The sequence below is a fragment of the Vulpes vulpes genome, chromosome 12, assembly GCF_048418805.1.
Source record: "Vulpes vulpes isolate BD-2025 chromosome 12, VulVul3, whole genome shotgun sequence".
NCBI classification, from domain to species: domain Eukaryota; kingdom Metazoa; phylum Chordata; class Mammalia; order Carnivora; family Canidae; genus Vulpes; species Vulpes vulpes.
The window spans coordinates 140,413,324-140,528,901 of NC_132791.1; the positions used below are offsets into that span (position 1 = coordinate 140,413,324).

At 44.3% G+C, this 115,578-nt stretch overlaps 3 protein-coding genes across 5 annotated transcripts; 1 reads left to right on the forward strand and 2 right to left on the reverse strand.

Annotated features, from left to right (window-relative positions):
- Window positions 1–52,304: 52,304 nt before the first annotated feature.
- On the reverse strand, window positions 52,305–71,646 carry TVP23C (trans-golgi network vesicle protein 23 homolog C). 3 transcript variants are annotated; one of them, XM_026005535.2, is made up of 7 exons: window positions 71,492–71,646; window positions 66,377–66,459; window positions 64,957–65,101; window positions 60,513–60,602; window positions 59,180–59,311; window positions 55,299–55,427; window positions 52,305–53,491 (listed from the first exon to the last, which is right to left on the reverse strand). In XM_026005535.2, the coding sequence occupies exons 1-7, from the start codon at window positions 71,501–71,503 to the stop codon at window positions 53,465–53,467; spliced, it is 618 nt and encodes a 205-aa protein (XP_025861320.1). In that variant the 5' UTR covers window positions 71,504–71,646; the 3' UTR covers window positions 52,305–53,464. The 3 variants fall into 3 exon arrangements, with proteins under 3 accessions (XP_025861320.1, XP_072586505.1, XP_072586504.1); XM_072730404.1 differs by having other exon boundaries at window positions 66,377–66,454; window positions 71,492–71,640; XM_072730403.1 differs by lacking the exon at window positions 71,492–71,646 and adding an exon at window positions 70,972–71,229.
- A 3,528-nt stretch (window positions 71,647–75,174) lies between these two features.
- On the reverse strand, window positions 75,175–113,797 carry FBXW10B (F-box and WD repeat domain containing 10B). The gene is made up of 14 exons (XM_026005533.2): window positions 113,070–113,797; window positions 110,899–111,075; window positions 109,716–109,916; window positions 109,481–109,608; window positions 108,644–108,766; window positions 105,725–105,834; window positions 104,249–104,449; window positions 95,358–95,479; window positions 92,139–92,287; window positions 90,984–91,126; window positions 84,654–84,812; window positions 82,204–82,472; window positions 81,218–81,373; window positions 75,175–76,044 (listed from the first exon to the last, which is right to left on the reverse strand). The coding sequence occupies exons 1-14, from the start codon at window positions 113,572–113,574 to the stop codon at window positions 75,224–75,226; spliced, it is 3,264 nt and encodes a 1,087-aa protein (XP_025861318.2). The 5' UTR covers window positions 113,575–113,797; the 3' UTR covers window positions 75,175–75,223.
- LOC112924914 (pescadillo homolog) lies at window positions 97,653–99,633 on the forward strand. Its single transcript, XM_072730401.1, has 2 exons — window positions 97,653–97,847; window positions 98,081–99,633. The coding sequence occupies exons 1-2, from the start codon at window positions 97,653–97,655 to the stop codon at window positions 99,629–99,631; spliced, it is 1,746 nt and encodes a 581-aa protein (XP_072586502.1). The 3' UTR covers window positions 99,632–99,633.
- Window positions 113,798–115,578: the final 1,781 nt, after the last annotated feature.

A 115,578-nucleotide genomic window follows, 5' to 3' on the forward strand; every position in this document is an offset into this window, starting at 1 on the left:
TTATATGTGTGTGTATAAATTTATTTATATTTATTAAGAAATACAATGTTGGCTTCTTTCTCTCAAACCTAGTTTGTTGTTTTGTTAAGATAGAATTTTTTAAGATAGAATTTTTATTTCTTTATTTTTTTATTTTTTATTTTTTGTATATTTTTTATTGGAGTTCGATTTGCCAACATATAGTATAACACCCAGTGCTCATCCTGTCAAGTGCCCTCCTCAGTGCCCATCACCCAGTCACCCCATCCCCCGCCGATCAGTTTGTTGTTTTGTTGTTTTGTTTCCAGCCTCCTTCCTCCAAATTGCATAGAAAAATTGTATGAAAAGAAATGGAAATCTCTGTTCTTTATTTGGATGGCTTCCCACAAAACACAGGATCTGCTCTCTGGAACTGAAACATGTCAAGCTCTCAGCTGCAAGAGATGTGGTGTGGGCTGAACTGTGTTCCAAATAAAGAAGAAACATGGGAAGTTGTAACCCCCAGTACCTGTGTATGCAATCTTATTTGCAAGCAGAGTCTTTAGAGAGATAATCAAGTTAAAATTAGGTCATTAGGTTGGGCCCTAATCCAAAATGACTGGATTTTTAAGCCACTCAGTTTGTGGTACAACAGCTCTAGGAAACTAATACAGATAGACACTAGCTGAAGCAGAAAAAGCAATATGTCATCAGAACTCACTTTTTCTCGATTTCTCTAAGCTCTGCTTTCCTCGGTCTGGGCTCTACTCCCAGGCAAGCTATCACTATATGGTGGCCCTCAGATGCAACAGACATACAACTTTCCTGTTTCAAGTCCTCTGAGGGAAGTTCTCTTCTCAGGACTTCCAACAAAAGACCTGGAAGCCAGTCTCAGTGACTTGAATCTTGGGCATCAAGTTGGCCTCGACCTCCACTCCAGGGTCTGAGAGTGAGTTAAGGACTCTTCCTCTTGGAAAACCAGGGTTCTAATCCCCTAAAAAAGAAAGAAATGGATGCTGAATGCTAGACAGCAAAATATAGGAAGGAATCTGTAATACATTTGGACATAAAAGAGTCATGCTTCCATTCAATCAACAAGTATTCACTGCACCAGGCCTTATTTGAGGTACTTGAGATACACAGGTGAGCAAAACAAAGATACCTGCCTTCCTGGAGCTAACACCCAAGTAAGAGGAAGGGTAAAACATTGAAAGCCACAGAAATCACTGTGCCAAATGCAGTGCCTATGCCATCTTGCAGGCACTGAATGTTCGTTGAATGAGTAAATGAATGGAAATAGGAAAAAATGGATCTGCCAACTGAGCTCCAGCTACCTCTGAAAGTGCATGGAGGGGATCTTGAGGTTCCCAAATGCTATGCAGGACAGGACTTCAGTAGAGAAAGAGGTGGGTGGATCTCTGAACCCCAGGAAGGGGACAATAAATAACTTCATCCATACTGGAAAACCTAATGCCTAATGATGTGACTTTCTGTAACAGACACATGGAAATTTCATTACAAATGGACATGTAAAACCCCTATTACAACAGTCCTTTTATGAAGCTAAAACTGAATGTCTCTTAAATGCTGTTTTTCTGTTCCATCAGGGAACTTCTCACCAGGCTGGCCCAGTATAAAGAAAACTGCTTCTTCTAAGGTGGTGGTGGGGGGGGGGGAATGAAGAGCATGAAGTCACTGTATTTTGCAATCAGGTTTCTTCAAAAGCCAAATGTGTTTAAGTCCAAAATGCTCCCTCCCTGAATGAGATCACGGATGGAGTGAGTACTTGCAGCTGAGTCGGTGAGATTTCCGAAAAAGCAGAATTCTAAAAAAACAGATTCAACACATGTAGCTCCCTCTGAAATTCTGAATCATCCAAACAGGTCCCCATTCCCCAAGAGAAGGATGCAGTCTCTTTGTTTGCTTTAAAGCAAAGGCAAAGATAGTGGCCAATGGTGAAAGCTTGAGTAGATATTCACCATCTTCAAAATCATCAATGGTGTTTTGATTTTTTGTTCACTAATTTATTCACTCATCAACTAATATTATTTGAGCACTGTGGTCAAGCATAAGAAGCAATGATCAGCAAAGCAGGCTCTGTTCTACTCTCAGGGAGTGTAGGTATGGTTTGTACAGCCTACAGGCATCAATCAACTGCAAATAAACATACAATCTTACGTTGCTTGGAGCATCAATGTGGAGAGTTAATTCAAGGTTAGAGAAGACTTCTCTGAAGAAGTGATAATCTAACTGAAATTGAGAGGATTGAGAAGAAGCCATCCGGTGAAGAGAAAGAAAAAGGAGTCATTCCAAGGGAAGGGACAGAATGGTTAGTCATGAAAAAGAGTGACCCTCCACATGCCTGAAATACACAAGGGAGTGCAGTGGGAAATGAGCCTGGAAGAGTTGCCAGGGACAGACATTGAAAAGAAGCCACATAAAGCTTAATCTTCATCCTAAAAGGAATAGGAAGGTATTAAGTTTTAAGCAGTGGCTGACACCCTCAGATTTGTGCTTTGAAGTTATGGTAGATACAATGTAAAAAAGGATGAGAGGGTCAGGATGGAAGCAAGTAGACTATTGAGGTGGCTGTGACAGTAGTTCATGTGATAGCTGATAACCTGGGATGCTGGTGGAAATGAAGACAGTAAATTCAGAACTGCTTAGAAGGTCAAAGCAGCACATCTTGCTGATTGAAGACACACAGAATTGAGTGTGAGAAGATATCAAGGTCAACTCCCAGATCCCTGGCATAACCGGATGCCCAACGAAACCAACTGAGACAGGGCACACTGGAAAAACAGGAGGTTTTAAGGAGCAAGTAGCTAGTGAGTGTTGGTGCTGTTGTTTTAATTAATAGACTTTTTTTTTGGCAGCAGGTTTTTTACAGAAAAGCCAAGAAGAAAGTACAACAAGCTCCAACACACTCCCTCTCCCACAGTTTCCCATTACTAACAGCTTGCACTAGTGTGGTACATTTGTCACAATTAATGAACCAATACTGAAACGTTATTATTATCTGAGATCCATAGTTTGCATTAGGGCTCACTCTGTGTGGCACATTTCTACCAGTTTTGACAACTGTGTAGCATCACATATCCCCCACTGCAGTACCATACAGAATAGTTCTACTGCCCTAAAAGTACCCCGTGTTTCAACTATTCATCCTCATTCTCTTGCTCCAAACCCCTGCCAACCCCTGATCTGTTTAATGTCTCCATGATTTTGCCTTTTCTAGAATATTATATAATTGGAATCATGCCAATCAAGCTAGTCTTCTCAGACTAGCTTCTTTCACTTAGCAATGTGCATGTAAACTTCCTACATGTCTTTCTGTGACTTGAGAGCTCATTTCTTTTTATCACTGAATAATATTCCTTTGTCTGGAGCAAGTCACATCTCAGGGTTTAATCCAGTTCCTGAGGTTAAATATGTGTTTAATCAATATTTGTTGAATAAAGGAACTAAATGTCTAACATACTGTGTGGTGGCATTTATATAAATAGCCACATGAGGGGATCCCTGGGTGGCGCAGCGGTTTGGCGCCTGCCTTTGGCCCAGGGCGCGATCCTGGAGACCCGGGATCGAGTCCCACATCGGGCTCCCGGTGCATGGAGCCTGCTTCTCCCTCTGCCTGTGTCTCTGACTCTCTCTCTCTCTCTTTGACTATCATAAATAAATAAAAATTTTAAAAAATAAATAAAATAAATAAATAAATAGCCACATGATAAATTCATTGCTTGATTCGCAATATATTTCACGATTGACTATTATGTACCAGGCACTGTAATTATTGCAAAACAGACTAAGATTACTGCCCATAGATGTTATATCCTGGAAGGAGGAAATAGTGAATAAAATACAAACCAAACAAGTAAGTTATATTGAATGCTAAAAGGATTGTCAAGGTCTGGGAGAAAAGAAAATGTAAAGTAAGGTCCTGTTGGCCAATGTGTGAACTTGGACTTTTCTTGAATGGGATATGCAACTGTTGCAGGTTTTGAGTGAAAGAGTGACATGATCTGCCTTGCATTTTGAAAGGATCCCTCTGGTCTGTTGAGAAGGCTGGAAGGAAAGAGGTTAGCCAATGACTAGTAAGTCAAGCAAGCCACGATAGTGGTGTCATTCTAGATACATGATGGAGATGGAATCAACAGGTTTTCCTGTTGAAGGACTGGCCATGGGGAGCAAACGAGAGGAATAATCAAAGATGAATTCAAGGTTTTTGACCTGAGCACTTGGAAGGAAGGACTTGTAATCAACTAAAACATAGAAGAATGTGAGGTACCTGAGTGATTCAGTCAGTAGAGCATTCGACTCTTGATCTCAGCTCAGGTCTTGATATCACCGTATTGAGTTCAAGCCCCATGTTGCATAAAAGGATGTGAGAGAGGAGGTCTGGGGTTGAGTGGATCCAGAGTTCAGTGTGGGGGGTGTCAAGCTGGAGATACCTACTAGAAAGCTAATGAATAAAGATGTCAAGTAGGCAGCTGGAGCAGTCTGGGCTGGAGATATAGTTGAGAGTCTTAGTACAAAAGATACCCAAAGCCATGAGGCTGAGCAAGATCACCTAGTGAGTGTAGATGGAGAAGAGAACCTGGATGTAGCCCTAGCATTCTCCAACTGTCACCTTTTACCACATCCACTACTACACCCTGCTCCAGAACCCATCATCACCTGCATTTCAACAGCCCCCAACCAGCTTCCCAGGTCCCACACTTGCCCACCTTTTGTGGCTCTCCTCACAGTGGTGAGGGTGGTCGCAGTAAAAGTCAGGTCCTCTTGCTCTCTGCTCAAACACGTTGCCGTGAAGAATGACAAAGATGACCACGATTGGATGAATGGATAAACAAAAAGTGACGTATCCATACAACAGAATATTTTTCAGAAATAAAAAGGACCAAAGTGTGGGTTCGTGCTATAACATGGTTGAACCTTGAAAGCATGATACTAAGTGAAAGAAAGCCCATCATCAAAGATCTCAGGTTATCATATTATATGTTCCTTGTGTATACTGTGGCCAGAATCGACAAATCCACAGAGACAGAAAATGGACTGGTGGTTGCCAAGGGTCGGAAGGAGGGAGGAGTGGGCAGGGATTGCTAACAGGGAAGGGGTTTCAGAAATTACACAGTGGTGATGGTGGCATAACTCTGAATACACCAAAAACCATTGAATGGTAAATTTTAAATGGCTGAATTGTGTGGTACATAAATTACAGCTTCACGTGGCCATTTAGAAACCCTGCCGTGGCTGCCTCCCTCATGCAGACAGAAGCCTAGTCATTCAAGGTCCCGGATCCAGCTCACATGGTCTACTATTCGATCTTTACACCTCTCACCCTGCTCTCGACCCTCCTGCCCCAGCCTTCCCTCATATACACGCACGTCCATTCTTTGTACCTGCTATTCCTTCATCCTCCATCATCTGCATATTTTACCCCTCATTCCACTCAAGTCCATGTCCAGACATTACCCTCTCAGCCTGCCATTGCGGCCTTCCTTGGCATCCCACATCTGCCTATGGGGGCAGGGCACTCCTCTCCCTTTACCAATTGTCTTGTTTCCTTCTTCTTCTTTATCCTTCTCATCATATAGTTCCCTATGTCCTTACCCATCTTTTTAATGCCCGTGTCCCACACAGGAGGTGAGCTCACACAAGGATGGGGATTAGTGTTGGGTCTGTTCACTGCTGAATGCACAGGACTTGGGATGGAGCTTGGCATCCAGAAGACAGTCAATAAACAAATATATCTCCAGTGAAGAAATTATTATTTCTGTGGGCTGCTTTATGTGTTCCTTCAGATTGCTTTTCTGGGATGTTCCCCCCACACCCACATCCACACCCACACCCACACCCATCCCAGCAAGCTTTCTACAATGGATTTGCATTACTTACAGCTGGGGGGGGGGGGAAGAATGTTAAAAAGGAAAAAAAAATCCTACCACTGCTCTCTGCTGACACGGGATGAAATCCTAAAGTCCTTAGCAGATCCTGGTTTTTCTAACTGCCAAAGTCCCGATTCCCTCTCTGCCCTACACCAGAATGAGTCTTGTGTGGCTCTGGTTCCCTAAAATGAAAGTAAATATTTTCAGAAAAAAAAAAAAGAGGAGGTTTCCTTTGCTTAAAAATTGTTAGGGGCACCTGGGTGGCTCAGTCAGTTAAGCAACTGCTTTCAGCCCAAGTCATGATCCCAAGGTCCTGGGGTCCTCTGGCATCTAGGCTCCTTGCTCAGTGGGGAGCCTGCTTTTCCCTCCATCCCTCCCCCTGCTCATGCGCTTGTCCTCTCTCTCTCTCTCCTCTCTCTCTCTCTCTCTCTGTCAAATAAATAAACAAAATCTTTTTTAAAAAATGGTTAAACAGGTTGTATCTTGTTTCATTCTATTGTGTTTGTTTTGCTATGGGCCTTCCATATCCTTCTGGAGAAAATAGAACCCTAACAAGGCCATGGAGCCAGCAACACTCCCTGACACAGATGACCGAGGAGCTGTTTTCTGGTGGCTCGTCTCTAAGGATTAGAGTTCCCTGGAACAAGTCTGAGGAACACCGCCCTAGTCAAACAGGACTCATGGCAATCCAGAAGCATTTCATGCTCTCTCCAGATGATGCTGCCCAAATGTGCAACCCTTCTCTGGCTGCAGAGACCCTATTGTTGCTTCAGAACTCAGTGGAACTCAGTGGCACTACCTGTGAAGTCTTCCTCCATCTCCAGCTCTAAATTAAAGTCTCACTCCCTTGTGTTTCTACAGAACTTTATTTATATGATGAAAGCTCATGTCACAGTCCTTGCTTGAGGTCTAAGCAACTGTTCAAGTTACTCCAACACCAGACCATGAGCTCCTGGAGGGCAGCAGTGGTGCTCCCCAATCCCACCCAGGATTCCCAAGGGCCCAGCATGACCCTGGGCTCTAGGAGTGTCTGTGCTCTTGGAACTGAGTCTCTGGAGGCAGGTGGGCCTCCCATGGGGCGAGCAGAGCAGCAGGAAGCAGACTGGAGAAGAACACCACGTGTCCATCCTTTCAACTCTCCCTTCTCAAGGTCTCTGGCACCTCAGGGGTGAGTGTCCCAGAAATCTTTTTCTTACCTTTTCTCTTTCCCTGTCTTTGGCATTCTGTAAAACAGGCTGGACAGTGGGCCCAATTTTATTGAGATATAACTGACGTATAACACTGTATTCGTTTTAGGCATACAACACAACGATTTGATATTTGTACGTGTTGTGGAATAATCACGATAAGCCTAGGTACCATCCATCACCTCACATAGTTACAAATGAGAACTTTTAAGACTTTCTTAGCAACTTTCAAATGTACAGTACAGTATTAGGAACTATAGTCACCATGCCGTACATGACATCCCCAAGACTTAATTATCATAACTGGAACTTTATACCTTTGACCCCCTTCTCTGACTTCTCACACTCCCCACCCCAACCTCTGACAACTACCAATCTGTTCTCTGTATTTATGAGTTCTTTTTTTACAGATTCCACATATGAAATCCTATAGTATTTATCCTTCCCTGTCTGACTTATTTCATTTAGTGTAATACTGTAAATGTCCATTCATGCTGTCACAAATGGCAAGGTTCCCTCCTTTTTCCTGGCTGAATAATATTCCGATAGATAGATAGATAGATGATAGATAGATAGATCACAACTTCTTTATCCATTCATCCATTAATGGACGCTTAGGGTGTTTCTGTATCTTGGTTGTTGTAAATAATGCTGCATTGAACATGGGTACACAGGTCTCCTTTTGAGTTAGTGTTTTTCTTTCCTCCAGATATATACCCAGAAGTGGGATTGCTGGATCATATGGCAGTTCCATTTTTAACTTTTTGAGGAACCTCCACACTGGTTTTCATAGCAGGTGAACCAATTTACATTCCCACCTGCAGTGCACAAGGGATCCCTTTTCTCTGCATCCTGGCCAACACTTGTCTCTTGTTCTTTTTTATAACAGCCATCCTTACAGGTGTGAGGTGATCTCTCATTGTGGTTTTGATTTGCATTTCCCTCATGATGAGTGATGTACTTTGCCCTGTACCTATTGTCCATTCATATGAAAGAGCTGTTTTTAAATCAGAGGATCTGGATTCTAGAATTAGAATCTGGCTCGGATCGTGTCTTATTGAGCCTGACATCTTCTACCGATGTATGAGTGAGCAAAGAGCTGTCTCGAAAATTAAAAACTCCCTACTCTATCTATGGGAGGAGGCTTGATCTGCTAGGAAAAGTACTGAACTGGGGAATCAGGAAGCTTCTGTTTGTGTCCAAACATCTCCAATAGTGTAAGGGTGTGTGTCAATCACTTAACTCTTCTGAGACTCTATTTCTTCAATTCCAAAATGAAAGGGTCTCTGAGTAGCCTCCTCAACAGCTCTAAGACTAAAGATCAACTTAAAAAGGAATAGCCTTCAGGGTATGTATTTGCTGAGAACTCTATTTTAACACAATCTAACGACCAGATAGTAGAGTCTCCTGTAGTAAAGCTCCATGGTCCCCACCACCATCAATAAGAGGAGTCAGACAAGATTGTCATCCTCCTTGCTAGCCCCATCAAGACGGTCTTTGAGGGCATGTGTGGTAATCTTCCAGCTGGGTAGAACATGGGTGATCGGGTCAGAGACAGCTTGAGTGTGACTCATACCTACCCTGCATGGCCTTCCTGTGTTTAAACCCTACCCAGAGAACCCATTCATAGGGCCAATTGAAAACACGTGGTCTTCATGTCCCACCAGGACCCTCTCTCCATCCGGGCATCCTGTCCCGATTTAGTTTGGAAAAAATCGTCGCTAGAATAAGGGCTCTGTTTCTCTTGCAGGCAAGAAGTTCGTGAGGAGAATGAGTCAATTCTTCCTGGACTTTGACAGAGCCTCTGAGCAGAGGGAGGAGGACAGGGAATGTTGCTCAGGCAATAAACAGAAATCCTAGAGAGACAATCACTGAGCATTTGTCTTAGGGCCATTCGTGGGACCCTCCCTATAGAGCGGTAAAGTGTCATCGATCTGGTTGGGGGAGGGAGTGGCCCTGACTGGGTGACATCTCCAGCAAGGGAAGGCACAGATGTCTGTGCTGGCTGAGATAAGAGGCTTCTCAGGAAGTCTGAGTCACCTTGGGCTGACTCTCAAAGCATGAAGACCTCACAGCAGCACAGCCTGGAGGCAAACCCAGCGCTTCCTCCCAGCCTGGGGGCCCCGGGAGTCAGCATTTCCTGTTGGTGTCCTTTGACCTGGGCGGCCACCACCCCTGGGAAGTTTCCGGCCATCCTCACCCCTACACTCTGCAAGCCTGGTGTTAACAGGTCTTTGTGTCTCTGCTCATCTTGCATTTGTTTCCTCCGGAATGTTCAAGCCCCTTGTATCACCCTGTGCCAGGAATCTGAACATTCCAGGGTGGGAGAGGCTTCAAGTTACTCATTCCTCCATGTGATTTCCCAATGGAGGATCCAGGGTCCTGAGTTCTGGTCCAGGACTACAAACTAGTGACTGTCGTGGTCAAGGCCACTCTCTAAACTTTCCCTTCCTCCTATACCTAATTAGGGGTGAGGAGTAAGATGGAACAATTTGGGAAAAACAGACTTTCAGAACTGGGATGACATTAGGACCTTTAGGCTTCCTGCAAAGCATTTGCTGGCTGACGCCTTCCATCATCAGATGGAAAAAAATTGTTTAAGCTGTTATCATACACGTACTCCTTAGTGTAAGTGAGGGAGATCCAAGCAGATTTCTGATGGAAGCAGACTCAACAATAAAGTACACATCTCTCTGGGGGATGTAGGCAGCCCTGGGAAGACCAGGGAAGGGAAGAAGTATGGAGAGATCCAGTCACACATTTTTTTTAGGATGCAGCCTCACCAAAGGGACTTTCAGAGATTGTGTCACACAGAAACACGTGTTAGAGCAGAACAGTCATTGGAAGGCAACTAATACACCTTTGATTTTTCCACCCTTGGTCTTGCAAGACCATGACTTCAGAATCATACCAAAGTTTCCAAAGCCAGGAGCACTGTCTGGTATCTCCACTTAACAGCTCATTGTGTTGGGCAAGACTTTCAACCCATCAGTCCTAGTATCCTCAGCCATCAAATGGGGATGACAGAAGGATGACGAGGAATAAAGGAACCTGTATATGCCACGTCTGCCAATTGTTTGAGTTTTTGAAAGATCTTATTTATTTATTTATTTAATTTAGAGAGAGACAGTATAAGCAGGGGAAGGGGCAGATGCAGAGAGAGAATCCCAAGCAGAATCTGCGCTGAGTGTGGAGTCTGAAGTGGGGCTCAATCTCACAACCCTGACATCATGACCTGAGCTGAAATCACAAGTCAGATGCTTAACCAACCACCCAGGCTCAGTCTGCCACCATGTTTGGCAATTGTAAGTCTATGATAAATGGTAGCATTAAAATAGTAATAATAACAGTAATAATAATCCCCCCGGATGTCCCAACGACTCTGTCTCCCAGAACCACAACTAAATCACCCTCCTAACCAACACTCTATACCCTTCTGTAAGAGGTTTCAAGACTGGAGGACTACAAACCCATTCTGAACTGAACTTAACCTCAATTTTTCACGTGCCTGTTTCTTCAGGCCCACCTGGGGTAAAGATAGAAAACCATCCATCATGATCCTGCCCCCTCTGTGGGTGGGGGTCATTCAAGGAAATGGCAATGTTGGGGATCCCCACAAACAGACCCTTAAACTCCGAAGGAGAATTGGGCACGGCAGTGTGATCAGATAGTAAAGGGGCTGAGGGAGATGAAGATGAAGATTCTTGAAGACTTTTCCAAGAGGGAGCAGACCACCCTCACAGCCTGGTTCTTGCTCTTAGAAGCTAATGAGCCGCAAGAGGGACAGCAGCTGACTGGGGCGGATAGCCTGTGCCCTCCCAGGCACCAGAAAGCAGGACATGGGGTCCAGAGCCTGCCTCTGGGTGGCTGCCACAGACAATGCTGGGGGCCAGCTTCCACTGGACTAGTGCTGAGCTGTCCTGCGCCCGCGAGCACTAGTCTTTGTCAAAAGAATGGATTTGTGCAGCTCAGACCCCACAGAGCTTGGGCATTGTGGATCTGTCTGTCTGCATTTCAACTCTGGGCTTCACCCTCTGCTGAAAGTGATCCTCCGGACACACAGGCACCCAGAGCGGAAGCAGCAGCAATACGCAACCTCACTCTTTTATGCCAAGAGTTTTGTGTGGGTCAGGCCAAAGCCCTGTCCTGGAGGCAGTAGAGAGATACAGAGGAATCAGAAGACCAGCCCCTGGCTGCAGAGAGCTTGCTCTCTAGCCCGGAGAAGGAACCCATAGCACCTAAGGTAACAAAGAATAAAGTGCCGTCTTTCCTGAGCTCTATCATTCTCAGAGCTGTTAACAGTATAGACTCTAGCTCAGCATGTCTTTTTTTTTTTTTTAAGATTTTATTTCTTTATTCATGAGAGACACAGAGAGAGGCAGAGACACAGGCAGAAGGAGAAGCAGGCTCTCTGTGGAGAATTTGATGTGGGACTTGATCCCAGGACCCCAGGATCATGCCCTGAGCCAAAGGCAGACGCTCAACTGCTGAGCCACCCAGGCACCCCAAGTTCAGCATTTCTTAAAATGGGCATTGAAAACTAGAGATCATCCTGGAGGCCAGCGGCTAGGAACCAGAAGATGGTCAAGAAGATTCCAAGCTGGTGCTTGGGAAAATGCAGTGAAATCTATCATTCACTACCTTTCACACATTTAAAAGGTAAAATTAAGAGTATCTATCTAGTAGTTGGTACAACTGAAATGGTCAAACCCAAAGTCCAGGTACAAGTTACGTAGACTGCGTTATTCATCTTGGCTAACTTTCATTTGACAAGGTGTGGTTTAGCTCAGCTAACATTTTCTCATTATTTGTAGGTCATTCCTTAGAATTTCTTTGTTGCTGTTGTTGCTACTGTCTCACAGCATAGCCCCAAGGCACAAAATGCATCAAGTGTTCACCAACAATTCACTGTGGAATAAATTAGTGGTGGAAGCAGTGGCATAGAGTACACTCACATGATAGAAACACACACTGCATCATAGAATAATGTAATAATCACTAACTATAAGCATGGCCTCAATGGGAGTATAGACTGAGAATTTATCATTTATCATTTATCATTTATTATAGGACTGTGGACTAGGAAATCTGCAAATTCACTCATCTCCTACATACTGCCAGAAAAAGAAACCCATGAACGGGAATTATGACAATTTGTGTCTTCAAATTGAATTTCACTGGAACAGTGAACGATCCACTCAAATCTCTACTGGATTGTCAGTTAAGAAACTATTAAATCACTAGTGAATGGGATGGGATAGGGCAGGGGGTTAGTCAGAGAAACATAAAGAGCTTAAAGACTTTTTGTTCTGTCTTTTCTTGAAAATCCATGCTTTGGGAGGAGATATGTGGTTAACGATTATCTTCTGAGTCATGGTGTTCACAAAGCATCTCAGCGTCCATATGATGAAGAATCGGATGCCTGCGCAGCCATCCTATGGAATAGAAGAGCCTAGACCAACAGGTCTCCTCCCATGGTGACTCAGTGTCGAGATAAATCATGAAACCTTTGACTATGGTCAACTTATGGTCATGAAAGTTCATCTTTTAAGCTTGTCTCTTGAGGAGAGGAGGCCAAGCTGAAGCATCTCCCCTTCCACCCTGCGATTGCAGGCACTGGGTGGGGAAAGTACTTTCTGGAGCTTTGAAAGGAGGGCTTAAGGTACAACCTGATGAAGATTGCATCGAGAAAGGCCAGTTTCGGGACGTCAGGTAGCTTGTAGGGGTGGCCTACCCCACCGATTTGTTGAGGGTGGATTTTCAAGGCAAGAGCTTCATCCTTGTGCAAGGAGCAGGTGTGGTTCAAAAGTGGGCCTGCTGCCTTCCAGGAACCCAGAAGTCCCTCCTGCTGGATGCCCTAACCCACCCGGGGGCTCTCTTACCCCCCACCACCCCGCACTATGGGGTTAATCTCATGGAAGAGAGGGGGCCACCTCGGCCCTCATCTCTCCCCTCCATACCAAAGAGAGGGTCTAGCCTCCCCTTCCATGAGACGATTTCCATTCCCCAGCAGGAAAGTGGCCTCCAGGAGAGTGGAGTCGTCACTCCTGCATGGGATGCCCCACAGAGTCCTGCACATCCCGGGGTCAGGGGAGCAGCCACATGCCTCCAGGGGAGTAGGACCAGCAGAGGGGACAGAGGACCAGCAGACCCCAAGGTCCGAGGGCCAGGACACCAAAGCACAAGTCAAAGGACCTCGTGACTTGGCAACTGGACAGGAATGAAGATAGTCCACCAGTGGTTCTGGTGCAGATTGCACCATCCCCGGGACCAATGCCTCTCTCCACCGCGCCCCCTGCCCATGTTAGATGGTGGATGACCGAACTCAGACACCTTTCTGGAAAGACGAAGGAGGTAGGAGAACCCGAGGTTTGAACTTAAGAAAAAAAAAAAAATCCAGAAAATTCCTGACATGACCAAGTGTGCTCTGAATCAGCAAGGTTGTGTTTTCTACATCCAGGTGGAATTGACCTCAGATTCCAGAATCTAATGATGCTGATAATACTAATATAAAGATTATAATAAAGAGAGCTCTCTTTCTTGCAAAGCCAAGTACGAGCACTGAAAATGTGAGTTCCCCTGAGCTCCGGAGCTTGGAGGAAATGTAAAAGCTCAAAGGAAGGCATGGATTTCTTTCCTATGGAGAGGTGGGGGAGAAGAAGTTTCAAGAAACGGAATACTTGCCCTTGAGGCACTGATGTCAGACAATTAAAATCCAAACCTTGGCAGAGGGGGCGCCTGGGTGGCTCAGTGACTGAGCGTCTGCCTTTGGCTCAGGTCATGATCCCGGAGTCCTGGGATCGAGTCCTGCATAGGGCTCCCTGCAGGGACCCTGCTTCTCCCTCTGCCTGTGTCTCTGCCTCTCTCTGTGTGTCTATGAATAAATAAATAAAATCTTTTTAAAAATGAAATAAGAAAAAAAAGTAAAAATCTAAATCTGGGGACAGCTGTTCTTGCCTTGGCTCTCCCCTGAACTACCACATGATCACATGCTCCACGCCTGTGCTAGGAGTGCTCTGGCCCCAGACACAACTGGAAAGCACTGAGAGAAAACATCTGTAACTTAGGACATTTCCTTGGAACCAATTATTTGGGCGTTGGGGTCTTCAGAAATGCTAGTACTTCCTTTACAGAAACCAGGAACTGGAAAAGACTTGTTCCAAGGGGCCTGTGGGTTCCTCTCAACAGTCAACAGCAAGCAGAATTTCCATCCACACATTAAACCCCCAGAAAGCAGCAAGCTAACCACCACCAAAAACAGTTCCTTCTCTCTGGACAAGCAGGAAGGGACAGACGTGAGTATGTGATAATGTTTCCAAAGCCATCCTTTAACGCTTACTCCAAAACCAAGCACACACCCACATAAAACAACAGACTACAATGCTCATCGCATGTGAGCGGACAAGTGCTTCCAAAATTATCCAGTCTGGCGACCTCATTCTGCAAATAAGAGCTCAGAGACCCAGAGACGACATGCCCTAATCTTTGTGACCAAGTTAGGTATGGGGACTCACACGGGGAATGGGGCTCTGCTGTTCTAATTCCTAGTGCAGACTGCTTTATAGTCTCTGCAAAGCAAATGTCGAATTTGGTTTTTGTTGTTTTGGTTTTTGGGTTTTGGGGTTTTGGAGTTTTTTCCAGTAGTGGCCTCCTCCGGGATGACAGACAGCAGGACAGAGCAAGGAAAGAAAACACTACAGTGTGATCCAGAGGGTGGGAAGGGGGCGAGAGGATCCAGTCGGATTGGTGGGCACTGGCCCTTAATGAGAAAGAGAGCTGGTCTGGATAGGCTGGAACACTGGTTTCTTTCTTTTCTTTTTTTTTTAAGACTTTATTTATTTATTTGAGAGAGAGAAAACAAGAGACAGTGCACAAGTGGATAGGGAGGAGCAGGGGGAGAGGGAGAAGCAGGCTCCCAGATGAGCAGGGAGCCCAATATAGGGCTTGATCCCAGGACCCCAGGATAATGACCTGAGCTGAAGGCAGACGCTTAACCGACTGAGCCCCCCGGGGGCCCCTGGAGCATTGGTTTCTTTTCTTTTCTTTTTCAAGATTTTATTTATTTATTCATGAGACACATAGAGAGAACGGCAGAGACACAGGTAGAGGGAGAAGCAGGCTCCATCCAGGAGCCCGATGTGGGACTCAATCCCAAGATCCCAGGATCACGACCTGAACCAAAAGCAAATGCTCAACTGTTGAGTCACCCAGGTGCCCCAGGGCACTGGCTTCTAAATGATTAGCTATCATTAAAAAGTTTGAGTGTTAGATTATAGACAGGGACAATATATTTATATATGGAAGCATATGCAGCAAAAAGTAGACATGTTTTTAAGTTGATATTTTGAAACAATAAATTCGAGTAGAAATTGACTTAGTATAGTCTGACATTATAACAAATATCCCCAGAACTTCACTGGATTGGCACAGGAAGTCTGCTTCTCACCCATGTCAGAGCCCAGCATTGGGTGGTCAAGGGGGCTCCGGTCCTTGCGTTCATCTGAGGATTCAGGGTCCTTCCACCTCGTGGCTCTTCCTGTCACCGAGAGCCAAGTTCAGCTGTCTGTGGCTCCAAAGGCCAATACTCAAAGAGAGGAGTTTTGACTGGAAAGGAACCGTGAGCTTGATTCAGGAGTCCGGCCACCTGGGAAGCAGGCCGACTCTTGTCCAAAGGCCCACTCCAAGGCTTCCGCCCGGCCCAGCGATTTTTAAGGGGACTTAATCAGTTAAGGAAGTGCGGTGGTGACATTTCTTGAGCAGGTGCAGAGTCGTTGATGCCAGCTACAAAATTATCTTGGTGCTCAAGGTTGTGCAAGAAGGTCCGGTTCCTTGGCAACCAGGAGTTGTGTAAAGTTGTGCAAAGTTCTTTCTGCAAAGTAGGGCAAGGTCTCCAGATATGCCAAGGGAGGTCAGTAAAGTCATTTGTGTGACTTTAAAAAAAAAATCATTTTGCTAAAAGATCACTGAGCTGATCAGAAAGCTAAGGAGGGGCTTCAAATGGACTTGCTGGCCTCTGTGGCCTGGGGACGTTCTGGTCCTTCATTCCCCAAGGCCAGTGGTCTGCAAACCTCAGGGAAAGCAAATTGGCTCTGTTACAAATCAAAGGCCTTGAGTCAGCAAGTGAGCAGTGTGTTACCTTGAAGCAAGTTAACCCTTAAGACCAGCACGGGGCAACTACACCCTCTCCTCTGGGGCCTTGGGGTCCTCTGTATCCCACCAGCAGCTGGGGAGAGAGAGGGAGCCTTGAAGATTGCACCCACCATGGGGTGGAGGCTGGGGGTGAGAACCAGAGCAGGAAGGGACAACATCAGAGCAGGCTGCCCTGATTCCACGGGTCCAAACACAGTCATGTCGTCCCAGCAAACTGCAAGGGAAGCTGGGAAACGTAGTCTAGCATGTGCCTGGGAGGAAAAGGTAATGGGGTTTGCTAAACACAAAGCAAACTCTGACACAGAAGTGCACATCTCCCCACTCCGTCCTTATCCCCAAAGAGGGTTGGGTACCCTGAGGGGTGCATGCTCCTCTGCTTTGGAAACCATTGGCCTGGAGGCCTACACGAAGACCAACTCTGTCACCCCCCTTCCCTCTCCCTTAGACCAGGACCCCCAGAGGAGAACCAGATTAGGGGAACAGAGGGAAATGTGAATAAGAGCTAATATCACTGAGCACCTACCCTGTGCCTAGCACTCACTGAGCAATTTATGTGTATTAATGCATTTAATCCAGCAGATGACCCAAGGAGGTTGGTGCTCCTATTATCTTCATTTTTCCTATGAATAAAAACTAAAGCTCAGAGAGATTAAATGACCTGCCCCCCAAAATCACACAGAGGCAGGGATGGGACTGGACTCAGACACAGGCTGCAGAGCCTGTGCTGTCAGCAGGAGGGGAAATGGGGCATCACTCCCAGCTCTCTGCAAGCCCTGCAGGTGGAAAGGGGGCAGGGGAGGAGCAGGCTGCAGCTGACACAAGGGGGCGGTGCAGGGAGGGGGGCAACCAGGAAGGACAGAGGCAAGGAGGAGGGTGGGGGGGATAGGGAATGCACAAAGCTAGGCTGCTGGAGCTCACCGATGAAGCAAGCCCTAAGTCGAGGGCGTCCAGCACCCAAGTAATGCCCCTTTCATGCTGGGGCCTCCCCTTGATGAAGCTCGGGGTAACCACTGGGAATACAGTGGCCCCACAGGGATGGACACGGGCTGCCCAGACCCTAGCTGCTTCCAGAGTTTACACTCATTGCATCCCCAGGACAAACTCAGCCCTTCCTCTGCCTTGACACCCGGGTCAGAGCAGGTGGGCAGGGTCCTTCAGACTCAGCCATCAGGAAGTGGCCTCTGGCTCTCCCAATGGTCTGGCTCCTCCGTTGCCTTCTGAGGAGTACACTCTGCCCTGGTTGCACCTTGAAGGGACCTGCTTCTCCCAGGTAGAGAAGCCCTGGGTTGGTGGCTCCAGGCACTGTCACGGTGCTGTCCTTGCTTTGGACTCCAAAGCAGTGGGCATTGAGTGTTGTTTCTCAACATAATTGAGGCTCCGTGCCTCAGTTTCCCTACAGCAAAATGAGCTCAGAAACGTGATGACTCAAACCCCCAAGGAGATCCCTCAATAGCTCTGTGCATCTCCACCTCAAAACCAGTGAGTCCTTTTTAGGGGGATGGATGGGTCTTCCTCTGAGGATACGTCGGGTCGTGGTTTACACTGAGATGCAGACATGCCCGGAGTCTGCCTTCACAGAAGAGAGGTCCATCCATCTCTGCCGATGGCAATGAGCCTGAGAATATCGCAGAAGCCACACCACATTATGCCACAGAGCTTCCTTGCTCTGACACCTGTTAACTCTCTCCCTGAGGAAAACCTGTGCTGGTTGGAGCTGCCATCTTGTTCAGGGATCCAACCTAGACTATGGCCCCAGCTTCAGGAAAGAAGGACATAATGTGCCTTTCTGGCATCTACTTTGATTTTTATTTAATTGCCCCACGTATCAACCCACCCACTTGTTTTAACCAATATGTACTGGATACGACCCAAGTGCGTAAAAGGTGTTAAGTCCTACAGGCATTGACATACCATCAGCCCACTCTAGGACACTTCAAAAGACTCCATCACCCACATAATCCCATTTAACACTCCAGCAGTCCCAGGGAGGGGACTGTCCCCCTCCCCACTGCATGGATCACAAAACTGCAGCACAAAGAATACACATGACGCAGTCAAGATCACAGAGGCAGCATCTGGCTGAGCCGGGGTTCAAATCTTGCAACCACTTGACTCCAGCCTTTAATTCTTTCCACCTCACTCGCCCTCATCCATAAGAAAGAAAGAGACATAAGCCAAGGGGAAGTGTGCTAAGTGAAAAGAAAAGAAAAAGGGTAGTGAAGGGCACACGGTCATGGAAGATCTGATGGTCCCAGGCCAATCATGTATGACGACTATTACAGGAGACTCTTAATTCTTTGACCTCTTTGAACTTACAAAATCGTTTCTCATTCTATAATTCAATCCATGCTTGTGTCAATGATAAGTTGTTGAAAATTATTGTGTCTGAAAAAAATCTAAGCTCTCAAGGACACACGCAATTATTCATTGTTAAGCCCCGTGGGAGACAGAAAAGACATAGAAGATGCCATTTGTGCCCTTTTGGGGTTTCTGACCTGTTTAGCCTTTAGAAAACAGTTCCTCTAAATTTCCTAGACCAAGACTTGCTTCCTCTGGTTGGAACAGTGGGAAAGTGCAGGATATAGTGGACGAATTCCCGTCAGAAGTTTCCCAGAGTCTGTCCCTACTCATCCACCACTGCTCCACCCCGTTGACCCATTTCAACTTGGGGTTCACTATGATCACTAGCTCCTCTTCTTCTGTTGTCTGTTCCTCTTGGAAAGCATTCTGACCACTTGGAGATTATTTAATCCCTCATCCAAAATGCCTACCTCCCCAGTCTCGAGCCGACCTGGTGACCTATTGACAATAGTGTCTATTTCATCCCGTGCGTCGTCCCTGGGGAGAGAGTTTGAGAACATCGTGTGTGTGGGACTGGCTGTAGCATGCCTCCAACTGGAAGCCTCCTGACCTGCCCTATGTAACCCTTGCTCAGGCAGTCCCCTGGGGAAGGTAGGGCAAGGAGAAGGCCTTACAAAAAGTCAGCTTAGCCTGGCCTGGTGGCTAGGCCTCTCGGCCCCACACCCTTTCTTCCCACACAATCCCACCAAACACAGCCTCCAGGAGCAGTGAAGGAAAGATGAAGTTAGCCACAGCAAGGCGGCTGGTTGTAGCAAGCTTGAGATGAAAACAGTGGGGTTCGGGTGCAGAGGTAGAAAGTGATGGGATTCAGGGGCTGCCACCCACCTGAGAACAGGTATAACCCCTCGCTGGGCAAGCTACCCTCGTGCTGGCCTGGTTCTCTCTGCCTTCGCCATGAAGGCGTCTCCGGCTGCAGGAGGAGGACGGAGAACCAGACCTCAAGCACCAAACCCAGGAGCCTGTCACCACTGAGGCACGGCCTGGAGAGGGTGTGCGGCTGGCCCAGCCACCCTCCTCCCTCCTTCCCCACCCAGAGGGGCCTCAGACCTCATCTGCCCCTCGCAGCCTGCTAGGCACTAGGTAGTCAAATCCATCATGCCATCATGACGAAGGCCCAGAAAAAAAAAAAAAAGATGGAGTCAAGGGGAGTAATCATAAAACACAGATATTTTCTGGAACTAGACCCAGTTGCCTTTCCCCATGAATCACCCGCAGAAGCAAGCATATGTCATTCTGTAAAATGACAGAATCGCATGCAGAGGAGGAAGGTGGCAGGCCTCCGCCCCTTCCCTCTTTGTCCCCGCCTGGGAAGGACAGGGATGCCAGTTAAAGGAAGGATTGGCAGGCAGAGTTCTGGGGATCCTGTCATGCCATCCTTTGTTTGCCAAGCTCTGGCTCACGACTTCCTTCCTCCAGGCCGGGGGCCTGTCCACCCAGAGTGGGCATACTGGGGGCTGCTGGGGCTGCCCTGGCTGAGCGAGGGGCAGAGGGCCTCCTCTCCCAGTAATAACCCCTGGGCTGGGGGCATCTTTCTGCCTTCTTCCCCTCCCTAGTATTTCAGGCTCACTTCTCTCTCTCTCTCCTTCATTCTCTTCCAAGGAGATGAGATGCAGATTTGTGGGCTGTTAATGCATTCCAGATGCCAGAAGCAATCTTGGCCCGGCTTGGCAGTGCTGCCATTGGGCCTCTGCTCCACCCGCCAGCCAGCCAGCCACCCACCCCTGTCCCCTCCTCTCCCCTCCCCCCTCCCCTCCCCTCCCCTCCCCTCCCCTCCACTCCCCTCCCTCGCCCAAAAGGGCAGCGAGAGAAAACAGGCAGGCTGGCGCCACCTGCCGGCAGCATCTCGAAGCGCAGCAGCGAAGACGAAGAGGATTTTAGGGTGGGGCTGGAGGTTTCAGGTTAACCAGCTCAATTCACAGGATCCGGGTGGAAGAATTCAGTTTATCTGATGAAAAGTCCTTGAGGGAAGAGGTTATATATAAATTAGAAAACTGCAGTCCTTAGAAATACACAGGAAGGGAACTAAGGATTTGTGGAGAGTTTCGACAGCCCTTTTGGTCTCATTTTGCTACTTTGTTCTCTTTCTTTTCTTTCTTTCCTTCCTTCCTTCTTACTTCTTTCCCGGCTGGGTTGCCTCTAATGTCAGAGCCTTTGAAGGGTGGAGATTTTTGCATCGGATCTCATGTCAAACAAAAGAAGCCAAGAGAAGACTCTGCAAATTAGCCAGCATGTGTGTGGCTCGGTGAAATCTAGTAGGTAGAGGAGGAGGGAGATTTGAAGTAAATGGAGCAATGGAAATTCACGCTCCTGTGATTGTTAGGACAAAGCAATCGTGAGGATTTTCCGGGCTAGCTTATAGGTCATTGCCATGCCCGTCAAAGAGGAGGAGACTTTACCATAATGGTGAGTCCTGGGGGTGTTGTGCAAGGAGTGGATAAAATCCACAGAAAAAGGTGATGAGATTCGGGATTAGGATTTGGGGACGCAAGAGAATGAAGCCCCCAGAGCCAGGGAGTCAGGTTCCTCCTGCAGCTGGGTGAGTAGCACAAAAACCCAGACCGTAATTTCTCAGGGAAAAGGACAAAGGGCCCAGTCTCCTGAGAGCAGAGAGTGCAGCCCTGGCTGTGTGTCCTCTCCCCCGAACGTGGACCTGTCCCCATCAAATCAGGCCTGACCCAGGATCCTGAAACCACCAGGCCAGCTGGGTGATGATATGAAGAAGAGTGCTTGGACACACTGAGCTTTTAAACTGGGTGTATGGGGAAGAATCGAGAATACAGAGGGTGAGATCTGCAGCAGGTCTGGAGACCAAGATTGTGGGAGATACTGAGAACGTTTCAATGAGACAGAAGAGTTGTTTTGTTTTTTTAAGATTTTATTTATTTATTCATGACAAAGAGAGAGAAAGAGAGAGAGAGAGAGAGAGAGAGGCAGAGGGAGAAGCAGGCTCCATGCAGGGAGCCTGATATGGGACTCGATCCCGGGTCTCCAGGATCACACCCTGGGCTGAAGGTACCACTAAACCACTGAGCTGCCGGGGCTGCCCTGTTTTTTGTTTTGTTTTGTTTTGTTTTGTTTTTAGTGACTTGTTGTGCATTAAGAATGTATTTCCTGGGGCATCTGGGTGGCACAGTCAGTTAAGCGACTGCCTGGGGCATCTGGGTGGCACAGTCAGTAAAGCGACTGCCTTTGGCTCAAGTCATGGTCCTGGGTCCTGGGATCGGGTCCCTCGTGGGGCTTCCAGCTCAGCGAGGAGTCTGCTTCGCCCTCTCCCCCACTCCCCTGCTTATGCTGTTTCTCTCTCTCTCTATCAAATAAATAAATAAAATCTTAAAAAAAGAAAAAAGAAAATTCCCCCCCTCAAGCGTACTTTAGGTGGTTTCCTGAAGGACTCAACATCAGAACTAACTGCAAGTTGCCTTTTTTCAGTGGGGAGAGAGGCAAGTATTTGCTGTTTCTTTGAACCAGCATCACATAAGACAGGGCCACAGGGGCTCCCCGTTGTGGAGTGATTGCACATTCAATGCATGTATGTTCTCAGCACTGAAAAGGAGTAGATAATAAAGACAGATACAGAGCTAGAGTCTCAGACCTTTTTTTTTTTCCTTTAAGATTTAACATAAACATGTCCAAACAAAGAAAAAGACAAGCCCTTGTCGGTTTGGGTCAGATAGAGATCTGGGCTAAGATATTTTCCCCAGACACCTGGAGGGAGACCTTTGGTCCACATTGCATGAGTGTTGACGAGGCCCCTGTGGGGATGGAGTTTATTACTGGGGTTCGAGGCTGTGGGATGTGTGCCACTGCTCCCACCAATCTGGGTAGTGAGCGGTAGTGTCCTCCTGTCTTCCTCTGTCCTCCCAAATCCCGGCACGGCGACCTCCGCATGTGGCCCCAGCTAGTGATGTGTCCTCTTTTTGCCTCTACTTTTTTATTGGTGAGGTGGGGATAGAAAAAGAACCATTCCCTTAGAGTCAAGAGTCAGCTAAGGAGTAAACCGGTGAAACTGTTAGCACGGAGACCACCATATTGTAAGTGTTCGTTAAATGTTAACCACTTGTGGGGAAGGAGAACTATTTACTAAAATGGGCTCACTCAGGCCCCTAGTAAATATCTGTAGTCTAATTATTCAGTTTGTTCAACCCAGAGGCTACCTGTACAGGTCCCACTGGCTGACTACTACATCCCTCCATTGGGGAGCTCTTCTGTTGGGCCCAAGGTATCTCTGAGTTGGGGGTGGTGAGGGGTCTGGCTTGGCATCGTTAGCCTGACTCTGGTAACTGACTCTCTTCCACCTCCTGTAGCAGGCTTCCCGTTGCCCGTCATGTGGAGGTGGGGAAAAGAGAGGATGTTGGCCGACTACTCTGGCCAGCTGTGAGCTTTGTCCCCTTCCCAAAGCTTTTGGAAAGAGCAGAGAGACATTGCAGGCCACAGATGTCCACTTAGACCCCATGTGGGGGGTGTAGGCCATGTCCTGCTCAGGTCCCACCATTGCCCACATGCCCTGTTCCAACCTGGCCAAGGTCTGCTCTCATTCTTCAGGAGATTGGGCTCCCAAAACCCAGCTCCCCTCCCTGTGGCTTCCCTGTTGCTTCTCACCACCTCCAAAGCTCCACCACCTGAGTGAGCAGAGCACCTACATTGGGACCAGGAAAAAGACCCAATAATAGCTTACAAATGGATAAGGGACAAGGCACAGTTGCAGCATTTTAAAATACTTTCAGTGTTTCCAGACCTACTTCTTGGTCACATCTTTTATGGCCATTTCCTCTCTTGAGTTCCTCCAGCCTCTTTATAATGAAAGGGTGAATGCACTATGCAGCCTCAGCTCCCCCACTGTCTAGACAGTGCCCTTGGCAAGTGGGGTGCACTCACGGTGGGGGGGGGTCCGGGATGAGTCTCTGAGGTGTGGTCAGAGGATGCTCTAACTTTGACTTCTGATTGTTCTTATCTTCTTTTTCAGCTTCTCTTTCTGCGTATGTTTTAGATTTTACATAGGAGAGCAGTGAAAACTCTTCCTATTTGTAAATCGGTGCATGGGGTACATGGGGTGCGTGCTCACACTGGAGGTGCGCAACGTCAAAGGTTTGATGACCTGCATCCTGGTCCACAGCTCCTGTCCGTCATTCTCTGATCTGGCTCCAGGTGGCTTTTCCTGCTTCATCAATCCCAGGAGCAGTTCCCCTCCTAGCCAGGGTGGTGTTTGCAGCCCCTACCTGCTGGGGGTGGGGGTGGGGGTAGGCAGGCACCCACCAGCCTTCCCAAAAGACACTGGGCTTGGGAGATGGTTGGGCTCCTGGGGAGATGGAGGGGCAGCCCAAGGTCAGGCAGGCACTTGGTGACTTGTGACAGCTGCTGGTTGCAACTAGCCAGGAAGTATTTCAGAATGTGAACAGCAGGCAGCCCGAGCCCAATGTCAAGTCTCCCTGTGGCCACCCCCTTTTCTCCAGTGGGTGGTTCACACTTCGCTGCACCTCTGCAAATCCTGCCTCCATTTGCACTGTCCCCTGGGGGTGAAGTGCCCTCCACCTTTCCTCTGCCTGGTAAAATGCCTCCCATCCTTCAAGATCAAGTTGGGATCCTCCCTTCTCAGCGGAGACCCTCTAAGGGCGCCCCCCCCCCCCCCCCGCAGGATTAAGGCCTCCTACAGCGCTCCCAGCAGGCCCTCACAAGGAGCGCTTACTGCTGCAGTGTGTTCTATGGGCCACACTCGCTGTGGCCCACACTCGCCCACCCCCCTCCCCAGCTCCAACCCAGAATAAACACTATAAACTCCTTGAGAGGAGAAATTCATGTGTGTCCACGAGTGCAAGGTGCAGCATCATTTTATACACCTCTACGTACGGAAAGAACCTGCCAGTGGACGATTTCCGAGAGGCTAACAGCGCCTTTTAAGCGCTGCTGAGAATTAATGAACCGTGGTGCCCGGTTTGTACCTGCATCACCCCCTGTCTTGGATGGGGTTTGCATGCAGCACGTGATCAGTAAATACCCTTGGGTCCCTTGTTGGAGGGTCTAGCACAGAAAGCCAGGGGAGGAAGCACTGAGGAGAGGAAGGGCCGGCCCAGTGCCCCTGAGGCCGCAGGGAGCAAAGACAGCTGAAATTCGGGGAGCCCTCTGCACATGTCAGCTGTGACTGCTTCCCCTGTGGTTTGGGGAAGGAGTTCGGGGCAAAGGGACCCAAAACCCCAGCCAGAGTTCCAGCTCTGTGATGCCCTGCCTGTCACCAGAAAGCCACTTAATCCCTTTGACATTCCTCGTACTAAATGATGACAAGTTAGTGACATGTCACATTTACAGAGTGCTAACTCCATAAGCGCTATGCCAGCGCTTTCATTCTTTTTGTATTTTATTAAAAAATTATTAATAGGGGGCCCCTGGGGGCCTCAGTGGTTGAGCGTCTGCCTTGAGCTCATGGGGTGATCCTGGAGTCCCAGGATCGAGTCCCGCATCAGGCTCCCAGGGAGCCTGCTTCCCCCTCTGCCTGTGTCTCTGCCTCTCTCTCTGGGTCCTCTGGGTCTCTCATGAATAAATAAATACATCATCTTTTTTAAAAATTTAAAAATATCAACATATTTTTTAAATGGGAAACCTATGTCACTGGCCCTTTTTATTTTAAGGATAATGGGAGGGACAGCCCAGCCCCCCCTTGGAACATGTGACCTTAGCCAGGCCACTTCCTGCATTTCAGAGCTTCCCAAAAGTTAATCACAGGTACCCGGCCTACTAAAGTTATATTTTATGGAGACACAATACAAGACTGGATGTCAAAGAGCTTTGAAAACCACAGAGCCAGACGGATGTGAGAGATTGTTATAGGCAAACAATGACATTACAGATGTGAAAGTGCTCGCTGCCCTCAAGAACAAGGATCCTATTCCACTCCAGTGTGTCACCATAATAGAGATAGAGTCCCGGCTCTCGGGGCATAAATCTGCCCGGCTGGAAGCTTTCAGAGAATGTCAAAGTCATAACTCGTTAATAGCAAGGCATCTTAAAAATCTCTACAGTTTTCAGGAACCCAATGGAACTGGCTTTAGATCTTGAAGAATTGGAATCATTAAGAAACATAAAATCCAGGATGCCTGGGTGGCTTAGTGGTTGAAAGTCTGCCTTCAGCTCAAGGTAATGATTCCGGGGTCATGGGATGGAGCCTCAAGTCAGACTCCCTGCTCATCAAGGAGTCTGTTTCTCCCTCTTCTTCTGCCCCTCCCCACCCCCACTTGTGCTCTCTTGCTCTCTCTGTCAAATGAATAAATAAAATCTTAAGAAAAAAAAAGAAAGAAACAAAGTCGTAATAGAATTTTCAGTCTAACAATTTTGGGTGTCTGCACCGTACATAAACTGGAAGACAGGTTTTTATTTAATGGGTCCCATTTTCCCATCTCTCTCTGTTCTGATCAGAAAACTGGTCCAGTCTCTAAACTTTTCCAAATCAGAATAACCACTGATTCCACTGGAGGGCTCAAGAATACCATTAAACTCCTCATTTTCCCTTTCAGTAGTATTTTGTGACTCCAGAAAAATAACTTACTTGCAGTATCTAGCAGGCAATCTGATGTCTTAAAAGCATAATATCAGATTTAAATTACAGACATGCAAGGAAGACTCCAGGAATTCAAGATCATGGCTTCATTTGTGGCTATTTAGAGCCCTGGCTCTCAAACTACAGGGAGCTTCAGGATTACTGGACCATTTGTTAAGACACTGACTGCGGGGCACCTGGGTGGCTCAGTGATTGAGCATCTGCTCTTTGGCTCAGGTCGTGATCCTGGGGTCCTGTGATAGAGTCCCGAGCCAGGCTCCTTGCTCATTGAGGAGCCTGCTTCTCCCTCTGCCTGTGTCTCTGTCTCTTTCTGTGTGTCTCTCATGAATAAATAAAATCTTTAAAATATGTATATATTAAACGGCCCATAGAAGACCATTGAGATGTTTCCATGAATGTGGTATACTTCCAATTTAGAACTCCTGGGTGACACTCCTGCTTCCCAACTCCTAAAGCACCCATTGAATGTCAAGCAAACCAACCCTACTACCACGACCAGACTTAATTGCACCAAAGGAAGGTGCCCAGATTAGAAGCCACACTGAATGCAGGAGAGCCCAGCCATCTGCTGCCCTGCTTGGGGTGGCTGGAGGAAGGTGGGGCGAGACCTCGGGTGTGTGCCCTCCCCTCCTGGGCTCTATTTCTCCTTCTGCAAAGCGAGGATGCTAACTTCCACCAGTGCAGGAGCTCTTTTCCTCTCACTGCCATGAACACAGTGACTTTGTTCTTCCACATGCCACTCCTGGTCCCCTTTTCTCTGTGCTATGTGAGGAACTTGCCAGATCGTCAGATTTGAGTTGGGGGGGCGGGGGGATGTCGGGTGCTCAGAGAGCCTGAGAACAGCCCCCCTAGGAAACCAAGGCAGACTCAGACAGTGGGGGGCCAGACCCAAATGGCAAAGAGCTTAGACAATGTCACATTGTGGAGTTTAAAAACATGCATTTTTTAGGAGCCTGGGCTTACTGAGTCAGCGATCTGGAACATTCTCAAGAGACTAAACATATCCCAAGAGTGGACTGAATTTTAAACTATGCTTTAAAAAACTTTCTATGTGAAAACAATTGGGCATTTCTTCTTCCAAAATTGTTCTGTATTTTTCTTTATTTAGATTTTCACGCTGCAAATAAGAAGTATCGAGGGCGTTTCAAGCCTCAGACATGGCGTTGGAGGTCATGGCCCAAAGAGTCATCTGGTCCTAAGATGGGATCCAGGGCACCAAGATTTATAGCCTTAAATCTCTCAAGCAAATTACACTTTCAGAGAAAAGAGGTAGAATGCTTGCCCTTGCCCTTCTGATTGCCAGTTTGAGGGTTCTCTGTCACAGCATCCACTAGCAGGATGCAAGGTTATTTTCAAGCAGGGGTTTGCAGCTGCCACATGCTTAGTTCCTGGTGTCACCTGCCTTCCCCGAGCAAGGCACGTATGAAAGACCTGTACACAACCCAAAGCAGGTGAAACATTTACCCGAGTATCACCACCACCCTCACCGCCCTCCTCCCCACCCTCACCACCTTTCCCCAGTTCACAGTAAAATATGCTTGGACTCCCGAGAGGCCAAAGTTCGTGGTACTGAGAACCTGAACCAGGTAAACCACTGCCTGAATCTCAGCATGAAGCAGCAGGACCTGGCAGGAAAAAGTACCTCCCCCGATTTTCTCAAGTGTGCTCTGAATCCAGGGACAGACAGCAAGGGAGGCCCAGAGACCCAGGGTCGGTCACTAACGGGAAAACCACAGCACCAAGAAGCAGCCTCCGCACTTAGCCACGGGGGCTTCCCTTCTGCCCCTGATGGGGTGCAGCACCTTACCTTGGACTCACGAACTTGAATATGAATTTGGGGAGGACGCGATTCAGCCCATCACGTGTGCATGCAACACCCATGGATTGAGCACCTACTATGCGCCGGCCATGTGCTGGGTCCCGGGGATATGGAAATTAGTAAGACATGGACTCTGACGTTAAGGGGCGCCCCCTCGGGAGGGGCACAAAGGTCGACACATAATTGCAGTTCAGGGCAGGAGCTTCCGTCATAGGGGCACAGGGAGTGCTATGAGGGCAAAGAGAGCCTGAAAGCATCAGAGAAGGCTTCCTGGAGGGAAGGAGGGAGGAGGTGGCGTCTAAGCAGAGTCCTTTTTCTTTAGTTTCTTGGGTTTTGTTTTGTTTTTAAGATTTTATTTATTCGAGAGAGAGTGAGAGTGAGAGAGATCACAGAAGGAGAGAGAGACAGAAGGAGAAGCAGACTCGCTGCTTAGCAAGGAGCCCAATGCTGGGTCTGATCCCACAACCCTGACAGCATGACCTGAGCCGAAGGCACATGCTTTACCAACTGAGCCACCGAGGCGCCTCTTCTTTTACTGGGCTTTTTATTGTAAAAGTTATAACTGGGGGCAACTGGGTGGCTCAGCTGGTTGACCATCTGACTCTTGATTTCAGCTCCGGTCATGATTTCAAGGTCATAGATCAAGCCCCACCTTGGACTCTGCACTCCACCCAGAGACTTGCTTGAGATTCTCTCTCTCCCTCTGCCCCTCCCCCGCTCATGCACACCCTGTCTAAAATAAATAAATAAAACCTTTTTTTAAAAAAGAGTTATACCTGGGCTCAATATAACAAATAGAGTAATATAAAGGTTTATGAGGGGGGGAAAAAGTACTAATCTTCCCCTCGCTGCCTACAGTCCCTGCTTATAATTGAATAAAGGGTAACAGTTTCCTGTGGGCCTTTGCTCTATGCTCCTACAAATCGATACGCACATATATGGAAGAGTCTTACTAGTTTTCTAAACTCTGCAGTAAAAATGCGGTTATGCTGTGCACAGCACTCTGTGCCTTGGTTTTCCCAGTTAGCTCTATCTTAGCCGGTCCTCCAGAGGCCCCAGCTCATTCTCTTTAACCAGCTGTACCTAGAGCAGCTGTGGGCTTTTCTAGCATCTTCGCACTCAGTGTCAGGGCATCAATGCATTTTTTTTTTTTTACTTATTCATATTTTTCACTCAGTTGTATTTCAATTAGAAATCTCACTCTTGTCACAGGAGTGCGGTGGTTAGACCCTTGACAGCGTAGCATGCAGCTGTCGTCGACGACGCCAGAGCAGATGGCCAGCAGTCTGGCTGCCTGACAGGCTCAGAAGTGCACACAATTCTTAATTCCTGCCTTTCGTTGTCAACCCTACAAATTAACAAGGTGGTTTTCACACCCCAGCTGGAATCTCAGGCAACATACCTAAGCGTTTGGGATGGATGGCCCGAGGTGGCGGACTGCCAGCCAGAGGCTGCAGGCCAGCCCAGCCCAGCCAGTCCCTTCCCCATGCAGGTGGCACCAGGTGGCGCTGGGCAGGTGCACCTGCTGGGTCCAGGAAGGACCGAGCACTGTGTGTCTGGCAGGGCTAACCTGGAGTGGAAGGTGTGGGGCCATCGGGGTGTGAGCTCTGCACAGAGCCTACTACTGTGTGATAAGCCAGTTGATGCTGCCACTGACCCAACTGGTCAGTCTGCCCAAGCCAGTTGGGGGCAGACCTGACATTTTATTCCTCCTGGAGGTCATTACAGGCCTGGATAAAATCTTCCACATTGGCTGGGCTGGGGATACCAGGTTCCCCTCACTGTAGGTCCCCCATCCCCCAGCAGTGTTCCCCTAGCCTGGCAAGAGGCCACACAGCCAGAGGTGGTGGACCTGAGCCCAGGTTGCCCTGTCCTTGGCCAGCTCGCTGGCCCACCTCATACCAGTCCTCGCTGTGACTGGCAGGGTCGCTGTCCCGCAAAGCAGCACCATCCCTCCTCTCAGCAAGCACATGTGCCTCGTTGGGAGGCAGACACATGAGCAAGGACACCGGTGCTACATCAGACGTCAATTTTATGCTGAAATGTCGCTAAAGTCATTTAGATTCAGAGAAGGGTGGGAATGGAGTAGTTTTTGGTTGTGTCTTTGTGAAGAACCGGAATCTAGAAAAGCCAGAAGGCAACTTTCTGAACACCAAGCCAAAGAGTTGAGATGGTAATGATCCTAAAATCCAGCTTTTGTCGTGTACCTCCCTTGCTCTGGGGTCCCTCCGTGTGTCCAGGGCAGACTGCGGACGTGAGCCAGGGGGTTACAGACAGCGTCAGGCCAGCAGGGCACCAGCAAGGAGGCAAGGGCAAGAATGGGGAAGGAATCTTGGTGATTGCTGTGAAGGAAATCCAGAAGTCTGGTAACTGGTGTGAGAGGTGGGATGAAGACGGTCAGCTTAAGTCTGCTCGGGCCGCAGTAACAAAGTGCCCCAGACTGGGGGCCTTTAAAAACAGAAAATTTTTGTCTCACAGGTTTGAGGGCTAGAAATCCACAATCAAGGTGCTAACAGAGTGGCTCAGTGGCTAAGCATCTGCCTTTAGCTCAGGTCATGATCCCAGGGTCCCAAGATCGAGTCCCACATTAGGCTCCCTGCATGGAGCCTCTTTCTCCCTCTGCCTGTGTCTCTGCCTCTCTCTGTGTCTCTCATGGATAAATAAATAAAATGTTTTAAAAAAAAAAGGTGCTAAGGTAGGTGCTAGTAGGGTTGGTGTCTCTGGAGGTCTCCCTCCTTGGTTTGCAGACAGCCACCTTCCCTCCGTGTATATCTGTGCCCTAACCCCCTTATAAGGACAGCAGGCCTGTTGGATCAGGGCCCAGGCTAATGCCCTCGTTTTAACTTACTCCCCCCCTGTAAAGGGCCTGTCTCCAAAGACAGTCACATTCTGAGGGCTGGGGTTTAGGACTTCAAAATATGAATGTGGGGGCAGGGGGGTGATTTAGTCCAGAACAGTTAGCAACAGGAAAATGAGTTTGGTTCCAGGGAGACCAAGTCTTGAGGTGCGGCCAGACCTCCAAAGTATAAATGTCCAGCAGGCTGTTTTGTAGATCTGGGCATAATATTGAGGGGAGGCCATGGCCACATGCAACTAGAAGCAGCTGCTTGCACGTCCAACTCACGGTGTGTGCAGTCCGGGGAAGCATGCAGGCATGGCTTCTCACCCTCCACGTGCAAGTCCAGAAACTCCATCCCATCCATTCACCCACCGAGCTCTGACCAAACCCCAGTGAGTTAGTTCACGCTTGGCACACTCGAAAGAGACTCCTTCGTAAATGAGAGGGCCTGTTTACCAATTAAGCCACAGAAATTCCTGGAAGGATCATGAGCACCAGCCATCTCCCTGGGACATTCCTTCCTGTTGACCATTTGGACTTCTCTCCCCTTCCCCATCACCCTGCACTGATGAGAAACTGACTGTGGCCCCAGGACTGGGCCCCACTCCTGTTCACACTCCTTTACTTTCAATCCTAAACATATCTTAGGAATACTCTGCATCCTTCCCAGCATCTAACACAGTTTCTTTCTGTGCTCAACAAGTATGTGTTGATGGTCACGCAGGTGATCCCTCTTAGGGTCTGGCCCCTAAGAGGGTGCAGTGGAGCACTTAGGAGCCCAGGCCGTGGGTCAGACTTCCCAGTCTGAATTCTGTTTCTGCCAAGTACGAGTTGCGTGAGTGGAGGAGAATCAGCTGCTCTGTGCCTCACTTCCCTCATCTTATCAAATAAATGCGATGCTCAGGTAGCTAACCTCACATGGTCGTCATGAACATAAATGAGGTGATAGATGTAAAGTACTCAAAGCAGCGCAGGACAGTACAATTATATTATACAAGTGATGGCAATTTTTAATATCCACTGTGCGCTTGCTGCATTATCTAGTCCATCTCATTAAATCTCCAAGCAAGGGACACCTGGGAGGCTCACTGGTTGAGCATCTGCCTTCGGCTCAGGTCATGATCCTGGGGTCCTGGGATCGAGTCCCACATCAGGCTCCTTGTAGGAACCCTGCTTCTGCCCCTGCCTGTGTCTCTGCCTCTCTCTGTGTGTCTCTAATGAATAAATAAAATCTTTTTAAAAATCAATCCACCGATCTCCCAGACACTATTTGAGATAAGTATTGCCAGCCTTGCTTAAAGAGGAAGCCTGGTCCAGTGAAGGGAAGCCATGTACCAGCAGCTATTCAACAGGTAACTGGCAGAGACAGAATGTGAGCCTAGAGCTGAGTCTTATGCTTTTTCTCTTTCTACTCCACAGATTAGGCTGGAGAGAATCCTCAGCCAAGAAGAATGGGTCCTCGGGCTCTTACAGAGAACCCCATGGATGCCAAGAGTCATAAGGCGGGGCTCTCACCCAAAACTAAGGGGTTCAAAAGATGCCATCATGTCCCAGCTCCTACTCTATATGGTTGGGACCCTATACGCTAAATCAACATCACATCCAAGCTCAATAACTTTCTAATATGCATCATCCAGAAGGCATCCCTAGTATTCAGTGCCCCCAAAATGTCCCCCTCGGCACCCATCCAAATCTCCAGCATGCCGACATGCCCACATAGCTCCAACTAGCAAAACAGATGACGGCTGGGCTCCCCAGCAGCTGGTCAAAAACATAGATCGTGACAAGGACAGGTTGTTACTGTGCCTTAGAGAATCGCAAGCATTCCTTCAGCCCCAGGATGGCGAACAGTAAGACACTGTAGGTACTAATTCTAATTAATTAGAAGACATCATGGAGAATCAGTGTTTCCAGAGAATGTTGGCCGCTAAGACTGAGCTCAGTGGAAGAGGTTGACTAGTGGTGTCTGCCGGGAGCACAGGACGGGAAGCAGCGCACCAGATGCATGTTTGCCAACCCTTCTTCAGCCACAGCGCTTCACGTCCACTCAGTTGTTGATGAAGCACCTGGTTATCTGTGTGGTTTATGACAACAACATGGATATGACACATACGTGCAAAGGCACACGAAGATGAGAAATCAAATAAATATAAATGCAATTGCTATGTAGGGGAAATTCCTGGGTTTTTTAAAGATTTTATTTATTTATTCATGAGAGACACAGAAAGAGAGGCAGAGACACAGGCAGTGGGAGAAGCAGGCTCCCTGAGGGTAGCCCAATGCGGGACTCCATCCCAGGATCCCAGGATCATGACCTGAGCCGAAGGCAGATGCTTAACCACTGAGCCACCCAGGTACCTCAAAATTCCTGCTTTAAAACCTTAGGTGGGTACTCTTTTGTTTGTTTTATTTATGGGGTAGGGATGTCATGGATTCTTAATTTTCTCAACATTCTTCACAACACAGTCAGTTGGTGTCAGCTGCCTCTTATAGAGTCCAAGTTATAAAAAATTGAGCCATAAAAAATCTTGAGAATGGGCCCCGGATGTCACTTAGCTCAGTCCCTTGGCCACGGCAGGAACACTTCTGGCAACAACCGGACACACCTGTTCAGTCCCTTTATCGACCCTGCTGGAGGAGGCAGCCAGTTGAACGTGATTGACATGACTGACATGATTGCCATGAAGCGTTTCCTTGGACTCAGCCAAAATCCTCTTCCTCTAAACTCTATCCAACTGCCCTAATTCTGTCTCCCAGAGCCATATGGGACACGAATACTCTGCCCAACATGACAGGGTTTCTTTTTTTTCTTTTTTAAATTCTATTTATTTATTTATTTATTTATTTATTTAAGAGAGAGAGAGAGAAAGGAGGGGTAGAGGGAGAAAGAGAGAACCTCAAGCAGACTCCCACTGAGTGTGGAGCACAACACGGGGCTCAATCTCACGACCCTGAGATCATGACCCAAGTTGAAACCAATAGTCAGCTGCTTAACTGAGAGAGCCACCCAGGCACCTCATCGTGCCTACTTTTAATACCTGGATTTGAAAAAGGATCACACTGAAGTTCTAGAAAGATCTTTGGTCAGATAAAGTCCCAGTGACCAGGAAGCACATATATTTTGCCATTTAAACTTTAATATTAAAACAATTAAAAATAGTAAAAAATAAATAAGCTTAAAATTATGTGTGCTTAGGAGGCTGGGACTCCCAGGAAAGGTATTGGCATCTTGCTTGGCTTTATCCGGTAAGGACAGGGCTGCCTTGTCAGATGCAGGGCCTGCTCACTGTCCACCTCATTAGTCTTCTCAAGCCTGGTTTTCTTGTTTGCAAAATGGTGGTAGTTATACCTGTTTCACAGAAATAGTGCGGAGTAAATGATCACATACTGCAAGTACCTGGTAACGGAAAGCTAGAGATTCAGACATAAGAGAATCTTTGGAGAACTTCTGGACCAGGCATTCTTACACATTACTTGTCGGAGACAAAATGGGATGAGTCTCTAAAAAGTCTTAGTAATAACTTTCAGAATTGTAAATGTGTAGGGAAAGAATGTTTTCTGGGGACTTTCACGTCCAGCCAAGATGTGGTTAATAAGGACTAGACTCAACCTCCCATAGAAAACTGGACAGGAGAGATGAAATAATCTTTTTCCAGGCATCAGAGACAACAGGCGGTGCATAACTGCAGTGGCTGAGAACAGGAAAATAAATGAAGTGAGCCTTATAATCACCCTGGCTTTCTTCCTGGAGGCAATTTCTGACAATGAGATCAGGGAGGAGGAACCTAACCAGAGCCAGAATCAAAGATGATCTAAAGAAGGGAGAGTCCAGGCTAAGCAGGTGATCTCAAGTCTGGTCACCTGGGAACAGTGCGAGTCCTGGGTTGTTTAGCTGGGAGCAAGAAAGACTTGGGGGGGGAGGGGGGCGGTACATGCAAATTGTCTTCAGAGATTAGAAAGTGTATCATGTTGGGGCACCTGGGCAGCTCAGCTGGCTGAATGTCCGATTCTTGATTTTGGCTCAGGTCTTGATTTCACTCCCCAACCCCCCCACCCAGCTAATGCTCTCTCTCAAAAAATAAATAAATCGTAAAAAAAAAAAAAAAAAAGAGGGCAGCCCGGGTGGCTCAGCAGTTTAGCACCGCCTTCAGCCCGGGGCCTGATCCTGGAGTCCTGGAATCGAGTCCCATGTCGGGCTCCCTGCATGGAGCCTGCTTCTCCCTCTACCTGTCTCTGCCTCTCTCTCTCTCTCTCTCTCTCTCTCTGTCTCTCATGAATAAATAAATAAAATCTTTAAAAAAGAAAAGAAAAAAAAACTGGGCAAAATGGGAGAATTCTCTTTTAAAAATATAAAGAACTAAACAGGCTAAGAAGAATAGAAAAGACAATGAAAAAACAATGAAAGTAACTGAATCAGGAACACACATACACGCACACACACACACAGGCACACACATGCACACACCATCACCATGTTTAGAGTCTTACAAGCAGATTCTATCAAACATACAAGGGAGAGATAATCCATATTTTGCACAGATTGTTCCAAAGGAAGAAAAAAGATACAGTCCTGAGCTCCTTTTATAAAGCTGACATAACCTTGATTCCTTCCTACAAAGAAAACACCAGGCTCAAGCAGTAACTCCAGCCACTGTGACCAAACACTACAGAAAACAGTATTTCCATCTTTACACAAAGAGGTCTATGATATAAAGAGGGAATGCCTGCCAACTCGCTTTACAAGGCAATCCTACCCTTGTAGTGAAATTAAATAGGACAGTTTGAGAAAGTAAAATTTCGAAAAAAAAAAAAAGAAAAAAGTACAATTTCAGATCAATCTCACTCATAAACAGAGGGAAAAAATTATCTAAAATACAAAAGCAAACCCAATGCAGCTATACGTAAAAATGGTGAGGGGCACCTGATTGGCTCAGTCGGTAGAGCACACAACTCTCAATCTCAGGCTGTGAGTTCAAGCCCCACATTGGGCATGGAGCCTATTTAAAAAAAAGTGAAGGATCATGAAACACACTGTATTTATTTCATGAGTGTAAGGTTAGTTTGATATTAGAAAATTATTTAATACAATTTACCACTAAAAGAGAAAATGACTCTCACAATGAGGCCATAAAAAAAGTTTGATAACAATTCCTTTCCCATTCATGACAAAATTCTCTCAGCAAGCAGGAAATAGACAGGAACTCCCCTATCTTGATAAATGGTATCTATAAAAATCCTATAGCAAATATGTTTAATGGTAAAATGTTGAAAGCATTCCCTTTAATAACGGGAACAATACTATGCTATTACCACATCTTTACAACATTCTACCAGAGTTCCTAGCCAGTGGAGTGAGGCATAATCAGATGAATAATATAAAAATTAGAAATAATCAAATTTATCTTTACTTGCAGTTTGCATGATTGTGTACATAAAAATCCCAAAGAATTTATACAAAAAAAAATCCTAAAGTATGTTAAGTTTAAAACATTTAGGAAATGTGTTTGTAGGGGCACCTGGGTGGCTCAATGGTTGAGCATCTGCCTTCAGCTCAGGGCGTGATCCCAGGGTTCTGGAATCGAGTCCCACATCGGGCTCCCCACAGGGAGCCTGCTTCTCCCTCTGCCTGTGTCTCTGCCTCTCTCTGTGTGTCTCTCATGAATAAATAAATATCTTTAAAAAAAAAAAAGAAAAAGAAAAAAAAGAAATGTGGTTGTAAAAGATACCATTTATGGTAACAACAAAAAAGTAAAAGTACCAGGGCACCTGGTTGGCTCAGTCAGTAGAGCATGAAATTCTTGATCTCCAGGTCATGAGTTCAAGCCCCACAGTGGGTACCTAACAATAAAGCTAACAAATATATAAAAGATCTCTGGAAAAAATTATAGAAGTTTTATTAAAAAAATATCAGGGAATGAAGTTATATGCAACGTTCATGGATCAGAATAATTACTATTGAAAAGATGAGAAGCCACCATGGGGTACCTGGGTGGCTCAGTCAGTTAAGTGTGAGAGATCGAGATCTCTCTCTCCATGTGCATTCACCAAGAAAAGGCTGTGTGAGAACAGTGAGAAGGTGGCCATCTGCAACCCAAGGAGAGAGCTCTCATCAAAAAACTGAATTGGCTGGCACGGATTAAGTGTCTACCTTGGGCTCAGGTCATGATCTCGGGGTCCTAGGATCAAGCCCCACATCAGGCTTCCCCACTCAGCAGGGAATCTGCTTCTCCCTCTTCCCGCCACTCATGGGAAAGTGGAGAATATTTTGCCCACAATGAACCATGGCAAAGGCAGGAAAGAATAGAAAAATTACGTGCAAGTAATATAATTCACTACAGATCTCTATGTAACACCATACCAAAAAAGTCTATATTAAAGGCTTAAAGACATAAATGTAAAATACAAAGTTATGAAACTTTTAGAAGAATATCTTTATGTCCTTAGGGAAAAAAAGAGGTTCCCAAGTATGGGACATAAAAAGAGAAACTGTTACAAAATGTGATAATTTCAATATTAAAATTAAAAACTTACTTTCAACAGGATTTCAAGATGGGACACATCATTTGCAACATGTATCATTGGCAAAGGATTTGTATCCAGAATACATAAAACATCCTTCCCAATATGGTATTACAAATTAGTAAGAAAATTATTAACTGAATTATTCAGTACAAGGTGCTGAGACAATGGGCTGTCTATATGGGGAAATATAAAATGAGATCCCTACCTCACACTATACACCAAAATAAATTCTGAATTATTTAAAAAGCAAAATATGAAAAGCAACACTTTCTCATTTTAAAAGAAAATCTTAGAAGGCCTGGGTGGTTCAGTCGGTTAAGCGTTTGCCTTCAGCTTAGGTCATGATCCCAGGGTCCTGGGATGGAGCCCCACATCGGGCTCCTTGCTCAGCAGGAAGCCTGCTTCTCCCACTCCTTCTGCCTCTCCTGCTTGTGCTCTCTGTTCAATAAATAAATAAAATCTTTAAAAAATTAATAATAATAATAAAAGAAAATATTGAGTATCACTATGTACTACTTAAGAAGAGAGTATCTTAAATGAATACCAAAGAGGCAAGTTTATAAAAGGAAAGACTGGTAAATCTGATTACATTAAAATTGTGTAAGTCAAAAAAACACACTAATCAAAGTTACAAGTGAAGTTATAGACTGGAAGAAGCTATTTGCAACACATGGCAGACAAAGGATAAATATCCAGAATATTTAAAATGTCCTATACACACCACAAAACTCAGCCCATTTGGAGAACAACCGGATGTTGCCCATGACTATAGCCCAGAGTGGGGTGCATAAGTGTACGCGTGTACCTGCGTACTACTCTCCATACCTTTGCATAATTCCTTGGACTTAGAATGCCCTTTTTCTGTTTTGTTCCTGAAATTGGGAAAGAGTTCATGAAAATTAATATTTCTTTCTTTGGGCTTCTCTGGCTAGTTCTACATCCTCAATAGACAAGCTTTAAAATATTATAATTCATTACGACCAGTATTGTACTAGTCTGCTTGGGTTGCCATAACAAAATGCTATCGGCCAGGTGGCTTATAAGTCCAAAATCAAAGTGCCAGCCAATTTGGTGTTTTGATGAGAACTCTCTCCTTGGCTTGCAGATGACCACCTTCTCACTGTGTTCTCATACAGCCTTTTCTTGGTGAGTGCACGTGGAGAGAGCTCTCACCTACTCTTCTAAGGCCACCAATCCTATTGGATTAGGATCCCAGCCTTATGATTTTACTTAACCTTAAGTACTTCCATAAAGCCCTGTCTCCATACCTGACCATCTGCCATAACTCCACTTCTGTCCTAGGTATTAGGGTATCTAGATGAGCGTGCGGTTGTTGCCAGGCTATCTCTGTAGGTAAGTCTAAGGAAGGGGGTAAAAGACAGGATTCTAGGAAACAGCGTAATGTGATCCCAGAGAGAGGAAAAAATGTTCCAAGGTGTGTTTAAATTCTCAAGTAAGAGGTGACACCATTCTCTTTGATGTGGAGGTATGAAACAGATGGCCAAGGAAACTCCCCAAGGGAGTGTGTTTTTAGCCTAATTTTTGCTAGATGCTTTCACCATCTGGGTAGCATCTGCTATCCCATCTCTGTTTTGTTTTGCTTCTTGTGTGTGTGTGTGTGTGTGTGCATTTTTTTTTTTTCTTTTTTCCAGAAGGGGCTGCCAAGGCTCAGAAGAATGCACAAAGGGCTGGTCTTTCGGCGGCCATAAGCACCAAGAGATCCATAGTTACTCACTCTTACCTAACCTTGGCAAGTTTTGCTGCTTGAAAAACCTTGTGCCTTCATTCCAAAATATGAACTTGTAACTAAGCGTCAGTAGCTGAACAGACATGCCAGCAGAAGCCAAAAACCTAACAGTATATACACAGTGTCCTGCAAGGACAACTGCCCAGCTCTTCCTGGTGGCAGCCCTACTCATGGCCCCAGCTGGTCATGACCATCAGCTGCTTTATCCTTATCTCCTGCTGCTGCTCCATCTAGGGATCACCCAAAGAAAGTTGCCTGTGATTTGGGAACACTGGAAGTCCATAGCCTAGCCCAAATCTACAGTTGAAACCAAGACACATATGTTCACTTTCCCCTGGGCTGTTAGATGGTGGGCACACGCTCAGTAGATGTTTACTGAGTGCCACGAGGTGTCTGGCATGGGGCTATGCACTGGGAATATAAAATTAAACAAGAAAGCTAGGATCCCTCCTGCCATAGAGTTTACAGACACCTGGAGGGCCCTGACAGTTAGTTGTATGTGTCAACTTGGCTAGGCTGTAAGTACCCCGTTATTTAATCACACACTCATCTAGGCGTTGCTGGAAAGGTATTTTGTACATGTGATTAACATCCACAGTCTGTTGACTTTAAGTTAAAAGAGATTCCCTTTGGTAATGTGGGTGGGTTTTATCCAATTAGTTACAGGGCCTTAAGAGTAAAACTGAGAGTTTCCTGAAGAAAGTTGGCCTAGAGATTGCAACATGAGCTCCTTCCCGAGAGTGCTGGCTGCTGGTTGCCCTACAGATTTTGGACTTGCCACCTGCCACAACTGAGTAAGCAGCCAATTCCTTGAAATACATCTCTTTGCATATGTGTGTGTGTGCATGAACTAGATGTACGGGCTCATCTGTAGAGACTTATTTCATGGGATGTATTCTGTTCAGATATGTAGATACAAAAATATGGGCAGAGGTAGAGAGAGAGAGAGAGATACATTTCTCTCTCCTGCTGGTTCTGCTTCTCTGGAGAACCGTGATTGATACAGGGAGACTCACATGTGCACAAGGCAGTGTCCCAAGTGCTAGGACCAGGAAGCAACATACGTGGTTTGCAGCCTAAGTCAGGATCTCCAGATCTGAACCTTGGATCCATCCACGGGACATACCAGGACCCTTGGATCAATTCTTTAGGCCTCACTTTGCTCGCATGTAAATGGAGATAGTCCCTGCCTCCTCATTATTGCAAGGGATCAAAGCGGTTAACAATCTGGCCTACACTGCGTTGGGAGTATGGGGCCAGGATTTAAACTCAGGTCTGCCAGGCTCCAACTTGTGTATCCTTAACCCTTGCTCTGTCACCGCACTCGGGTGTTTGTTCTGCAATAGACACTTTGCCATAGACAAACCCATACATTGTCATGACTTCAACTACGCTCTGTGGAGATGCCTCTTAAATTTATTATACCTTTGGTCCAATCCTAAGGTAGAATTCCAGGTCTCCACTGCATTCCAGTACTTGGATGTGACCACTGGCTTCAAACCCAAAGTATCTTATTTATTTTAGAGAGAGAGAGGGAGAAAGAGAGCAAGCGAGCAGTAGGAGGGGCAGAGGAAAAGAGAATCTCAAGCTGACTTGAGGTTGAGTGAAGAGCCCGACGTGGGGCTCGATCTTACAACTCTGAGATCACAACCTGAGCTGAAACAAACAGTTGGACACTTAACGACTGTACCACTCAGGGGCCTCAAACCCAAACATATCTTAAATGTAAACTCATCATCTTCCCCCACCATCAACAAATCCTGGCTTCATCACTCTCTACTTACATGATTCTGGGAAAACAACTGACCTTCTAATCCTCAGACTTCAGTTGGGGGCGGGGGGGAGGGAGGGTTGGCAAGCAGACGTATCACAGACAGTTATTTTTTTGTGTCTTATTTTTTGTATCTCTGTGCCTGGTATATTGTAGGTACTAGATACACTATTTCATTTATTCATCCAGGATCTATTCACCAGCACTGATTTTAATTTAATTAATTGTACCACAAGAAACGTGAATTTAGTCCTAACTCACTACTTGCAGGCTAATTTTCCAAGAAAATCATTTCCCATTAAACCAAGTAAATAAAGTGCTGCAATGGGCCGGTTTCATTTACATTTTATGTTGGTGTATTGCCATCTAGTGGACAATGTGCAAGGTACAAGCAAAAAGAGGACGGGGGGCGCCTGGGGTCATGAGTCTGTTAAGCATCTGACTGGATTTCTCCTCAGGTCCTGATCTCAAGGTTGTGAAATCAAGCCCCATGTCGGGCTCCACACTGGGCGTGGAGCATGCTTAAGATTCTCTCTCTCTCTGCCCCTCTCCTTCTCTTAAAAAAAATTTTTTTTAAGGAAAAGAGCGGGCAAAGAAAAGCACCATCCTAGAAGAAATGTTTATAATTATGAAGACTGAGTCACACATGGCATTGTTGGATTTCAACAACCATCTGAGGAACATAACAGGCCATGCCTTTTAAATATAACAAATTATAAATGAACACTATAGCAAATTACCAGCTCATATAATCTTATGATCCCTCACTTGTTCTAAGCCAAAACTCAAAATAAGAGAATCAGCATTCTTTCCCACAACTATTTTGCTACATTTGAATTCTCCATGCCATATGTTAGATGAGACTCTAAATTAAAGTGAAGCCACTCGACTAGGAGTTAGATTTCCTAACTGCTTTTCCTTTAACTGCTAAGAACTCTGTTTTCTTTTCTAAGTTACCATTATCAAGTGCTTACTGTGAGCTTAGGGCCATGCTGAATATTTGACATGGATTATCTCACTTAATCCTTGTGAATCCCTCCCCCTGCTAACTCAAGGGGTAGGTGATCTTACTTATGAGACTCAGCTTACCACCTCATCTATAAAAATGGGATAAATGACTTGTTCAAAGTCAAAAACAGGACGTACAACTGGATCCAGGACCCAGGTGTGTCTGAGTCAAACACAGGTTCTTCATGATTACATCTTTCCACATCCAACACTCCTGCCCAATTCCAACAATGTTGTGAGGACGAAACAAGTCATGGAAAGCACTTTTTGAAGAAACAGCAATGTTTGAAGGCTTATATGCAAAAGCTTACACAAATAGATGTAAAATGCTCTGTGTTCTAGTAGGACAACCATTACTTTACAAAAGTACCATTGTGGATTGGTCTTTCTCAGTAGTAATGTCCCCTCTTTCATTTCATTGATTTTAGTAATTTTGATCTTTTTTTTTCCTAGTCAGTTGAGCTAAAAGTTTGTCAATTTTGTTGATGCTTTCAAAGAACGAATTTTGGGTTCTGTTAATTTTCTCTATTGTTCTCCTATTCGGTTTCTTTTAGTTCCTCTCTAATCTTTGGTATTTCTCTCCTTGCTTACTTTGGGTTTACTTGGCTCCTCTAGTTTCCTAAAGTGAAAAATTGAGTTATTGATGGACTTTTTTTTTTTTAAGTTTTTTTTTTAAGTTTTTAAGTTTTAGATTCATAGCACAATTGAGAGGAAAATATAAAGATTTTTCATATCTGTCCTACAAATCCATAACTTTCCACATGAGCAACACCCCTCACCAGAGTAGTATCTTTGTTAGAGTTGATGAACCTATATTGACACATCATCACCCAAAATCTATAGTTTTCCTTAGGGTTCACCTTTGCTGTTGTACATTCTGCATCTGGACAGATGTACAATGCCATGTATCCGTCATCATAGTATCACACACAGTATTTTCACAGCCCTAAAAGTCCTCTGAGCTTTGCCTATTCATCCTTCCTCTCCACCCCAACCCTTAGTGACCACTGATCATTTTACCGTTCCCATAGTTTTTGCCTTTTCCAGAACTTCCTATAGTTGGAATCATAATGTGTAATCTTTTCAGATTGGCTTTTCATTTGGTAATATGCATTTGCCTCCTCCATGTCTTTTTATGGCCCGATGGCTTTTTAGTGATGAGTAATATTCCATGGTCTGGGGGGTGCCTGGATGGCTCAGTCGGTTAAGTGTTCAACTCTTGATTTTTGGTTCAGGTCATGATCTCAGGGTCCTGAGATGGAGTGCTTCATCAGACTCTGTGCTCAGCAGGGAGTCTACAGGAGATTCTCTCCCTCCTCTTCCTCTTCCCTGCCCCTCTCCCTCCACCCTAAAATAAATAACTTTTTTTTAAAGCGAGATATTGAAGTCTCCAACTACTATTGTTAGATTTCCTGACCACATCACCTTTCACTAGCAAAGCAACTCAATTTATCCTCAACAACAGTTACCATTACAACAGTTACATTACACCAGAGTGCATGCCATGATCTGGTACTATGCTGAATATTCTATATGCACTATCTCTTAATCATTAAAATTACTAATAGCGAATCATCAGTAATAATACTTACTGAATTATTTCTCCCTTCAATTCTCTCAGTATTTGAATTTTGGAGCTCTGTTGCCAAGTGCATATATAACTGTTATGTCTTCTGTATGAATTGACCCTTTAACCAATATGTAATATCCTTCATCTCTTGTAGCAATTTTTTTGTCCATTTTGAATATGTCATCTTACAGCTTTCTGATCTCATTTCTGATGAGAAGCAAGCTTTTAATCTTTTGAGCACCCTTTATATGTGATGGATTGTATTCTCTCATTGCTTTCAACATTGTCATTGGCTTTTGACAGTTGACTGTTTGTGCTTAGATGTGGATCCCTTTGAGTTTATATTTAGAACTTGTTGAGCTTCTTGGATGTGCAGAATAATGGATGGGGTTTTTTGCCCAAGCCCTTCATCAAATTTAGGAAGTTGTCAGTCATTAATTCTTCAACTGTTTTCTCCTCCTTCTCAGATGCCTATAATGTGTATATTGGTATACTTGTTGGTATCCCACAGGTCCCTTAGGCCGTGTCCACTCTTCTTCATTCTTGTTTTTTTCTGCTCCTCAAACTGGATGATTACAGTTGTCCTAATTTCTAGTGTTCTAATTATTCATCTAACTGCTCAAAGCTGGTGAACTCTTCTTGTGAATTTTTCAGGCCAGTTATTTTACTTCTCAGTTCCAAGATTTCTACTTGGTTCCTTTTATTTTCACAATGTTTAATCTTTTTACTGATATTCTCATTTTGCACATACATAATTTTTATAGTTTCTTTTAGCTCTTTGAACATATTTCAGACAGTTAACTTAAAGTCTGGGTTTCAAACGGTTTCTGTCGATTTTTATCCCTGGTGTGTAAGCCATATTTTCTTGTTTCCTTCCATATCTCATAATTAGTTGAAAATTGGGTAATTAAAATAATATAAGGTGGCAATTATGAAAAGCAGGTTTGTTGCCCCCTCAAGATTTTTTGTTCTTGCAGAGATTTTTTTCCGTGATTTTCCTTAACTATTCTTTAGTTATTCTTTCTGCATTATTTGTCATGTGTAGCCACTGAATCTGTTAGCTTAGTCTTCAGCTAATAATTAGATAGGATGTGCTTAAGCACCTGAAGCAGTATCTCCCACCTTTTGCTGAGGGGATCATGTGTACTAGAGCACATCTTCAACACTCTTGCAGTTTACAGCTCTAAGCCTTTATTTTTTCTGTTTGTGCAAAGCCTCAAGACCATCCAGAGCTGGAAGACTGGGGCCTTTTTAGGTCCTTCCTGAGCATGCAAATCCTGCACATGCATATGCCTTTCTGCATCTCTAGAAAAAGCTTAAAGCTTTTCAAAGCCTCCTAAGGACATCTCACTTTAAAACTTTTCAGTTTTTTGACCAGTCTCTTGTTTGCCCCAACTGACATCACCATTTCAGGCAGCTGTGCTGTTTACGCAATTATCACTGATTATTTCCAACAAACAACCTGCAGACAGGGTTTTTCTCAATGAGTCATGTTAAATAAAGATAAACCCCTTGACTGGGATTTTTTAGGAAGCTGCAAGACACATTGAATAGTGAGAATTCTTTTGTCTAACTTCATATCTATTTAGAGGAATTCCAAACTATTCCAGTGGTTGCTAAGCCATTGTCTTTCACAGTTACTGTGGTTCAGAGATGTTGGTTTTCAAGGCTACCACAGAGCTGGGCAAAGGCAGATGGGATCCGGACCAGTTAAAATACTACAAAGCTTATTGTTCTCACAGAGACTCAAACATTTTTCTTGAATACCTGTTCCTCAAATTGTTGCAATTCTTGGGTTAATTTCTGGAGTTTGAAAAAGTTGATTTTGACAATTTCTGCCAGTGTTCTCATTGCCTTTTATGGAGGATCAGAATTTCAGAGATCTTTACTTCACCATTCTTGAAATGCTTTTCCAGGATTTCTTTCAATAGAAAATGAAATACATAAGATTTCTCTTAATGCAATCAGCATATACTGAATTCACTTAGAACAGCAGACATTTCACCTATGATATACCATCCAAATGAGAAAATTGTTTGGCTTCGCAAATTTCATACTATCAGCACTGGTTTCCAGAGTATGGCATCCACCTCCAGTAAGCATCACAGATTAGAACACCAGAATTCAAGCTCAAATTTATCTGCTCTTCAGTTCCACCTGAGCAAAGAGGATCTAAGGGACAGATTCTCCATTAATAACTGCCAAAAAACAGTGTTTCCTACTCCTTCAGACCCACAGCCACTTGTTATTACAAATATTTTTAAATGCCCTTTTCATTATTCTAACAAATGTATAGACAAACAATATAACTTACCTTGGGCATTTTTCTGAATCAGTATGTCTAATTATAACTTAGGGGAAATAAAAGGAATCAACTTCTGATGTTATGTAATTCAATATGAAAACAACTGGTCACAACTCCTGAAGCCACAATAAAGTAGCTTGCATATCGGTATATATAATTACCATGATGAGGCCACTGCAGATGCAGACCAATGCAGCTGCCATGATTTTGAATTCCAACCCAAATGCCATGAGCAATGCTGCCACTGGTGACAAGAATATTTACCAAATACCCTTGGTAAAGTACTGAACAAAGAGTACAACCTTCTCTTATGTGATAGTTGCATTTTTGGGGAAATATGGCATATCTACAACAAATGTAAATTAGAGCTGATACACATAAAATGGACTTACAATGTAGGCTCAGATAATTACTGTCAGTGCTCACCAGCTAAAGACCATGAGGAACAGAGCTATGGTCACACCAAGTTGGGTTTATTAGCACTCTTTGTACAAGGGAGACCCCACACCATGTGGGATGCCTCAGTATGAGGGTGTTAGGAAGGACTTATTCTAGGATTTGGGTTTGTGTTAGGCCCTTTCTAGAAGGGTTCCACAAATCGTTAGGTTTACTCTGGACTGAGGACTTTGAGAAAACAAAGTAATTCTACAATCTAATCTGGGAGGTAGCACAACTAATTGGCAAAGCAGCAGCAGTCACTCATGTAAGCCAGGAAGGGGGGTGTTTGGTCATTTTTTTGTGGCTTACACAGTATTGTTTCTATACTCCAACATGATTGTAGTGTCCTTATTTTCGCCTTGTTCTATCATGGTCACAAAATGGCTTTGTCAGATGTTAGTGTTGAATAAAATTATTTATGTTCAACAGAACGCCATAGCCTTAGCTGTTAGGTTAAAGGTCAGCTTCCAGCAGACAGCTGTGGGGGGAGGCATGCTTTCTTTTTCTCATTATAAACAAAATTTTCGTGTAATTGTTTAGTGGGAGATACAGAAGTTTTCAGGGATGCAGGACAATATGGGGCTGTAGAGAACTGTCCTATGCTCTACAAGTGCCTGGCATCCCTAGGCTCCACACGTTAAAATATCACCCAGCAAAGTGACCAATCACTGTGTTAACCAACCCCTCTCCCCAAATTACAAAAACCCCTCCCTTGGGGGTGGCACCATCCCCCTGAGAACCACTGCTGTGAATATCCTAAATCCAATCCCCATATTATATTGAAGAATATATATATTAAGAATACATCAGACTACACCTTCATAGAACCATCTTACCCAGTTGTATTGAATGGCTTTTAGCCAACCCAGCAGCCAGTGTCCTCTACATAAAACCTCACATGAGAAATATGTCGTCAGCACTGCTAGTTGCCTATCTAATGTCCCTTTCTTTTTCCCCTACTAACAAAATCTCACATTTATGCAAGACAGCAATGTGCCTACCGAGGTATCTGCTTTTCCAGACTTCCTGACACCTGAGTGACATCATTTTGGCTAACAAGATGTGAGAAGCAGCAGGTCTTCTATAACTTCTGAGAAAGATTTTTGCTTTTCTGATCAAAGAGGACAGATGCAACTAGAGCCTATAATCTTCTTCCTCAAAAATAGATGAGTCATCCTCAGCTGTGACAGTCATCTTGTGACCCTGAGGCGATGAGCATGGAGACAAAAACTCACTCTCTAAAGAACTGTTCAGTAACCACATCAACACACTAGCAATAGCCCACTTCCAGACTTCCTTTGTGGAAAAATACACAGACCCTTTTTTTATCTAAGCCACTATTATTCGTAGGATTTTCCATTACTTGTGGCTGAACAAATTTTTAATAGAGGAAATCAAGTTACAACAGACATCTGATGGAATAAAAAAAAATACATTATGTTAAGCCTTTAATATAATACTAAATTGGACAAAAAGCAGTGCTCAAACAACGTGTGGGAGAGGCGTTTGAGTGAAATCTTCATTTTTCCATAGCAGGAAGTCAACAGCTGATGTATCAAGTTGAAAAGCCAAGAAATATGTAAGTAGTGAAAGAATATTATTTAGAGGTATGGAAGTAAATACCCCAAAATATAAAAACAAAAGCAGTTGAAGACATTTTCTTCTGGAAGCAGAATTGAGTGAGATAAGATTGTTGCTTTTCTTTGTAGCCTCTGTAATACTTAATTTTCTGACTCGTGTGCTTTGTTTAAAAATTAATTATAGTGAAAAGTTCTATGAGAACTTTTTTTTACTTTACTTTTTTTTTTTTACTTTTCTCTTGGCAATAAATTGTAACTTCTTCAGGAAATTATAAGTGCCCTCCTTTCTTATGTAGAATAATATAAAGGTTTTAAGGAGTGCCTCCTGCTTCTCATAAGATATTATTTCTGGGCACCTGGGTGGCTCAGTGGTTGAATTTCTGCCTTTGGCTCAGGTAGTGATCCCTCACAGGGAGCCTGCTTTTCCCTCTGCGTCTCTCATGAATAAATATATAAAATCTTTTTCTAAAAAGTAGATAATATTTCAATTTTATTTAACTGAAAACATATATTTTTAGAATGTGCTGTTCAAAACCAGCAACAGACTTAAGTTTGAAAATCACTGCACTATGGTAAAAATTGGCATAACTGAATTTCACCTGCAAATATACTGTTTGGCTTCACATGTGTTTCCTTCCTTTTTTTTTTTTTTTTCTTTTGAGAGAGAGAGAGAGCATGAACAGGGGGAAGAGCAGAAAGAGAGGCAGAGGAGAGAGACTCTTAAGCAGGCTCCATGCTCAGTGCAGAGCACAAGAGGGGGCTGGATCTCAGGACTCTGAGATCATGACCTGAGCCAAAGTCAAGAGCTGAACACTTAACCAACTGAGCCACCTGGGTGCCCCTTTTCTTATTTTTAAATTTAATTTATAAGCACTAAAATATCAGATTTCATGTAAACACCTAGACTTTTTCATTTCTCTTGAAAAACCAAAAACTCAAGCAACACTTGTTCCTGAGTGGCAACAAATCGCTGAAATTGAGAAGCTTCTGGTCCCTCAGAAGGTGTGTAGACTCTCCTAGTTGACAGTTTTTAACTGGTCAACTCCACCTATCTGGTCCCACCTGCACTATAGGGATAAGGAATCCAATTTCTTTTCTTGCAAAAAGAAATAGCATGGAGCTGGGCGCCTGGGTGGCTCAGTCAGTTAAGCATCTGCCTTCAGCTCAGGTCATGATGTCCAAGTCCTGGGGTTGAACCCCACATTGGGCTCCCAGCTCAGCGGGGAGCCTGGTTCTCCCTCTCCCTCTGCCCCTCCCCCTGCCTGTGCTCTGTGTGTGTGTGTGTCTCTCTCTCTAATGAATAAATAAAAAATCTTTTTGAAAAGTACCATGGAACAATAGAAAGCTTACTGAATTAGGACTTAAAAGTTGTCTAAGTGTGACTTATCAGTTGTGCAACTAATAAGTCAAAGAAGGCTAGTAAGTCATGTTGTGGGAACAAATGAACCAGGTAATCAATTGGCTTACCACACCAGAATTTTATTTCTCACTTGCACTGTATGTCTCACAGGAGTAGGTAGGGAGATTCTGCTCTACAAGTCCCCCTGGGACCCACATTGGCTTGAGCACCACAAGTTGCCACCAAAGGAGAAGAAAGATTAGAGATTTTCCCTTCTTCACCCAGAAATGACACTGGTCACTTTTACTCTCATTTCATAACTACTCACATGGGCTCAATTAATTAAGGGAGCCGGGAAATGTAGAACAAATGGAATACTTGGTGAACATTACTATCTCTTAACACATGCAATCTTCTGTAAATTATCTTACTCACAGGGCACCTGAGTGGCTCAGTTGGTTAAGTGTCCAACTTTTTTTTTTTAAGATTTTATTTATTTGAAAGAGAAGAGCACATGAGCTAGAGCAGGAGCAAGGAGGAGGGGCAGAGAGAGAATCAGATTCCTGCTAAGCAGGGAGCCCCACACAAAACTCGAACCCACAATCCTGGGATCATGACCTGAGCCGAAGGCAGACACTTAACCAACGAGCCACCCAGACACCTAAGCGCTGGACTCTTGTTTTCAGCTCAGGTCATGACCTCAGGGTCCTGGGACTGAGCCACATGACAGGCTCCACGCTCAACAGGGAATCTGCTTCTCTCTCACTCTCCCTCTCACTCTGCCCCTCCCCCTGCTTGCATCCACTCTCTCTAAAATAAATAAATCTTTTTAATTGCACTACCAGGTATTTACACAAAGGATACAAAAATACTGATTCAAAGGGGCACATATACACTCCAATGTTTACAGCAACACTATCAACTATATAGTTTCCAAATTATGGAAAGAGCCCAATGTCCATCAACTGATGAACGGATAAAATAGATGTGGTCTATAGACAATGAATATTACACAGCCATAAAGAGTGAAATCTTGCCATTTGCAACAACATGGATGGAACTAGAGGGTATTATGCTAAGTAAGTCAGTCAGAAAAAGACAAATACCAAATGATTTTACTTATAAGTGGAATTTAAGAAACAAAACAGATGAACATAGGGGAAGGGGAGAAAAAAAAAAGGGAGAGGAAAGCAAACCGTAAGAGATTCTTAAAGACAGAGAACAAACTGAGGGTTGATGGGGGGGTGGAGAATGGGTTAAGTGGGTGATGGGTATTAAGGAGGGCACTGGTTGTGATGAACACTGGGTGTTGTACGTAAGTGATGAACCACTGAATTCTACACCTGAAGCCAATTTTACCATACATGTTAACTAGAATTTAAATTTAAAAAACTGAAATTTAAAAAAATGAGATCATACACACACAAGAAATTTGATGAGCTCTAAAGGGTTATACAAATTTAAAAGGATCACAGAACCTATGGTGAAATTAATATGCTATCACATGTGCACGCATGCACACACACACACACCTTTGCCTATTTATTTCAGAGGTGTGTGGTCACAGAATAGGTACTCTGGGAGCTGTAAAATGCAATGTTGCTTTCATCTGAATGGCACCATGCAGCCAGTTCACCTGCACTCAAGGCTTGGGTCCACATACCTTTCCCTTGGACTCAGGGGGACCCTGGCGACCTTGTCAACCACCAGGGAAGAGCAGAAGTAATGTTATGTGGATTCTCAAACCAGTCATAAGAACACCACGGGCTTCTCTTGCTCTTAGAATCCAGTTGCTAGGTTGGGAAGAAAGCCAAAGAAGCCTACACAGAGACCACACAAAGGGGTCACAAAGGTAAGTGTTCCAACAACAACCTAGCAAAGGTCTCAGCTAACAGGCCACATCAACTTCCAGGCCTGGGGCTGAAGACACCCCCTAGAGTTTCCTGCCCCTAGCCAATGTGTAAAGACAGGCCTTCAAATCTTCCCAGCTGAGCCCCAGATCCTTTTTTCTATATAGCAGAAAAAAGCTGACCCCACGAGGCTATTTCCAAATTCTTGTCCCACAGCAAATTCCTGTCCCACCACTAAATGTTTACGCAGCAGTGTGCCATCTTTAGCACCTATAACAGTAGCATAATTACCACACAGAGGAAAGGACAAAATACATGTTTACTGAATCATTACATCTCAAATGCTATACTTACAGAAACAATCCTAGGGGATGCTAAAATATACTGTATTAATAAGAATTCCATTAGGCTATAGCAACAGAAAAGCTAAAACAGTTAACACTTCAACAAGCAAGAAGTTTGTTCCTCACCTAAAACTTCCGACGCTGCAGCTCAGGGCTGCTATTCTGGTCAGGGAGGGCTCAGACAATCCCTACCTTATTTCTGTTATTCATAAAAAGAGGCTTCCACCCCACAGTCCAAGATGACTGCTCAAGCTCCATCTATTATGTGTACATCTCACCTAGCGGGAAGGACATTTTTTTCAAGATTTTTTTTTTTTTTTTTTAAATCTAGCTAGCTAACTATCTGACGTGGAGGAGCAGAGGAAAAGAAACTCAAACGGACTCCCGCTGAGTGCACAGCCAGAGGTAGGGCTCGATCTCATGACCCTGAGGTCATGACCTGAGGTGAAATCAAGAGTCAAGAGTGGACACTTCACTGACTGAACCAGCCAGGTGCCCCTAGACCCCTCCTTTTCAGAATACTTCCTGCAGGTACATCCATTGGCCAGAACATGCTCATGTGGCCACATTAAGCTACAGCAAGACAATCTGAAGAAAGCTCTCTATTGCCATGTCCCTGCTGATAAATGTCCTCCCTGGAGGATGGAAAAATGGACTCTGGGAAATAAGTCTGCCACATATTCCAAAATTCAATTCATATTTGGCTTAAGATTACAGTTTCAAATAATGACACAGCTACCTCAGGAACCATACCAGTGTGGCCCCTGTCAGACTCTCAGCTCTAAGGATTTAGTTCAGAGCTTTCTGATCAAACACATGTCTTTACAAGATTATCAACTTTCCTCACCAGAATAGGTATAAGCAAAATGGCAAATAAGCACTTAATAAATTAATGATTCTTAAGAAAGCAAAAGACATTTAGTGACAAATAATTCCTCTAAAAACAAAAACATATCCTGGTGGGTAATCTGTGTTTCCTTAGACAAGGCACTCGATCAACCTAAAGTCCCATCTCATCAGCTGTAAATAGGTATCACATGTAAGTGGTTTGTCGTGAGGATGAAAGATTACACGTGTTAAAGTGTTTTGTAAACAGCAGTTTTATACAAATGTAAAGTTATGAACCTTCAAAGCTATCACTCCAATAAAGACACTTATTCAATTAAACATCTTTTTAAATTTTTTAACAATGTATAAATACATTCCACAAAATAATCTGTTGGTTAAAAGACTCCAACAAAGTTTACAGAACCAAGAACAGAATTTGTAGACTCCTACAACCACTTGTAGATTGTTACATATATTGCTTTAAGAAATACCATTAATACAAACGCATGATTTACAATATCCCCATTATAGCAAGAAAAAAAATAGATCCATAAAATGTTTCTTAGGCATTTATTATGCCAAGTATTTAAATGATTATTCTCACTATGACATAAGAATAATACTCTTTTAGTGATAAAAGATAGAATTCATTAGGCCAAAGACCACTGAAGAGCTTCCAGGAAGTTCCAAAGTAAAATCTGGCTCTCCCTTCCAAAAAATAAATAGAACAGCAGCAATCTCTAAGGTATCCCCTAAACATAAACCATGAAAATTCCATTTATATTAATTGGGCCTTAAGTACATGAGTTATTACAAATAAAAATAAAATTTACAAACTAGTTAACCACTGGCCCAAATTTGGTTTGTACCTGCCTGTGAGCGCCTAAGATGAGAAGTTTCATCACAAAGTATATATTATGTTGTAAAATTAACAATTACCTCTAACTTACACATAAGCCAAAGTGCTCACTCTTACCATGGAAGCAAAACGTTCTTCTGGCAACAATCTACAGAAATAATAAGTACACATCTAGAGTTCTGAGACAGACCGAGAACATCCTCCTACATCCTACTGGATCCAATTACAAAGGTCTCCCTTACAAATGTCCATGAACACACTTTCAGTAATCCGGGATATACAGATCACGAGGACTATGTGCATACATATGTAAGTCGTGAACCAGTTTTGACAATGTTCCTGGCAACACCATACTTTCAAACCTGAAATGCTAGAAAGAAAATGAACAGTTGATGTGAAAACCACTTTTCCATTTTTTAAAGTAAATTTTAAACTGGAAAAACAAACCCAATGCTCCTCTTTGCAACATGTACTGAGTTCCAAAAGGTTCAGAGTCAAGAATCTCTTCAGTTGCTCCCCAGTGTAACAGAACACAGGAGCTTGCTCGCACTCTCCTCAAGAAGTCTGGTCTTCTCCAGCATTCTGCAAAAGAGAAAGAAATCCTTACTGTAAGTGAGAACTTACAGTACTTACTTGGTGAACCAGACTTCAAAGCACAAGGAAAACATTCCCTATCCATCAGCAGAGCCAGGTGCTACACTACCTTACAGTGCATGGCCCAGTTATGTTAAAAATTCTGGACATGCCAGAGAAGCAATCGATCGTTCCACCGAGACGTCCAGCAAGCCAATGTCATGTTAGCAGAGCACCACCAGGTGCCACGTAACTCCACTAACCCGACCCATGTTATGGCAGGGTCAAGGTTCAATTTCCCTGTGCTCAATGTCCCTCCCTGCTTTACAAACACTAAAAACCCAAAAGAAAAAAACTAATAAACACATGCTTGATGGGCACCTGGGTGGCTCAGTCGGTTAAGCTTCTGCCTTCAGCACAGGTCATGACCTCAGGATCCTTGGACAAAGTCCCACATCAGATGCCCTGCCCAGTGGGGAGTCTGCTTCTCCCTCTCCCTCTGCCTCTCCCTGCTGTTCCTGCACTCTCTCTCTCAAATAAATAAAATAAAATCTTTAAAACACACACACACACATTTGACAATAACCACACAGTGGACCACAGCAAAGGTCTATCTGGGACTGTGCAAAAAGCCCTCAGGAGAAGAATCATGTCCCTACAAGACTATTCGTTTTCTGTACTTTTTATCATTTATACAAGAGAAACTGTACAGTGGAATGAAAGAACAATAAATTTCAAGAGAAAACAGGTGGGTTAGGCCCTAGCTAAGTATCACGTGTTGTCGGTATATCCTTAAGAAGTCACTCAATCCATCAGGGTACCAGCCATCTAAATGTAGTTCCTGGACCAGAAGCAACAGCACCACCTGGGAACTTGCTAGACGTGCCAATTATGAGACCCCACCCCAGGTCAACTTTGGGAGTAGGACTCAGCAAACTTTCTCTTAGACTTGTGGGTGATTCTTAGGCATGTCCAAGTTTGAAAACCATTGTCTGGTATTATCTGCCCAACCTACTGCACTAAACAACTGGGAGGTATCATACAAAGTAGCTAGTCAATTTCTCCCAAGCTATTTAACCATTACTATTCACCTATGAACAGTACTTTTTCCACTGAAAACCCTGACTTAAATCTTCATACTGGGAAACTAGTTAAAACTTAATGTTCTAGAAAACAAACAAATAAATCTGAGTACTCTAAAACAATCTTTAATGATACAGTCTTATGTCTCTACTTGTTCTTACTATAAATCCTAAAATCATAATATACATTCTCCAAAACTGCTCATTTTAGAGCCACTAGAATTAATGGAAAGCTACTGAACTTAAGGCAAGTTTTTTAAGGCAATTTTTTAAAAACAGATTGTTATCAACAGTAAGTTATCCCTGTGGTTTTAAAATAATTTCAGGGCAGGGTGCCTGTGTGTCTCAGGCGGACTCTTGATTTCGGCTCAGGTCAGTATCTCAGGGACGTGAAATCGAGCACCTGCTGAGAGATTCTCTCTCTCCCTCTCCATCAGCTCCTCCCCCCAACATTTTCTTTCTAAAATAATAAGTAAATAAGAATAAAATAATCTCTGGGCACTGACAATACATTTCTAGAATGTCCTAAAAGTCAAGAGTAATTAACATAACTTTATCATCATCTCATAGTTAAAAAATATGTGCCTTAAAAAACCTACTTTTTTAAGTATTTCACAAATAGTAAGAAACTCTCTAAGAATTAGAAACTTCATAAAATACTCAATAAGAATTAGAAATGATTTCATCAGTCACTGGCCACATCAAAATTACCCTCACATCCAAAAAACACTTACTTGTTTTAAAAACTGCTTTCCAAGATAAGATGTAGCCATGTTGGTTAAATTCTTCCTGCTGCCCACCTTGCACCTGATATAGCCATACAGGTTGGCACCTTGTAGCACCACACCCATGATAACCACCGCCTGGGAAAGAAAAAATAATCAATGGTTACTGGCCTAAAACTGACCTTTCTCTGTGCCAAAACAAAACACACATATGCCAAAAAACAAACAAACAAAAAGACACCAACAACAAAGCAGATTGTCATGGGAAAAAGAAGGAAAAGGAAGCTCATGGGTGGGACTTGTGCCAAGGAGACTCCTTAACTTAGCAGAACAGACCTATCTAATACATGCTGAGAACAACACACTCATCATCCACCCAACAAATACTATATTAAACACATATGCTATATAGCAGACCCCATGGCAATGCAGTGGATGAATCGTTCTCTAATATTTTATGTGCATCTGCAAATAAAGATTTAGAAAAATTAAATAAGTGAGATTCAGAAGAGGCTCAAATGTTAATTATCCCTTTAACAATCATGAGAGAATGGCCAAGAGATAAAGCTCAACAAACCAGGAGCATGCAGAAGGGCTTCTTTGCTCCAAGCTGACGTGTGTGACAACTGGCTTCTGGGGAAGCAAAGCAGAGTAGTAAGGCAGCAATCAACAGGTGTTTGCCTTCTGTGATGAGCAGGGTGCAGGGGGAGGCCTAGGAGGAAACGCACTTTGGCAGAGTGGTTTCTTCCTTGGGGCCACATCTAGGAACCTACAGGTGACCCCACTAAGAACATTAAAGACTAGAATAAAAAACTCAAGCCTACTTTTTAAATATGGAAGAAAAGTGCATTAGGACAATGTGAGGAGGTCTCATGGGTGGGCCTCCACCCATGGAGGGGTGGGCCAAGTTCTTCTGTTAAAGGTCAGATAACAAATATTTTAGGGGGCCAAGGGATCTCTGTTGCAAACACTCAACTCTGCCTTTCTGGCCCAAAAGCTGCCACAGACAATACATAAACAGGCAAGGCTAGGCTCCAATAAAAAGTTACAAAAACAGGTGTTGGGCTGCATTTGGCCCATAGGCCATCGTTTGCCAACCCCTGCTCTAGAATAAACAACTCCTCAACCCATCGGCTGCTAAAAGGATTACCCAGGAAATATTTCTATCTGTAAAAAGCAACACAGCTAAACAGAGTCTCTCTCTCCAATCCAGACTTACTCTCCTTAATCCTTAAGGAGCTGTACAGCTGATTTTAAGGAAGTTAGAGGATTTGAATGTTTAATTAAGGAATAGATTCAAATTCCTAGTAAAAGTAGATTTGTACTTGCTATTTAAAACTTGTGTTTCACAGAAATAAACACATTAGAATTACACAAGGTTAGTTACCTAAATAAATATAAAACTATATTTTTATTTAAATAAATCACTTTCAACTTCTCATGCCTCTCAAATTGGGACACTCCTAATATGCCAGGGATCACCTGAATGCATAGACTGAGCATGAGTCCTGCTATACATTTTAAAATGTATTTATAAGTTAAGCAGACATCTGGTTTAAGATGGTTATAGGAAAGCCAGACATCAAGATCTCTCTATCCCTAATATATAATAGTTTTTTTAAATACACAGGTTTAAAAGAGATTTTTTTTAAAGTCTTAAAAAAAAAAAAAAAAAGGCAAACAAGCTGATGCTAATAAATATTTTAAAAGAGGTGGGGGGGGGGGGTTGCTGGTGGTGAGAGAAAGAGCCAGCTTGGTTTTGCTCTATACAACTCCTAGCTCTAATGGAAATTTAACTGATGATCACTACCCCCAACACCTTAGAGGGAGAAGTTCAAAGTATATAGACACCTCTGAGAAAAAAATGCAAAAAGAGACATGACTCCTACCACACAACACAAGCTACAAATCCCAGCAGTTTGCCATGAGATGCCCCCTCTGATAAGGAGAAGGAGAAGAAGGACTGGCAATCATTAAGCCCATGTTCTCAGCAGAACAGGGGTAGGAAGAGGTTCCTGGAGAGCCTGAGTGACACCCCCTTACCACCCTGTAGTCTTCACCCAAGATCCCAAGCCACCTTCTTCTGCATAACCTGTCCCAGTTCTGTTTGAGGGAAGTGGAAACAGTGCTAGAGAAGAACGGGGCTGACTCCCCCATATGGATGATAAGGCTCCAGGGCCTCACAAATGATCTAAAGCACCAGCATGGAGCACATGCCCACCCAGGAGAAAGAACTGCACTATCTAAGAGAAGGCAAAACTCAAGCAAGCAAATAAGTAAGTCTATAACCAACAGAAATCCAAAAGCAGAAGCCGGGAAGAGAAGTGGGAGAAAGAAGTGTGCCATCCTTCACAGCAGGAAACCAGCACATATATACTACATTACCTAATCCACGAAAAGAGGGTGTGATACAAACATAAAGGAAGAGAGACCTGCTAGAAAAACTAAAAATACAGAATAAACCTTCCCAACCCCAAGAAAGAATGCATGTGCATATACAACGAAAAAAAAAAGACCCTATATAGCAAAAAAAAGACAAGAAAATATTTAAAATACAGGGAAAAACATAAAGCCAAAATATACCTGATATCAGTAAATGTTAAAGTCAACTATGAAAAAACAAGATTCATGGTTTGGGTCAAGTGACAGATTATATTTTCCAAAGATGTAGCAATAATACCTGTCCCACATGCTTTTCTAGAACCTCATCAAGCTACAGAGCTTATTTCCCATTCCCTTGAATGAGGACAGGTGGCAAAAGTGATGATTTCCAAACCTAGATTGTTCCCATGGCCTGAATTGTGTCTCCCCAAAATTCTAATGTTGAAGTCCTAATCCTAGCACCTTAGAATGTCACTGTACTTGGACACAGACTTTTAAAAGAGGTAATAAAGGTAAAAATGAGGCCACTAGGGTGGACCCTAATGCAGTATGACTTGTCTTTGTAAAAAGAGATTAGGACGGACGTGCATAGAGGAAAGACCACATGAAGGAAAAGATGGCCATCCACAAGCCAAGGACAGAGGCCTCACAAAGAAGAAATCAACCCTGCCAACATCTTGATCTGGGATTTCTAGCCTCCAGAACCGAGAAAATGTTCTGTTGCTTAAGCCCCCTAGAATGCAGTACTTTGTTATGGCAATTGTAGCAAATAACACAGCTGTAGCAAATAACACAGCTGTAAAAGGCAACTCACCCTCTGAGCTGAGACACTCTGCATTAGAGCTATGACCCTCCAAGGAAACAGTCTAACTGCCATGAGAGCCACCATGCTGTGAGGAAGCCCAAAATGGCCTTGTGGTGAGACAATGTGGAGAAGCCACAAGACCTCATGAAGAGATGCCTTAGCAGCCTCCAGCCACTGCCTAGCTGCAACCACATGGACCCCAACCCACAGTCTCCCAGGCAAATCCTCCCCAAGCTCCTGAACCAGAGAAACAGTGAGAGATAATAAAACAGCTCTTATTTCAAGCCACTACATCCTGGGAAGATTTACAACATAAGCAATACACAACCAGAATAAGTTACCAGCTAATATTTTCAGAAAAGCCCATTCTGTTAGTTCCAAACCAAGCTAACCATTTTTGTTTGGCATTTATTGAACACCCCCATCCAACAAGATAATACTGCAATAAATATATGGTGACCTCTGTACAAGGCAGTTGTTAAATCAAAAACTCTGTTAGGCACTTGGGGAATCAGTGAAATGGGATCTTTAAGAGGATTCTGCTCTCCAGTTCAGAGAGCAATGAGAGTTGGGGACTAGAACTTGGGAAATGTGTGATGGAGCTGCCTATTCAAGATGTTAACATAGGTGGTTGCTTCTGATGATTATGATTATTCATCAGTCTTCCTCATGAATCAGTCGGTACATCCTCACTGATACTCACCAACCACTTCACTCGGAAGGAGAAAAGCGCGCTAAAGGCAAATATCACCCACAGCACAGGACAGGCAATAAGTCCTAACCAAAAGATTCTTGATTCGGCCTCAGAAACTGTTTTACTCTCTTGAGCAGATGCCTAAAAAAGAACATGAACTTAATAAACCAATATTTTAGCACTTATCAGTAAAAAGTTTAACATTTTTAATTAAAAATACCTTAATTTAAAATTCAAATAAATTAATACAGATGATTCAAGTCCCAAGTTAGAACCCCACCCCCACCCCAAGGACAGTTACCATATTTACCACTATTTAATTTTAGGAACTAGCTTAAATGTGCTTTAACTCGAGAATTTTGTATTTTCAGTTCAGAATGGACAGTCTGTCATGACCCAAGATGGTAAAGGGTTGTTTCTGACAGGCTTCTGTTCAATTCTTCTTGCACTCTACTGTTTATTCATAAGAAAGCTTTGAATCGCACCATACGAGGTAATGTTCAAGGCAATGAAGGCTACAGTCACCCTGGAGACTAAAAAGTCAAGTCAGGGACCAGAGAAAGAAATGGAATCAGGGGATTTTGGACAATGACCAAAATGTCTTAGCAATACCAAGAAATTTTAAAGGGTGGTAAGCTGCTTCCATATAGAGTAGTAATATAAAAGGAATATTACTGAGCACAATACTGTGTTCTCAGAAGTGTTGTCAAGGCCTTTCCAAGCAGAAGGCAAACAACTTAATCAGTAGTGTCTCCAGGAATTCTGTCCTCTGCCTTCCAGGCTGACTTCTCCAAACTGAACGTTCGCTACAGATAAGCAGGCCAACCCAAAACAGATCAGCCTCCTCGAGGGTTCCTGAAGGCAGAAGCTTGAAGAACCCTGTTCTGGTTGACTCAGACTTTCTATCTACTTATAATCCCTCTTCTTTTCTTTTTCCTGCCCACATGTGGGAGTGAACCATGGGAGCAAGAACAGAAAAAGGTGCTGGAAGCAGTTATCCGCTGACAGGGAGAGATCCCTGGAGACACCAGGCACAGCCACACAAAGCTAAGAGACCACAGAGATCATTTAGCAGCAGCCCCTGATAAGCAGCTTAGCACACAGTACAAACTCTGACCCCAAATCCTTTCTCAAAGGCTTCTTTCCTGTATGTGCCTTACTTCCAACCTCAATTAGACAGAAAACGCAGATAGTTTGAGAAGGCCGTCTGGTTTAGTGCTGACATGCCAAGAGATCCGGTTAGTACTTTTCATCGTGAATCCCCCACCCAAAAATATTCAAATGTAATCTACACATAACTTATTGAATGACATTTTGGAAAAAAAGGGGGGGGGGGATTTACCTTCCTGGACTCAAACACCCAATGGCTTTTTCCATCTTCATCTATATGATTCCACCAACGCAGACCAACCATGAGTCTACCGGTGACATTCTGATAAAGATTAACATACACACATTTTAAAAGCATTGTTTAAAAAACCTATCATAAGGTCATATCTTAGTGTAACATATCACAAACCCAAAAAAATCTTCGGCTTTTCCTCCATAATACCCAGTAAACAAAGACCACCAGGTAGCCCTGGACATAAAAAATAAAGAAAATGCAACAGCAGGACCAGCAGGGGTGGAGGTGACAGGGTAAGTTTATCAATAAACATCACCCTAGGGTGCCTGGGTGCTCAGTCAGTTGAGCATCTGCCTTTGGCTCAGGTCATGATCCCGGGGGTCCTAGGATCCAGCCCCACACTGGGCTCCCTACTCAGCGAGGGAGGGGTGGGGGGGCTGCTCTCCTTCTCCCTCTGTGTTCTCTCTCTCTCTCTCTTTCTCTCTCTCTCTCACTGTCTCACATAAGTAAATAGAATCTTTAAAAACAAAAAAAAGAAGAAAAAAGCTTCTATCAATTATAAGCCACCCAGACTATGGTACTGTTTATAGCAGCCCAAACTGATTAGACAGTGGTGATAGACCAAGGCTTTTTTTCCTATTAATGTAACAAATTACTTTAAAAGCTCTCTCAATCTTTATTTACTCAACTAATATTTATTGAGCACCTACTCTGTGCTACAAATAAAATGGTGACTAACAGATACCACCCCTGTCCTCATGGAGCTTCAAGTGTTATGGGGAAGAGAGGCAGTGAACCAATGCACAAATGTGCTGCCACCAACTATAGTAAGTGCGGTGAGGGAGAAGTGCAGGATGCCTTAAGTAAGAGGAGAACAGGGAAATCTGATCTAGTCTGGGAGTCAGAAAATGTCTCCCTGAGGAATCAACTTTGGGAATGAGAGTTAAAGGATAAGCAGGAGCCACTAATGCAAAAGAGTCTTAATTAGAGGTGCCCACTAACAGATTCAGGAGTTCTGTGAACTTGGTGAGGAAAAAAAATTCTATCTTCATTTTCACTAACTTCCAGCTGAAATTCAGTTTATCTTTGTATTATAAATGTAGACAATAAACCCCAGTAGAATTACCAGTACCTGTGACTTGGACCAAAAAAAACCAGGATATTATCTGCATTGTATTAGACCTGCTGCATGTATCAAAAAATCGTGCTTATGCTCATCACGGCTTGGGAAGCAATTAGACCTGCCTCTAGATCTTCTTGTTTAATGCATTCGTAAAGAAGCACATAGTTCAAAATCAGAAATTTGCCTTTCTTAACGTTTTCATTATATGTCAAAATAAGTGACTTCCTTCGTAATCCTACATATTTTCCTTCGTGTATTTAAAAGCGCTCATAGAAAATAAATAAATAGCACTCATAGCTTCGTGAGAGTCTCACATGGCACAAAAAAGGTTAGGGATCCTGGGGCCATGGTGATAGGGGGGTTAGAACAATATTCCAGTCAGCACAGAGCCCTGAGGAAGAAAGTAACATAGACAGATTTATAGGACTTGGTGACTGACCGGATTGGGAGTAGGAAGTAGGAAGAAGGCAATTCCTATGACTGATTTGCTCAAGTTAAAAACCAGTGACTCGAGACCCTGTGAAAAGGAGCACGAACGGAAGAGCAACATCTCGGGGCAAGAGAACAGTGAGATTCTATCCAAGCGGGGTGAATCTGAGGTTCCTTCAAGACAATGAGGTGAGACCATCAAGAGGACAGACAGATGGGTCTGCAGCTGTGAGGGCAGGCCTGGGCTGGCAACTGAGGTCTGGGGGTCACACAGCTCACAGACCACCGGAAATCAGAAGCACAGACATACTGCCCAGGAAAGGAACACAGAAAGAGAAGAAAAAGAGGAGCCCTCACGCCAAAATCCGTATTGAAGAAAAGCTAATACTGAAAGACTAAGGAAAAGAAAAGAGCTGGTAGGAAAGACGGAGGACAGCTAGAGGCCAATTTTACTGGCATTTTCAAACACCTCCTCAGAATATTTTCACACTCTTTTCCCATTTCCCCATTCTTTACATTTCTGCTTTGATCATTAGATTATTTTCCAAATTTCTCTTGGGCTTATTGTTTTTTGTTTTTGAAGCTTCTGGACCTCTAATAATAAAAACCTTTAGTCTGCCATTTTTCCTCCGAGTTCAGCCTTCAACACATTCTGAAAATTTCGATCTTTGACACTAACTTATAAATAATCTGTATTTATAGTCTGTTTCCTGTTTAAGCCAAGAGCTTTCACCAGGTTGGCTTTAATTTGTAATTCGGATTTTAAAAACCTTTTTTTTTAAGATTTTATTTATTTGAGAGAGAGCACAGAGATCAAGAGAGAGAATGAGTAGGGGGAGGGGCACCTGGTCATTTCATTCAGATCCTTTAGACCTTATTTTTTTGTCGCTTTGATGTGTTAGACTCCTGTCACAATAATTTTCCCCACCTCCCTCTAGAGCTTCTAACAGTTTCTCCCTACACACGGTCGGAAGGAATGTCACTCTGTGAATGGTCCTCACTGTGACTCATAAGATGAGCTTCTCCGTTCCCCTAAGTGCTGTCTTACTCTCTATTTAGTCTGATCATATTACAAATACCAGGTTTCTCTTTGTTTCAGTTGGGCTGATTATGATTACTATCTTTGTGTCCTTTTACTTTTTCTAATGCCACCATTTTAGTTAGATCCTTTGGTTGGAACTTATGATTTCTGACCCAATCTTCAAATATTTGTCTCTTAAAGAGAGTTTAATCAAATTACATTTAGTGTTATAACTAATTTGCTACTACCTCCATCACCTTGCACTCTGCCTTGTGACATTTAAGCTTTGCTTTCCTTCTCTTACTATGTGAACTATGCTTTAGGTTGCTCCTAGCCTCTCCAACACTGTAGAAGATACACAACTTATTTTAAATTTTATTAAGTTACTATTAAAATTCTAAAACCATTAGTTAACCTTTTTTAGTGTCAGAAAAGGAATAAAACAAAAACCCCATAGAGGCTATTACATTTAAAATTGCTTTAATAATCTTTTATTTGCCTCTTATTTTTATTAATAAGTTAAAATTAAAAAATTAAAAATTAATCTCCTTTTGCCAAGTGCACTGAGGTTTATAAAGATCGTGATGCATCTCTGTTCTAACAAGTTTCCCAACCGGGCCTCCCCCTTCTACCAAGTCCATTTAATAATTTCCCTATTCTTGACTTCTTAATTTTACATCATATCTCAATGGTTTGGATATCTATAAGTAATTCTGCCACAGATAAAAGTGATATTTTTAAAGCCCCTGTTTAAAAGAAAGAAAGAAAAAAAGAAAGAAAGAAAGAAAGAGAAGTTTATCAGAAAATATACTTTTGGGCAACATTTTTTTAAAACTCTAAGCCCAGAAGGATTTAATTTATTTATAAACATTGGGAAATGACCAGGAAGAACTGACCAAAGGCCTAGTTCTCTTTGCCTAAACAGAGATTACATGAAAACAAAAAGAAACATTCCTCAAAACAAAATTGTGACTGGGATACAGTAAACACTGCAGAGCATAAAGCAACAGAATAAATTCAAAGAAAGACAAGCCAAAGACAGCACAAAAGAAAAGCCTACATAAAAGAGACCTTTATAATCCTCATTCTCAGCATTTCGCAGCATGTGGAAGCTGGCCAGCACCAAGCCAGCCACTTTCAGTGTCTGTAAGAATCCAGAGGTCTAAAAATGGTGGATTTGCAGACTGTGAATATTATAACATCTTCCTGGTTTTTGAATCAATATACATCTCTCTGAAATCCCAAAATTAGCTTTTGGTTCTTTTTTTTTTTTTTTTGGTATTGTTACCTTTGATTTTTTTTTTTCCTCACCATTTTACTAGGAAAATTTCAAGATACACAGAAAAGTCAACTTTTACAGTTACCACCCACTTAGCTACCACTAGAGTCTACATTTAATATTTAATATTAATATAGTTACTTTATCCTATGTTATATGTCCATCTACCCAAGTACCTGTCTATTCATCTATCTCTCCACCTATCACTGCATTTGAGTGTAAAGCCACTTACTCCCTCCTATCCCTTACAACAGTTTCTGAACCTCAGCACTATTGACATTTTGGGCCAGGTAATTAAGCAAAACAGGAGGTATGAATGAGAAGCAGTATCTTCCCCGGCTGCTTATCACATTCTGTCTGTTTCATTTTACAGCTGATGTAGGCTGACATAAGGCAGAGACAAATCAGTAGTATAACAACCTACATGTGATCTAATGATATTAACATGATGAGGGCTGACATAGGTAACAAAAAGATAACTAATCTAACACAAATCCAAACTGCTAAGAGTCATTTTTTTTCACTTTTTACGTATCATTCAATCTCATCATATTAAATACAATGTTAAAATAAAAATGATTAAACCTACCTTGACTGCCCAAAAGTCACATGACAACAACAAGATAATTGTCACCATACAGGCAATAAAGCTGCTGCTGAACAATTCACAGAGAAGATAGACTACAATTGCACTGACTCGAAAGAATAAATGGAAAAATGATGCCACTGGATGTCTGAAAACCAAAACAAAATAAAAGAAATGCAATTACATTTCACCACAGATACTGCAGACGGAGATGAATGTTTCAGCCATAACATAACCATGCAGAGTTTTGTCAAAGCAAAAGAAATGACTTGAGGAAGAAGCAAACCGCCTACCTCTCTTTTTTCCTAAGTCCCATTATTTGACTAGACCCTGTTGTCACAGAAAATACACTATGGAAACAGGACTTTAATACCTCACTGAATATAAGCTTTCACAAAATATATAATGAGACACTTTGCCAATCTTGGAGAATTAAGAAAACTATACTCTTAGGATTAAAATCCTATCTTCACATAAAAAACTCATTCTGGAGCACCTGGCTGGCTCAGTCAGAAGAGTGTGTGACTCTTGATCTTGGGGTCTTGAGGCAGAGAAATTACTTAAAAAAATAAAAAATAAAAGAATTCCTGGGCCCTCAGGAAATCACTTCAGGCTTTAAGGCAAAGTAACTATCAGGTAGACCTGTTTTTAACAGCTTTATTGAGATATAATCCACATACCATACAATTCATCTATCTAAAGTGTATATCCCAATGTTTTTTTGGTATAATCACAGAACTGTGCAATCATCACCACAATCACTCTCAGAACTTTTTCATTACCCCAAAAGAAACTGTGTCCCCACTGGCAGTCCCTCCTCACCGACCCCAACCCCAACCCCACCCCATCCAGTCATAAAGCACCACTAATATATTGCGGCCTCTACACATTGGCCAATTCTGGACATTTCACATAGATGAAATCATACATTATGTGGTCTTTTATGACTGGCATCTCTCACTTAGCTTAACATTTTCTAAGGTCAGGTAGACTTTGACTGTAGTAAGCAAATTTCTTTAGAGGGAACTAAATTTGGAATAGAAATATGTTTGGCTTGACATGTTCATGTTATTTTACTGATAAAACACATGATTTTGAAATTTACATAGTAAACCAAACTGGAATGGGTCTACAGAAACTAAAGAAATGGTGCGTTCTTGGTAAACAGGAGCTAGAAGTAAAAACACCAATGATCACAAAATCGGATTCACAGATGTGAAAACTCAGCAATGAGTAAAATTCCATATGCCAGTTATTCCCAAAGCAAATCTGAAAGGTCCTCTTTGTCTCAGATCAAAGCTCAAACTAGTGATGTCCACTATTCACAAGGACATAACAAGAGTTCTGCCTCGAATCCCATCGGCTGGTGCCCATCTACAGACAGAACAGCACTGGGCACTCACACAACTCTTACACCTCCTACCTGATCTTGGATTTTTTTGGTCTGTTACTCGTCTCCTCTTCCGCATCAAACAGGGAAACATCCTCGGTGTCGTCATTACTGTCCTAGCAGGAAAATTAAATCTCCATGAAGTAAGGTGAAATTCAGTACCCACGTGCCTCCCACAAAGAAGACAGCACGACAAAAAAAAAAAAAAAAGGAGGCAGCACGCCAGTCCAAATGGAAGACAAGAGTAAGACACTGTCACGGACATCAGGGAGTTCACAACCTAGGGAAAGGGCACCCCAGGATCATGTGGCAACGAGCCATCGCTCCCCGCTGCTGAGCCCTATGAGAAAACCCAGGGGTGCCAATGATGCTCCTGCAAACTTCCCACGTGCGCTCTCAGCTGCTCTCTCCCCAGCCACAAGCGAAAGCAGACACCATTGCGGACACATTCGATGCTTTTGGCTCCTTCATGAAACCATCTGCCTACATCCTTGTTTCCCTGGCCCCTTCTCACCCTTCGATTTTTAGCCAAAGTGAACGCAAACTGTTGGTCTTGGAATCTCCTGCCTCCTTGGGGGCTTAACTCCATCAATTTTCCCTTTATTTACACTTCCTTGTCTCTTCGGCTCTTCCAATTGGATCTTTCCAATCAGGAAATGAACTTTTTCAGGTGTCATTTATTTCTTGAACAAGATGTTTTAAAAACCCTCATCCTGAACCCCCCTTCTCTCTTTGGCATTGGTCCCACTAGGCATTCCTCCCTTTCACAGCCTTAGATTCTAAGTGGCTAAGATCTCAACTCATTGCTTCAGCCTCAACCACAACAAACCTGCTTTTACATCTTGCCTAGTGCCAGCCACCCACCACTCACCTGTCTTTACCTCATCCCTGCCAGACTCCAGACCCTCATTACCCACAGAAGTGATCTCCCTTTTCTTTTTTTTAAAGATTTTATTTATTTACTCATGGGAGACACACAGAGAGAGGCGGAGATTCAGGCAGACGCAGAAGCAGACTCCCTGCAGGGAGCCTGACCCGGCACTCGATCCCAAGACCCTAGGATCACAACCTGAGCCAAAGACAGACACTCAGCCACTGAGCCACCCAGGTGCCACAGAAGCGATCTCCTTAGTGTGAGTCACACCAGGTCATTCCCCTCTGCAAATCTGTTCAGTGGTTCTCCTCCATGCATAGTACAAGACGTCTCATGATCTGATCCCCCTACTTATCTTCTGACTGTCTCTCCCACTGAGTAATGCAGCAGCACCACTGCTACATGTTCTCTGAAAACACCACGGTCTCCCATCTGTCTTCCTTTCTCATGTGTTCTCCACCCAGAAAACTCTTCCTGTCTCCATCCTCTACGTAGCTCACCATTAGGCAACACCAGATCTCTTTCTAATTTCAGCTAAAATACTGAAAGAACTAAGAAACTTTCACTGAAATCCCCAGGCTTCCCATTTCCCATGTTCCCACAGCACCAGGACAAATGCTCACCTGCACAACCATCTCAAGGTACCTGCAGGTCTCCAATGACTACCTCCATCTAGACTCTATGCTACAGGAGGGCAGGGAGTGTCACTCCTCGTGCACTGCGTTGTAGTAAGTCCTAGTGTCCAGCAGAGCACCCTGCCAGGTGGTAGAGTATTTATTGAAGGCAACAGCAAATGCACAAAGGAGGTGACTGCAGACTATGATCAGAGACAGGAGAAATACAAGTGCAAATGAGAGCAGGGGAAGGAAGAAGCTCATTTCTGTTAGTGAGTTCTGGAAGAGGGCTTCTGTGCTGGGCACTGACAGAGCAAGGGGGCCTCCTGTTCACACCAGTCCCTTGACTGGTGTATTTTCAAAGGCAGAAAGTAGAAATACACAGGTATATATAGGGAATGGCCAAGAAGTCCACATGGTAAGTGAACAGTGAGAGAAGCAGAACAAGAGCTAAAGCTTTATTTTTTTTTTTTTTTTTAATTTATTTTTTTTTTTATTTTTTTTATGATAGTCACAGAGAGAGAGAGAGAGAGGCAGAGACACAGGCGGAGGGAGAAGCAGGCTCCATGCACCGGGAGCCTGATGTGGGATTCGATCCCGGGTCTCCAGGATCGCGCCCTGGGCCAAAGGCAGGCGCCAAACCGCTGCGCCACCCAGGGATCCCCAAGAGCTAAAGCTTTAAAAGGAAAATGGACTCAGAGATCGGAGACCAGTAGTTCTCAACCTTGGTTTATAGGCTGGAATTGCCTGAGGTGCTTTTAAAAAGGAAACAAAACAAAACAACAAACAAACCCTGATGTTTGGGTCCCCACCCCAAGGTTCAGAACGTAATTGGTCTGGGGAGTGGTCTGGGCATCTGGATTTTTTTAAACTCCCCTCCCCAAGATGATAAAAATGTGCAGCCAAGACTGAGATCCACTGTATGATGCTATGGATTAAGACTTCCGCCCTTGATCCCAACAGTCCAATCTACATCCAGCAGCCAGGGTGACCTTTCACACTTAGATCATATCAACCTCCTAACAACCTAGAGGACTTTGAAAAACTGACTCCCTATCAGGACCCATGGTGACCTAGCCCTGCCCACTTCTAAGACCTTATCTCCGGACACCCCCTTCACGATCTGTGATGCACTGAATAATGCTTCCTCTCCCTCCTGCCAAAGACACCTGGTTCTAATGCCTGGAATTCATAAATATGCCAATTTACTTAGCAAAAAGATTTTTTGCAGATGTGACTGAATTAAGGATCTTGAGAGGGGAAGTGGAGCCTAGATTATAGGCTCCAACGATCCATCGTGGGCCCAACAATGTAATTACAATGGTCTTTATAGAGGAACAGAGGAGGGTCAGAGTCAGAGAGGGTACTGAGACCATGAAATGCAGAAGTCAGAGAGATTGAAGATGGAAGACCACCACTAGCCAGGAATGCAAGTGGCCTCTAGAAGCTAGAAACGGCAAGGACAAATCTAAGATTCTCTCCTAGAGCCTCCAGAAGGAACACAGCCCAGGCAATACCTTCAGGTTAGCCAGCCCTCAGGACTCATTTTGGACTTCTGACCCAGAACTGTGACATGATAAATCTGAATTAAGCCACTAAATTTATGATAATCTGCAGCAACAGGAAACCTATAGAGTAACTATGCCCATGCCAGACTAAGTCTTCTTTTTAACTCCTTGAACATGCCAAATTTGCACCCCACTGGGTCCTTTTACATTTGTTCTATCTAGTTCTTCCTAGAACACTCTTTTCTCTTACCCTGTTCTTTGTAAAACTGGCTTATTAAATAAATACCGAGTGCCAAGCACTGTTTTTAAGTGGTACACCCTGTAGTAAGAAAAAAGACAAATAGTTCTGCACTTTTGGAGCTGCCTTTACCAAGATGGGGAAGGCTGTGGGCACAACATCAGGGTGAAATTAAGAGTTTTGGGCTTTAAGCTGAAGATTCTGATATTAAGAACTTTAAAAAAAAAATTGAGAAGAGGAACCATTAGCATGTCCTGCGCACAGGACTATCACGTTCCAATTTAGGTGTTAAAAGGAAAATTCTGGGGCAGCCCCGGTGGTGTAGCAGTTTAGGTACTAGCCCAGGGCGTGATCCTGGAGACCTGGGATCAAGTCCCACTTCCGGCTTCCTGCATGGAGCCTGCTTCTCCCTCTGCCTGTGTGTCCCTGCCTCTCTCTCTCTCTGTTTCTCTGAATAAATAAAAAAAAAAATTAAAAAAAGGAAAATTCTGGCTACTGTATGGAGACTCTGGGAGGGAAAGGGAAAGACAAAGACACAAAGCTATGAGGCTGGTTTAGGATTCTAATCCTAATAACGGGGTCAAGAGGTAATGGGTTGCCCTAGGGTGGATGCATTGGAGGCGGTGAAATGAAGTGGACGCCTGGATGGCTCAGTCCATTAAGCTTTCAGCTCTGGTCGTGATCCCAAGATCGGGCCTTGAGCAGGCAGCCTGCTTCTCCCTCTCCCTCCGCCTGCCTTTCCCCCTGCTTGTGCTCTCTCCCTGTCAAATAAATAATAAAATCTTAAATTAAAAAAAAAAATGGGAATAGTCAGCATGGTGCTTTTCTTCAGCCTGGGTACACGTTCTGAAAGCGGAATCTAACCATCACTGGAGGGACGTCTGGGTGGCTCCGAAGCTGAGCATCTGCCTTCGGCTCAGGGCGTGACCCCGGAGGCCCCGGGATCGAGTCCCAGGTCGGGTTCCCTGCATGGAGCCTGCTTCTCCCTCTGCCTGTGTCTCTGCCTCTCTGTGTCTCTCATGAATAAATAATTAAAAATCCTTAAAATAATAACCATCATTGGATCTTCTCCACTCAAGCGACCTCCTCAGAGTGGTCTTTTCTGACCATAAATTCTAAGGTTGTCCTGTTTCTCTGATACTTGCCACATCACTGTGTGTTTGCCCTCATTACCTGAAAACCTCCTCAGCTATGTGACTTATTCTCTCCTCCCACCCCGGCACCATAAGCCTGTCTGTACTGTTCACAGCCCTATCCCAGGGCCCAGAACAGTGAGTGCCAGGGCCATAGTAAACCCTCAGTAAGAAAAAAAATACCTACATTTTTGAGTGAAAGTGCACTATAAGCAGCAAAAACGTTTCTAGCATGGGAAGAGATTATTAAATGATTCTTACTCATCTGGTCGCAAACGGCAACCAACTCTTAAGGGCACAGATGCGATCACCAAAGTGGACCAAAGTGGTAACAATCACCACTGGCGTCACTCCGGCAACCGACGCACGAAGGCGAGGCCCTGGCGGTGCCTCCTCCTCGCACTGGACGGCGGAGCAGCCCTCGGAGTCCCGGAACGGCTGGGGAAAGCCGGACCACCCGCAACTTCACACCTGAGAGCGTCCCCGCAGCCCGGCACCCGCCCCGCCCAGCACCCCGCGTCGGCGGCCACGGCGCTTCTGCACAGGCGCAGCCGGGCCACCCTCCTCCACCAGAGGCCTCGGGGCTCCCGACCGCGCTCCCGGACACGCGCCCGCGGCCCTCGCTCCCCCGCGGCCCCCACTCCCAGGCTGGGGCTGCAAGCGGGGCTGCAGGCTCAAGGGCCCGGGGCCACCACACTGGCGCCCCTCGGACCCGGCAGGCCCGGCGCCCAGCCACACCCACACCCACACCCGCCCTCCAGGCGCGCCCGCAGCCCCTCACCTGCTGCAACATGACGGCCCTGCGCCAGCCCCACTTCCGGGAGCCACGTCAGCCCCGCAGCTGACGCGACGTGGTCGCCACGGGAGGGGCGGGACAAAGGACAAGCGCGGCCCGTTCCCACTTCCGCTTCCAGGTGCTTCCCAAGGGGCGTGACTGCGAGGGCGGGGCGAGCACGTGGGCGGGGCATCCGGGGCGGAGCGCGAGGCCGGTTGGGGATCTCAGGGGCGGGGCGAGTGTGTGGGCGGGGCGAGCTCGGGGCGGAGCGCGAGGCCGGTTGGGGTCTCGGGGGCGGGGCGAGTGTGTGGGTGGGGCGAGCTCGGGGCGGAGCGCGAGGCCGGTTGGGGGTCTCAGGGGCGGGGCGAGTGTGTGGGCGGGGCGAGCTGGGGCGGAGCGCGAGGCCGGTTGGGGGTCCCGGGGGCGGGGCGAGTGTGTGGGCGGGGCGAGCTGGGGCGGAGCGCGAGGCCGGTTGGGGGTCCCGGGGGCGGGGCGAGTGTGTGGGCGGGGCGAGCTGGGGCGGAGCGCGAGGCCGGTTGGGGGTCCCGGGGGCGGGGCGAGTGTGTGGGCGGGGCGAGCTGGGGCGGAGCGCGAGGCCGGTTGGGGGTCCCGGGGGCGGGGCGAGTGTGTGGGCGGGGCGAGCTGGGGCGGAGCGCGAGGCCGGTTGGGGGTCCCGGGGGCGGGGCGAGTGTGTGGGCGGGGCGAGCTGGGGCGGAGCGCGAGGCCGGTTGGGGGTCTCGGGGGCGGGGCGAATGTGTGGGCGGGGCGAGCTCGGGGCGGAGCGCGAGGTGGCGGGTGGCGGGTGGCGGGCGGCGGGGGTCTGGGCGAGCGCAGGGATGGACTCGGCTCCTGTTAGCCGGCGGCGAAGCGAGGACTGAGCGGGGGCGGAGGGCTGGTCCTAGCGGAGCGAAAGACCCTGGCGAGAGCATCCCCGAGGCTCCGTCCGTGACCTAGAGCAAGGGACGTGGGGCCCTATTATTTCACAGTTGCATTGTGTTTGAATGTTTTACAGCATATGTTCATGCACTGTATGTGTACCCTAAATTGTAGAAGCAACTGGAAAAAGATAAATGTGCTCCTGTAAAGAGGCGGGAAGGTGCTAAGAAGAAACGAGGTGGAGGGCTCTAAATGCAGGGAGGAAGACAGGCCAGGAAACAGTAAGGAGTAGTAACAGGTACTAGCTGCCCAGCTACCTTCTACGTCCGTCGCTCCCCAGTTATAAAGTGGGGATGAAAACGGTGTCCCAGGGCAGCCCGGGTGGCTCGGCGGTTTAGCGCCGCCTTCAGTCCAGGGCGTGATCCTGGAGACCTGGGATCGAGTCCCCTGTCCATATTGGGCTCCCTGCTTCTCCCTCTGCCTGTGTCTCTGCCTCTCTCTCAGTCTGTGTCTCTCATGAATAAATAAGCAAAATCTTAAAAAAAAAAGAAAAGAAAAGAAAAGAAAAATGGTATCCCAGTAGGGTAAGCGTGCTTAGTAAATGGAATTCTTATTACTGCTTTTAAGTTTAATCGCTGGAGGTATCATTTCACTCCGTGAAGGACCTGAAATTCAAGGACTTTACATCATCTCTGACACTGTGATTATAATAGTGTGATTGTAACAGTAGCCTATCTGCCCAGCCTACATCAAAGTGCTGTTGGGAGACTCATGGAATTAACACATTTCCTTCATGGAGGGGATCTCTTCCATAGAAATCACAATTTTTACATGGCTATTTACTAGTGCTGCATTAATTTACTTGAGAGTGAGCAGGGAGGAAGAGAGAGAGAAACTGAAGCTGATGCCACAGTGAGCGCAGAGCCAACTCAGGGCTGCATCCCAGGACTCTGAAATCATGACCTGAGCTGAAATCAAGAGTTGGTTGCTTACTGGACTGAGCCACCCAAGCACCCCTGCATTCTATCTGAATCTATTACTTCCTATGTCAAAAAAACTTAGTTCAGTCTACCTGCTGTGCAGGCAAAAGCCCAATTCTTCCCTACTGTGTTTTTCCACTATCTCCTTTACTCCTCCCATAAAGCACTTCTCTTCTGGTCACTAGATGCGTGGAAGTTTCTTCCCCACGCCAAGCAATTTTCTGGAACACCAGCTGGCTGTCCTACAATTCAATTCAATTCTGACAGTATCTATCAGGAGATAGAAGCCAGATCCCACAGGTTATAGGCTCAGTCCCAGAAGACCCTCACACACATGTGTTTGCACTCTCTCACACACACACACTCTTCAGATGCCACTTGGAGGCCCAATTTCTCACCTGGGCTTCTGACCAACTGGCTATAGATCAAAGGTTCCAATGACCTCCTTCTTAAGTTCAATTAATTTGCTAGAGGGGCTCACAGAACTCAGGGAAACATTTACTTACCTGTATTAAAAGACACAGATGAACAACCAAATAAAGACATACAGGGCAGGGCAGCCTCGGTGGCTCAGCGGTTTAGCGCTGCCTTCAGCCCAGGTCTTGATCCTGGAAACCTAGGATTGAGTCCCACGTCTGGCTCCCTGCATGGAGCCTGCTTCTCCCTCTGCCTGTCTCTCTCTCTCTCTCTCTCTCTCTCTCTCTCTATGTCTCTCATGCATAAATAAATAAAAATCTTTTTTAAAGAAAGACATATAGGGCAAGGTCTGAGAGAGTCTGTGGAGTTGGGGTGTGTCACCTTCCCCATGTGTTCACCAACCTGGGAACTCTCTGAGCCCCATGCTATTGAGATTTTTATGGTGGCTTCATCACAGTAGGTATCATGGATCATGAACTCCATTTCCAGCCACTCTCTCCTCTCTGAAGGATGGGGGGGGCGGGGGCTAAAATCTCTAACCTTCTAATCCTGACTTGGTCTTTCTGGTGACCAGCCCCCATCCAGGAGCCATCCAGGAGCTCACTCTGAGTCCCCTCATTAGAACAAAAGATGCTCCTAGTGCTCATATCAGTTAGGAATTTATAAGGGTTTCAGAAGCTCTGTGCCAGGAACTGGGGTCAGAGACCAATATATATTTTCCATTATTTCACACCATACTGTGGTCATGCTGAGCCACCAAGGAAAAGCCACTCCTTTGGATAGGGCTTGAGCTCTCCAATGGGCCAGAACTCCCATAGTGTACTACTTTTTTTTTTTTAATTACTTGCCTGGTCCCTGACATCATCCTTGGAAGGTCTAGGTGGAATCATCAACACATTTGATATGAGTGTCCTTCTTTGAAGAAAAGACAAATATGCTTAATTCTGTTCCACAGGAGTTAGCCCTGAGAAGGAAAAGAATATATAATGTTCTCAAATGCAATAGGTCAGCCCTACTAAGGGCCTCTCCTTTTAGATTAACTGGACTCATTGAGCTTCATCAGGCTTCAGTGCAAAAATACCAGGGAATTCCAATGCATTATTCCGATACAGTACTATCAGTTCATTTGCTATCAGAATAATAGCACTAAATTGGTGGTGATGAGTGGTATTTAATTTTCCAATGATCACTTTCCCATCTCCCACCAGTGATGTTGGGCTTTCATAAGTTTCATTAAATGGTTTTCAGTGGGAACACAGATGGCAATCTCTCCCAGTAACCCCACCCCACCCCCATTTTCTTGATGATAATATCAATCCTTTGGTTCTTAGGAAGATACTTAAGACTACCCACATCGCCAAGGTATAGTCCAAAACAAACAAACAAGCAAGCAAAACAAAAGGCCAAACACCAACATCCACTTGGTTCTCTGTTTATTTTAAGATGTTCATTTCCCAAGGCTGGTTCAGATAAACATGTTTTGTCCTAGTTCAGGGGCTGCTGTTTTCCCTCGCTTCATGAAATTATCGATAGGTAGCCCTTTGATTTTCCTGATCCATGCAGCTTTGCTGGCTTTTTCTGGATTGACCACTCCACTGGGCTCTCTGGCCTGATACTCCTTCATCTTGGCTTCCCCATACTCTTTCTCCTCCTTTACCGTCAACAACATGAACTCAGTGTTCATTCTAAAGGGATCAAGGGTCTTGTAGAAGCGAGGTCGTTCTTTCTTGACAGACTTGGTTGTCATGCCCATTGGTGGAGCCAGCATGCGGTTGGGTTTAATAACCTGCAGGCTGGTTAATGGGCTGAAGTTGCACACAGTCCCATCGATGGAGCTGGTCGCCTGGTCTTCACCCCTGAGGCTGCTCTCGAATCTGGGGTGGATAATCACAGGCTGGGGTATGGTGGACTGGACCCTGGGACTGTGCAAAGAGTTCTTCAGGTTGGGCTGCAGTTTCTGGATCTCAAGGGGAATATTGGTTTGTTTCACATTGATGGGAGGGTGGTTCCACCTCAACCTATCGACTGCGTTTTGGACTGATTTTCCTTTGAAACTCAGGACCTTCCTTGAATGGGAAATTGAAAGTCCCCAGGCATCAATGACTTGGGTTTGGGGCCTCCGGGGATAGGCAAACTCCCCTGAATTATGAGCCTGCTGCAGGGCATTAACTGTCAGAAGGAACTGATCTGGCGACATAGGGATTTGCCAGCGCTTTTTCTTTGAACGCCTGATCAAGTCTCCAGGAGTTTCGAGTTGTCCTTCTTTTTGTACTTTTTCCCCATCCTCTAGTTTTTCAGAAAGAGAAAACAAAAGCAAGTCAGAGTGTTCCATGACAACCAGTAAGTAGTTGCATGAAAGTTAAACCCATTCTAATGGCTGTGCAAACTGAGGTCTTTGTTATCCAATGGCCATGCCAAGATGTGGACAAAAATCCTCTGTGACACTGGAAATGATGACATATTCAACACAACAAGTGTTTAATAAATCTCCTAGAACCTGAGGACAAGTGTGTATTAAACTCTAGATATGCATGTTTTGGAGGTAAGGGATATAATACCAGTATTTCACACATTTTGAAACCTCCCTGTAGGAGGGAGCTTCACCCCTCTTTTATGATTCACAGAAAATAGGCCTTCTAAATTTATAGTAATGAGGGATGCCTGGATGGCTCAATGGTTGAGCATCTGCCTTCGGCTCAGGGCCTGATCCCACGGACCTGGGATCAAGCCTGCATCAGGTTCCCTGCTCAGTGGGGAGCCTGCTTCTCCCTCTGTCCATGTCTCTGCCTCTCTCTCTCTGTGTCTCTCATGAATAAATAAATATTTTAAAAACATAAAATAAAAAAATAAATTTATAGTAATGAATCTCTAAACAAATATTGTATCATAAAGTTTGATCTCCGTCTTATTGATTACTAATCAAACTTGATTCTAAATGATCTTTGGGCATTTCCAAAACCAAAACAGCCTCCAAAATATATATCACCCCTAGGAAATGCAAAATATCACAACATAACCAAAAAGTACAATTTCTGAAAAGGAGTTCCTAAAATGTTTTTGAGTAATAGCAGCAGTTCCAAAAGCCACTTGACATGAACAAGAGATTCACTCTAGCATACTACATGCAATCAAGGCTTCCAAGATGCTAAATACCTATGAAGTAACAAGGATGTCTTCGCACATGAGCAAATCTATTTTCTCTCTCCCATTTGGGCTTTTCAATCCCTACAATACCTCACAGATATACTGAAAACATTATCCCCATTTTTTAAAAAAGATTTTGTTTATTTATTCATGAGAGACACACAGAGAGAAGCAGAGACACAGGCAGAGGGAGAAGCAGGCTCCCTGCAGGGAGCCCAATGTGGGACTCGATCCCAGGACTCCAGGATCATTACCTGAGCCAAAGGCAGACGCTCAACCACGGAGCTACCTGGGTGCACTGCATTATCCCTATTTTACAAAAGGAATAACTCAGTCATGAAAAATAGAAGTTATTTGTCTAGTCCAATCTAACAATTAAAAGTCTGTATCCCAAATTATGTCAATGCATAACTAGCAAATAAAACACAAAGTGCACTGAGCATATAATTTTCCTTGACAAAAAGGGCTTTATCCCAAGATGTTTGTGTATGGGCATACTAAGAATGAAGTTTCAAATATCTCCCTGTCTACTTTGTTAGAAAAATAATATCTCATTAAATTATTAAATGTTGTGGGGTACCTGGGGTGGCTCAATGGTTGAGCGTCTACCTTTGGCTCAGGGCGCGATCCCAGATAGGATTGAGTCCTTCATGGGCTCACCATAGGGAGCCTGCTTCTCCCTCTGCTTATGTGTCTGCATCTCCCTTTGTGTCTCTCATGAATAAATAAATAAAAATCTTTTTAAAAATTATTAAATATTGTTAAATCATTAAATATTATTTAATAATTACAGTATTAAATGATTGTATTACATATTATTACATTCCTGTTAAATTGTAAAATATTAAGTATTTTTACTAAAGCATACAAAAATAAAATTAAGATATCAAAATCGGTCCTTCTAATCCCAGAATAAACCACCCTGCATGTGTGTGTGAAAACATACATAGCTTTTCTCCTCTAAGAAAAAGAATTGTGTCGGGGCACCTGAATGCCTGAGTCAGCTAAGCGTCTGACTTGACTTTAGCTCAGGCCACAAGATTGAGCCCCACCCAAGTCAGGCTCCCAGCTCAGTGTAGAGTCAGCTTGATATTCTCTCCTTCTCCCTCTACCCTCCCCGCACTGTCTATAAAATAAATAAATAAACAAAATCTTTAAAAAAAAAAAAAGGAATTGTGTTGAGAAAGTGGGGTTAGAGGGAACATACCTCAACTTAATAAAGACCATATATGAAAAACCCACAGCTAACATACTCAGTGGTGACACACACACTTGCACACACACACACACACACACACACACACATATACAGAAGAATATTATGTAGTCATTAAAAAGGATGAAATTATGCCATTTGAGACAACATAGATAGATCTGGAGGGTATTATGCTCAGTGCAGTAAGTCAGACCAAGAAAGACAAACACCACATGATTTCACTCACAAGTGAACAAGTGAATCTTAGAAAAAAAAAAGAATAAACAAAAAGTAGAATCAGACCTAAAAATACAGAGCACAAACTCATGTGCAATAAGTTGTGCAAGTGATGGGGAAATGAGCAAAATGGGTGAAGGGAAGCGAGAGATACAGGCTTCCAGTAAAGAAATGAATTAAGTCTCGGGAATAAAAGGCACAGCATAAGGATTACAGTCAATAATATTGTAATAGAGATGTATGGGGACAAATGGTAGCTACACTTGTGGTGAACAGGGCGCCATATACAAATCTGTCAAATCCTTATGTTGTACATCTGAAGCTAATGGAACATTGTGGGTCAACTATACTCAAAAATTTTTTAAAGGAATTGTGATGACTCATTGTTCATTAATGTGTCTTTTTTTTTTATAAGAATATATTGTGTGGCAGCCCCAGTGGCGCAGCAGTTTGGCACCGCCTGTGGCCTGGGGTGTGATCCTGGAGACCTGGGATCGAGTCCCACGTCGGGCTCCCTGCATGGAGCCTGCTTCTCCGTCTGCCTGTGTCTATGCATCTCTCTCTCTCTCTCTGTGTCTCTCATGAATAAATAAATAAAATCTTTAAAAAAAAGAATATATTGTGAATCTCTAAGTCACTATATGCTATATGTGGATCCTCATGATACAATTTTTAGCTAGTAGATCATATTCCACAGTATGAATTTTTCTTTATCTACTTAGTCATTGCCCACTGGTGGACATTTCATTTGTTAGTGATCAACTTTAAAGAAATGCAAATACTATTTTTCTTTATCATATAAGCAAGTACAAAATTATGGATAAGCAAGTACAAAACTATGGATAACACCCAGTTTGGGCATGGATGCAGTGGGAGTTATCATGCATTGTTGGTGGGACTGTAAATTGATGAATCATTTTTTTTAAATTTTTTTTATTTATTTATGATAGTCACAGAGAGAGAGAGAGGCAGAGACACAGGCGGAGGGAGAAGCAGGCTCCATGCACCGGGAGCCTGATATGGGATTCGATCCCGGGTCTCCAGGATCGTGCCCTGGGCCAAAGGCAGGCGCCAAACCGCTGCTCACCCAGGGATCCCTGATGAATCATTTTTAAGGATGACTGTGGCAATATCCTTCTGAATTTTTTCTTTTTTTCTTTTTTTCTTTTTTAAGAAAACACCCTCAAGGCAGGGCTTGAACTCATGACCCTGAGATCAAGACCTGAGCTGAGATCAAGAGTCAGATGCTTAACCAACTGAGCTACCCAGGTGCTCCTCTAATTTTTTTTAATCCAAAGAAAATAATCAGTTATGCTAGTGTTATCTTCTTTTTTCATTATTTTAAAACATTTTAATTCCAATATAGTGAACATACAGTATTATGTTAGCTTCAGGTGTACAATATAGTAATTCAATCATTCTATACATTACCTAGTACTCATCATGACAAGCGTACTCTTCATCCCCTCCACCTACTTTACCCATGCCCCCACCCACCTCCCCTCTGGTCACCATCAGTTTATTCTCTACAGTTAAGGGTCTGGTTTTTGGTCTTTTTTTCTTTGTTTGTTTTGCTTTGTTTCTTAAATTTCACAAAAAAGTGAAATCATATGGTATTTGTTCTTCTCTGACTGACTTATTTCACTTAGCATTATATCTAGATCCAAATGGAAATATTTCATTCCTTTTTATAGCTGAGTAATATTCGTGTGTGTGTGTGTGTGTACCACCTCTTCTTTTTTTTTTCAATTCTTTTTAAATTTATTTATATGTGAGGAGAGCATGAGCAGGAAGGACAGAGGGAGAGGGAGAGATGTGCTCGCTTCGGCAGCACATATACTTAAAAAAAGGGAGAGGGAGAAAGAATCTGAAGCAGACCTGTGCAGAGCATGGAGCCTGATTGCAGGGCTAGATCTCACAACCCTGAGATCATGACCTGAGCTAAAACCAAGAATCAGTCACCTATATATCTGAGCTGCCCAGGCACCCCTATACCACCTCTTCTTTATCCATTCATCTATTGATGGACACTTGGGGAACTTCCATAGTTTGGCTATTGTAAATAATGCTGCAGTAAACAGGGATGCAATCTTTCTAATTTTTTATAGGTTTATTTATTTATTTACTTACTTACTTATTTATTTTAGAGAGAGAGCCCAAGCAGGGGTAAAGGGAGAGAGAGAGAAAAGCAGATTCCCCACTAAGTGCAGAGCCTGCTGTGAGGCTCAATCTCACAACTCTGAGATCATGACCTGAGCTGAAATCAAGAGTCAGATGCTTCACCAGCTGAGCCATCCAGGTGCCCCAATATCTTTCTAATTTTTAAGGGCAGTTATCCTTTGCCTCAGCATTGCCACTCCTAAGACTTTACGCTATAGGTATACCTCTACGGGTACATAAACGTTAGGCTTTTTTCAAGGATGCCCATTGTTAGTATAGCCCTCCTGAAACTTAATTTGTTTTACCCTCACCTTGAAGCTGGGCTCTATAGGGAATTTGATTCAAAGAACCACTATTACATTAGCAATAAATATTTGAAAGCATTCTAAATTTTTACCAAAGTCTCTCTCAAAAACAACAAAGGGATATCCTATTCATGATGACACACCAGTCCAAGAAGTGAGAAGTCTCAGTGGCAGGCATGGGAGGCAGCCTGTGAGCCCTCAACTGGAAGCACAGCTCTTCCAAAGTTTTCATGCTGGACCTCAAGTTAGTAAAGAAAACCAATTACCCTTCAGCAAAGTCAGACATTTTACCCACTCTGAATTCTCAAAGATAAGCAAAGTCATTGACTTGCTGAAAAACTAGACAGAACAGACCAAGTGAGCAATAGAGAGAAAGGGAGAGAGAGGATCTTGCCCCTGATCTGGAATAAAATATCACCGTTGGTTGTTTCTCCTGTGAGGGATTTTGTTTCAGAACTCTCTTGTCCACCATCTATGCCATTTGCATCCTTAGAAACAGGACTTGCTCTCTTCTTGCCATCTCTCCGGGGCGATTTTAACTTTCCTTGACTTTGAGGTGCCTCTAATAACACTTCTAAAGGAAGATTAAGGAGGAAATCATAGTAATTACATAATTCAGTTAGGTCTAAATAATGGGGGCATAGCTGGTAATTTGGCTGATTTTCACCCAAACTATCACCTTGTTGTTTGTCGTCAGGTGACACTAGGTAAGTCATATGGAGCCTGAGGTCTGCATCACATCCTGCCTCTTCTGTCACCCACTTTTTCAACTGATTGTCAAGCTTTAGGCATTATCTAAACCTACTGGTTTCTCTTTTCAAGACAGAGCTCATCATTTGTCGTGTAACACACCTGGACGCGATCTCTTGATGTTCTCTCTAGAGCCGCAGATCCAGTTTCACATAACAAATATGGGACAAGTGAAAGGAAGGAGTCTGGCATTCCACACATCACTCACACGCATGTACACACACGCACATCTGCTTCCTACTAGTATTCTCTGGGTATGCATGTTATCAACCAGGGCTCTAGAGATAATACATTCTGCATAGAACATTTTTCTATGGTATAATAATATCTTGTCTCTGTCCTAAGGAAATAATTATGCAATCTATGTTTGAATGGGAGTGGAGAGCATTGGTTGTTTTTCGTTTTAATGGCAAGTGGTAAGGGCCAGTGTCATCTACTGTACAAAGATTCTAGTATGTTTGTAAACCCAGGTCTTGAAAATCAGGAGATTCTCTTGAGCTGGAGAATGGTCTCCCACCTTCCTTAAAGGTTCAGATTTACATCATCAAGAAACCATTGGCTAAAATATCATACAGAAAAACTAGTCCTGCCAGCCCCCCTCCCCAGGTGGTTCATCGGGTACCAGTGAGGTGGCCTAGGATGCAGCTCTCTTACCTGTAGGTACCTTGGTTGCCTTGAGGAAAACTCGGGACCTGTAGGGTTTACTTAATAAGGACTCCTGGGCCACAGTTTGTTTACTGGATATGGAGTCCTTCAGGCTGAAAACCTGAGTGCTAGACCTGGAGAGAATTTCTGTGAGGCCATTTTCTTCCCGGTCATCCTCTTTATCCTTCTTCTTTTGTTTGGCCCGGTCTGGAGCATACTGCCACTTTATATTCTCAAACTGGAACATGAGAATATTGTTCTCTGTGTTGATCACCATCCTGGAACCAAAACAACAAGATTGCCCACAAAAGGCAAGGAGGCCACAACTACCCGGCCTCCAAAAATGCATTTCAAATACTGTCCCATCTGGGGCAGCCCCGGTGGCGCAGCGGTTTAGCACCGCCTGCAGCCAAGGGTGTGATCCTAGAGACCCGGGATCGAGTCCCATGTTGGGTTCCCTGCATGGAGCCTGCTTCTCCCTCTCCCTGCTTCTCCCTCTGCCTGTGTCTCTGCCTCTCTCTCTCTCTATCTCTCTCATAAATAAATAAAATCTTTAAAAAACAAAGCAAATACTGTCCCATCCAAAGCTAAGCCCAAGGGCCCAAGAAATGACTCTACAAACAGGATGGTGGAGGTGATTGGAGGGTCTGGAGCCATGAATGGTAGCAGGCCAGGCAACAGGGGTGGTTCTCTTTAAAATTAACTGTAAGAAGGGTACATATGTTTTGATCACTTCACCTTTCAAAGTAAAATATTTTAAAATAGATTTCCGTTCATAGAGTGAGTGCCAAGTCCCTAGGGTGCCCAAAGCAGAAAGGAAAGGTACTCATTAATGTCTTAAAATTCACTCTTTTTTTTTTTTTTAGGGCACAGCATCCAAATGCCATGTTTCATTGCTGTGATGGGGGTAAGGAAAACTCTGTAATGTGGAGGACTCTGCTCCCTCGCTGACCCTCCAGCCAACTCTCCGTCCCTCTATCATTCCAGGGACCCTTTGCATGCTCTACATTTAAACAAAACAGCTGCATTTTTATAAAGCAGGATGATTTCCATCTTCCCTAATCCACACTTCTATGCCCTGGTAGGAAAAGAACTCCAAACCTGAGCCCCCCAGCAGGGCCCCGGCCCCCCAACCACCCACTGGTTTCTGTTGTCCACAATGCTCATAGATCTACTCTGTGCCTCGATCTCCTGGAACCATAAACAAGAAATGGCAATACCAGGCGTAGGTTCCTTTGTGCTCTGAAACGCTGAATTTGAACCCCTTAACTGTCAGCATCAACTCTCTGTAAAAGTGGCTTGTTTTGGTTAGAAATGCTAGAATGGAATTTGGGGAATCTTTCCAATTAGGAATCCCTTTTGGACTCCACTTTTACTCAGGTTCAGAGGAAACTGTCTCTCTTTGGATGTCATAAAAAAAGAAAAGGTCAGGGGACTCCTGGGTGGCTCTGCAGTTAAGCATCTGCCTTTGGTTCAGAGCGTGATCCTGGGGTCTGGGGTTGAATCCTGCATCGGGCTCCTTGTGGGAAGCCTGCTTCTCCTTCTGCCTATGTTTCTGCCTCTCTCTCTCTCTTTCTCTCTCTCTGTCTCTCATAAATAAGAAAGAGAGAGAAAGAAAGAAAGAAAGAAAGAAAGAAAGAAAGAAAGAAAGAAAGAGAAAGAAAGAAAGAAAGAAAAGAAAGAAAGAAAGAAAGAAAGAAAGAAAGAAAGAAAGAAAGAAAGAGAGAGAGAAAGAAAGAAAGAAGAAAGGAAAAAGGTCAGAGGTGATTTTTTTTAATGGCATTATTACCTGGTAACTGAAAAGTGTCCCTTTATTGAGACTTCTTACCAACCTTTAAGATGGGAAATAGCACTAGTATAGTAGCATTAAAAGGAAGGCAATCAGGCTCAGGAAAATTAACTGATTTCAACTGAGCCGGTGCAAAAGTTAATTCTATTTGGGCATTTTCACAAAATATTGCCTTCAACCTAGCCTATGATAAATACAATACTACCTAGAGATAGTCACAATTCTGGTTTCTGTAAACTCACCTGCTCAGCTCTGCCCCACTGAACACTGGACCCCCTGCTAATACCATCCCATACCCTCCTATGAGTCTCTTTGCACCAGGAGTGAGCATCAGAGACAGAAGGTCAGAGAAAGCACTCTCTGCAAGCAACAGGGGCTACACATCTACAGCGGAGCCACACTGTACTCACTGCCTGATTAGCCCAGACATCCAGGACAACTTAAGAGTAATGCAAACCCTGCTTGCTAAGTTTTGTGCAAAGTCTGATTAGCCACTCCCCCAAAATGATTATTGCCTTTCTACAGCCAAAGTATTAACTTTCTACAGCTAACATTGTAGGGGGAGCACCCACTCTCGCCTACTGCCGGCAAATGCAGGGCTGGTGTCCCAGAGAAGAAAATCATCCAAACGAAAGAGCTCACGGCTCTGACCTCCACGCCTACCACCCACCTGTTGCCCTGAATAAAGAAGGACAGCACAGGATCACCTCTGCCATTGGCTTTCATCACCTTCAGACAGTTCCCATTTAGGAAATTGTAAATGCGGATTTTGCCATCTGCACAGGCACTGATTACCCGGAGGAAGAGTAGAGCCACGTGGAGCACTTCCCTGGAATGGAACAGAGCAACAGGCAGTATGTGTCGGCTGGCAAACTGTTGGGGTTTGTTTGTAAGCTTGTTGTGGGCATGGCTGGGAGGCTTTGGTCACAACTGCCCTGCATGTGATGCTTGCCATCATTTCATAATTCTGGATGCAAACCTTTAACCTTCAAGACATGGTTGTGCCCTCTCCTCCCCTTCTGCTATAATTTTTCTGACAATCTGGTCGCAGTGCCACAGGATAGCAAGAAGCAAAGGCTTAGGTCATGGGTTTGTGGGATTTTTTTGTCTTTTGTTTTGTCTGATCATAGATTATCACACATTTCCTCTTACAATTTGGTTCCTACCTACTGGTTTCTACAAAAGTCATGCAGAGAAGTGCTTGATGTTTTGCTTACTTTTCAAGCAGCATTTATAGATAAAGAACAGAACAGATGGGAAAATGATCATCTTTATATGAAGCAAAAACCTGATATTTCAGCAGTTTCATTGAGGGTCTTAAATTGATGGCTTCTGTTCTTTCAGTGAAATATCCCAAAGGAAAATTGTTCCCAGGGATGAGAGCTCCCTTTTGTGGTAACCAGCAGAAACAGAGAGAGGACCAGGAGGCTTAGATGCCTCCAACAAAACCTTCCTACCACGGCTATGGCCAAGTGGGACTCCAGGAGTGTGGAATATTCAATTCTGCAAAATACAATTACCCCATTCCTGTTAAGGATACTAGAAAGTTGAATTTGGTGCCACCAATTTGTTATATCTTATGTGCAAAGCAAGTCCTTTGATCCCTGCCATCTGTACCCATCCAAGTCCATCCATGGCCCAACTCATGTGCTACCTTCTCCATAAAGTCACACTTTATTTCCATTTCCCCTTTCCCACAGACACATGCACAAACCTCAGGTACACTGTTAGATTCCCTTGGGCAGAACACATGTCTTACTCATCTTTGCATGCCCAGCACCTAACACAAGTCCTAGCCCATAGAAGGTCCTCAATAAATATCTGTTGAAAAGGCAAGTGTCAGCTCAAGTTTCAGAGTATGATCATTGATACAGTGGATTAAAAGAATGACATCCACACCATACCATTTGGCCTTAGCCCTGAATCATATCTAAGGGCCAGATTAAGACGTTTCAAAGCCCCAACTTCTAGCAAAACAGAAACAACTAAGACTTTGAAAGGCAGCAGCATGCTTAGCATGTTCAAAGGACAACAAAAAGGCCAATGTGGCTCATGTGATAGATCAATCAATCAAATGATCACTCACTCCACAGTGTAAAATAAGTATAAGAAAGTCCAACAAAGTTCTAGTTTTATTTTTAAGATGGAAACATAAAGCATTTATTGGTGCCTTAAATGCATCTTAGTCTACTTGTAGGAAAATCCAGAGCTAGGAGAGATACCTTATGATAGAAGGGTTTGCCTCTTTCAAAAGTATCTCTTTTGATCTTGCAGAGCTAGACCTGCACTTCTCATAGGCTCCGATGACATTTGGTAGTTCAGCCTATACCATTATAGCCTTGTGATGGAAAGCATGGGCTCTGGGATCAGAAAACCTGGGATCAAAACTTGATTCTAGGGATCCCTGGGTGGCGCAGCGGTTTGGCGCCTGCCTTTGGCCCAGGGCACGATCCTGGAGACCCAGGATCGAATCCCACATCGGGCTCCCGGTGCATGGAGCCTGCTTCTCCCTCTGCCTGTGTCTCTGTGTCTCTCTCTCTCTCTCTCTGTGACTATCATAAATAAATAAAAATTAAAAAAAAAAAAAGAAAAAAAAACTTGATTCTACCACTTACTGACTGTGTAACTTTGAGAAAGTACCATAACCTCTCAGTATTTAGTTTTCTCCTCTATGAAAAAGGGGTTAAAAGGGCAGCCTGGGTGGCTCAGCGGTTTAGCCCCGCTTTCAGCCCAGGGCATGATCCTCAAGTCCCACGTCAGGCTCCCTACGTGGGGCCTGCTTCTCCCTCTGCCTGTGTCTCTGCCTCTCTCTGTGTGTGTGTGTCTCTCATGAATAAATAAATAAAATATTTTTTTAAAAATGAAATGAAAAATGGAGGGTTAGTGATTTCTGCCTCAGAGGACTGCTGTCAGGATTAAATTAATGAAGACACCTTTCAGACAGCCCAGTATCGACCCAATAATGATTATTATGATCCTATCATAGCCCAGTCTCCTTTCAGATTTTATCTCACCCTATAAATAAGTCATTTCTTTCTTAAGTCTCCTTTTTTGTTCCTTCTTTATCAAAAGACACTGCAGAGAGTGATGTCAGGAAGAATAGTGGAAGGAACTCCAAAATCCTTCCCCAAAACCCTTCCATAAAAGCAATGAAAAAACTATCACACTCAATTTTTTCAGAACTCTGGAAAATAACCAAAGGCTTACAGCAACCCAAAGAGCACTCAGACAAAAAATAATGGCTTTGTCCCAATACAAAGAGTGAACTTTATGATATATTGACTTACCCGACATGGTCCCATTTCCAACCCCCAGCTCAGTGGTAACCATGAAAATAGCAGCCCACATTCCTGGCACTAGAGGAAACAGAACAAATTTCCTTTACAACAAACTTCCTTTACAGCCTCTCTCAAGGCTTCCTGGAAGACTGGCTCAAGAAGCTTGTCTTTATTTTGCCATAGTAGGAACTCACCCAATGCTAAAGCCACTAACTTGGCCGATGGGGGCTAGGGGGACAGGTGGAGGGGGCACAGTATTCCTTGAAAGCCTTCATAGGCAAATATTGTAGTCACTGCTGCCTAAGGCAATAGATATCCATTAGATCAAACATTACACTAACCAAAAAGCTTTAAAGTTAAAACCAGGAAATAAAACATCCATAAGGATTTTGAAAAGCTCAGGCATATTCTTGGGACTCTATGTGACCATATACAGGGTTGTACACATGCTGAGGAAAGACCTGAAAAAGCCCTAAGCTCTCACTCTTAGCTGACCTTAATATTCTCCACAAGCAAAAGTAAGAGCAGAGTTGTAAACTGGCTGATTGAAAGTTTCCCTCAACAGGCACACAGAGCTCCTTGGCAAAGAGTGGGAGATATTTCACTTCCAGGTGTTCAAATAAACCTTATTCCAGTCAGTGCACTACCCAGCTAATAGAATAGAGGTTTCAGCAGTCAAACAAGACACCTATACAGACTCACTAAACAAACACATGATAAAAAACACAACAAACCCTGGGAATGGGGAAGAATATGATTTCCAGAGACATCATATTAAAATATGCCAAATGCCCAGTTTTCAAATATATATATATAAAGCATAATAAGATACTAAAGATTATAGAGAGGAAAAAAATTAATCAACCATCTACAAGGAAGTCTAATGGTTGGACTTTTAAGACAAAGACTTTAAATCATCTATTCTAAACATGTTCAAATAGCAAATACATGTCTACAAAACTAAAAGAAAGTATGAGAATAGTGTCTCACCAAATAGAGAATACCAATAGAGTTAGAAAATATTTTTTTAAATGTTCACATAGAGATTCTGGAGTTGAAAACTATAATAACTGAGATGAAAATCCACTAGCGGGACTCAACAGCACATTTATGTAGGCAGAAGAAGCAAAAGACTTGAAGAGGGGTCAATTTAGATTTTCCAGTCTAAAGAACAGAAAGAAAAAAGAATGAAGACCAATGAACAGAATCTCAGAAGCCTGTGACATCATTAAACATCAACACATCATACTAAGAGTCCCAGAAAGAAAGGAGAGAAAGACGCAGAAATATTTGAAGAAGTAATACCCAAAAGCTTTCCAAATATAATGAAAAACATTAATCTACAAATCCAAGAAGCTCAATAAACCCAAACTGTGATAAAGTTAAGAATTCCACATCTAGATATATCATAATCAAACTGTAAAAAGCCAAAGTCCACGACAATATTGAAAGCATCAAGAGAGAAGCACCTCATCCCATAAAAAGGATTAACAACTGATTTTTCATCAGAAACCAACAGAAACTATGGAGTCCAAAGGCAATGAAACGACATACTCAAAGTGTTGGAAGGAAAAAAAATAACTGTAAACCAAGAATTCTATATCCATCAAAACCATCCTCAAAAATGGAGAAATTAAGACATTCACTAATAATCAACACTGAGAGTTCATACTAGCAAGAAATGCTATACGGGTTCCTTCAGGTTGGAATGAAAGGGCATTAGATAGAATTCAAATCCACATGAAGAAACAAAAGAGCATCAATAGAGGTAACTACCAATGTAAAAGACAGTATAAATGTGGGGTTTTTTGTTTAAAAGTCTTTTTTGGGGGATCCCTGGGTGGCTCAGCGGTTTAGTGCCTGCCTTCGGCCCAGGGCGTGATCCTGGAGTCCCAGGATTGAGTCCCACATCAGGCTCCCTGCACGGAGCCTGCTTCTCCCTCTGCTTGTGTCTCTGCCTCTCTCTGTGTCTCTCATGAATAAATTTTAAAAATTAAAAAAAAATTTGGATCAAGAGGGCAGAAGGAAGACCCTTTTCTTCAGTTCTTCTTCCACCAAAGGACAGATAGCATGACACCTACATTGTATTCAAAAGATGGGTAACAGTCCCATTGTTAGATCCCTCCAGCAAGGCAATCTGCAAATTGGTCCTCATTAACAATCAATTAGAAACATTTATTGAGCACTTCCACATGCACACCACTACTACAGTTGAGTGGAGGAGGGGCCTCACAAACAAGAACACTGACCATGTCCTCCCCATGTCTATGGATTTGCTGTAACTGTGAAGGTATCAAGGACCAATGTGAATGAGATGTTGAGGTTGTCATTCAATGGCAATAGAATGGTCTGAGAAGGTCTCATTGCTGAGGTGGAGTAGGAGGCTCCCAGGTTGACAGAATGGCTACCAAACTTTGAGGTTTGCTGGGAACAGGTTCTTTTCCAATACCTAAACTAAATCCTACAGAATCGTGCTTGGAAGGTTTTAAAAACATATAGTTGAAATTTTCAGGTGATGTCATAAATATTGACTCTTTCAAGTTTTGATGATCCAGATAACATGCTAAGAGGCTTACTGATCATCACATAAAGGTTGGATAAATCACGGAACAGAAGCCCTGCCCAGCACACGCTCATCAATAATGTAGTCATACACCACCAAGAGTAAACATACACATGTATACTCAAATCCCCTCCTACCTCCCACAAAGTCAGTGTGTCTGCTCAAGAGGTTCTTACGAAGATATGAGGAAATCTAGGGCCATATTTTACTAAACAACTATTCCCAATAGATCCCCTAGAAGATTCATTTACACTTTTAATCAATTAAGATAGTATTTTGTTTCCCTAGAGTTTTTAATAGTGCACTCAGGGGAAGAAGCACCATTTGTAGTGTATAAGAGTGACATAGCCTATAAACCCATGGCCATGGCAGAACCATTAACTGACCACAGTATCCTTTCCAAACAAGCTCAGATGTGACCTCAGACTACTTCTTAATTGGCTCCAAGCAGCCACCACCACTAAATTGGGATTGGAATTGTAAAATGAGATCCATTTGCTGTCCTAGAATAAAACGTAGCCAACATGGGGCACCTGGGTGGCTGTCAGCCAAGCATCTGCCTCCAGCTTAGGTCATGATCCTGGAATCCTAGGATCTAACCCCATGTCAGACTCCCTGCTCTGCTTTCCCCTCTCTCTCTGCTCCTCCCCCCGTTCATGCTTTCTCTCTCTCAAATAAATGAATAAAAGCTTAAAAAGAAAGAATGTCACCAACAGACTCAGATGAAAGCTCCTTTTTTAAGCCCTTATTTTTAAAACTTTGGCACTTGGATGATTTTAAGCCTTTGTGAACATAAGCTTCCTGGGGTAAAGACCAACTCCAAGTATTTTGTTTATTAGAACTGGCATTTTTGGGGACAGTTCTGCCAATATTCATAAGTTTGGTAGACAACAGATATAAACGTATCATGTGTGTCATAAACATAACATTTCAATAATTCCTCAAAGTCCACATCTAGTACTGCTATTTCTTAAGAGAAATAAGTGACAGTGGGAGATGAAATGGCCAAATGGGGGCAGAGTGGGGATAAGTAACAGGCAGAGGGGACAAAAGGTCAGCAGAGAGCAGAAGGGACCAATCTGCCAAAAACCAAAGTTTAGGCTATGAGGGAAAGGGAGAGAATACTACATCTATCAATCCAGGCTTTCCTGGCACCTACTTTGGATGCTTGAAGGCCATGAGGCACCGCTCATACTTTCCCACCATGCTCCAGGCCATGACCAGGCCATCAGCACTTCCCGAGAGGAGATGCCACTGGTCAAAGCACAGGCACTTCACGGCTCCCTCGTGGCCACTGAGAGTCTGCAAGAGAAGATGCCTCTGTTTCTAGCCCATCTTCAACTCAGATTGCAAGTTCTCCAAGGGCCAAAGCTGAAGGCTTCTTTAGGTGAATTGCAAAGCCACACTCTGCCAATCCATGACTACCACTCACTTGGTATTTACCGGAGCCAACTTTACTTTTGTTCTAATAAGGCCAGTGGTGTCCCTGCCTCCCTCTCTCCAGAGCTCTCTTTCCATTGAAGGAAGAATGTGGTCAAGAAGAGGCCTTGCTCTTGGTGGATCTGTAGCTGGGAACAGGTCTCATCTTCCTGGAATACTAGAGAGGGCCAGAATTCACCATCCTCTGCTGCCACAAGGTGTAGAAGGTGTAGGGCCAGGCATTCCATCCCCAGTTCCTTGCCAAGACTAGAGGACACCTGGGGCATCCCTGCACCTGTAACTGCTGGTTAGACCATGGTGACAACAAGATTAATGGGAAAAAATCCACCACCCAGGCCAGCAGCTTCTCACTGTACTCCTGTGCTCCTGGCACAAATGTATCTCACCACCACCCACTAGGGCCAGGGGGGTTTCAAACCCAACATTTTTGTGTGTGTGAACATTCAAGCACTTCCAAGACAGCCAATGTTCTCTTTTCACCAGAGAGTGAGGAGAAAAACCACTGTGACTTTGTTTGTTCCCTTACCCCACGCAAGAGTTGGGGTAAAATGTTCTAGAAAAGGAAAAGTCAGTTTACCTCTGCTATTAAAAGACCCTGAACCCATATATCATGCCGAGTCAGAATGTAGCCTTCTACCACCACCTCCATGAAAACGTGGGTCACATGATCCCTGACCCTCCACTGACTCCAAATGGCCCCCTTTGGTGGAGGGCAAGGAGGAGCTTCCACATCAGCTCTTCAGGACCACCCTTTTGGAGACTGTAAGTTGATAGCTTTAGGGATTCTGGGGAGCTCCATGGGGGAGGCCATAAGTCTCATCCAGTCCATCACCACTAGGGTGCCCCTTCCCCCCACAACTTACTTCCCTCTCACCTTTACTAGCTGGGCCATGACAATGTGCCACACTTTGACCAAGCCCCGCTCGCAACTGCTCACGATGTAGGTATCGTTGATTCTGGTGGCCAAGATGGGGTCTTTGTGTTTAAATGTCTTCAGACACTTCCCTGTTTCTATGTCCCACTCTGAAAGGGAAGGGGAAGAAGAGGGGCATGAAGGCAGGTTAAGGTAGAGTTCCATACCCCATCACAGAAGCCAAGCCCATCAAGTCAGACCCTAGAAGGCCATCACCCGGCCCAGCAGCTCACCAACAGCTCTGTGTGCCTCCAACTAGAGCTCCTGACCATGGGCCCCTGGGAGAGCCAGCAATGCACACACCTTGCCTCTAAACCTAGAATTTTGTGTTGGGGTCCAAGTGCTAGACAGCTCATCTCTAATAAGCCTCCTTCTTGAGCCTGAAAACTACTTGCTATTGAGTGGACTCCAAGAAAATCAAGGCATGTGTTCATGGCATCATTGCTTCCAGACACTATTCTCCTGACTCACCCTTTCTACCCCCAAAAGAAAAGAAAGCTGTCTATCCTTATTTACATTTTAAAATATTTCTGAATCTGACTTTTCGATTTTACTAACTGACAGATTGCCACAGCTGGGGGCAGGCTTAATGCTGCTTCTATATAGATGGTGCTGGAGCAACTGTCTAGGTTACCGTAAGTGTTAGGAAGTATGAAAGTAGAAAGGTAGGTGGGAGAACAAAGCTTAAAGAAAAAACTGAAATTAGGCACCACAAATTCATCAGGCCCAAAGTACCTCTCAGGCAACAGGATGCATAATCTAAGACAAAATAATAACCGCAGCTGATACTTAACCTATAGCACTTACGAGCCAGGCACCATTACAAGTGCTTGACATGTATTAACTCCTCTTCACAAGACAATTACTATCATTATTCCCCACCACACAGATGGGGAAACAGGCATAGAGGGGTTCAGTAACCTGGTCAAGATCATGCAGATGATAAGCAGATAGAGCTGGGTTTCAAATCCAAAGATTCTGGATCCAGAAGCCATGCTCTTAACCACATACATTAGATTAACCCTAACATATAAGAATGTTTTTCTTCATGTATTTTTACATATCCATTAGCCCTTTTATCCAATTAGAAAGAAGAAAACTGAGAGGCACTTGGCTGGCCTAGTAGGTGGAGCAAGAGACTCTTTATCTTGCGGTTGTGAGCTTGAGCCCCACATTGGACATAGAGATTACTTAAAAATAAAATCTTCAAAAAAAAAAAAAAAAGGGAGAAAGTCAGAAGATAAATTAAAAGAATCTATGGGGCAGCCCAGGTGGCTCAACGGTTTAGTGCCACCTTCACCCCAGGGCCTGATCCTGGGCACCCAGGGTTGAGTCCCACATCAGGCTCCCTGCATGGAGCTGGCTTCTCCCTCTGCCTGTGTCTCTGCCTCTCTCTCTCTCTCTCTCTCTCTCTCTCTTTCTGTGTGTGTGTGTGTGTGTGTGTGTGTGTGTGTGTCATGAATAAATAAATAAAATCTTTAAAAAAGGGATCCCTGGGTGGCGCAGCGGTTTGGCGCCTGCCTTTGGCCCAGGGCGCGATCCTGGAGACCCGGGATCGAATCCCACGTCGGGCTCCCGGTGTATGGAGCCTGCTTCTCCCTCTGCCTATGTCTCTGCCTCTCTCTCTCTCTCTCTGTATGACTATCATAAATAAATAATAATAAAAAAAAATAATAAAAAATAAAAAAATCTTTAAAAAAAATAAAAGAAAAGAATCTATGGGAAGGTGCCCTTGTTTAAAAATTTAACAAAGGGCACCTGGGTGGTTCAGTAGCCAAGCATCTGCCTTTGGCTCAGAGCATGATCCCGGGGTCCTGGGATCAAGTCCCACATCAGGCTCCCTGCAAGGAGCCTGCTTCTCCCTCTGCCTGTGTCTCTGCCTTTCTCTCTGTGTGTGTCTCTCATGAATAAATAAATAAAATCTTTTTTAAAATAAATAAATAAAAACTTAACAAGTGGGAGGTTACATTTCAGATCTCTAATCGTCTCTTTTTCCTTCTATTTTGGTAACCGAGGCAGGTGGGAGGACCCCAGGGGATGTAGGCAGTCTGGGGTCTGGGGCTAGGATTCTATAGGATAAAGCTCATGATGTAGAAGGCCCTTGATAATTTGGCCTCAACAAACTAACTAGCCTTATGTCCAACACCACATGCTGTAGTCCAGCCATACCAAGCAAGGGGAAGTTCTAGAAATACATCATTTTTTCAACCTTCTGTGAATTTGCCTGTGCTGTGCCTTCTGCTTATAATGTTCTATATTCTCCCTCTGCCTGTAGAACTATTTATCCTCAAGGCTGCACTCAAATAGCACCCTGCCTGTGGTGCTTTCCCTGTTACTCTTATTTCTATGGTCCCTTAGAATTTCACATGTTGGGATACCTGGGTGGCTTAGTCAGTTAAGCATCTGCCTTTGGCTCAGATCATGATCTCAAGGTCCTGGGATAGAGCCCAGCATCAGATTCCATGCTCAATGGGGAGTCTGCTTGTCCCTCTCCCTCTCTCTCTGCCCCTCCCCCTGCTCATGCTCTCTCAATCTCTCTCTCTCAAGTAAATGAAAATCTTTAAAAAAAAAAAAAAGAAAAGAAAAGATAAAGAAAAGAAAAAAAGAATTCCATGCGTTGGTTAGGAACACATGATTTAGAGTCAGTCAGCCCTGGGTTCAAGTCCCCACTCTACCACGCAGCAGCTCCAATTTGGGGCAAGTTGTTTTTCTCTCTGAATTTTAGATTCTTCATCTGTATCCATGCCATAGGCTTCTTGTGAGGGTTAAATAATCAATATGTGTAAAGCATCTACGTCAATCACAAAATTAGTATTCAATAAATGGCAGCTGTTATTATTCACATATTTATTATAGCCTCCATTGCATATTCATGTATCTATCCTCATTAAGAGATTATGAGCCTCTTGAGGAGATAAAAAGCCATATTGAAAGGGCCATATCATATTCATTTTTTATCTTAGCACCTAGCAGTGTCTAATATATTGTAGGTATTCCATAAATAGTTGTTAAATGAATGGATCAATAGATACGTGGATGGATGAATGAATGGATGGTTGGATGGATGGTTGGATGGATGGATAAAAGAATGTCTTCCTATAGAAATGAGCAAAACAAGTATTTTGACAACCCATGGATTTGGGGAAATTTCTGAGAAAGTTTAAGGAATTTCTTTCTCACCTTTCACTTGGCAATCTCTTGCTCCAGATACGAGCCTGTTCTTATATAAATCCATGCAAGTGATTGTCCCCTGGTGGCCATTGAAGATTCGTATACAAGCCCCACTTTTCAGATCCCAGAATCTGCGGAATCAGGCCAAAAAAAAATGTTTTTGAGATTTTTCTGAGGGCCCAAAGGGATCATACTGTATATGACTTCCCTTAGATCAACATTTGTTGAAAGGCAGCAAAATTCGTGGTCAAGCTTAGAGTCAGAGGTCTGGATTTGAATCCCAGTTGCAGCTTTGGGAAAGTTACTTAATTTAAATCCCGGTGTGACTTTGGGAAAATTACTTAATTTCTGTGTAAGCTTCATTTCTTCATTGGCAGAATACAAATGATAACTATGATAGTTACACGTCATTGGGGTTTTGTGAAAAATTAAATACACAAATGCAATGATTGTCAACTAGGAGTGATTTCCACCCCTAGGGGACATTTGATAATGTCTGAAGACACTTGGTTGTCTCAAGTGGGAAGAGAGATGCTACTGTTATCTAGTGCGTAGAGTCCCAGGAACATCCTCCAATGCACAGGATAGCCTCCACATGAAGTATTTTACAGTCCCAAACTGAGAAACCCTGCATTAATTCATGTAACATTGGAACAATGATCAACACGTAGAAAATGCTTAGTAAGTTTTGGTTGGTATTAGGTGGAAGAGTTTCTAGAATTACCATCAGGCTTAAAATCCATGGCACTGATTCAACAGTAGGGCTGATTTTCAAATAAGAACAAAAGAACAATTTACTTCAGTCACTTGGATCTAAAATATTTTATGTGTATTTCTAAGACATATCTAAGAGATATATAGGAACATGTATGAGTCACACCATTTTTAATAAGCAAACCTGCCTGAGGTCTTTGAACCATCACTGATACAGACCTCCACTTCAGCCAGTTTGCTTTTGTGACAGGGCAAAGTGTAATATTAAGATATTGGGCTCTGAAGCCAGGTTGTCTGAGGTACAATCCCAGGTCCAATACTTACTAGCTGTATGATCTTGGATAAGTTAATGAACCACTCTATCTCAGTTTCCTCAGATGGAAATTGGAGATAATAATGATAGTTACTACCTCATAGAGTTATTATGAGACTCGGCACATAATAAACAATTAATAAATGTTTCTTTTGTTTTTCTTTGAATGTGCTAAGCTTTTTCTTCTAATATTCCCAAAGGTCCTGTGGCTTTAGCTGTCTGTCAGAGCCTGCTATGCACCCACAGTGCATTTAATGATATCCCACTGGCCTGGAAAAAAGCAAGTTTTGAATTTCTGTTTCTAGCAACATGGCCAACCACGTGTTCAGGTTGTTTTTCTTAATTTGTGCAGAAAAGATATTTGATAAACACTTTTAGAGAAATAGGAATAGGGATACCTGGCTGGCTCAGTCAGAAGAGCATGTGACTCTGATCTTAGAGTGGTAAGTTCAAGCTACGTGTTGGGTACAAAGATTACTTAAATAAATAAATAAGCTTTAAAAAAATAAAGAAAAATAGGAATAGGAATAGAAGGAACTTCCTTGATTCCACAAACTTATAAACAAAGAGTCATAACACCAAGCATTATACTTAGTGAAAAAACTATAGATGTACTCCCTTCAAAAAGGAGAACAAGATAAAGATGCCTGCTCTCACTGCTTCTGCTTAACTGGAAGGTCTAGGTAAAGTCAGAAAGAAAGAAAAAGAAAAAAGTAGTATATAAGTATTAGAAAAGAAGATAATTATCATAATTATTTCTGTTTGAAAGACTATCAGCATAGAAAAACCAAATCAGCACACATACTTTTAAAACTAATAAGAGGGCGAGGGTGAATGGGTGACAGGCACTGAGGGGGGCACTTGACGGGATGAGCACTGGGTGTTATTCTGTATGTTGGTAAATTGAACACAAATAAAACATTAATTTATTAAAAAAATGAAAAAAAGAAAATTTAAAAACATAAAAAAATAAAACTAATAAGAGAGGTTAGCAAGGTTACTGGATACAAGAACAATCTATAAAAATCAATATCATTGGTATAGAGATACCAGCAATAATCAATTTGAAAATATAAACAAAAATAAGATACTATTCACAATAGCAATAAACTTAAAGTTTATAGATATTAAATAATAATACACAGACTTAAAAAGAATACATAGACTTTTACAAATAAAATTTTAATATTTTTTAAAGAATTTATGTCCAGGGCACGTGCGAGAGGAAGTGGCGCTGTCAGTCCGCGCGGCGCTGGTAGACCCTTCAACGTGGAGCTATGGGAGGCCTGGAGAAGAAGAAGTACGAACGAGGCTCTGCCACCAACTACATCACCCGAAACAAAGCCCGGAAGAAGCTGCAGCTGAGCCTGGCTGACTTCAGGCGGCCGTGCATCCTGAAGGCAATTTATCCTCATGAACCCAAACATAAGAAGAAGGTTAACAAAGGCTCTACAGCAGCCCGAACTTTTTACCTTCTTTTTTTTTTTAAAGATTTTTTTTTAATTTTTATTTATTTATGATAGTCACACACACAGAGAGAGAGAGAGAGAGAGAGAGAGAGGCAGAGATACAGGCAGAGGGAGAAGCAGGCTCCATGCACCGGGAGCCTGACGTGGGATTCGATCCCGGGTGTCCAGGATCGTGCCCTGGGCCAAAGGCAGGCGCCAAACCGCTGCGCCACCCAGGGATCCCCCGAACTTTTTACCTTCTTAAAGACATCAAGTTCCTCCTCCATGAACCCATTGTCAACAAGTTCCAGGAGTACAAGGTGTTTGTCCGAAAGCTCCGGAAGGCATATGGGAAGAGTGAGTGGAACACTGTGGAGCGTCTAAAGGACAACAAGCCCAACTACAAACTTGACCACATTGTCAAGGAGCGGTACCCCACATTCGTAGATGCTCTGCGGGACCTGGATGATGCCCTCTCCATGTGCTTCCTCTTCTCCACCTTCCCACGGACTGGCAAGTGCCATGTACAGACCATTCAGCTGTGCCGCCGGCTCACAGTGGAGTTCCTGCACTACGTCATTGCTGCCCGTGCCCTGCGCAAGGTCTTCCTGTCCATCAAAGGCATTTACTACCAGGCTGAGGTGCTGGGGCAGCCCATTGTGTGGATCACGCCCTATGCCTTCTCCCATGATCACCCAACGGACGTTGACTACAGGGTCATGGCCACCTTCACTGAGTTCTACACCACTCTGCTGGGTCTCGTCAACTTCCGGCTCTACCAGTCGCTCAACCTGCACTACCCACCCAAGCTGGAGGGTCAGGCCCAAACAGAGGCGAAGACCAGTGAGGACACCTATGCATTGGACTCAGAGAGTTCTATGGAGAAACTGGCAGCCCTCGGTGCCAGTCTGGCTCGCATGGTGGTGCCTGTGGAGGAGGAGGCTGAGATGGATGAATTTCCTGCTGATGGGGAGATGACCGTGCAGGAGGAGGACCGCAGGAAGGAGCTGGAGGCACAGGAAAAGCAGAAGAAACTTTTTGAGGGCCTAAAGTTCTTCCTGAACCGCGAGGTGCCACGTGAAGCCCTGGCTTTCGTAATCAGGAGCTTTGGGGGGGATGTATCCTGGGACAAGTCTCTGTGCATTGGGGCTACATATGATGTCACAGACCCCTGCGTCACCCACCAGATTGTCGACCGGCCTGGGCAGCAGACACCTGTTATTGGCAGGTACTATGTGCAGCCCCAGTGGGTGTTTGACTGTGTGAATGCTCGGCTCCTCCTCCCCGTGGCAGACTACTTCCCCGGAGTGCAGCTGCCTCCACACCTCTCGCCCTTCGTGTCAGAGAAGGAAGGAGATTACATCCCTCTTGAGAAGCTGAAGCTGCTGGCCCTGCAGCGGGGAGAGCACCCAGGAAATACAGACGAATCTGAAGAGGAAGATGATGATGGTGATGAAGGGGGAGAAAATGAAGAGGAGGAGGAAGAAGATGCAGAGGCTGGTTCAGAAAAGGAAGAAGAGGCCCACCTGACAGCCCTAGAAGAGCAGAGGATGGAGGAGAAGAAGCCCCAAGTGATGGCAGGTACCGTGAAGCTGCAGGACAAGCAGCGGCTAGCCCAGGAGGAGGAGAATGAAGCCAAGCGCCTGGCCATCATGATGATGAAGAAGCGGGAGAAGTACCTTTATAACAAGATCATGTTTGGCAAGAGGCGCAAAATCCAAGAGGCCAACAAACTGGCAGAGAAGCAGAAAGCCCATGATGAGGCTGTGAGATCTCAGAAGAAGGCCAAGAGGATCAGGCCAGTGTGAGTGGTGGCAGCCTTTTGATGAGTCAGGCCCGTGGCCCTGCTCCTGGCAGCTGGACTTGGCACAGGCAGGCCAGAGGACCCGGGCTTGGTGGCAGGACCAGAGCCTCTTCTGTTTTCATCCCCTTCCTCCCCCTGCTGGCGCTGGCTTCCTCTTACGCTCTCTGGCTGGAACCCCAGCCGCAGTTGGATGGAGCTCCCTGTTGGTGGCTGGGCAGAGGAGAGGCCTCTGATGTTCCCAGGAGTCAGTGACATGGGAGGTAGGGGCCTGAGCAGCCCCTCACCAGCTGCTCCTGTTCCTCCTGGCTTTCTGCAGCACCCCCCTCACGCCATGGTTGGACCTGTAATTCTGCTGCTGTGATGGGGTGTGGGTGGGGAAGCATTTGTTATTAAACTGCTGGAGTTTTGGAAAAAAAAAAAAAAAGAATTTATGTCCAAGTAATCTTTACATTGAACGTGGGGCTTTAACTCACAACCCTAAGATTAAGAGTCGCATGCTCTACTGATTGAGCCAGCCAGGGATCCCTATAAATAAAACCTTAAAGGTCTAAGAAAGAAAAAAGAAACTAATGTGTTGACCAAATTAGTCAATAAACTCAATGCAACCACAATCAAAAGTCTAGTTTATATTTAAGTTAATGAACCTACTCTAAAAACTAAAAAAGATATATACTCTAGCTAAGTTACATTAAAAAGAAGAAGAAAAGTAAAAAAAAAAAAAAGAAAGAAAGAAGAAAAGAGTAGAACTTGCCCTACCATCATATATTATAACATTATCCTAATGCATAGTTAAAAACAAAACAAATTAAAAACCAGAATGTTCCTGATTGACATCTCAGCAAGTTATTTTGTGGGTATCAACAAGGTTATTCTCAATTTTTAGGGGAAGCATAAATCCTAGAATCGCCAACACAATACCGATGGAGGGAAACAAAGTTGGAAAACTGACAGTACTTGACTTCAAGACTTACTGCAAAACTATAGCAATCAAGATGGTGTGGTATTGGTTAAAGAACAGACAAATAGATCAATCAATGAAACTAAATAGAGAGCTCAGAAAGAAATTAGCAGAAATATAGTCAACTGGTTACAAAGATAATACAATGAAACAATAGTCGTTTTAACAAATGCTACTGCAACAACCCATAAGCAAAAAAAGTGAATGTAGGCACTGACCTAACACCCTTCACAAAAATTAACTCAAAATGGATCACAGACTTAAATGTAAAGTGTAAAACTATAATATTCCTAAAAGATAATGTAAGAGAAAACTAGCTGACCTCAGGTATGGCAATGATTTTTTTAGATAAAACACCAAAACACCAAAAGCACAATTAATGAAAAGAGATAATTGATAGGCTAGACTTCATTAAAATTAAAATTTCTGCTCTGCAAATGACAATGTCAAGAAAGTGAGAAGATAAGCCACAGACTAGAAGAAAATATTTGCAAAAGGCACATCTGATAAGTACTACTATCTGAAATATACCAAGAACTCTTAAATCTCGACAATGAGAAAACAACTCTGGGATGCCTGGGTGGTCCAGCAGTTGAGCCTTTAGCTCAGGACCATGATCTCAGGGTCCTGAGATCAAGTCCCACATTGGGCTCCCTGCAGGGAGCCTGCTTCTCCCTCTGCCTGTGTCTCTGCTCTCTCTGTGTGTCTCTCATGAATAAATACATAAAGTCTTTAAAAAAAAAAAAAGACAATAATTCTGATACTAGAATGATGGATACATGTCATTATACATTCACCCAAATTCATAAAATGTACAGCACCAAGAGTGAACCTAAGGTAAACTGTGGATTTGGGGTGATTGTGATGTGTCAATAGATGTTCACCAATTGTAACAAATGTCCCACTCTGGTGGGGGATGTTGGTAATGGGGAAGGCTGTGAATATAGGGGAGCACAAGGTATATGGGAAATCTCAGTATTCTCCTCTCAAATTTGCTGTGAACCTAAAACAGCTACATAGAAATTGTCTTTTTTTAAAGGTGTTTTTGATGCAAGATCAGAAAAACAAACCAATAGTCTAGAATAGAGAACTCACAGAGACACTCTCATGTATGTGTGGGGAAATTACCATGTGATAAAGAAGGTACCACAAGTCAGTGGAGGACAGGTAGATTCCTTACTAAATGTTGCTGTGGGGGAAACTGCTTGCTTTATTTCAAAATAAATAAATGAAATGGAAACTCTACCTAACGCCACGTACCAAGTTGGACTTGGTTAGGTTAAAGAACTTAATCTTAAATAGGTTAAAGAACTGAATGTAAAAGGTCAAACTATAAAGTTAATAGGACAAGGGGTGCCTGACTGGCTCAGTTGGAAGAATGTGCAACTCTTGATCTTGGGGTCATGAGCTCAAGCCCCACACGGGGTGTAGTGATTATTTAAATAAATAAATAAACTTTTAAAAAACTTAAAAACTCAAGTTAATAGGACAAACTATTTTTTTAAGATTTTATTTATTTATTCATGAGAGACACACAGAGAGAGAGGCAGAGGGAGAAGCAGGCTCCGTGCAGGGAGCCTGATGTGGGACTCGATCCCAGGACTCCAGGATCACACCCTGGGCCAAAGGCAGGCACTAAACCACTGAGCCACACAGGCGTCCCAGGACAAACTATTTTAAAATATCTTGGTGAACTAGGACTAGAAAGACTCATAGACAGAAGATTAAAAGTATGGATAAACTGATACATTTTATTACAGCAATATAAAGAATTTTTATTCAGCAAAGGACACTATAAACAAAGTTAATGGAGTGATGAAGGAATAGATGATATTTGCAATTTTTAAAATGACAAGGGGCTAATACAAAGAAGAAAATGTAGAACTGCAAATCAAGAAGAAAATTAGAGGAACCCCAGTAGAAAAACAGGAAAAAGATACAATCAGGCCATTTATAAAAGAGAAAGCAAACTTATTAGTAATCAAAGTCATACAAATGGAAATGATTTTACACATATCCATCTGGTATTTGGATGCACATATCCAATAGTTTGAAAAAAAATTAAAATCTAGATGATGCCCAGTGTTGGTAGGGAAAGAGATACAAGAGGTCTGCTAGTGAGAATATGGACCCATACAGTCACCGTGGACTCCAGTTAGTACTTGGTCAAATCAGGTAGCACCTACCCTATATCCCAGCAAGTCCATTCCTAGGTATATATACCTAAGAAATCTCATAATGTCAATAAGGGGACAAAGATGCTCAAAGCAGCATTATTTGGAGGCAAGCTTGTGTCCTTCACTCAGGAAGCAAGCAGGTGAAACATATTGGAGTACTACGTGACTAACCAGATGGTAATGGGTACATCTTTGAAACATAGGATGAGGGACGCCTGGGTGTCTCAGTGGTTGAGCATGTGCCTTCAGCTCAGGGCATGATCCCAGGGTCCTGGGATCGAGTCCCACAGGAGCCTGCTTCTCTCTCTGCCTGTGTCTCTGCCTCTCTCCCTGTATTTGGGGACAAGATCAACATTTAAACCAATGGACATCCAGTAAAGCAGATTGCCCTTCATAATGTGCATGGGCCTCATCCAATCAACTGAAGGCCTAAAGAGAACAAAAAGAACAACCTCCCCTTACTCCAACAGTGGGATTCTCCAGCAGACCACCTGTAGATTCATCTGCACCCTCAACTCTCCTGGGTCTCCACCCTGCGGGCCCACACTGTAGATTTGAGACTTTGCAGTCTCCATAATCACGTGAGACAATTTAGTATAATAAATCTCTTTATATATATATATATAAAGACACACATCTCACTGGTTCTCTTTCTCTGGAAACCTTAATACACACATATAAGAGTATGCCCAACCTCATTAGTAATTAAAGAAGTTATGATTAAAACCACAATAAAGATTATTTAAAGCCCATCAGATTGACATTTAATATCATTGGTCTTGAACATTTAAAAGTGTTGGTGGGATCTAGAAGAAGGGATCCTCTCATACCCTGCTGATGAGAGTGTAACTTAATGCAACCGTTTTGGAAAATAATTTAGCACTCCTACCAACAAATTGCACTACAGGGGCACCTGGGTGGCTCAGTGGTAGAGCATCTGCCTTTGGCTCAGGTTGTGATCTTGGGGTCCAGGGATCCAGTCCCACATCAGGCTCCCTGCAGAAAGCCTGCTTCTCCCTCTGTCTATGTCTCTGCCTTTCTCTGTGTGTCTCTCATGAATAAATAGTAAAATCTTTAAAATATATTTATATGTGTATATGTGTGTGTGTGTACATTTTCAAACACTATTTTGCTACTAAAGCATATTTCACACCCACAGAAAACTACTTTCCCCTGAGGAATCTATAAAAAGAAATACAGCCATCATCTAAGAGTGCTAGAAAAGATACATTCTGATTCACAGCCTTCAACTAGAAAGTAGCCTGATAATAGATATAAATCTATCTCATTCAAAGTTTAAACAGTATACAAATTATTGGTTTTTACCTTGACAAATAAAGAAGAAATATTATGGGATATTCAAGAAATCAGTATCATTTAAGGTAACTTTTCAAAAAATACGAAAAGGAAAAAGCATGCATGCTTCTTCCACAAACTGACTTTGGGCCTTGGGTAGGGTGGACCACGACTCCCTCAGACCACTCACCTGATACTCAGGTCATAACTCCCGCTTAGTAGAAAGTTCTCCTCCTCACACAAGAAGAGAGTGCGGACACTCCCAGCATGGCCTCGGAACTCGATGGGTAACTCCTTTACTTGTATGACATCTAGAAGCTGGATCTTACGGTTGGATGACACTGCCACCAAATCTCCCCCAGAATAGTGGATGACTCTGTTTCGGTCCCACCTGAGTTGCCAGGGAAAAAGATGATCCATGAAAGAAGAGTTAGTGTCCTTCCAAGAACTCCCTTAGGATGGTGGCTGTCACTCTCAGCGATAATATAATGGAAAGTTTAAGGCCTTCCAATAGGGATATAGCAGAAGGCACATCCTTGGTTGACCCCTACCTCATACTATACCAAAAAGTCTTTTAGGTTGAAACCTAAAGACAAGGGGTCCCTGAGTGGCTCAGTCAGTTAAGCATCTGCCTTTGGCTCAAGTCATGATCCCAGGGTCCTGGGATGGAGCCCTGCATCCGGCTCAGGGAGTCTGCTTCTCCCCCTCCTGCTCCCCTGCTTATGTTCTCTCTCTCTCTCTCTCTCTCTCAAGTAAATGAATAAAATCTTTTAAAAAACTAAAAACAGACAAAACCATGAAAAAATCTGCTAATGTATGATAAATCCCCAAGAGAACAGAATATGCATCATTTCCCAAACTTATTTGACCATGGGAAGCCCTATACCAACTGCATATCCCACTGTTTCTTTTGTTGTTTTTTCTCTTAACCAATATCCAATGAGCACATATCAGGTTCCAAGTCCTGTGCTAACACAGGAAACACAAAGATGAATTAGATGTGGATCTTGCCTACAATGAGCTTGTAGTCCAGTAAAACAGGGTAAGTTAAATTAATTTTCCAATCATAAGACTTTCAGCAAGTAGATAAAATATGAGCAAGGTGACCAAATCATTTATAGTCCAAACTGAGACTTTGTTATTGTGAAAGGGGACATTATTATTAATAACCCCAGGACCACAGAGTAAAGCGGGATTTTTTAAAGATTTTATTTATTTATTCATGAGAGACACAGAGAAAGAGGCAGAGACACAGGCAGAGGGAGAAGCTGGCTCCCTGCAGGAACCTGATATGGGACTCGATCCCAATACCCTGGGATCATGACCTGAGCCAAAGGCAGACACCTAATGAATTGAGCAACCTAGGCACCCCAAAACAATGAAAATATTTCAAAAAAAGCAATGCTATCATGCACATGATTTGTGTGAATGACCACTGATCAGTACACCAAAAATTATAACAGGAGAGCATCCTCCGCCCACTGCGAAGAATGGTGCAAACATCCAGCATCTATGCTCTGGAGGGATCTCATGTTCATGGTGGGCCAGAGCTTGATGTGATGAAGGACTGCCTTCCCAAGTGAACAGGGGTCATGGGAATCCTAAAGACACCGTTGTGGATGATTCAAGGGTCCCTGAAGACCTGGATTCTGACCCCAGTACCTACGTGTCAGAGAGAATGCGGATATTATAAGTCCCACAGAAGATATTTCTCTCTTCCATCTGGACCTGCTGAGTTTCCTGGTTCTGGTATGCGGCCCACAGGTTGTAGTCATTCTAACAAGGGAACACTCGGAGTCAAAGCACAGTGGCAACTTTACCCCGGGCCCCAAATATGCACCCCCTAAGGTCTTCCCCGGCAAGAACAAAAGGGCCCAAGGATTCTTCCTCTTTGGGCTGTGGCTCCTCATGGGAGGGACCCATGAGCAAGCACTACAGTAATCCACAGTGAGTCAAGGTTCCTGACTCATCCTTCATCTCCTTGTAATTTCCCTGTGTTCTGATTCCATGAACTTTCAAGGTCACTGATCACTCAACTTTTCCAAAAATGAGCTCCCAAAGGGTAATGCTCGTGAAATAAAATCACAGGTGCCCCCTGACCAGCTATGTTGCAGAAGTTGGGGTTTTGTGGTTATGCTGTATACGCCTGACAGTACGAAGTGTGCTAGTGGGAACTCAAGCAGTATGTGAAATCACAGCCACACACTCCATGCGTTCATGCCTGGAAGTCTGCACACATAGGCAAGCTTGATTTCTCCTTTCTCCAGGATCACGGCCCCGGCTGCAGGCAGCACTAAACCGCTGCCTGCGCCCCTGGGGCTGCCCGGTCCTTCCTTTTTATTGTTTTTTTATTTTTTTAAAACACTTTATTATTTTTTTAATTTTTATTTAATTATGATAGCCACACAGAGAGAGAGAGAGAGAGAGAGAGAGGCAGAGACACAGGCAGAGGGAGAAGCAGGCTCCATGCACCGGGTGCCCGACGTGGGATTCGATCCTAGGTCTCCAGGATCGCGCCCTGGGCCAAAGGCAGGCGCCAAACTGCTGCGCCACCCAGGGATCCCCCCGGTCCTTCCTTTTTAAAAGCTCCTTCCTTCCTTCCTCTCTCCTTTCCCCTCCCTCCCTTCCTTTCTACCCTCTGTCCCTCTCTCCCTCCATGGCACACTCTGAGCCACTATGGCATGCCAGACATGCTAAATTCTGGCATAGATGACTCTACCAGACTCTCAGCTTCACTCCTCTTTCGAGCCATACTCTTCACCCTCAAATAGCAGGAAATGACAACCATGACAGCAGGAAACTGAAAATCAGGGTGAATTTATCATGAAACCAAAGAAGACCACAGCATCACACTTGGATCTGGGAACATCTCTTCAAGGTCTCCTTCCCACCTAGACTTCTTCTCAATGCCTATAGACTCTTCCTGGGGATGCCCATTTTTCTCAGCTCAATCTCCTTCTTGATCTCTAACCAAGAAGTGTTGTTCACCTAAAAGCCTCTCCCCAGAATCTGTCAACCAACCTCCCCTCCCATGTCCAAGTAGCTCTGATATCCTGCCTTGAATTAATCAAGACTTCCTTGACTTCTCACGGCCTGGGCTGGAATCCCTTGGCTCTTGTTCATCAGCTAAGCTTTGAAAGCCTAGAAGCTCCATGATGGAGTCATTGGGAGCAGAAACACATGATTCCAATCCCAGCTCTGCCACTGACCAGCTAGGAGACCCTTGGCAAGTTCTGGAACATCACAGCCTTCATTTCCACATCCATAAACTGAGAGCAAGGGTATCTCCTTCATCTACAGTGAAGATCAAGTGAATGATGTATACGAAGCCCTTGGCACCACACCTGGCACACTGGTCAAGCTCAGTGCCCATGGCAATCACCACCCCTCAGAAGCACTCACCTATACCTTTCCCTAGCAGACCTCCTAATTGTCTTGCTCCCTCATGTGTTCTCATCTGTTTCTCTCTCTTTTCTTAAATTAGAACATTTCTAAAATATCAAACACTGCCCAGGTAGTCCTTTTTGGTTGGGCAATTACTAGCTATGTCACCTAAAGAAGAAGGGTGTTAGTTTTCTTATACTTAGAGCAACAAGCTCAGAAAGAGCAAGTCAGCATGTATCTCTGTCACTCTATCTGGGAGACCTGAAACTCTCTGTGCCTCAGTCTCTTCATCTGTAAAATAGGTAAAGAGACCAACTCAAAGACAAAAAACAATTGCAAGTCAAATGAAGTCCACCAACGTTTTTTCTCTTTGGCCCACATAGATTTTTTTTAAATGCTCTTAATTGGTTGCCAGCATTTAAGGAAAATAAGAGACGTCACAAGATAACTCAGATTTCTAACCTCTCTTTAAAGCTCAGATGTCTAAGGAGGTTGAGGACCACAGTCTCTTATGGCAATTATCAGCCGGAGCTGAATAGCAACCAGCCCCTTCAGGTGGAGAAAGAACTCTCCAGCTAATCCCGCTCTGTCACACCTGTTCACACCACCAACCTCCCCTCATTCATGTGACCTGTCTGGCCTCTACAGATATATGAACTAGATGGTCTCTCTGGTCCCTTCTATCTCTCAAATTCTAACTCCTACTACACAGCTTCCCTATGAGAAGCTAGAGTCTGGCCACCCCTCATTAAGTATCCTTTTTTGTCCACTGGATAGATTTCAAAACAGAAGGCCTCTGAGCAGAGAATTGGGGGCAGGAATATGATGGTTTTAGGAATGACCGCCATGTCTGGAAAAACTGTATATAGAGCTCAGAGTCTTTTATCTGCTCTTCATCGTTGCCTGAGATTTCCTGGGGGGTCTATGGTTAAGACTCCCAGCTATTACTGACATCCACTCATTTAACAGATGAGGAATTTAAGGCTGAAGGAGAGGAAGTCACTCACTTGAGGACACACACCACAGGACTCTGGTCTTCCTTAGGGAACGTTGCCTCCCATCCCCTAAATCCATGCACTACATCCTATATCCTCCCACTTTCTCTACCTTCATGTGACTGCTGAGTCTGGACTCGACTCCAGCACAGCTAATGAGAACAGGACACTCACAGTGACTTGCCCCAGATGCCACTCCAACCCACCTTGGTTCTCAGTTTCCATTTCTGATTTTTCACACGTATGCACTTCCCATCATCGGTCATTTTAGGAACTGGGATAAAAAGCTTGTTGGCATAATTGGGGTCGATTCCCATTGTGTAGGATCCCTGAGGAAAAAAATAAACATAGAATGGTTGTCTTGGCCCCTACTCTCCAAGAGGAGGGGGAAATCTAATGCTTGGCAAGATCTGAAGGTGTGGGTAAACTCTGGTGAAGGAAGGCCTAGGCCTGGCCATTAGTGCACACAGATTGGCTTAAGGTGGATAAGGAATACCAAACACCTGGAGGGACACCAGTGAGAAATGGCCAGCAGTTCTCCGCTTCCCAGAGTATGGCCCACCTCATAACGCCTGCCTCTTCTTGTCTTCTGATATCTCTCTCTGCTGGGAAATATTCAAGCTACCAAGGACCCATGATTCAGGTTAAGGCTTCAGGTAGGAAACAGAAGTAAAACTGCCAGAGCTAGACACTATCCAGGAGAATTGCATTTTAACCTAAGAATATACTTAGTGGTCTTCGAAACATCTGCAGACCATATGGGGAAAACAACCCTCTGCTCTGTGAGGTTTCAGAAAGGCTCTGCCTCTCTCTTCCTGAGAGGTTTCTATGCATGCTGTCCCTGCTGGATGCACTGGCAATGGGGTGATTAGTGGGGAGTCCAGACACAAAGGAGGTGACTACGGAAGCCTACAAAGCAGCAAATGTGGAGCAGGAGACCGAACAAGGCTCTACGAAATAGACCAGAAAGGCCCACAGTCAGGCCAACCTCAACACAGAAATGAGGCTGGTGTCCAGAGCGACCCTCCCCAGACAGGAAGTACCTGCAAGAAGGCAATATGGTTCTGAATGAAAGTATGCATCGACAAATCCATCTTGACTTGCTGAGCCAGGGCGGCCCAGTGCTGGCTCACAGAAGTGCACCTGTTCAGGCTGTTTTTATCCAGCATACCTGGGGAAAACAAAACAAAACAAAACAAAACAAAACAAAAAACCTGGACCTGGGAACCTCCCAACTGAGCTGTGATGAGCAGCATCTCAAGAAATAGCCCAGCATACTTAGGATATATTTGGAGAGGTGAATGGGCAGGTAACGGATGAAGTCTCGGTATTTGCTGACTCCGGAAGACAGGTCTTTGACGACATCCAAGTCAACCAACAGATCCGAGGGGGTGCTTTCTGCCTTGGACATGCCCACTTTTCTGGAAAACAGCTTATTCATCTCGGAAATACACTGGAGTGAACTCTTCCGTTGTCCTTCTAGAGGAAAGCCAGAGAGGGGTTTGGATGAGATTGTCTCTATGGTAACTCCAGGCCAAAAGAAGCTCTCAGCAAACCCTCTCCCCGGAAATGGAGCTCATCGGAATTCACCCTCAGACCACTGGATTTCTGTCATCTCTTCTGCCAAACTAGAAATAACAACCTCCCCAACCAAATACACGAGGACTTTTCAGCCTTCCCAGTTCAAGAAGATGCCGGTAGAATCAAAGCCCCGCTCAGGTGAAATGGCCTTGTGCCTAGAAGTTCCTTAAAATATCCCAAGGAAAAAATGTGAACAATTTTGTAAAGGGAGCACTGAATGAAATGATTCGGTCAAGTGTTGATAACTATTGAAGTTGAGTGATGGTTATGTGGGGTGGTTATCAGACGGTCTTATCTGTTTAAGAAATCTGGAAGTTTCCAGATAAAAAGTGCTTGAGAATCAATGCTTCTTGTGTTTCTTGTAATTATGCCATGCAGAGCTCTCACTTCACAAGCAACTTAGGAGAGCCTTGAGGTTGGGTTCCAGCTCCCCACTGCTTTTGTTTCCTCCTTAAGACTGAATCCAACGCTGCTGCAAACAATAGTCACCGGTAGGCTAACTTCTAGAGGTGTCCACCTCACCAAAGGTCAGGGGCCAGATGAGGGATGGTGGCCCTGGGGCAGAAGGAGACTCCAAGGGAAACCCTTTGATAGCTTCCTTTCTGAGCTCTATTTTCAGATGTCTCTCAGAGACACCAGGATGGAGAAGCGAAAACATGGCCTTTAGGGTTGTCATGACTGCCTTCAATCCTTGCTTCTTCCCTACTTGATGTGGGATTCAATGACGTAACAACTCCTGGTGCCCAACTCTTGGTGCCCAATGAATGTTCATTTCCCAAATCTCCCACCCCCGGATGCCACTGCCCTAGCCGGCTGCTCCAACTCCATCAGGACTTTCCGAGCTCGTGTCTATTAACTTTCTTGCTACAAGCTGACTTACCAGTATTAGACGCTTCACCCTCCGTGTTCTCAAACAAATTTTCTTTCCCTAAAGTTCTGGACAAAGGGAAGGATGTATTCCTGGTGCTGGCTGCCCAGAAAACACCTGAGGTCTCAGTCTGTGGGTTGTAGTCTTTCTCAGGGACGAAAAACAAATCACTGGTGTCTTGATTGAGGCCTGAAAAGCAAAGGGCCAGGACAAGGTTGTTCTTTAAGAGGGGGTGTGGAGGAAAGGAGGTGAGATAAACTTTTATTTCTACTTGCTTCTCTTTGATCTACGTGAAATGGACCGGGCCAGTTATGTCTGGTTTTTACCGAGGGGCAGGGGGGACTCCGAGTTTCTATGCAAAAATTGCCGAACTCTTGTTAGGTTTTGCCAGCCCATCTACAATGCAAACTATCTCAGAGCCCCATATAAAGGAGAAGAGGGCTGTGGGCAGGAGCTGAAAGTGGGACAATTTTTCTGCAGTGCGTGCTTAATTTTCTTCAACAATATCAGTAACCGCCCTCGAGTCAAATTAGAAAAAAAATTTAAGATTTTATTTATTTATTCATGAGACACAGAGAGAGAGAGAGAGAGAGAGGCAGAGACACAGGCAGAGGGAGAAGCAGGCTCCAGACAGGGGGCCGGATGTGGGACTCGATCCTGGGACTCCGGGATCATGACTTGAACTGAAGGCAGAGGCTCAACCACTGAGCCACCCAGGTGCCCCTCAAATTAGAAAATTTAACTTAAGAAACATGCTCCCCTAGGAAAGAGGGAAACTTGTTACAATCACTAACTAGACTCCCACAACTCCGGTCCAAGTGCCTGACCCCTATGGTGGGTGGTGAAAGCCTTCCAGGGGGAACCACAGAATGCTGTCTGTGTGTGTACCAGCCAGGCCTTCTGGAGTCTTCCGGCTCCTGGAGGGAGCAAGCCGGAGGACACGTTCCGTTGGGGAGACCTCGTTTCCAAGCCCCCTCCTGCATGACCCAGGCCGCGCCACTCAAAGTTCAGTGTCCCTGAACTTTGGCTTCCTTATCTACAAAATTAAGGAGCTGGACTGGTGGATCTCTGATCTAATTTGCAGGATGCTCTGATTTTTCTTTTTTCACCATCTCCAATCTAGATTTTTATTCTTTTACTTCCCTAACCCACCAAAGAAATCACATGGGATCTCAGTGTCCCCTGGGTAATCTAGCTTTGAAATTATTTTGGATGCTAATAGTCTACAAATATGACCACAAAACAGGTCTCTGGACATTTAGAAAATCCCCACCTTCAAGAGCTCAACACTGAGATGCTGAGACTCCTCCATCTGATGGCTCCTCTCAGCCTTCTCCCACCCCACCCCCCACCAATCCTGGGCTGGATTCCCCCCCCCCCCTAATCTCTTGCCTCTTTGCTGGTTTCTTTTGCTTTCCCCATCCAGGTGGTTAAACATTTCTAAGACACTCTCACCCACACCCTAGACCAACGGCTCTCAAGGTGAGGTCCCCAGACCAGCAGCAGCAAACTAGGAACTTTTTAGAAACGCAAATCTCACGCCCACCACTGAGCTGCTGAATCGGGAGTTCTAGGGGAGGGTCCCAGCCCGTGCTTTCAAAAGCCTTCCCAGAGAATGTGATGCAAGCTAAAGTTTGAGAAGGCCTCCCCTGCCCTTATGAGGCCCCTTTGCTGTCTCCAGCCTCAGACAGACCCCTCTGCCAGGTTGGAATTTATGCACGAGAAGGAAGATGGTGGAACGAATGGGCAAAAGCCCTAAACTTTGACCTCTTGGCCTGGCTTCTGTGCAGTGCAAACTGAAGGGCAAAAGAATTCAGAAGCCATCCCCTTCGGTCCCTACCGAACCCAATCTAAACCCTAAGCCAGTAATGCAGGAACCACACCACACCAGAAAGCAGTAGAGGTGCCGACCAGCTGTACGTGGGCCTAAGTCCATTTTCAGTGCCTGACTGTTACAGGTTCTATACCTCCTTCTGCGTTTGCATGTTACACTTTTCTAGAAGGAAGTAGCATTCAGCGATTTCTCCTTTGGGAAACAGGACCACATGTCAGGCTGAGGAACTCTATCGGGCATTCTGGAAAATCCCCATCTACCTAAGCTTGTCCACACCTCTGGTCCCTGTGTGGCCTGGCTTCCCAGTCTTCGGAGGGCCCCTCCGGTCTCCACCCGTGGCCTTGTTTACCTGAGACGTTGTTCCTCTCTCTCAGAAACAGGACTCTGATGACATTGGCAGCAGTGAGCAATAACTTGGGGTCACACATTTGCAGCAGCAAGAGCGTGTAATTTGCCTTGGTCCGATGGGTGCTTTTCCCAAACCAGTACAGGATCTCCCTCATCTTCTGTTCTACCGTTTTGTCCAACATCTGGTTCAGGGAAGACTTGACGATTTTCCCCTCCTTCCTGCTGAGGTTGATCCGGGAGCGGCTGTAGATGAAATCCTTCCCCTGCGTGGTCTGCAAGATAGTCTGAAAATAGTGCAACAGATACAAGCTATCCAGCTGCTTCAGGATGCTAACTAGAAACCGCTTCTGAGGCACCTCTCCGATCCTTTGGAACCACTCTTTGGTAGAGAAGATCTTCCAAGCCAAGACGCATGTTTCACACTTCTGGCACACGGGGACAGAACTGTCCCCCTTCTCACAACGAAAGTAGGGGGCATTCCTGAGCCTTGAGTCCAGGTTTTCCATGATCCTGAGATGACCAGCTCATTTTATCCTTGCCTGTTGTCAACCCTACCAAACACCAGAGGGTACAGGAGAAGCTGATACATATCCCAGTTGAGCCTTTTCTGTTATAAACATTTCCCAGAGGAAAGGTAAACCTGTTGGATGGAAAGCTTCTCTCTCCCAGAAACTGCCGGTAGAAGTCTGGCTTTTTGTACTGACCTCCTAGGAAACATGGTTTTACCGTAAGTCTCCTAAACCGGGCACTGCCTAGGAGGAGGCAGTTGCTGTATATTCTGAAAGAGCTGGTCATCTCATTTCTAGAACAACCAGAGGAGTGTTAGTCAAATTGAAGGAATACAGGCACCCCTTTTAAAGAAAAAAAAAATACATATATCATGTGGAACTTCGATTGTTATTAATGACTTCTAAATATTCATGGATATAAAACTGGATGCAGGGGCACCTGGGGGGCTCAGTGGTTGAGCATCTGCTCAAATCGTGATCCCCCTGGGATGGAGTCCTGCATTGAGTTCCCCACAGGGAGCCTGCTTCTCCCTCTGCCTGTGTCTCTGCCTTTCTCTGTGTCTTTCATGAATAAATAAATAGTTTTTTTAAAAAATTGGATGTAAACTTCCTACATGTATAGCTGTTTGGTTATGAGACAGCTATCCCAATGATCTTAAATATGTTTATATTTGTTTTCTAAACCCATCGATGAACTGAAAATGCAGATGTTTAATATGAATGTAAGTTGTTTCACTGCTTCAGGATGCTAACCAGAAACCTCTGCTGGGAAGCACTCCTTCATGGGAAAAATTTCACACAGCCTCAATGCCTTGCATGAGGATGTGTGTCTGGGTGGCAGGCACAATCAAGGGGGTCACCGCTTGGGGTGCATTAAATTGAACACAAACCCAAAGAAGTGATTGAAAGTAAAGAACTTTTGATTGCTTGGCACAAGCAAGGAGGCGGGAGATAGCTCTCAAAACACTGTCCGTCTGTGGGATTAGGGCAAGAAGCTTTCATTCAGTATAATAGGGGGCAGGGGCAAGGAGTTTGCATACATATTAAGGAATTTATATGTATTCTATTTTGTAGGCGTCTTGGTTCAATTGCTCATGCCTAGCATGTCCACACGCTCGTGCATACATTACATCCAAAAAATGGCAGAAAATTCTGCCCTTGGGTAGAGATCTTAGTATCGTAATGAGCTAAAGGTAATTTCACGACAAGTGGGGAGACAGGTGCAGGGGCAGGGGTAGGGTTGGATCTGTGCAGATCCTCAGCTCCAAGCTGGCTCAAACTGGCTCCTGTAGGAGCATCAGGAGAAATACCTAGCTAGCTGCTCTCAGGTGAAACACCCAGCTTGGCAGCTCACTGACAGGAAACGCTGGTTCTGCAAAACACAACGCATTCCTTCCTCGGCTCTTGGGCTCTTGTCCGTTCCCCCTCTTCCTTCTGCTGCTAGCTTTCAGCCCTCTGATTTCAGTACCTTGGAGTTGCATCCCAGCCAACAGTACAGCCGAGTGAAGAAGAGAGAGCGGTATGGGCCCAGACTCCTGGGTTTGGACGCCAGCCCAGCTGCTTACTAGCTCTGTGTGCACAAGCGCAGTACTTAACCCCCTGTGCCTCAGTCTGCCCATCTGTAAAACAGACAACAAGAGTTCCTACCTCAGAGTCTTTTTTTTTTTTGAGGATTAAATGAGATACTACACACAAAGCACTTAAAAGACTGTCTGTTAATATTCAGCCCTCCCTAAGTGCTAACTACTGTCCTGTTGTTGTCATTGGAATCATTGTTCTGGGCAGCCAAGTAAGCAAAGCGTGCTACATACAATCTTTACAGGAGTGCATGTGCATACAGTGAGGTGCATGTGAAGAAATGCATGTGTCTGTGCATGTTTTTAAAAGAATAATTTCAAAGGGGCACGTGGGAGGAGGCTCAGTCGGTTAAGCATCTGGATTCTTGATTTCAGCTCAGGTCATGATCTCAGGGTTGTGAGATTGAGCCCCCCATTGGGCTCC

Excerpts from the sequence above, each read along its gene's own strand:
- LOC112924914 (XM_072730401.1), top strand. The coding sequence starts at position 97,653 with ATGGGAGGCCTGGAGAAGAAGAAGTACGAACGAGGCTCTGCCACCAAC. Across the intron at positions 97,848-98,080 it reads CAGCAGCCCGAACTTTTTAC|CTTCTTAAAGACATCAAGTT; the intron begins CTTCTTTTTTTT and ends CGAACTTTTTAC.
- TVP23C (XM_026005535.2), bottom strand. Across the intron at positions 65,102-66,376 it reads CCAAAAAAATCCAAGATCAG|ACATCCAGTGGCATCATTTT; the intron begins GTAGGAGGTGTA and ends TTTGGTTTTCAG. Across the intron at positions 55,428-59,179 it reads CCTTCCGAGTGAAGTGGTTG|GCGGTGGTTATCATGGGTGT; the intron begins GTGAGTATCAGT and ends TTTCTTTCCCAG.
- FBXW10B (XM_026005533.2), bottom strand. The coding sequence starts at position 113,574 with ATGGAAAACCTGGACTCAAGGCTCAGGAATGCCCCCTACTTTCGTTGT. Across the intron at positions 109,609-109,715 it reads CCTCTCCAAATATATCCTAA|GTATGCTGGATAAAAACAGC; the intron begins GTATGCTGGGCT and ends TGTTTTCCCCAG. Across the intron at positions 76,045-81,217 it reads CACAGGAGAAACAACCAACG|AGGATGGGGAAAAAGTACAA; the intron begins GTGATATTTTAT and ends CTGAAAAACTAG.